Raw genomic sequence first — 144179 nt, 5'->3', positions numbered from 1 at the left:
ATGCATAGTTAGATGCATAAAAGTTTTATTTTTATTTTGAAAGTGTTATTCTCATTAAAATAGAATTTATGCATAGTAAAATGCATAAAAGGATTTTTATAAAAGTGTTATTATGTATGAATGTGGAATGTGGATATGGATGTATGGATGTGGATATGAATGTGTATGTATGAATGTGGAATGTGGATATGGATGTATGGATGTGGATATGGATATATGGATGTGAATGTAGATGTGGATGTATGAATGTGGATGTATGGATGTAAATATGGAATGTGGATGTGGATGTGGATGTATGAATGTGGATGTGGATGTGGAAAAGGATGTATGGATGTAGATGTGAATGTGGATGTATGGATGTAGATGTGGATGTGGATGTGGATGTATGGATGTAGATGTGAATGTGGATGTGGATGTATGGATGTGGATGTGGATGTGGATGTGGATGTGGATGTATGAATGTGAATGTGGATGTGAAAATGGATGTATGGATGTAGATATGGATGTGGATGTATGAATGTGGATGTGGATGTGGATGTGGATGTATGAATGTGGATGTGAAAATGGGTGTATGGATGTAGATGTGAATGTGGATGTATGGATGTAGATGTGGATGTGGATGTATGGATGTAGATGTGAATGTGGATGTATGGATGTGGATGTGGATGTATGGATGTGGATGTGGATGTATGGATGTAGATGTGGATGTGGATGTATGGATGTGGATGTGGATGTGGATGTATGAATGTGAATGTGGATGTGAAAATGGATGTGTGGATGTAGATATGGATGTGGATGTGGGATGAAAGTAAATCCCGGACAAAAATTTTTCTATGGAAAAGAATCAACGATTGTGCCTCTCAATGAGGAAAAAAGCGTTGGTCTCTATGATCCAAGTACAGTCTTTTTCCCTGATCTGACTATGGGACTTACGGGTTCGGTCAGATGAGCTCAGTTAGTTAAGGCTTTTGACTACGTTAGGGAAAAGTTATCCTAGTGGAATCGCCCGTGCTTTCCGGGCAAAGTAGGTTTTTCCGGGTTCGGTTTTAGAAAAACCGATGGATTAGTCTCTTGTCCGGATATCCGTGGGCGAGGCCCCGAGTGTGGGACCCTGCCCCGCGCAAGAAGTGCTACTTCTGCTGCTAGCACCCCTGAAATTGTTGCGCGATGGGGACAGGGATCTCACAGAGAAGGCCTGGAAGGACTCTTGCACTTGCCACACTCTGGACTGGAAGGGGCAGGAGCAACAAGTGCTTCCCTTGGGGAACAAGAGCAGCGAGTATGGTGATGTCATCTTCTTACAAGTCACATGCTTCATGACCGAAATGCAATGCTATGGAAGTAGGTCCAAGACGCAACCAATCAAGTTAGAATGATGCAAGAGCATCTAACAACAACAGAAGCAACACACAGGGATGTCATCTTAAAAAGCTTAAAGACTGCCGCGCCGGCGAGAAGCAAGAAGTCAGATACCACACTCAAAAACAACAATCTTGTTTTGAGTCAAACTTTAGTGCATAAAATCAAGGAAAATACAGAATTGAAAGCGCAACTGGAACATGCAAAGGAGAATATTCAAAGGGAAGTAGCACATAACAAGGAACAAGCAGCTATCCAAGCTAAACAGCTATAGGAGCTACAACATACCTCCCAAGCCAAGGAAGAAGAACTACAAGGAAGACTCAATTCACTATCCTCAAGTTTGAAAGAAGAAGAACAAAGAGTGCTCCAACTCCAACAAGAAAGATAACAAAGCAACATAGCAAATGAAGAAAAATACGAGCTCTAAATGAGACCATCAGCACCAACAAATTAGAGAAGGCTTAGAAGGACTCTTGCACTTGCCACACTTTGGACTAGAGGGGCCAACAGCAACAAGTGCTTCCCTTGGGGAACAAAAGGAGCCAGTATGGCGATGTCATCTTCTTACAAGTCATATGCTTCATGACCGAAATGCAACACTATGGAAGCAAGTCCATTAGGCTACAAACAATAAAGTCCAAAAACTGCAAGAGCATCTAACAATAGCAGAAGCAACACACAGGGATGTCATCCTAAAAAGCTTAAACGTTGAGAAGAAAGAAGTCACATACCAAACACTCAAAAACAACAATCTTGTTTTGAGTCAAACTTTAGTGCAAAAATTCAAGGAACATACAGAATTGAAAGCGCAACTAAAACATGCAAAGGAAAGTAGCACATAACAAGGAACAATCAGCCATCCAGGCTAAACAACTATAGGAGCTACAACATACCTCCGAAGCCAAGGAAGAAGAACTACAAGGAAGACAATTCACTATCCTCAAGTTTGAAAGAAGCATAACAAAGAGTGCTCCAACTCCAACAAGAAAGAGAACAAGCAACACAGCAAATGCAAAAAAAAATACAAGCCCTCAATTAGACCATCAGCACAACAAATTAGAAATGCAAAAGATGATGGATACACACAAAGAAGCAATGATGAAAATAACACAACAGCTCCAAGCAACTCAAGCCTTGGCCAGAGAAAGACCTCACAAGATTACAGAGGCTCAAGGAATGGATGCTGCAAGCCAAACGAGCACAGGAGGCAGCAACAAGGCAATTGGAAGAACTGGATGCCACAAGGATGGTACGAGAAACAACTATTTCCGATCTTCTCACCACCAATGTCTCGCGCATACAAGAGTTGGATCGCCAATTGGAAATCTAGGAATGCAGCCAACGACAAGAACCAACCAACGAGATGCAACTACTCCTTGAGCGTGCCTCTCGGACATAGGTTCATTTTGCAAGTAACTCCTCGGGCCCATCCTCAAACTCTAACTCTCTTTTTGTCTACACTAATCCTCTCTTTACTCCAATATGATATCAATCTATCGGATGACCTGAGCCTAGGAGAACTAACACGTCCAATATGATATCAATCTATCGGATGACCTGAGCCTAGGAGAACTAACACGTTCACGAGTTTAGCCATTTCACGGGAACAACTTTCACGGAACTAAAACCTGCACTTTCACGGTTTTGTCCATTTCACTATTTTAGCAATTTCATGGAAACATTTCTCAAGACTTTAAACCCTGCACTTTCACGATGTTTACCCAGCTCACGAGTTATGGACCTTGTCGTCTCATAGTACTATCACGATGTGGAACTTCTCAATTTAAATTCATACCTCCTTATTTTCTCACACCACGAACACACAAATTTAACCTTGAGACATTTTCAAGAAGAAGAAGAAGAAGAAACAACAAAGCATGACACATGCTCCCACCTGTCCATCAGTAAAATAGTGAGAGCAGGTAAACTAGATGTCGACCTCAGCTACCTCTAACCTAGAAACAAGAGTAAGAAGAAGAAGAAGAAGAAACAACAAGGCATGGCACATGCTCTCACTAGTCAGTAGACTAGCTACCTCTAACTCGGAAGCCGAAGAGACTCCGGCAGTGACACAAACAAGTGAAACGGGATCACCAGTAAGCAGAAAGAAAAGACCCTCATGGGGCCAAAAATCGAGCTATATGGGTAAATATGCAAAGGCGTTCCATGGCCCAATAATAAGAAAATAGGTTCACACTGCGTACCGAAAGATAGCTCTGCAACATCACAGTCCTTGAGTGCTTGGAAATTCTGGAGGAAGCTGAAGTCAAGGAAAGACTAGAGAGAGTGGGCCTAGGGCGGATGGCACAATGTCTCCCCTAAACCATTTATATAGAGCTGTGCGCAGAGTACCTCAAGACATATGACAAGGCCACAAAGAGGGGAAAGGTAACTAAAGCAGATGGCGCCAAAGAGCAGGTTTTGATCATAGAAGAATTGATAGAGGAGGCTCTACAATACCAACACCACTTAAAATACACTCATAATTACGAAAAGATTCCCTTGGATGCAATGTTGAAGAAATGTTCTTACAACTCCAATGGGGCCGAGTATGACAACATCACGGATAAATGTGACAGAAAAGGCCTACAGAGAAAGGTCGCTCATGATGCAAGCAAAGCTAGTAGACAGGTATAACAGGGTGCCCCTTAATAGGATAGCCAAAGTACATGAGGAAAAAGAAGATGATTGCAAAGGAAAGTAGCACATAACAAGGAACAATCAACTATCCAAGCTAAATAGCTATAGGAGCTACAACATACCTCCGAAGCCAAGGAAGAAGAACTACAAGGAAGACTAAATTCACTATCCTCAATTTTGAAAGAAGCAAAACAAAGAGTGCTCCAACTCCAACAACAAGAAAGAGAACAAGCAACACAGCAAATGCAAAAAAAATACGAGCCCTCAATCAGACCATCAGCACAACAAATTAGAAATGCAAAAGATGATGGATACACACAAAGAAGCAATGATGAAAATAACACAACAACTCCAAGCAACTCAAGCCTTGGCCAGAGAAAGACTTCACAAGATTACGAGGCTCAAGGAATGGATGTTGCAAGCCAAACGAGCACAGGAGGCAGCAACAAGGCAATTTGAAGAACTGGATGCTGCAAGGATGGTACGAGAAACAACTATTTCCGATCTTCTCACCACCAAGGACTCGCGCATGCAAGAGTTGGAGCGTAAATTGGAAATCCAGGAATGCAGCCAATGACAAGAACCAACCAACGAGATGCGACTACTCCTTGAGCGTGCCGCCTCGGAGATAGGTTCATTGCCATTAACTCCTTGGGCCCATCCTCAAACTCTAACTCTCTTTTTATCTACAACTAATCCTCTCTTTACTCCAATATGATATCAATCTGTCAAATGACCTGAGCCTAGGAGAACTAACACATTCACGGGTTTAGCCATTTCACGGGAACAACTTTCACGGAACTAAAACCTGCACTTTCACGGTTTTGTCCATTTCACTATTTTAGCAATTTCACGGAAACATTTCTCACGGCTTTAAACCTTGCACTTTCACGGTGTTCACCCTCCTCATGAGTTATGGACCTTGCTGTCTCATAGTACTATCACGATGTAGACCTTCTCAATTTAAATTTATACCTCCTTATTTGCTCACACCACGAACACACTTTCCATCAAATTTAACCTTGAGACATTTTCAAAGAGAAGAAGAAGAAGAAACAACAAGGCATGGCACATGCTCCCACCAGTCAATAGACTAGTGAGAGCATGTAAACTAGATGTCGACCTTAGCTACCTCTAACCTGGAAACAAGAGTAAGAAGAAGAAGAAGAAGAAACAACAAGGCATGGCACATGCTCTCACTAGTCAGTAGACTAGCTACCTCTAACACGAAAGCCGAAGAGACTTCGGTAGTGACATAAACCAATGCAACGGGATCACCAGTAATAAGCAGAAAGAAAAGACCCACATGGGGCTAGAAATTGAGCTATCTGGGTCAATATGAACAGGCGTTCCATGGCGCAATAATAAGAAAACAGGTTCACACTGCATACCGAAAGATAGCTCTGCAATATCACAGTCCTGAGTGCTTGGAAATTCTGGAGGAAGCTGAAGTCAAGGAAAAACTAAAGAGAGTGGGCCTAGGGTGGCAGATGGCACAATGTCTCCCCTGAACCATTGATATAGAGCTGTGCACAGAGTACCTCAAGACATATGACAAGGCCACAAAGAGGGGAAAGGTAACTAAAGCGGATGGCAACAAAGAGCAGGTTTTGATCATAGAAGAATTGATACGGGAGGCTCTACAATACCAACACCACTTAAAATCCACTCATAATTATGAAAAGATGCCCTTGGATACAATGTTGAAGAAGAGTTCTTACAACTCCAATGGGGCCGAGTATGACAACATCAAGGATGAAGTGACAGAAAAGGCCTACAGAGAAAGGTCGCTCATGATGCAAGCAAAGCTAGTAGACAGGTATAAGAGGGTGCCCCTTAACAGGATATCCAAAGTACATGAGGAAAAAGAAGATGATTGGGCTTATTACATCCATAAAGTTGGAAAATTATCTAAAGGCACACCAGTCAAAGATCTGCAACCCTTATTTGTTGATGACACAGGTGCTGAATCACATAGCTTAGCAGCCTCTTCCTCCAGATCCAAAACCAGAAGAAAGGATGCAACCCGCAATACAGACAGCAGCACCACCACTTACCGCTAAAGAAATGTAGGAAGGACAAGCCATACGGATGGAAACATAAGAAATCGTGAAGGAGATCAAGAAAGGGAGAAAGAAGAAGACCGAAAAGAAGAGAGGCATTATGCCTGACGTTGCTAAGGAAACACAAAGGATCGAGGTCGAGGTAGCCTAGGAAATAGCATCATACCAAGAAGTACCAGGGCGACAAGAAGCACCAAGTCTCAGCTTGTCACTAGGGCGGCAGGAAGCACCAAGTCTCAGCACCTCTAGAGAGGACAGAAGCACATATACATCATTAAACACCCCCTCATAGTCTGCCACAAGTAATTTTAAAAAATCTTTCCCCTCTTAAAAATTCAACAATGTCAGATATACCTGCTTCTGCGTCTGAGTCGCATAAAGAGTCTCAATAGGAAACGCTGCCAGATGCAGAGCCCCAAGGACACGAAGAAGCCACATCACTCCCAATAGGACACCTCGAAGAGCCACTGGTGGATATAGGGAAGCAACAAAGGGCCGAAGAGACACCAAGTCCCAGTAAAAGGCAACATCTAGAAGATGCAGAGGAGATTCAAGAGACATCTTTCCTTTATAATATGGATTACGATAGATTCTTTCAAGAGACTATGGAAGGCCTAGAAAGACTTGCACTTGCCACACTCTGGACTGGAAGGGGCAGCAGCAACAGTGTGCTTCCCTTTGCGAACAAGAGCAGCGAGTATGGCGATGTCATTTTCTTACAACTCATATGCTTCATGACCAAAATGTAACGCTATGGAAGCAAGTCCAGGAGGCTAGCAACAATCAAGTTTAAACACTGCCAAAGCATCTAACAATAGTAGAAGTAACACACATGGATGTCATCCTAAAAAGCTTAAAGGCTCCCCAAGGAGCAAGAAGTCAGATACCAAACACTCGAAAACAACAATCTTGTTTTGAGTCAAACTTTAGTGTAAAAAATCAAGAAAAATACAGAATTGAAAGTGCAACTAGAACATGCAAAGGAGAAAATTCAAAGGGAAGTAGTACATAACAAGGAACAAGCAGCTATCCAGCCTAAATAGCTACAACATACCTCCCAAGCCAAGGAAGAAGAACTACAAGGAAGACTAAATTCACTATCCTCAAGTTTGAAAGAAGCAAAACAAAGATTGCTTCAACTCCAACAAGAAAGGGAACAAAGCAAGAGAGCAAATGCAAAAACAATACGAGCACTCAATGAGACCATCAGCACCAACAAATTAGAAATGCAAAAGATGATGGATACACACAAAGAAGCAATGATGAAAATAACACAACAACTCCAAGCAAGTCAAGCCTTGGCCAGAGAAAGACTTCACAAGATTACAGAGGCTCAAGGAATGGAGGCTGCACAACCAGACGAGCACAGGAGGCAGCAACAAGGCGATTTGAAGAATTGGATGCCGCAAGGATGGTATGAGAAACAACTATTTTTGATCTTCTCACCACCAAGGACTCGCGCATACAAGAGCTGGAGCACCAGTTGGAAATCTAGGAATGCAGCCACGACAAGAACCAACTGACGAGATGTGACTACTCCTTGAGAGCGAGCCTCGGAGATAGTTTCATTTTGCCAGGAACTCCTCGGGCCCCTCCTCAAACTCTATCTCTCTTTTTGTCTACACTAATCCTCTCTTTACTCCAATATGCAATCAATCTATCTCATGATCTGAGCCTAGGAGAACTAACACTTTCATGGGTTTAGCCATTTCACGGCAACAACTTTCATGGAACTAAAACCTGCACTTTCACGGTTTTGTCCATTTCATGGTTTTAGCCATTTCATGGAAACACTTCTCTCATGGCTTTAAACCCTGTACTTTCACGATGTTTACCCATCTCATGGGTTTTGGACCTTGTCATCTCACAGTACTATCACAATGTGCACCTTCTCAATTTAAATTCATACCTCCTTATTTGCTCACACCACGAACACACTTCCCATCAAATTTAACCTTGAGACACTTTCAAGAAGAAGAAGAAGAAGAAGAAGAAGAACAAAAAGAAACAACAAGCATGGCACATGCTCTCACTAGTCTCAGTAGACTGGCATTCTTCTCAAATGTTATAGATGTTGATCTCAGCTACCTCTTATCCGGAAGCTGAGAAGAGACTATGGCGTAGTGACATAAGCCAGTGCAACAAGATCACCAGTTAGCAGAAAGAAAAGACCCACACGGGGCCCAAAATCAAGCTATCTGGGTACGTATGCACAGGCAATCCATGGTGCAATAATAAGCAAAGAGGTCCACACTGCGTGCGTATGGAAAGACAGCTCTGCAATATCACAATCTTGAGTGCTTGCAAATTTTGGAGGAAGCTGAAGTCAAGGAAAAAGTAGAGAGTGTGGATCTAGGGCGGATGGCACAATGTCTCCCCCCCAAACCATTGATACAGAGCTATGCGCAGAGTACCTCAAGACATACGACAAGGCCACAAAGAGGGGAAAGGTAACTAAAGCAGATGGCACCACAGAGCAAGTTTTGATCACATAAGAATGGATACGAGAGTCTCTACAATACCACCACCACTTAAAATACATTTATAATTACGAAAAGATGTCCCTGGATGCAATGCTGAAGAAAAGTTCTTACAACTCCAATGGGGCCTAGTATGACAACATCAGGGATGAAGTGACAGAAAAGGCCTACAGAGCAATGTCGCTCATAAAATGTAAGCAAAGCTAGTAGACAGATATAACAAGGTGCCCCTTAACAGGATAGCCAAAGTACATGAGGAAAAAGAAGATGATTGGGCTTATTACATCCACAAAGAAATGGAAAATTATCTAAAGGCACACCAGTCAAAGATCTGTAATCCTTATTTGATGACACAGGTGCTGAATCACATAGCTTAGCGGCCTCTTCAAGATCCGGAACCAAAAGGAAGTTTGCAACTGGCAGTACAGACAGCACCAACACCACTTACCACTAAAGAAATGCAGGAAGGAGAAGCCATACTATGGAAACAAAAGAAATCATGAAGGAGATCAAGAAAGGGACAAAGAAGAAGACTAAAAAGAAGATGACAGGCATTATGCTCGACATTGCTCAGGAAACACAAAGGATCAAGGTTGAGCTAACCCAGGAAATACCGTCATACCAAGAAGTACTGGGGCAGTAGGATGCAGCAAGTCTCAACTTGTCAGCACCTCCAGAGAGGACGGAATCACATATACATCATCAAACTCCCCCTCAAATTCTGGCACAACTAATTTTAAAAAATCTTTGCCCTCTTAAAAATTGAACAATGTCAGATATACCTGCTTCTGCTGAGCTACATAAAGAGTCTCAATAGGAAACGTTCCCAAAAGCAGAGCCCCATGGGGACATGAAGAAGCCACATCACTCCCAATAGGACTCCTTTGATGAAGAGCCACTGGATAGAGGGAAGCAACAAAGGGCCGAAGAGACACCAAGTCCCAGTAAAAGAAGGCAACGTCTAGAAGATGTGCGGAGGAGATTCGAGAGACATCTTTGCTCCATAATATGGATTCCGATAGATTCTTTCAAGAGACTATGGAAGGCTTGGAAGGACTCTTGCACTTGCCAGTGGAAGGACTCTTGGAAGGACTCTTGCACTTGCCAGACTCTGGACTGTAAGGGGCAACAGCAACAAGTGCTTCCCTTGGGGAACAAGAGAAGCGAGTATGGCAATGCCATCTTCTTACAAGTCATATGCTTCATGATCAAAATGCAATGCTATGAAAATAGGTCTAGGAGGCTACCAATCAAGTTCAAACAATGCAAGAGCATCTAACAACAGCAAAAGCAACACATAGGGATATCATCCTAAAAAGCTTAAAGGCTGCCGTGCGCCGGGGCGAGGAGCAAGAAGTCAGATACCAAACACTCAAAAACAACAATCTTGTTTTGAGTCAAACTTTAGTGCACAAAATCAAGGAAAATAAAGAATTGAAAGTGCAACTAGAACATGAAAGGAGAAAATTCAAAGGGAAGTAGCACATAACAAGGAACAAGTAGCTATCCATGCTTGCTAAACAGCTATAGGAGCTACAATATACCTCCCAAGCCAAGGAAGAAGAACTACAAGGAAGACTGAATTCACTATCCTCAAGTTTGAAAGAAGAAGAACAAAGAGTGCTCCAACTCCAACAAGAAAGAGAACAAAGCAATAGAGCAAATGCAGAAAAAATACGAGCTCTCAACAATGAGACCATCAACACCAACAAATTAGAGAAGGTCTGGAAGGACTCTTGCACTTGCCACACTCTAGACTGGAAGGGGCAGAAGCAACAATTGCTTCCCTTTGGGGAACAAGAGCAGGGAGTATGGCGATGTCATCTTCTTACAAGTCATATGCTTCATGAGACCGAAATGCAATGCTATGGAAGCAGGTCCAGGAGGCTACCAATCAAATTTAAACACTGCAATAGCATCTAAAAACAGTAGAATCAACATGTAAGATTCCTCCCTAGCCTCTCAGGATGTCCAGTATCTTCCCCTGTAATCAAATCCCTCTTCAGAAATATAAAAGATCTTGTTTCTACCTATTCTGGCTTAGAGAGAGAAAATATTTTAGAGAGAGGCTTTTCAGATTTTGGATATTTTTTGGATGGGAAAATATATTTTCTTATTAAAATAAATTCCCCCGAAACAGAAGTTCAAAAAGATTTTTAGAAGGTGCATTAGAAATCAATTATAATCTGTTCAAAAGGCCTTATCCTAGGGGTCTGGATTTTCGAAAAATTTTAAATTAAGGTTCTGAGGGGCCAATCATATTCATCCAAATGTATGGAGGAGATAAATTAAGAAATAAAGAAAATCTCCCTAAAAATGAGTAAATACTCACATAAGATGAAGAGTTGACTAAGGACAAGGATATTAGTTAAAAAAGAAGAGATATTTAGTGAAATGATGCATTTTTGACACCTCAGTGTGAGGGAATTCCCCTCATGAAAGAGGCACCTATTTCACATGTGTGGTGGAGTTTTAAACTCACAACAAATAATGAGATATTTGCATCTCTCCTCTCTCCTGCTTCAACTAGATCCAAAAAGTCAGCTACACTGAAAATGGTCAAAAATTGACCAAACTGCTCTGGAAAATTCTAGAATCAATTTGCTTGGTTAGAGGCTCACTTTTTCCTATAAATAGAAGCCTCCCCCTTTGTTAAAGATTAATAGTGTTTTATGCACTGTTACTCTGCTCCACCCCAAAGCCAAGAACTATGAATTTCTTAATAATTCATTAGTTTTTGACCTTTCCCTCTTCTAAAGAATTGGTGGCCACTCTTGTTGCAAACAAGAGTAGATCCCTGAAACCATCAAGCCAAAGGAAAGCTCTCAGAAATTTATGTAAGTTAGAAATCTTACTTTTTCTTTATTCTTTTAATGGTTTTCTAATTTTTGTTATCTTTAAAATGATAATCTGATGCTATGCCTTGCTGGAAAGGCTTTCCCCCTCTCTCATTCTTAAATTCAGCCCTTCTTTATCCTAGATAAGTAATCTAATTGTTGGAATTAAACTTCTCATATTGTTTCTCTTTTAAAAGTTAAATTTGATTAGTTTAGAGTGCTTAAAACCATTTGGGGATAATTTTAAGTAATTTTAAGATAGGAAAATTTAAAAAATGGTCAGCCATACAAAGGAAGTTATGGCAAAATTTCCTAAAAATTGGTGAAGTAAGTTTTATCTTTTATTATTCAAAAAGAGTAATCCCCACCATTTGTGTATCCTAAAAGTGTTATTTTGATTTTATGCATAAATAGATGCATAAAGAAATATATTTTTATTTCAAAAGAGTTATTCTCATCAATTTTGATTTTATGCATAGAAAGGTGCATAAAGAAATTTATTTTTATTTCAAAAGAGTTATTCTCATCAATTTTGATTTTATGCATAGAAAGGTGCATAAAGAAATTTATTTTTATTTCAAAAGAGTTATTCTCATCAATTTTGATTTTATGCATAGAAAGGTGCATAAAGAAATTTATTTCTATTTCAAAAGAGATATTCTCATCAATTTTGATTTTATGCATAGAAAGGTGCATAAAGAAATTTATTTTCATTTAAAATTCTCATCAATTTTGATTTTATGCATAGATAGGTGTATAAAGAATTTATTTTTATTTCAAAAGAGTTATTCTCATCAATTTTGATTTTATGCATAGAAAGGTGCATAAAGAAATTTATTTTTATTTCAAAAGAGTTATTCTCATCAAATTTGATTTTATGCATAGAATGATGCATAAAGAAATTTATTTTTATTTCAAAAGAGTTGTTCTCATTAAAATTGAATTTATGCATAGAAATATGCATAAAAGATTTATTTTTATTTCAAAAGTGTTATTCTCCTTAAAATTGAAATTATGCATAAATAGATGTGTAAAGAATCTTTATATTAAAAAATAAGGATTCTCTTGCATTCTAAGAATGGATGTGATGAGATGGGATGTGAATCACATAGATGAGAATGAATAGAGAATAGATGTGATGAAAATGAAAGTAATGAGAATGAGAGGTAGATAGATGTGATGATATGTGATATGAATCAAATAGATGAGAATGAATGGATGGATAGATGTGATGAGAATAGATGTGATGAGAATGAATGGATGGATAGATGTGATGAGAATAAATGTGATGAGAATAGATGTGATGAGAATGAGAGGTAAATAGATGTGATGAGATGGGATGCAAATTAAATAGATGAGAATGAATGGATGGATAGATGTGAAGAGAATAGATGTGATGAGAATAGATGTGATGAGAATGAGAGGTAAATAGATGTGATGAGATGGGATGCGAATCAGATAGATAAGAATGAATGGATGGATAGATGTGATGAGAATAGATGTGATGAGAATGAGAGGTAAATGATGTGATGAGGTGGGATGCAAATTAGATAGATCGGAATGAATTGATGGATGGATGTGATGAGAATAGGAGTGACGAGAATGTGAGGTGAATAGATGTGATGAGAAGTAAAGTGAATCTAATAGATGGGAATAAATGGATGGATGGATGTGGATGTATGTGAAGAATAAAAGTGGATGTATAATAAAGAATGGATGTGGATGTATATGATAAGTATGGATGTGGATGTATGTGAAGGATGGATGTGGATGTGAAAGGATAGATGTGGATGTGTATGTGATAAGTATGGATGTGGATGTATGTGAAAGGATAGATGTGGATGTGTATGTGATAAGTATGGATGTGGAAGTATGTGGAAGAATATATGTGGATGTAAATGTGATGGATATGAACGAGAATTGAAGCGATGAGATGTGATGTAAAGTGGATAGATATGAATGATAAGGGATGTGAATGAATGATATAGGATGTGAATAAATGTGATAGCATATGAATCAAAATGTGAATGAATGATATAGGATGTGAATGAATGATAAAGGATGTGAATGGATGTGATGTGATGTGAATTGGGATGTGAATGAATGATAAGGGATGTGAATGGATGTGATGTGATGTGAATCAGGATGTGAATGAATGATAAGGGATGTGATGTGATGTGAATCAGGATGTGAATGAATGATAAGGGATGTGAATGGATGTGATGTGATGTGAATCAGGATGTGAATGAACAATAAGGGACATGAATGAATGTGTTAGCATGTGAATCAGGATGTGAATGAATGAGATGTGATGTGAAATGAATGTGATAAGATGCGATGTAAATTGGATAGAGGTTAATGTATGTTAAGTGATGAGATATATGGGTAGATGCAAGTGGGTGAGATCTGATAAGGATAAATGAGGAAATAAGTGATGAGATAGAAAACGATGTGATTAGATGAGAATGGGAATGCTTATGAAATGAGGTGGATTGATGTGCATGGATGTTTGGATGATGTAGATTGACGTGTGGATTGATGTGGATGGATGTATGGAAGATATGGATGGATGTGTGGATAATGTGGATTGATGTGGATGATGTGGATTGGTGTGTGTTTGATGAGAGAATGATGTGGATGATGTGGATGGATGTATGGATGAGGTGGATGGATGTGGATGGATGTAGAATGATGTGGATGGATGTGGATGGATGTATGGATGAGGTGGATTGATGTGTGGATAATGTGTAGTGATGTGCATGGATGTTTGAATGATGTGGATGGATGTATGGATGATGTGGATTGATGTGTGGATGATGCGATTGGATATGATTTGATGTAGGAATGATGTGATGTGATAGGGATCGATGATGAAATAATTTTGTGGGTAAGATGAAAAAAAGATGGGGTCAAATGTGAAAGGATGTGGAGTAATGAGAAAAGATGGAAATATTGTTGGAATTGTATTTGTTTGTGAAATCTGTTTTTAAATGACTGTTTTATGTCAAGAATGCTGGGGAAGCATTTTGACCGTCTTGTGAATGAAGTCATGGAGACCTATCTGTTAAAGTTGCAACTGCTGTCGGAGGACGTCTCGTATAGCAAGGTCTGCCGAGGTCTTGACCAGCCTCGGTTTGATTAAATTGTGAGCTTCCGATACAGTGGATGAGGGACCAAGGAAGCGGCCTATGAGTGAAGCGCTAGGTGACCTGGGAAGGATCCTAGAGGGTGCTGACCATACGGTGCTCGGGCTCTGGGTCACCAAAGATACCCACAAGTACGTCGAGGAAGATATTGGAACAAGGAGTAAGAGTTGTTTTCTAAATTTGAGCATGGATCTAGTTGATTGACCTTGCTGGTGCTCAACGGATGAGTCCATGGCTCTTTTATATGGATCTGTTGGTTGATCTTGCTGATCTTCAACGGAGATTCCATCTGGATATTTTTATGTGATTATATTGTCGGGTACTATGAGCTAGGAACTATTCAAAAGGCCCCTGAGTGAACAGGTGGTGAGCGTTTGTCATGAACCATAGAGCTTGATTTCCACATGTACATAGGGGCCCATGGGCAAAAGGAGAAAGTGACTATAAATAGGGCTTGGGGTACATTGGTAGGATCTTTTGACACTTTTACTAATTTTGGTCATCTTGTACCTTTGGGCTCCATCAATGGAGATTTGGCCTTCCATGGTCAAGTTCATGGCTAACTTGAAAGCCATCCTCTTGGTGAGAGGTTAAACACACTTAGGCTATTTGTGCATCTTCTCTTGCTACATGCACTTATAGATTTTCTCTCTCTTATATATTCATGTGATGAGCCATTTGATAACTAATCTCATGATTAATGGATACTAGATTCTTGCTTTGATGTGTTTGATTCACTATTTTGCTCTAGATCCATTTCATTTGGTATCAGAGCCTTGATTTTGATCCATTATCAAGGTTTTGGGCATGCGATTAGACATTTTCTTGATAATTTTTTGAATTTTCTCTTGATTTCTTGGAGTTTTGGCTTAATCTTACTTAATTTCTACTTAATCTTTGGAGATTAGTGGAGGAGAGGCATCATTTCATGTGATTTCATGTGATTTTATGGCGATTTAGCTCAAGTGGACCTAATTTGGACACCCTGGACCAATTATTTGGAGCGGGGTACAAAAAATTGGAAAAAATTGAATTAATCACCTGTTAATCTCTCTGTTAATCATGTTTATCTTTTTGTGCTTCTTTTCCAAGCTTTCCATAGACACCATTACTTCTCATCTTTCCCTTGTTTTGCTCCCATTTGCTAGGGCTTTTGTTGATCTTGAGGAGAGGAACACATAGAGTACCAATTTACATGCATTTTTCTAAAAATTTCTTTCCCTTTTCTTTCCCTTTTCTCCAAACCCTAATCTTTCTCACATAGCTCACCATTGTCCATCTCCACTCACTCTAAATGGCTGCAAATGTATCCTACTGCTAATGAGGGCTAACTTGGAGTTGCTTTTGCTTTCTTTTACTCATGAGGCTAGGCGTGGTGCGCCGTTTTCCCACGCAGCCTCACGACCCAAAAATCGCAAGAAGTAGGCTCCATTTCATTGCATTCCTTCCATGTGGTTGTTAGCTATGATGTTTGGCATCTTTTTGGTGGATTTTGGGGAGTTCTTCATTGCTATTGGAGAGGGAGAAGAGGAGGTTTGAGCAACCCTCAAAAATTGCAAAAATCTTCAAGATTTGGTTCCATTGGAGGCTCTATCAAGCAACAATCCAACCATTGAAGCTTTCGGAATACCATTGGTGAGTTGCTATGGCCATTTTCTCAAGCATTGGTGATTAATCCTCATGCTATGGACAAATTGGGGTTATTCATGAAAGGAAACCCTAATTTACAGAATTTTAACATTCCTACATAACTTATGATCCATTGGAAAGGGATTACATGCTCTTATTGCTCACATCTTTCTTTAATCACACCCATTTGGATGCCATGTGGCCATTTGTGAGACAAATGCAAGATTCTTTGATGAATCCATGCATAAATGGATGAAAGAATGCATATGCTTGAAAAACAAAGGTCCAGACGCGCTCGAAACGCGTTTTCGGCCCAAAAAATGTTGTCCGATAGGATAGTATAGTTTCCCTATAGCTTTACTCTCGCGAAGAAAGCTCCTCAATCAGAGATCGTTTGCCGGTGCCTCCCGTAGAGCTCCCGACAAGGGTGTAGTCACCAACACAGATAGGGAAGAGTAGTTGAAGCTCTTACCCTCGTACCGCTTCCTGTGGTTCTCTTGCTTGCAGCTCAGCCCTTAGCACGAACCAGGCTCGGATACCATGAAAAGATGCAGGGGGAAGAGAGCTTGAGCTCTTGCAAGCACACACACACACACTCACAAAACCCTAATAGAGAACACACAAGGTGAGAGGCTAAAAATCTTCTTCTTCACTCAACACTCAACACACCATATGCAAGATAAGAGTACACATAATATGAAAGGTACTCAACCAATACATACGAGGGTTCTCTATAGTGTGAACCCAACTAATGAGCTGGCGCTATAACTATGCCAGTCTCTAGAATGGCTGTCACACAGCCTGTCATCCCCTGGCCGCATATCACCCAAGATCTCACCAACCATGCCAGTGGTGTAAGTGTGGGGCATGGAGTGGATGTTGGGTAATAATGAGAAGGTTTTTCTATGGACATGATGCTTTTATGCATTGGTATGATGCTATTGAGCATTGGAAGAGCTTGATGTGTGATTGGAATCAATTGGTAATGCTACATTCAAATGCAAGGTGATTCCCTTGAATGCCATTTGATGCCAATTACTCATAAGCAATGCTTTTGGGAATGATACCAATTGGATATTGATATCATTGGTATATGGTATTACCTCACTTGTGCTTATTGATTGATGTTGGATCTTTGGATGAATGGCGGACATTTGGAGCTATGTGGATAATCATGAGTTCATGGATAATGGTTTATGAGTATATTGTAATGGGCATGAGTCATGCCACATCCTTGTAAGTGATCCGCCCCATTTTCATATTCAAGCTATATGCACCTCACAATTGTTTGCACTCACTTCAATTTCCAGAAACTAGATATATTGGTGAGGGTACCTCGGGTGTTGGCGGAGAGGCCCGGGGGGGAGCATGGCTTGAATCCACCGTGCCGTGAGTGTCGTGGTAAAGCGGTACGGTGGAGGATTAGGTGTGGAGGTGAAGACTTGGCCTCAACCCGTGCCTTGGTTCAGACTAGGTACGGGGGTGAGAAGAGCTTGGCCGGGAGTTCGGCAAGCTTCAACGCGCTACACTGACGATCTTCTTCACACAATCATCCCCTTGGTTTATGTACATGGCAATGGCGCCTTAATATGGACATCTCATGGGAATTGATCTTGCATTATGCCATGGGAAATGTATGGTGAATGCTTGGAATTGCAAGGAATTTGTATGCCTTTTGGTGATGCAAGTTGAGGCACATGCTATGTAATGGATGGGAATTGATAAGAGGATTATGGATTTTTGCATTGCTACTTGAGAAAAATTGAGATTTAGCTCCTATAATTGAAGCTTGTGGAGCATAATTTGAAAACCTTGGGATGCCAATGAGGTGCGGAAGGTGTTGACATTGGTTTGGGAGCAAACAAAGATCAATTAGGCACAAAAAGGTGTCACTTTGGCAAGAATCTATAGATTCACAAAAACCCTAATTCAGTCCCAACCCTTTTGGACTAAATTAAAAGGGACCATATGAGCTCTTACTGCTTCCTTAGAGCTACCCAACGAGCCTTTAACCTCTGCATTTCGATATCTCTTTAGGGTAGAATTTAGGGTTTTTGCAGAAACAGTAAACCCTAATTCAATCACAAGGATTTGAAGGTCTTCTAGATCTAATTACATAGGCTTGTAGTACTTATTGAAGGCTTTCATTTGAGCTAAAACTTTTTGCATTTGGATATCTCTAGCTCAAGTTGTACCCAAAATACCGTTTCAACCTATAACCCTGTAAACCCTAAAACAGAGAATAGTAGCACACCTCATCTCTTACGGGTCTTTGCATAGTGGTCTAGTACAATTCATTATCTCTCCAACAAGCTTTAGATCACTTCAATCGGACATCCCTACCTCAATTTAGAGCCAAATTTCTGAAACCGAAGGTTTCCATGGGGCCGAATCCAAAAGGGCGACCGAGGCGCAACACTTTGGCTTTCGACGAGGTAGAGGGTGAAGAGGCAATGATGGAACAAGGAATTTTGGATGCTCCGGAGGATACTCTTGGGCACACTTCAAGAGAAGGGGATACTTTTGGGCATACTTCAAGAGAAGGGAATGAGGAGTTGAATGTCGGAAGTGCCCATAAGCACACCCCACAATCTTCGCATACCATCCCCATCGATTCGATCATGCAAATGCTGATGGAAATGAATGCTAAGATGGACACGATGGCTACAATGGTGGAAGTCAATGGTAGGCTTGACACTATGGCTACAAGGATGGAAGTTTTGGAAGAGAGGGTCTCTCGGCCAATGAGCCAACCTTCCTATGATAGTGGTCATGGTGCTTTACATGAAGGCAAGCAATTTGGGACACCTTTTGAAGGCCGTAGGGAAGGCAAGCTACCCATGGTACAAGAGGTTTCTCCCAAGGTAACACATGAGCATTCCACCAAGAATGTCACTTTTGGATTCATGGCGGATGCTAGGAGGCCTTCTATGCGGAAGATGAAGCCTACTACATTCCAAGCGGGTTCTTCTCAATTGGATGGAAAGCAACATGCACCTACATTCAGACATGAGGAATCAAATTTTGGGGATCCCAAGAGAGTACCTTTGCATCCCAGGAGAGTACCTTTGCATCCCAAAGCAAATCAGTTCTCCATGCTTGAGAAGAGGAGGTGTATGATATGGATGATGTGGTTGAGCTTGATTGGAAACATATGTCATTCATTGAGAGACAAAGAGAAGCTCGTGATAGGTGGATGGAAATGCCAAATTTCCTCAAAAGGGAGTACAAGGATTTTGCACAATTTCTTGGATCTTTTGTGCAAATGCAAAAGCACAAGCCCTCGCACCATCATGAGAATGCATCGTCAACCGTGTCAAAGGATGTAAAGGACAAGATTTCACTCTCTAAGTTCAAGGGTGATGGTTCAGCCCCACATGAGTTGGAAGAATGGATGAATAAGTTTCAGCTCTATCCGAAGAGTGAAAGGGACAAAGTGCATTTTGCATCCTTGCATTTGGAAGACTATGCACATCAATGGTGGAGACATATGCTCAAGGAAGGAGTTATGCCACATACTTGGGAAGAAGTCAAGCATGAAATGAATATGACATTTGTGTCGCCTTTGGTTCTTGACCGATACCATGAAGAATGGTATGAACTCACACAAAAGGGCATGTCGGTTAGGGAGTACATCAAGAGGTTCATGAAGCTCTCTATGTTTGTGAGATGGACTCAATGAAGGCATGTGATTGAAGAAGTTTGTGCATGGTCTAGATTTATACATCAAAGCGGATGTCTCGGCACAAAGACTAAGCACTATCAAAGAGGCTATGAGGTTGGCGGAGCTATATGAGCCAAAGTATAAGAGGGTTCAACCCAATGTACCTTTTCATAAGCCATTTCACACTTCTTCAAATGTGGGGAAAAGTCTACCTTCTTCTACATCCACTTACACTTCCAAATTCCATACATCTTTTGGAAGTGGACAGTCCACAAGTGGAGTTCATAATGATGCTAAGAAGAGCAATGGGTTTGTCAAGAAGCCTCCTCAACCATTCAAGAAGACTCAACGGATGGATGATCCTAAGATTGAGGAATTGAGGAGCAAAGGCCTATGTTTTAAATGCAAAGAGAAGTGGTCACTCGGGCACATTTGCAAATCAAAGAAAGTGGTGGCTACTATGATCATTATGGATGAGGATAACGATTCCAAGTCATCTCATGATGTGGAAGAGTTTAAAGATTGCAGCGAGGAGACACATGAAGAAGACTTGGAGGGTCATTCTTTTGTCAAAGAAGAGGATGAGTTTCCTTTCGACCCCGATGGAAGGGATCATGCATGCATCTTGAGGGACAATATGCTAAAAGATGCAGGAAATGCAGGAGTATCTTGTCAATGAGAGTGCTGCCCATATTTATAGAAAATTACAGCAAGGAGATGGTAAAGAATTTCCTCATTTATATGCTTCGGAACGGTCTACTATGGCACAAGGATAAGGTGTATTTGGTTCCAACCTTATCCTACATTCCCAAGGTGCTTCATGAGATGCATTTTTCACTGCTTTCGGGTCATCTTGGTGTTCTCAAGACATTTGACAAAGTGGGCAAAAGCTTCTATTGGAAAGGCATGTGGAGGGATGTCAAGAAGTTTGTTTTGGAATGTGTGTCATGCCAAAGGAATAAGGATAGTCACCAATTGCCAAGTGGTTTACTTCATCCTTTGCCTATTCCAGATGGAAAATGGACTCACATTTCCATGGACTTCATCATGGGCTTGCCAAAGATGAAGCATGGATGGGATCAAGTATTTGTGGTGGTGGATAGACTCAACAAATCAGCTCATTTTATTGCTTCCAAGACTACTTATGGGGCCTCTCACATTGCCAAGCAATTTATGGAGCATGTATTCAAGATACATGGTTTGCCACTCAACATAGTTTGTGATAGAGATACCAAGTTCATGGGCACTTTTTGGAGGACATTGTATGATTGGGGACTCAAATCACTCCTTCTACAGCCTATCACCCTCAAACGGATGGGCAAATGGAGTGCACAAACAAATGGCTCGAAGTGTACTTGAGGCACTATTGTCATGACATGCAAGCATCATGGGATGAATGGCTTTACCTTGCTGAATTTTGTCATAATTCAAGCAAGCATTTGAGTATTGGGATGTCACCTTTCGAGGCTCTTTATGGGTATCAAATGCATGTGCCATCTATTGCCTTCCATGAGGATAAAATGGTTAATCCTTTAGCCAAGGAAGAGTTAGAAAGGATGAGACAGCTTCTTCAATTATGCAAGGACAATATGAAGAATGCACAAGAAGTCATGAAGGCAAATGCGGATGAGCATAGATGCAAAATGGAGTTCAAGGAAGGTGATTATGTGTTGCTCAAGCTTCCTAAGAGCCGTCACAATATTCTCAAAGGGTCTTCCAATTCCAAGTTGGCACATAGATACTATGGACCATATTTGGTAGTCAAGAAAGTGGGTGATTTGGCTTATAAGCTTGACCTACCTCCTTCTACAAGGATTCATAATGTGTTTCATGTATCCAATCTTAAGAGGTTTGTGGGCTCTCTTCCTCAAGATATTGAAGAGTTACCACCGATGGATGAAGAAGGAGAGATTATCTATGAGCCGGAGAGGATTGTGGACAAGAGGACAAGGGTTTTGAGGAACCGGAACATTGATGAATTCCTTGTGAAATGGAAGCGCTTGCCCATAGATGAGGCTACTTGGCAATCAATGGAGTATGTTCAACAACATGGTTTACTTGATGGAAGTATTCCTTGATCAAGTGGAATGATTATTATGTGAAGAATGGGCATATCATGAGGTTTTATATGTGCTATAATTTCTGACAGCTTTGGTTGGATCTATTGTTGGGGTTACCAATCTACTCCAACACACTTGGAAGATCATTTGGTTCAATGACAAATATGTGGGACCCTTTTGGGTGCGGCTATGCATCATTTTCAGCTCATTTTTATGGAGGTTTCATGAAGGAATTTCAACAGAAGCTTCATCGACAACATGGCGCCATAACAGTCCTACATGCTATTTTTGGAGAAGGAGTTTGCCAGCTTCACTACATTTAGTTTCCCTATTCCAAATGCATTCAAGACGCATTTTTAAAGACCTCTCTACTTCTCATGGGTTTACATTGAGATTGCGATTCAATTGTAAATATCTTGTATGATTTTGAGGACAAAATCTTTGGGAAGGGATGGTTTGTCATAAACCATAGAGCTTGATTTCCACATATACATAGGGGCCCATGGGCAAAAGGAGAAAGTGACTATAAATAGGGCTTGGGGTACATTGGTAGGATCTTTTGACACTTTTACTAATTTTGGTCAGCTTGTACCTTTGGGCTCCATCAATGGAGATTTGGCCTTCTTGTACCTTTGGGCTCCATCAATGGAGATTTGGCCTTCCATGGTGTCAAGTTCATGGCTAACTTGAAAGCCATCCTCTTGGTGAGAGGTTAAACACACTTAGGCTATTTGTGCATCTTCTCTTGCTACATGCACTTATAGATTTTCTCTCTCTTGTATATTCATGTGATGAGCCATTTGATAACTAATCTCATGATTAATGGATACTAGATTCTTGCTTTGATGTGTTTGATTCAATATTTTGCTCTAGATCCATTTTAGCATTCTGGTTGCCAATGATGCCATAGGTACATCGATGAAGGAAGGAATTAGAAATTAGGATTCAACTGGATAATTAGAGGACTATGATCAGTAACACTATGGTTTCATTAAATGATTGTTTTAAAGATTGTTGAATCTGTGAAAAAGGCAAGTTCATATTGGGTGTGTAAGTGGTGTGACTAGTTTTATGTTTGCATAAGTATCCGGCTAGGGGGCCTGGGAACTTTTTTCCCTAGTACCCGGGATAAAACCTAACCAAATTCCTAATTGGATCCCATCACTACAGTGGTTGGGTGATTGGCTAACCCATGGGACTGGATGAGGTTAGGCTGGACTGATGGATCCATAAATCGAGACTCAATTTCTGTATAGTACGATAGATGAGGTAAATCCTGGATAAAAATTGTTCTATGGAAAAGAATCAACGGCTGTGCCTCTCAATGAGGAAAAAAGCGTTGGTCTCTATGATCCAAGTATAGTCTTTTTCCCTAATCTGACTATGGGACTTACAGGTTTGGTCAGATGAGTTTAGTTAGTTAAGACTTTTGACTACATTAGAGAAAAGTTATCCTAGAGGAATCGCCCGTGCTTTCTGGGCAAGGGAAGTTTTTCTAAGTTCGATTTTAGAAGAACCGATGGATTAGTCTCTTGTCTAGATATCCGTGGTGGGCGAGGCCCCAAGTGTGGGACCTTGCCCCATGTAAGAAGTGCTACTTTCGCTGCTAGCACCCCCAAATTCGTTGCGCAGTGGGGTCTGGGATCCTGCAGCTGGTAATCAGAGCAAATTGGCTAATGAGGATCAACTGAGAAGCCAAAAATGTCAAAAATTTATGAAGAAGCAGTAAAAGGTTGTAATTGTGTGATAAAATTCATACAAATTAATATTCAAACTGAAATTCATAAATTGGTAATTGGGCGTTCAGATGGAAGTACCGCAATTGTATGGAATCCCTGACTTGCTTTTGAGGCCTAGACATGATGGTATTTACCTTATAGTTCCAAGGACCATGACTACCCGTATATACCGAGGATATAACTGCAGCTCTTTACTGGCAATATATACGAGTAAATCTAAGACTTGAAATTGTAAGCATTAATACTATCTAGATGATGAATTCGAATGTGGTTGATATGATTTTAAATTCTGATTGAGAACTGATGAGTTGAATTGGATTCTGATTAAAAAATAAAGATTTTTGAATTTTGGCTGAATTGTAATAACTAAGCAAAACCACAATAAGGATGAATGGGACGAGTCCCTGTGATAATGTTCGTAGCTAGAATGATGTTAATGACCTCAGCAAATTACTATGAGATTAGTGGATTGTGCTGGCAGATTGCTGCTGTTAACACTTGACCCAGTGGATCAAGTTAAGGGGTGTCAAATTATAACTCTGTAAAATTGAAAATTTCCATGGTGGATTGTTTAGATAGAAATCTCGGTCTAATGGGCCATATTGTGATAAGGATCGAATGTTACGATCTGAGTGAATTATTATCTGATGATGAGTTTTATATAAGGGATCTTTATCCCAGGATTCTGTTGGGTTCACCAGACTATAAGGAACCCCAAAATCAGTTGGATCTTAAGGAAAAGAGTTATCCTCTCGTTTTGCGAGATGATTACATCTCCCGTTTTTTAAGTGGGGTAAAATGTAAGATTCCTCCCCAGCCTCTCAGGATGTCCAGTATCTTCCCCTGTAATCAAATCCCTCTTCAGAAATATAAAAGATCTTGTTTCTACCTGTTCTGGCTAAAAGAGAGAAAATGTTCTAGAAAGAGGTTATTTAGATTTTGGATGAAAAAATATCTCTTATTATTAAAATAAATTCCCCAAAACAGAAGTTCAAAAAGATTTCCAGAAGGTGCATTAGAAATCAATAATAATCTGTTCAAAAGCCCTTATCCTAGGGGTGTAAATTTTTGAAAAATTTTAAATTAAGGTTCTAAGGGGCCAGTTAGATTCATCCAAATGTATGGAGGAGATAAATGAAGAAATAAAGAAAATCCTCCTAAAAATGAGTAAATACTCACATAAGATGAAGAGTTGACTAAGGACAAGGATATTAGTTAAAAAAGAAGAGATATTTAGTGAAATGATGCATTTTTGACACCTCACTGTGGGGGAATTCCCCTCATGAAGGAGGTGCCTATTTCACATGTGTGGTGGAGTTTTAAACTCACAAATAATGAGATATTTGCATCTCTCATCTCTCCTGCTTCAACTAGATCCAAAAAGTAAGCTAAACTGACCTAAAAATGGTCAAAAATTGACCAAACTGCTCTGAAAAATTCTAGAATCACTTTGCTTGGTTAGAGGCTCACTTTTTCCTATACATAGAAGCCTCCCCCTTTGTTAAGCTTAATAGTGTTTTATGCACTGTAAATCTGCTCCACCCCCCAGAGCCAAGAACTATGAATTTCTTAATAATTCATTAGTTTTTGACCTTTCCCTCTTCTAAAGAATTGGTGGCCACTCTTGTTGCAAACAAGAGTAGATCCCTCAAACCATCAAGCCAAAGGAAAGCTCTCATAAATTTATGTAAGTTAGAAATCTTACTTTTTCTTTATTCTTTTAATGGTTTTCTAATTTTTGTTATCTTTAAAATGATAATCTGATGCTATGCCTTGTTGGAAAGGCTTTCCCCCTCTCTCATTCTTAAATTCAGCCCTTCTTTATCCTAGATAAGTAATCTAATTGTTGGAATTAAACTTTTCATATTGTTTCTCTTTTAAAAGTGAAATTTGATTAGTTTAGAGTGCTTAAAACCATTTGGGGATATTTTTAAGTAATTTTAAGATAGGAAATTTTAACAAATGGTCAACCATACAAAGGAGGTTATGGCAAAATTTTCTAAAAATTGATAAAGTACGTTTTATCTTTTATTATTCAAAAAGAGTAATCCCCACCATTTGTGTATCCTAAAAGTGTTATTTTGATTTTATGCATAAATAGATGCATAAAGAAATATATTTTTATTTCAAAAGAGTTATTCTCATCAATTTTGATTTTATGCATAGAAAGGTGCATAAAGAAATTTATTTTTATTTCAAAAGCGTTATTCTCATCAATTTTGATTTTATGCATAGAAAGGTGCATAAAGAATTTATTTTTATTTCAAAAGAGTTATTCTCGTCAATTTTGATTTTATGCATAGAAAGGTGCATAAAGAAATTTATTTTTATTTCAAAAGAGTTATTCTCATCAATTTTGATTTTATGCATAGAATAATGCGTAAAGAAATTTATTTTTTATTTCAAAAGATTTATTCTCATTAAAATTGAATTTATGCATAGAAAGATGCATAAAAGATTTATTTTTATTTCCAAAGTGTTATTCTCCTTAAAATTGAAATTATGCATAAATAGATGTGTAAAGAATCTTTATATAAAAAATAAGGATTCTCTTGCATTCTAAGAATGGATGTGATGAGATGGGATGTGAATCAGATAGATGAGAATGAATAGATAATAGATGTGATGAAAATTGAAGTAATGAGAATGAGAGGTAGATAGATGTAATGATATGTGATATGAATCAAATAGATGAGAATGAATGGATGGATAGATGTGATGAGGATAGATGTGATGAGAATGAGAGGTAAATGGATGTGATGAGATGAGATACGAATCAAATAGATGAGAATGAATGGATGGATAGATGTGATGAGAATGAGAGGTAAATAGATTTGATGATATGTGATATGAATCAAATAGATGAGAATGAATGGATGGATAAATGTGATGAGAATAGATGTGATGAGAATGAGAGGTAAAAAGATGTGATGAGATGGGATGCGAATCAGATAGATGAGAATGAATGGATGGATAGATGTGATGAGAATAGATGTGATGAGAATGAGAGGTAAATAGATGTGATGAGATAGGATGCGAATCAGATAGATAGGAATGAATGGATGGATGGATGTGATGAGAACAGGAGAGACGAGAATGTGAGGTGAATAGATGTCATGAGAAGTAATGTGAATCTTATAGATGGGAATGAATGGATGGATGGATGTGGATGTATGTGAAGAATAGAAGTGGATGTATGTTAAAGAATGGATGTGGATGTATGTGATAAGTATGGATGTGGATGTATGTGAAATAATGGATGTGGATGTGTGTATGTGAAAGATAGATGTGGATGTGTATGTGATAAGTATGGATGTGGATGTATGTGAAAGGATAGATGTGGATGTGGATGTATGTGGTAGAATATATGTGGATGTAAATGTGATGGATATGAACGAGAATTGAAGCGATGAGATGTGACGTAAAGTGGATAGATATGAATGATAAGGGATGTGAATGAATGATATAGGATGTGAATGAATGTGATAGCATATGAATCGGGATGTGAATGAATGATAAGGGATGTGATGTGATGTGAATCAGGATGTGAATGAATGATATAGGATGTGAATGAATGATAAGGAACGATGTGAATGGATGTGATGTGATGTGAATCGAGATGTGAATAAATGATAAGGGATGTGAATGGATGTGATGTCATGTGAATCGGGATGTGAATGAATGATATAGGATATGAATGAATGATAAAGGGTGTGAATGGATGTGATGTGATGTGAATCGGGATGTGAATGAACGCTAAGGGACATGAATGAATGTGTTAGCATGTGAATCAGGATGTGAATAAATGAGATGTGATGTAAAATGAATGTGATAAGATGCGATGTAAAGTGGATAGATGTTAATGTATGTGAAGTGATGAGATATATGGGTAGATGCAAGTGGGTGAGATCTGATGAGGATAAATGAGGAAATCAGTGATGAGATAGAAAAAGATGTGATTAGATGAGAATGGGAATGCTTATGAAATGAGGTGGATTGATGTGTGGATAATGTGGATTGATGTGCATGGATGTTTGGATGATGTGGATTGACGTGTGGATTAATGTGGATGGATGTATGGAAGATATGGATGGATGTGTGGATAATGTGGATGATGTGGATTGGTGTGTGTATGATGAGTGAATGATGTGGATTGATGTGGATGATGTGGATGGATGTATGGATGAGGTGGATTGATGTGTGAATAATGTGGATTGATGTGCATGGATGTTTGAATGATGTGGATTGACGTGTGGATTGATGTGGATGGATGTATGGATGATGTGGATTGATGTGTGTATGAGACGATTGGATGTGATTTGATGTAGGAATGATGTGATGTGATAGGGATCGATGATGAAAATAAAATTATGGTAAGATGAAAAAAAGATGGGGTCTAATGTGAAAGGATGCGGAGTAATGAGAAAAGATGGAAATATTGTTGGAACTATATTTGTTTGTGAAATCTATTTTTAAATGACTATTTTATGTCAAGAATGCTGGGGAATCATTTTGACCATCTTGTGAATGAGGTCGTGGAGACCTATCTGTTAAAGTTGCAACTGTTGATGGAGAGTCATCGGAGGACGTCTTGTGTAGCAAGGTCGGCCGAGGTCTTGACCAGCCTCGGTTTGATTAAATGGTGAGATTCCGGTACAGTGGATGAGGGACCAAGGAAGCGGCCTATGAGTGAAGCGCTAGGTGACCTGCGTGAAGGATCCTAGAGGGCGCTGACCATACGGTGCTCGGGCTCTGGGTCGTCGAAGATACCCACGAGTATGTCGGGGAAGATATTGGAACAAGGAGTAAGAGTTGTTTTCTAAATTCGGGCATGGATCTAGTTGATTGACCTTGTTGGTGCTCAACGGCGGATGAGTCCATGGCTCTTTTATATGGATTTGTTGGTTGATCTTGCTGATCTTCAACGGAGATTCCATCTGGATATTTTTATGTGATTATATTGCCAGGTACTATGAGCGAGGAAATATTGAAAAGGCCCCTGAGTGAATAGGTGGTGAGCGTTCTGGTTGCCAATGATGCCATAGGTACACCGATGAAGGAAGGAATTAGAAATTAGGATTCAACTGGATAATTATGAAAAGATGCAAGGGGGAAGAGAGCTTGAGCTCTTGCAAGCACACACACACTCACAAAACCCTAATAGAGAACACACAAGGTGAGAGGCTGAATATCTTCTTCTTCTTTACTCAACACTCAACACACCATATACAAGATAAGAGTACACACAATATGAAAGGTACTCAACACTCAACACACCATATACAAGATAAGAGTACACACAAGGTGAGAGGCTGAATATCTTCTTCTTCTTTACTCAACACTCAACACACCATATACAAGATAAGAGTACACACAATATGAAAGGTACTCAACCAAATACATACACACGGGTTCTCTATAGTGTGAACCCAACTAAATGAGCTGGCGCTATAACTATGCCAGTCTCTAGAATGGCTGTCGCATAGCCTATCATCCCACTGGCCGCATATCACCCATGATCTCACCAACCATGCCAGTGGTGTAAGTGTGGGGCCTATCCCCCAAGCGGGTCATCAGTGTCCACCGCCTCACTGGATGAGCTCGATATCTCAACACTCCCTCCCCTCGAGCTCAACTCCATCTCATGTACACCAAGCGAAGCCCTGAATATGCGGAGCTTCTCTGTAGCCAATGCTTTGGTGAAGATGTCAGCTACCTGATCCTCTGTGTGCTGACATAAACAAGGTAGAGGTCTCCTGCCAAGACCTTCTCTCTGACAAAGTGGTAGTGGACCTCTATATGCTTTGTACGAGCATGAAAGACTAGGTTCCTGGCCAGCTGTATACTGCTAATGTTGTCACAAAAAATTGACAACTTGTCTACTGATAGACCCAAATCTGCAAGTAGCTTTCTCAACCAAGCTACCTCACATGCTGCCATAGCAGCTCCTCTGTACTCGGCCTCTGTACTGGATAGAGCAACCGTAGGCTGCTTCTTGCTACTCCAAGTCACAGCAGCACTCCCCAAAGAAAACATGAATCCTCTAGTAGATCTCCTATCTGAGATACTACAAACCCAATCAGCATCTGTGTACCCATGTACACATATCTCTATCCCAGTCTCATAGAATAGTCCACAATGCAAAGTAGACCTCACATACCTCAGTATGTGTCTCACTGCATCCAAATGCGGTTTCTGTGGAACCTACATAAACTGACTCACCAACCCAACAGCATAGCTCAAATCTAGTCTGGTGATCGTCATGTAGATCAAGCTTCCTACTATGCGCCTATACATAGTAGGATCCTCCTGAATCTCTCCTGAATCTGCACTCAACTTGCCATTCTGATCCAATGGCACGGAAATAGGCTTACAGCCTATCATACCATACTTGGACAACATGTCCAAGCCATACTGTCTCTGCAGTAATCCAATACCATGTGGTGACCTAATCACCTGAATGCCCAAGAAATATCTGAGCTCACCCAAATCCTTCATCTCAAACTTCTGTCTAAGTAAGATCTTTACATCAAAGATCTCTGCATCATGGTCCCCCGTAATGATCAAGTCATCTACATAGATGACAACAAGCACAACCCCTCTATCACCATGTCTCACATACAGCGAGAAATCTGCATTGGCTACATGAAAGCCAATAGTGACAAGATATTCAGAAATCTTGTCAGACCATGCTCTTGGTGCTTGTTTTAAGCCATACAAGGCTTTCTTCAACCTGTAAACATGCTCGGGGTGACCCACATCCTCATAGCCAGGTGGCTGCAACATATACACCTCTTCTCGCAATCCCCATGCAAGAATGCATTCTTTACATCCATCTGATGTAAAGACCATTGCTTTGACATAGCCACTGCTATCACAACTCTCACTGTTGCCATCTTGGCAACTGGGCTGAAAGTTTCCTCATAATCAATGCCATATGTCTGCGCATACCCTTTGGCTACCAATCTAGCCTTGTACCTGTTTATGCTTCCATCACTGTTATGTTTTACTTTGTACACCCACTTGCATCCAATGGCTTTCTTGCCTTCAGGCAATTGCACTAAGTCCCAAGTTTCATTTCCATATAGTGCATCCATCTCCTCATCCATAGCTTTCTCCCAACACACATTTCCAACAGCCTCATCAATGCATGTGGGCTCAACAACCTGCACAACCTTTGCCATATATGCATAGTGATGTGCCACATAACCATCATAGGTAAATCTCTGCACTGGATTTTTCACTCCTTGGTTCTTCCAAACCGAACCTAGAAAAACTTCCCTCTCCCAAAAAGCACGGGCAATTCCTCCAGGATATTTTTACTCTAAAGTAGTCAAGGTCATCATCACTAACCAAACTAATCCGACCGAACCTGTAAAGACACTCGATCAGATCAAGGAAGAAACTTGCATTTGGATCATAGAGACCAACGCTTTTTTCCTCATTGAGAGGCATAGCCGTTGATTCTTTTCCATAGAACAAATTTTATCTGAGATTTACTTCATCTATCGTACTATAATAGAATTGAGTCTTGTTTTAGGGATCCATCAGTCCAGCCTAACCCCATCTAGTCCCATGGGTTAGCCGCCCAACCACTGTAGTGATGGGATCCAATTAGGAATTTGATTAGGTTTTGTCTTGGGTACCAGGGAAAAGAGTTCCCAGTCCCCCTAGCCGGATATTCATGCAAACTTAAAACTAGTCACACCACTTACACACCCAATATGAAATTGCCTTTTTCACAGATTCAGCTGTCTTTTAAAACAATCATTTAATAAAACCATAGTATCACTGATCATAATCCTCCAAAATATCCGGTTGAATTCTCATTTCCAATCATTCCTTCAACGGTGTACCTATGGCATCATTGGTAACCAGAACGCTCAGCACCTGTCCACTTAGGGGCCTTTTCGATAGTTCCTAGCTCATAGTACTTGGTAATATATTCACTTATAAAAATCAAAACAGAATCTCTATTGAAGATCAGCAAGATCAACCAACAGATCCATATAAAAGAGCCATGAAGTCATCCATGGCTCTTTTATATGGAATCTCTATTGAAGATCAGCAAGATCAACCAACAGATCCATATAAAAGAGCCATGGAGTCATCCATTGAGGACCAGCAAGGTCAATCAACCAGATCCATGCTCGGTTTCAGAAAACAACTCTTACTCCTTGTTCTAATATCTTCCTCGACACACGTGTGGGTATCTTCGGCGACCCAGAGCCCGAGCACCGTATGGTCAATTACATCACATCTCATTCATTCACATCTTGATTCAATGACATCACATCTCATTCATTCATTCACATCTTGATTCAATGACATCACATCTAATTCATTCACATCCCGATTCATATCACATCACATCTATTCACGTCCATCACATTCATTTACATCACATCCATTTACATCCATCACATCACATTCATTCATATCCATCACATTCATTCATTCATATCCACCATATTCATTCTCATAACCATTCCATCACATGTATTCTATCCACATTATATCACATCACTTCTATTCACATCATATCTCATTCATACACATCTCATTTCATTCATCCACATCCATCCAATTGTTCACATATATGACTACTCACATCTATCCATACATTCATATCTATCACTTCACATCCACATATATTCATGTCACATCACATTCTTTCACATACACATCCATATCCATTCTTTCACATACATCCACATCCATTCTTTCACATATACATTCACATCCATTCTTCCTATACACATTCACATCCATTCTTCATATACACATCCACATCCATTCTTCACATACACATTCACATCCATTCTTCACATACACATCCACATCCACATCCATTTTCATCACATATCATCCACTCACAACCCATATCATTCATTTACATCTTAATTCACATGACATCTCATCACATCTATTCACATCACATCCATCCATCCATTCATTCATTCACATTTATCTGATTCACATGACATCTCATCACATCTATTCACCTCACATCTCATCACCTCTATTCACATCACATCCATTCTGGCGTAAGACGGTCCTTTAAGAAGACAAGGTTTCTAAGCAAGTTTTCAGTTTGATTTTCGTTTGAATACAAGGAGTATTTCTTGAATGAGTATCTCCAAAACTCCTTGATCAGAATTTTGAATTTCATACCAAGATCCACAAATCAATTCGAAGGGTCTCAAACTTAGTTTCAAATTTGGCGGAGTTTTGAGTGTATTTTTCTAAACTGGTCACACCTTCTTTCCTCGAAACTGACCAAAGAGTTTGGTCTTGGTCATAGTCTGATTCAAGGTTCGAGTCAGATAAGATTTTTCGTGAACTATCTTTCTCGAAAAAGATTGGATAATCCAGTTACTAGTTTACTGAATTTCTTTCGTTGAATATTCACTTAACTGATTTCTAAATTAATTACGAATTCTAATGAGGAATAAATTAATCATTTATCTGAATATTTCGATCTTGATAGATCTCCTGAATTTTCTTTTTACAATCCGGGTGAATATAAAACGATAGAAATTTCTCTCTTAGAGTATTTAATTATTCATTTATCAAATACTCATAAAATTTAAGCATAGAATTTAAGAGAATTCTAATTTTGATATAAAAATTCTTTATGCATCTATTTATGCATGAAAATCAACTTCAATGGGAATAACTTTTTTATAAAAAAATCCTTTTATGCATCTATTTATGCATAAAATCAAATTTAATAACAATAACACTTTTAAAATAAAACGAATTGCTTTATGCATCTTTCTATGCATAAAAATCAATTTTAATGAGAATAACACTTTTGAAATAAAAATAAATCCTTTATCAGCTTTCTATGCATCAAAATCAAATTTAATGAGAATAACCCTTTTGAAATCAAAATAATTCCTTTATGCATCTTTCTATGCATAAAAATCAATTTTAATGAGAATAACACTTTTGAAATAAAAATAATTCCTTTATGCATCTTTCTATGCATAGAAATCAATTTAATGAGAATAACACTTTTGAAATAAAAATAATTCCTTTATGCATCTTTCTATGCATAGAAATTAAATTTAATGAGAATAACACTTTTGAAATAAAAATAATTCCTTTATGCATCTTTCTATGCATAAAAATCAATTGTAATGAGAATAACACTTTTGAAATAAAAATAATTCCTTTATGCATCTTTTTATGCATAAAAATCAATTTTAATGAGAATAACACTTTTGAAATAAAAATAAATCCTTAATGCATCTTTCTATGCATAAAAATCAATTTTAATAATTATTATCAGTGATATCCATGCATATTCATAGGTGAATATGTACATGGAGTAATTAGAATATTTCTTTTAGATGCAAAAATGGTGGGAATTACTCTTTTGAAATAACATAAAAATAAACTTTATTTTCCACATAATTTTAAAAAATTTTGCAATAACCTCCTTTGTATGGCTGACCATTTCTCATTTTTATCATTCGATTTTAACTTAAATTAATCCAAATTAGATTCATAGAACTCTAATCTACACAATTTTCTAAAATTCAAGAGAGTAAACAATAAGAAGAGTTTAATTAATCTCTTAGTTAATCTTTCTAGGATTAAGAAAGGCTGGAATGTAAAGAAGAGAAGGGGGTGGCCTTTTCATCAAGGCATAGCATTTGAATTTAATTCAATTAACTGCAAAACATAAAAATTAAGAAAACTATAGATTCTTCATTAAACAAGTAAGAAAATTAGCTTACATGGAGCTTGTAAGCTCTCCTTTGGCTTGAGGGATTGAGGGTTCTACTCTTGTTTGAAGCAAGAGTGGCCACCAATTCACTTTGGAGAGGATTAGGCCAAAAACAATTGAATTATTAAAAAATTCAATGTAGATGGCTCAGGACAGGAGCAGAGTAATAGTGCATAAACACAATTAAGCTTATACAAAGGGGAAAGGCTTTTATAGGAAAAAGTGAGCCTCTAACCAAGCAAACTTATTCTAGAATTTTCTAGATCAGTTTGGTCAATTTTCAACTTACTTTTTGGATCTAGTTTTGAAATAGGAGAGAGGAGAGATGAAATATCTCATTTTATTGATTTAAAAGTGGGGGTAATGATGAGAAAAAGGCACCTCCTTCATGAGGGGAGATTCACACTCTGAGGTGTCAAAATTCAGTTTTTTTAATTGTTTTCTTTGGTCCTTAGTCCACTCTTCATCTTATGTGAGCATTTACTCATTTTTGGGGGGGTTTTCTTTTATTCTTCAATTTATCTCCTCCCTACATTTGGATTAATCTTATTGGTCCATAGGAACCTTAATCCAAAATTTTCAAAAAATCTGGACCCTTAGGCTAAGGTCTTTTGTGCACATTATAATTTATTTCGAATGCAACTTAGGAATTTCTTTTTGAACTTCTATTTTGGGGGAGTTTATTTTAATAAGAAGGGATATTTTTCCATCCAAGGATATCTAAAATTTGAATTACCTCTCTCTAGAATATTTTCTCTCTCTAGGCCAAAACAGATAGAAACAAGATCTGTTATTATTCTGAAAAGGGGATTGATTGCAGGGGGAGAAATTGGACATCTTGAGGAGTTAGGGAGGAATCTTACAATTATCAATAATAGCAGCGAAGCTATGGCAAAATTTTTAGAAAATAATATATATCTTATTTTTATGCATAATGCTAAAAGAGGGCTTCCTATGCAAAAAGAATGATTTTCATCATATTCATGAGATAATTTTTTAAAAATTGTGCTTAGTTAATTGATTATGAGAAAAGATTAATTTTTGGTAAATTTATTTTTATGCAAAAAGTGGAATTCCCATGATATTTGAGATCCAAGTATTTAAATGGTAAAAGATGAATTTTTGGTAAATTTATTTTTATGCAAAAAGTTAAATTTTCATGATATTTGAGATCCAAGTAATTAAATGGTAAAAAAGGAATTTTTGGCATAATTCAAATTATGAGTATTTATTAAAAGTGAAATTTTGAGCATTATTGATATTTTATTCGAAAATATGGGTAGAATTGATTTTTGTAAATCCCATGAATCTTTTACTCAAAAGAAGAATATTGAATATATTTCACTTGAGAAATTTGAGAAAGAATATGAAAATATCCATCGAGAAAAAGTACCTTTAAACTAGGCCAAGCAATTGGCAGAAACTTAGAAAAGTCCTATCGGTATCGAAAGTAGAAAATGGTACTAAATGTGAATGTGATGTAAATGGATGTGGATGTGGATGTGATGAGATGTGATGTGATGTAAATGGATGTGGATGTGGATGTGGATGTGATGAGATGTGGATGAGATGTGATGTGATGTAAATGGATGTGGATGTGGATGTGGATGTGGATGTGGATGTGGATGTGGATTGTGGATGAGATGTGATGTGATGTAAATGGATGTGGATGTGGATGTGATGAGATGTGGATGAGATGCGATGTGATGTAAATGGATGTGGATGTGGATGTGATGAGATGTGGATGAGATATGATGTGATGTAAATGGATGTGGATGTGAATGTGATGAGATGTGATGATATGTGAAAGGATGTGATGTGATGTAAATGGATGAGAATGAGATGTGATGTGATAGATATGCATGTGAATGAATGTGGGATGTGAATGGGTGTGATGGATGTGAATGGATGTGATGAGATGTGAGTGGATGTGGTGAGATGTGAATGTGATGTAATGAGATGTGAATGGATGTGATGTGATGTGGATTTGGTTAGATATGAATGGATGAGATATGATGTGGATAGATGAGATGTGATGTGATGTGGACTTGGGTAGATGTGAATGGATGTGAAGTGATGTAAATAGGGTAGATGTGAACATGATGTGATGATATTTAGATGTGATGTGGATCTGAATGAATGTAGATGGATGTGATGTGATGATATGAATGGATGAGATGTGATGTGATGATATGAATGGATGTAGATGGATGTGATGTGATGATATGAATGGATGAGATGTGATGTGGATATGTTGTGATGTGATGTGATGAGGATAGATGTGATGAGATGTAATATGATGTGATTAGATGAGAATGGATGAAGGATGATGGGAATACATATGACTGGATGTGGAATAAGCAATGTAAATTGATGTAGAAGAATGTGGAATAACGAGAAATGATGTGGAACAATGTCAAAAGATAAGAGTTCGTTAGAAATTGTATTTATCAAACCTATTTTTAAATGACTGTTTTATGTCAAGAATGCTAGGGAAGCATTTTGACCATCTTGTGAATGAGGTCATGGAGTGATAAAGTTGCAACAGCTGATGAAGAGTCAATGGAGGACGTCTCATGTAGTAGGCCAAGGTCTTGACCAGCCTCGATTCGATTTAAATGGTGAGCTTCCGGTACGGTGGATAAAGGACCAAGGAAGCGGCCTATGAGTGAAGCGCTACATGACCCTGCGAAGGAGCCTAGAGGGTGCTGACTATACGGTGCTTGAGCTCTGGGTCATCACTCGAAGATACCCACACATGCGTCGAGGAAGAAAATGGAACAAGGTGTTAGAGTTGTCTTCTGAACTCGAGCATGGATCTGGTTGATTGGCCTTGCTGGTCCTCAACGAATGAGTCCATCCATGGCTCTTTTATATGGATCTATTGGTTGATCTTGCTGATCTTCAATGGAGATTCCATCTGGATTTTCTTATGTGATTATATTTTTGGGTAATCTGAGCTAGGAACTATTGAAAAGGCCCCTGAGTAAACAGATGGTGAGTGTTCTAGTTGCCAATGATGCCATAGGTACACTAATGAAGGAATGATTATAAATTGGAATTCAAGCTAGATATTTTGAAGGATTATGATCAGTGATACTATGGTTTCATTAAAAGATTGTTTTAAAGACAGCTGAATTTGTGAAACAGGAAATTTCATATTGGGTGTGTAAGTGGTATGACTATCTTGAAGTTTGCTTGAAGCGTCGGCTAGAGGGCCTGGGAACTCTTTTCCCTGGTACCCAGGGCAAAACATAAACAAATTTCTAAATGGATCCTATCACTATACAGTGGTTGGGCGGTTGGCTCACCCATGGGATTTGATGGGGTTAGGTTGGACTGATGGATCCCTAAAATGAGACTCAATTCTGTTAAATTACAATAGTTGAAGTAAATCCCGGATAACCCTTGTTCTATGGAAAAGAATCAACAGCTATGCCTCTTGATGAGGAAAAAGCGTTGGACTCTATGATCCAAGTGCAAGTTTCTTCCTTGATCTGACCATCAGACTTACGGGTTCGGTCGGATCAATTTGGTTAGTGAAGACCTTGACTACTTTAGAATAAAATATCCTAGAGAAATCGCCTATGTCTACTCGACGAGGGAAGTTTTTCTGAGTTCGGTTTTGGAAGAACCGAGGGATTAGTCTCTTATCCAAATATCCATGGGCGAGGCCCCGAGTGAGAGGCTCTGCCGCCCTGCGCCCTGCAAGAAGTGCTACTTCCACTGCTAGCACCCCAGAATTCGTTGCGGGGAGGGGGCAGGGATCTTTCAAAGGACAAGCCATACTGATGGAAACAAAAGAAATCATGAAGGAGATCAAGAAAGGGAGAAAGAAGAAGACCGAAAAGAAGATGAGAGGCATTGTGCCTGACGTTGCTGAGAGGAAACACAAAGGATCGAGGTCGAGCTAGCCCAGGAAATAGCGTCATACCAAGAAGTATTGGGGCAGCAGGAAGCAGCAAGTCTCAGCTTGTCAGCACCTCTAGAGAGGACGGAAGCACATATACATCATCAAACTCCTCCTCAAAGTCCAACACAACTAATTTTAAAAAATCTCTCCCCTCTTAAAAATTCAACAATGTCAGATATACATACTTCTGCTAAGCTGCATAAACAATCTCAATAGGAAACGTTGCCAGAAGCAGAGCCCCAAGGACATGAAGAAGCCACATCACTCCCAGTAGGACTCCTCAAAGAGCCACTGGATACAAGGAAGCGACAAAGGGCTAAAGAGACACCAAGTCCCAGTAAAAGGCAATGTTTAGAAGATGCAGAGGAGATTCCAGAGACATCTTTCCTCCATAATAAGGATTACAATAGATTCCTTCAAGAGACTATGGAAGGCCTGGAGGAAGGACTCTTGCACTTGCCACACTCTGGACCGAAAGGGGTAGCAGCAACAAGTGCTTCCCTTTGGGAAACAAGAGCAGCGAGTATGGTGATGTCATCTTCTTACAACTCATATGCTTCATGACCGAAATGCAACGCTATGGAAGCAGGTCCAGGAGGCTACCAATATGAAGTTCAAACACTGTAAGAGCATCTAACAATAGCAGAAGCAACACACAGGGATGTCATCCTGAAAAGCTTAAAAGCTGCCCCTGCGAGGAGCAAGAGTCAGATACCAAACACTCGAAAACAATAATGTTATTTTTAGTCAATTTTTAGTGCAAAAAATCAACGAAAATACAGAATTGAAAGCGCAACTAGAACATGCAAAGGATAAAATTCAAAGGGAAGCAACACATAACAAGGAACAAGCAGCTATCCAGGCTAAACAGTTATAGGAGCTAAAACATACCTCCCAAGCCAAGGAAGAAGAACTACAAGGAAGACTAAATTCACTATCATCAAGTTTGAAAGAAGCAAAACAAAGAGTGCTCCAACTCCAACAACAAAGAGAACAAAGCAAGAGAGCAAATGTATAAAAAATACGAGCACTCAATGAGACCATCAGCACCAACAAATTAGAAATGCAGAAGATGATGGATACACACAAAGAAGCAATGCTGAAAATAACACAACAGCTCCAAGCAAGTCAAGCCTTGGCCATAGAAAGACTTCACAAGATTACAGAGGTTCAAGGAATGGAGGTTGCCGCCAGACAAACACAGGAGGGAGCAACAAGGCTATTTGAAGAACTGGATGCCACAAGGATGGTCAAGAAACAACTATTTTCGATCTTCTCACCACCAAGGACTCGCGCATACAAGAGTTGGAGTGCCAATTGGAAATCTAGGAATGCAGCCAATAACAAGAACCAACCGACGAGATGCGCCTACTCCTTGAGCGAGCCTCAGAGATAGGTTCGTTTGCCAGTAACTCCTCGAGCCCCTCCTCAAACTCTAACTCTCTTTTTGTCTACACTAATCCTCTCTTTACTCCAATATGATATCAATTTGTCTGATGACCTGAGCCTAGGAGAACTAACACTTTCACGAGTTTAGCCATTTCATGGGAACAACTTTCATGGAACTAAAACTTGCACTTTCATAATTTTGTCCAATTCACGGTTTTAGCATGAAAACACTTCTTACGGCTTTAAACCCTGCACCCTGCACTTTCACGGTGCTGCTTACCCACCTCACGGGTTTTAGACCTTGTCATCCTCACAGTATTATCACGATGTGCACCTTCTCACTTTAAATACATACCTCCTTATTTGCTCACACCACGAACACACTTTCCATCAAATTTAACCTTGAGACACTTTCAAACAACAAGAAGAAGAAGAAACAACAAGGCATGGCACATGCTCTTACTAGTCAGTAGACTGACCTTCTTCTCAAATGTTATAGACGTCGAGAATATCTCCCTAGAACCATTGATACAGAGCTGTGCGCAGAGTACAGACATACGACAAGGCCACAAAGAGGGGAAAGGTAACTAAAGCGGATGGCACCACAAAGCAGGTTTTGATTCATAGGAGATACGAGAGGCTCTACAATACCATGGATGCAATGCCGAAGAGATTACAACTCCAATGGGGCCAAGTATGACAACATCAGGGTTGAAGTGGCAGAAAAGGCCTACAGAGCAATGTCGCTCATATAATGCAATCAAAGCTAGTAGACAGGTATAACAGGGTGCCCCTTAACAGGATAGCCAAAGTACATGAGGAAAAAGAAGATGACTGGGCTTATTACATCCACAAAGAAATGGAAAATTATCTAAAGGCACACCACTCAAAGATCTGCACCCCTTATTTGATGACACATGTGCTGAATCACATAGCTTAGCGGTGTCTTCCTCCAGATCCAAAACCAGAAGAAAGGATGCAACCGGCAATACAAACAGCACCACCACCACTTACCGTTAAAGAAATGTAGGAAGGACAAGCCATACGAATGGAAACAAAAAAAAATCATGAAGGAGATCAAGAAAGGGAGAAAGAAGAAGGCCAAAAAGAAGATGAGAGGCATTATGCCTGACGTTGCTAAGAGGAAACACAAAGGATCGAGGTCGAGGTAGCCCAAGAAATAGTGTCATACACCAAGAAGTACTGGGGCGGCAAGAAGCACCAAGTCTCAGCTTGTCAGCACCTCCAGAGGGGACGGAAGCACATATACATCATCAAACTCCCCCTCATAGTCTACCACAAGTAATTTTAAAAAATCTTTCCACTCTTAAAAATTCAACAATGTCAGATATACCTGCTTCTGCGCCTGAGCTGCATAAAGAGTCTCAACAGGAAACGCTGCCAGAAGCAGAGCCCCAAGGACACGAAGAAGCCACATCACTCCCAATAAGACTCCTTGAAGAGCCACTAGATACAGGGAAGCAACAAAGGGCCGAAGAGACACCAAGTCCCAGTAAAAGGCAACGTCTAGAAGATGCAGAGGAGATTCCAGAGACATCTTTCCTCCATAATATGGATTACAATAGATTCTTTCAAGAGACTGTGGAAGGCCTGGAAAGACTCTTGCACTTGCCACACTCTGAACTAAAAGGGGCAGCAGCAACAAGTGCTTCCCTTTGTGATGAACAAGAGCAGCGAGTATGGTGATGTCATTTTCTTACAACTCATATGCTTCATGACCGAAATGCAACGCTATGGAAGCAGGTCCAGGAGGCTACCAATTAAGTTTAAACACTGCCAAGAGCATCTAACAACATCAGAAGCAACACACATGGATGTCATCCTAAAAAGCTTAAAAGTCCAGAAGGCTACCAATCAAGTGTAAACATTACCAAGAGCATCTAACAACAACAGCACAAGCAACACACATGGATGTCATCCTAAAAAGCTTAAAGGCTTCCCGAGGAGCAAGAAGTCAAGATACCAAACACTCAAAAACATTAATCTTGTTTTGAGTTAAACTTTAGTGCAAAAAATCAAGAAAAATACAGAATTGAAAGCGCAACTAGGACATGCAAAGGAGAAAATTCAAAGGGAAGTAGCACATAACAAGGAACAAGCAACTATCTAGGCTAATTAGCTACAGCATACCTCCCAAGCCGAGGAAGAAGAACTACAAAGAAGACTAAATTCACTATCCTCAAGTTTGAAAGAAGCAGAACAAAGATTTCTTCAACTCCAACAAGAAAGGGAACAAAGCAAGAGAGCAAATGCAAAAACAATACGAGCACTCAATGAGACCATTAGCACCAACAAATTAGAAATGCAAAAGATGTTGGATACACACAAAGAAGCAATGATGAAAATAACACAACAACTCCAAGCAAGTCCAGCCTTGGCACAGAAAGACTTCACAAGATTACAGAGGCTCAAGGAATGAAGGCTATAACCAAACGAGCACAGGAGGCAGCAACAAGGTGATTTGAAGACTTGGATGCCGCAAGGATGGTATGAGAAACAACTATTTCCGATCTTCTCACCACCAAGGACTCACGCATACAAGAGCTCGAGTGCCAGTTGGAAATCTAGGAATGTAGCTAACGACAAAAACCAACTGACGAGATGTGACTACTCCTTAAGCGAGCCTCGGAGATAGGTTCATTTTTCCAGGAACTCCTCGAGCCCCTCCTCAAACTCTAACTCTCTTTTTTTCTACACTAATCCTCTCTTTACTCCAATATGATATCAATCTATCTAATGACCTGAGCCTAGGAGAACTAACACTTTCACGAGTTTAGCCATTTCACGGCAACAACTTTCATGGAACTAAAACCTGCACTTTCATGGTTTTGTCCATTTCACAGTTTTAGCCATTTCACGGAAACACTTCTCTCACGGCTTTAAACCCTGCACGTTCACGATGTTTACCCATCTCATGGGTTTTGGACCTTGTCATCTCTCACAGTACTATCACGATGTACACCTTCTCAATTTAAATTCATACCTCCTTATTTGCTCACACCACGAACACAGTTCCCATCAAATTTAGCCTCGAGACATTTTCAAGAAGAAGAAAAAGAAACAACGAGCATGGAACATGCTCTCACTAGTCAGTAGATTGACATTCTTCTCAAATGTTATAGACGTCAACCTCATCTATCTCTTATCCAAAAGCCAAAGAGACTCCGGTAGTGGCATAAGGCAGTGCAACGGGATCACCAGTTTTTAGCAAAAAGAAAAGACCCACAGGGGGCCCAAAATCGAGCTATCTGGGTCAGTATGCACAGGCGTTCCATGGTGCAATAATAAGCAAAGAGGTCCACACTGCGTATGGAAAGATAGCTTTGCAATATCACAGTCTTGAGTGCTTGCAAATCCTGGAGGAAGCCGAAGTCAAGGAAAAACTAAAGAGAGTGGGCCTAGGGCGGATGGCACAATATCTCCCCCGAACCATTGATACATAGCTGTGCACAAAGTACCTCAAGACATACGACAAGGCCACAAAGAGGGGAAAGGTAACTAAAGTAGATGGCACCACAAAGCAGGTTTTGACAGAAGAATTGATACGAGAGGCTCTACAATACCACCGCCACTTAAAATACACTCATAATTACGAAAAGATGCCCCTGGATGCAATGCCGAAGAAAAGTTCTTACAACTCCAATGGGGCTGAGTATGACAACATCAGGGAGGATGAAGTGACAGAAAAGGCCTACAGAGCAATGTCGCTCATATAATGCAATCAAAGCTAGTAGACAGGTATAACAGGGTGTCCCTTAACAGGATAGCGTACATGAGAAAAAAGAAGATGACTGGGCTTATTACATCCACAAAGAAATGGAAATCTATCTAAAGGCACACCAATCAAAGATCTGCAACCCTTATTTGATGACACAGGTACTGAATCACATAGCTTAGCGGCCTCCTCAAGATCCGGAACCAGAAGGAAGTTTGCAACCGACATAGTACAGACAGCACCAGCACCACTTACCACTAAGGAAATGTAGGAAGGACAAGCCATACTATGGAAACAAAAGAAATCATTAAGGAGATCAAGAAAGGAACAAAGAAGAAGACTGAAAAGAAGATGAGAGGCATTATGCCTGACGTTGCTGAGGAAACACAAAGGATCGAGGTCGAGCTAGCCCAGGAAATAGCGTCATACCAAGAAGTACTGGGGCAGCAGGAAGTCTCAACTTGTCAGCACCTCCAGAGAGGAGACGGAAGCACATATACATCATCAAACTCCCCCTCAAATTCTGGCACAACTAATTTTAAAAAATCTTTGCCCTCTTAAAAATTGAACAATGTCAGATATACCTGCTTCTGCTGAGCTGCATAAAGAGTCTCAACAAGAAATGTTGCCAGAAGCAGAGCCCCATGGGGACACGAAGTAGCCACATCACTCCCAGTAGGACTCCTTGAAGAGACACTGGATAGAGGGAAGCAACAAAGAGCCAAAGAGACACCAAGTCTTAGTAAAAGGCAACGTCTAGAAGATGTAGAGGAGATTCCAGAGACATCTTTGCTCCATAATATGGATTCCGATAGATTCTTTCAAGAGATTGTCAAAGGCCTAGAAGGATGCTTGCACTTGCCACACTCTGGACACTATAAGGGGCAACAGCAACAAGTGCTTCCCTTGGGGAACAAGAGAAGCGAGTATGGCGATGTCATCTTCTTACAAGTCATATGCTTCATGACCGAAATGCAATGCTATGGAAGCAGGTCTAGGAGGCTACCAATCAAGTTCAAACAATGCAAGAGCATCTAACAACAGTAGAAGCAACACATAGGGATGTCATCCTAAAACGCTTAAAGGCTGTCGCCGCCCGGCGAGGAGCAAGAAGTCAGATACCAGACACTCGAAAACAACAATCTTGTTTTGAGTCAAACTTTAGTGCACAAAATCAAGGAAAATACAGAATTGAAAGTGCAACTGGAACATGCAAAGGATAAAATTCAAAGGGAAGCAACACATAACAAGGCTAAACAGCTATAGGAGATACAACATACCTCCCAAGCCAAGGAAGAAGAACTACAAGGAAGACTAAATTCACTATCCTCAAGTTTGAAAGAAGAAGAACAAAGAGTGCTCCAACTCCAACAAGAAAGAGAACAAAGCAATAGAGCAAATAAAGAAAAGTACGAACTCTGAATGAGACCATCAACACCAACAAATTAGAGAAGGCCTGGAAGGACTCTTGCACTTGCCACACTCTGGACTCTGGAGGAAGGGGCAAAAGCAACAATTGCTTCCCTTGGGGAACAAGAGCAGCGAGTATGGCGATGTCATCTTCTTACAAGTCATATGCTTCATGACCAAAATGCAATGCTATGGAAGCAGGTCCAGGAGGCTACCAATCAAATTCAAACACTACAAGAGCATCTAAGAACAGTAGAAGCAACACACAGGCATGTCATCCTAAAAAGCTTTAAGGCTTCCGTGGGGTGGTGCAAGAAGTCAGATACTAAACACTTAAAAACAACAATCTTGTTTTGAGTCAAACTTTAGTGCAAAAAATCAAGGAAAATATAGAACAAGCAAAGGAAAATCAAGAAAAATACAGAACATACAAGTCATGTGCTTCATGACCGAAATGCAATGCTATGGAAGCAGGTCTAGGAGGCTACCAATCAAGTTCAAACAATGCAAGAGCATCTAACAACAGCAGAAGCAACACAAAGGGATGTCATCCTAAAAAGCTTAAAGGCTGTCACCGACGAGGAGCAAGAAGTCAGATACCAAACACTCCAAAATAACAATCTTGTTTTGACTCAAACTTTAGTGCACAAAATCAAGGAAAATACAGAATTGAAAGTGCAACTGGAACATGCAAAGGAGAAAATTTAAAGGGAAGTAGCATATAACAAGGAACAAGTAGCTATCCATGCTAAACAGCTAGAGGAGCTATAACATACCACCCAAGCCAAGGAAGAAGAACTATAAGGAAGACTAAATTCACTATCCTGAAGTCTGAAAGAAGTAGAACAAAGGGTGCTCCAACTCCAACAAGAAAGAGAACAAAGCAACAGAGCAAATGCAAAAAAAAATACGAGCTCTCAATGAGACCATCAGCACCAACAAATTAGAGAATGCCTGGAAGGACTCTTGCACTTGCCACACTCTGGAGTGGAAGGGGCAGCAGCAACAAGTGCTTCCCTTGGGGAACAACAGTAGCGAGTATGGCGATGTCATCTTCTTACAAGTCATATGCTTCATGACCGAAATGCAATGCTATGGAAGCAGGTCTAGGAGGCTACCAATCAAGTTAGAACAATGCAAGAGCATCTAACAACAACAGAAGCAACACACAAGGATGTCATCCTAAAAAGCTTAAAGGCTGCCGCCGCGGCAAGAAGCAAGAAGTCAGATACCAAACACTCAAAAACAACAATCTTATTTTGAGTCAAACTTTAGTGCACAAAATCAAAGAAAATACAGAATTGAAAATGCAACTGGAACATGCAAAGGAGAATATTCAAAGGGAAGTAGCATATAACAAGGAACAAGCACCTATCCAGGCTAAACAGTTACAGGAGCTACAACATACCTCCCAAGCCAAGGAAGAAGAAACTACAAGGAAGACTAAATTCACTATCTTCAAGTTTGAAAGAAGAAGAACAAAGAGTGCTCCAACTCCAACAAGAAAGATAACAAAGCAACAGAGCAAATGAAGAAAAATACAAGCTCTGAATGAAACCATCAACACCAACAAATTAGAGAAGGCCTAGAAGGACTCTTGCACTTGCCACACTCTGGAGGACTGGAAGGGCCAGCAGCAACAAGTGCTTCCCTTTGGGAAACAAGAGCAGCGAGCATGGGAATGTCATCTTCTTACAACTCATATGCTTCATGACTGAAATGCAACGCTATGGAAGCAAGTCTAGGAGGCTACCAATGAGGTTCAAACACTGCAAGAGCATCTAACAACAGTAGAAGCAACACACAGGGATATCCAAAAAAACTTAAACATTGAGGAGCAAGAAGTCACATACCAGACACTCAAAAACAACAATCTTGTTTTGAGTCAAACTTTCGTGCAAAAATTCAAGGAACATACAGAATTGAAAGTGCAACTAAAACATGCAAAGGAGAAAATTCAAAGGAAAGTAGCACATAACAAGGAACAATCAGCTATCCAGGCTAAACAGCTATAGGAGCTACAACATACCTCCCAGCAAATGCAAAAAAATACGAGCCCTCAATCAGACCATCAGCACAACAAATTAGAAATGCAAAAGATGATGGATACACACAAAGAAGCAATGATAAAAATAACATAACAGCTCCAAGCAACTCAAGCCTTGGCTAGAGAAAAACTTCACAAGATTACAGAGGCTCAAGGAATGGACGCTGCAAGCCAAACGAGCACATGAGGCAACAACAAGGCAATTGTAAGAACTGGATGCCGCAATTTGCTCACACCACGAACACACTTTCCATCAAATTTAAGCTTGAGACATTTTCAAGAAGAAGAAGAAGAAGAAACAACAAGGCATGGCACATGCTCCCACTAGTCTCAATAGACTAGTGAGAGCATGTAAACTAGATGTCAACCTCAGCTACCTCTAAACAAGAGTAAGAAGAAGAAGAAGAAGAAACAACAAGGCATGGCACATGCTCTCACTAGTCAGTAGGCTAGCTACCTCTAACCTAGAAGCCGAAGAGACTCCGGTAGTGACACAACCAATGCAACGGGATCACCAGTAAGCAGAAAGAAAAGACCCACATGGGGCTAGATATTGAGCTATCTGGGTCAATATGCACAGGCGTTCCGTGGCGCAATAATAAGAAAACAAGTTCACACTGCATACCAAAAGATAGCTCTGCAATATCACAGTCTTGAGTGCTTGGAAATTTTGGAGGAAGCTGAAGTCAAGGAAAAACTAGAGAGAGTGGGCCTAGGATGGTGTCTCCCTTGAACCATTGATATAGAGCTGTGCGCAGAGTACCTCAAGACATATGACAAGGCCACAAAGAGGGGAAAGGTAACTAAAGCAGATGGCACAAAGAGCAGGTTTTGATCATAGAAGAATTGATACTGGAGGCTCTACAATACCAACACCACTTAAAATACACTCATAATTACGGAAAGATGCCCTTGGATGCAATGTTGAAGAAAAGTTCTTACAACTCCAATGGGGCCGAGTATGAAAACATCAAGGATGAAGTGACAAAAAAGGCCTACAAAGAAATGTCGCTCATAATGCAAGCAAGCTAGTAGACAGGTATAACAGGGTACCCCTTAACAGGATAGCCAAAGTACATGAGGAAAAAGAAGATGATTGGGCTTATTACATCCACAAAGAAATGAAAAATTATCTAAAGGCACACTAGTCAAAGATCTGCAACCCTTATTTGATGACACAAGTGCTGAATCACATAGCTTAGTAGCCTCTTCTAGATCCTGAACCAGAAGAAAGGATGCAACCGGAAGTACAGACAGCACCACCACCACTTACCGCTAAAGAAATGTAGGAAGGACAAGCCATACTGATGGAAACAAAAGAAATCATGAAGGAGATCAAGAAAGGAAGAAAGAAGCAGATTGAAAAGAAGATAAGAGGCATTATGCCTAACCTTGCTGAGGAAACACAAAGGATCGAGGTCACGCTAGCCCCCAGGAAATAGCGTCATACCAAGAAGTAGTGGGGCAGTAGAAAGTAGCAGGGCTCAGCTTGTCAGCACCTCCATAGACGATGACGGAAGCACACAGAAAGACTTCACACGATTACAGAGGCTCAAGGAATGAAGGCTGCAACAGCTAGACGAGCACATGAGGTAGCAACAAGGCGATTTGAAGAACTGGATGCCACAAGGATGGTATGAGAAACAACTATTTTTGATCTTCTCACCACCAAGGACTCGTGCATATACAAGAGTTGGAGCGCCAGTTTGAAATCCAGGAACGTAGCCAATGACAAGAACCAACCGACGAGATGCGACTACTCCTTGAGCGAGCCTCGGAGAAATGTTCGTTGATTGCCAGTAACTCCTCGGGCCCCTCCTCAAACTCTAACTCTCTTTTCGTCTACACTAATCCTCTTTTTACTCCAATATGATATCAATCTATCTCATGACCTGAGCCTAGGAGAACTAACACTTCCACGGGTTTAGCTATTTCACGGGAACAACTTTCACGGAACTAAAACTTGCACTTTCACGATTTTGTCCATATTACGATTTTAGCCATTTCACCGAAACACTTCTCATGGCTTTAAACCCTGCACTTTCATGGTGTTTACCCACCTCATGGGTTTTGGACCTTGTGGTCTCAGAGTACTATCACAATCGCACCTTCTCAATTTAAATTCATACCTCCTTATTTGTTCACACCACGAACACACTTTCCATCAAATTTAACCTTGAGACACTTTCAAGAAGAAGAAGAAGAAACAACAAGGCATGGCACATGCTCTCACTAGTCAGTATATTGACCTTCTTCTCAAATGTCATAAACGTCAACCTCAGCTACCTCTAACCTGAAAGCCGAAGAGACTCTGGTAGTGACAGAAGCCAGTGCAACGGGATCACCAGTGATTGAGCATAAAGAAAAGACTCACACAGGGCCCAAAATCGAGCTATTTTGGTGAATATGCACAGGTATTCCATGGCAGAATAATAAGCAAAGAGGTCCACATTGTGTATGGAAAGATAGCTCTATAATATCACAATCTTGAGTGCTTACAAATTTTGGAGGAAGCTGAAGTCAAGGAAAAACTAGAGAGAGAGCAGTGCGCCTAGGGCGGATGGCACAATGTCTCCCCCAAACCATTGATACAGAGCTGTGTGTAGAGTACCTCAAGACATACGACAAGGCCACAAAGAGGGGAAAGGTAACTAGAGCGGATGGCACCAGAGAGCAGGTTTTGATCAGTGAAGAATTGATATACGAGAGGCTCTACAATACCACCACCACTTAAAATACACTCATAATTACGAAAAGATGTCCCTGGATGGAATGCTGAAGAAAAGTTCTTACAACTCCAATGGGGCCGAGTATGACCACATCAGGGATGAAGTGACAGAAAAGGCCTACAGAGCAATGTCGCTCATAATGCAAGCAAAGCTAGTAGACAGGTATAACAGGATGCCCCTTAACAGGATAGCCAAAGTACCTGACAAAAAAAGCAGATGACTGGGCTTATTACATCCACAAAGAAATGGAAAATTATCTAAAGGCACACCAGTCAAAGATCTGCAAACCTTATTTGATGACACAGGTGCTGAATCTCATAGCTTAGAGGCCTCTTCCAATCCAAAACGAGAAGAAAGGATGCAACCAATAGTACAAACAACAGCACCACCACTTACCGCTAAAGAAATGCAGGAGAACAAGTCATACTGATGGAAACAAAAGAAATCCTAAAGGAGATCAAGCAAGGGAGGAAGAAGAAAACTGAAAAGAAAATGAGAGACATTATGCCTCACATTGGATCGAGATCAAGCTAGCCCAGGAAATAGCGTCATACCAAGAAGTACTGGGGCAGCAGCAGCAGGAAGCAGCAAGTCTCAGCTTGTCAGCACCTCCAGAGAGGACAAAAGCACATATACATCATGAAACTCCACCTCAAAGTCGGGCACAACTAATTTTAAATAATCTTTCCCCTCTTAAAAATTCAACAATGTTACATATACCTGCTTTTAAATAATTCAACAATGTTACATATACCTGCTTTTAAATAATTCAACAATGTTACAATGTTACTAATTTTAAATAATCATCAAACTCCGCCTCAAAGTCGGGCACAACTAATTTTAAATAATCTTTTCCCTCTTAAAAATTCAACAATGTTACATATACCTGCTTCTGCTGAGCTGCATAAAGAGTCTCAACACAAAACGTTGCCAGAAGCAGAGCCCCAAGAACACAAAGAAGCCACATCACTCCCAATAGGACTCCTCGAAGAGCCACTAGATACAGGGAAGCGACAAAGGGCTAAAGAGACACCAAGTCCTAGTAAAAGGCAACGTCTAGAAGATGGAGAGGAGATTCTAGAGACATCTTTCCTCTATAATATGGATTACAATAGATTATTTCAAGAGACTGTGGAAGGCCTGGAAGGACTCTTGCACTTGAGCTATCTGGGTCAGCATGCACAGGCATTCCATGGCTCAATAATAATTAAAGAGGTCCACACTACGTATGGAAAGATAGCTCTACAATATCACAGTCCTGTGAGTACTTGCAAATTCTAGAGGTGCTGAAGTCAAGGAAAAACTAGAGAGAGTGGGCCTAGGGCAGATGGCACAATGTCTCCCCTGAACCATTGATACAGAGCTGTGCGCAGAGTACCTCAAGACATACGACAAGGCCACAACGAGGGGAAAGGTAACTAAAGCGGATAGCACCACACAAAGTAGGTTTTGATCACATAAGAATTGATACGAAAGGCTCTACAATACCACCACCACTAAAAGTACACTCATAATTAGGAAAAGATGCCCCTAGATGGAATGTCGAAGAAAAGTTCTTACAACTCCAATGGGGCCGAGTATGACAACATCAGGGATGAAGTGACAGAAAAGGCCAATAGAGCAATGTCGCTCATATAATGCAAGCAAAGCTAGTAGACAGGTATAACAGGGTTCCCCTTAACAGGAAAGCCAAAGTACATGAGGAAAAAGAAGATGACTAGGCTTATTACATCCATAAAGAACTGGAAAATTATCTAAAGGCACACCAGTCAAAGATCTACAACCCTTATTTGATGACACAGGTGCTGAATCACATAGCTTAGCGGACTCTACTAGATCCAGAACCAAGAGAAAGGATGCAGCATGTAGTACAGACAGCACCACCACCACTTACCCCACTAAAGAAATGCAGCAAGTACAAGCCATACTGATGAAAACAAAAGAAACCATGAAGGAGATCAAGAAAGGGAGAAAGAAGAAGACTAAAAAGAGAAATTATGCGCCTGACGTTGGCTGAGGAAACACAAAGGATCGAGGTTGAGCTAGCCCAAGAAATAGCATCATACCAAGAAGTACTCGAGCAGTAGGAAGCAGCAAGTCTCAGCTTGTCAGCACCTCCAGAGAGGACGGCAGCACATATACATCATCAAACTCCCCCTCAAAGGCCGACACAACTAATTTTAAAAAATCTTTACCCTCTTAAAAATTTAACAATATCAGATATACCTAATTCTGCTGAGCTGCATAAAGAATCAGTAAAGTTCAAACAGTGCAAGAGCATCTAACAATAGCAGAAGTAGCACACAGGGATGTCATCCTAACAAGCTTAAAGGCTGTCGTCGCAAAAGGAGCAAGAAGTAAGATACCAAACACTCCAAAACAACAATCTTGTTTTGAGTCAAACTTTAGTGCAAAAAATCATGGAAAATACAAAATTGAAAGTGCAACTAGAACATGCAAAGGAGAAAATTCAAAGGGAAGTAGCACATAACAAGGAACAACCAGCTATCCAGGCTAAACAGCTATAACATACCTCCCAAGCCAAGGAAGAGGAACTACAAGGAAGACTAACTTCACTATCCTCAAGTTTGAAAGAAGCTGAATAAAGAGTGCTCCAAATCTAACAAAAAAGAGAACAAAGCAACAAAGCAAATGCAGAAAAAATTCTAGCACTCAATGAGACCATCAGCACACCAACAAATTAGAAATGCAGAAGATAATGGATACACACAAAGAAGAAATGATGAAAATAACACAACATCTCCAAGCAAGTCAAGCCTTGGCCATAGAAAGACTTCACAAGAATACAGAGGCTCAAGGAATGGAGGCTGCAGCCAGACAAGCATAGGAAGCAGCAACAAGGTGATTTGAAGAACCGGATGCCACAAGGATGGTACGAGAAACAACTATTTCCGATCTTCTCACCACCAAGGACTCGCACGCATACAAGAGTTGGAGCGCTAGTTGGAATTCCAGGAATGCAGCCAACGACAAGAACCAACTGACAAGATGCGACTACTCCTTGAGCCAGCCTCAGAGATAGGTTCATTGCCAGTAACTCCTCGGGCCCCTCCTCAAACTCTAACTCTCTTTTTGTCTATACTAATCCTCTCTTTACTCCAATATGATATCAATCTGTCTAATGACTTGAGCCTAGGAGAACAAATACTTTCACGGGTTTAACCATTTCACGGGAACAACTTTCACGGAACTAAAACCTACACTTTCACGGTTTTGTCCATTCCACCGTTTTAGCCATTTCACGGAAACACTTCTCACAGCTTTAAACCCTGCACTTTTACATTGTTTACCCACCTCACTCACGGGTTTTGTACCTTGTCATCTCATAGTACTATCACGATGTGCACCTTCTCAATTTAAATTCATACCTCCTTATTTGCTTACACCACTAACACACTTCCCATCAAATTTAACCTTGAGACACTTTCAAGAAGAAGAAGAAGAAGAAGAAGAAACAATAAGGCATGGCATATGCTCTCAGTAGTCAGTAGACTGCTGACTTTCTTCTCAAATGTTATAGATGTCGACCTCAGCTACCTCTAACTCGGAAGCCGAAGAGACATCGACAGTGACACAAGCCAGTGCAACGGGATCACCAGCTAGCAGCAAAAAGAAAAGACCCACACACGGGGCCCAAAATTGAGCTATCTGGGTCAGTATGCACAGGCATTCCATGGCACAATAATAAGCAAAGAGGTACACACTGCATACGGAAAGATAGCTCTGCAATATCACAGTCCTGAGTGCCTGCAATATCATAGTCCTAAGTGCCTACAAATTTTGGAGGAAGCTGAAGTCGAGGAAAAACTAGAGAGAGTGGGCCTAGGGCGGATGGCACAATGTCTCCCCCAAACCATTGATACAGAGCTGTGTGCAGAGTACCTCAAGACATACGACAAGGCCACAAAGATGGGAAAGGTAACTAAAGCGGATGGCACCACATAGCAGGTTTTGATAACATAAGAATTGATATAGGAGGCTCTACAATATCACCACCACTTAAAATACACTCACAATGTTGAAAAGATGCCTGCTGAAGAAAAGTTCTTACTCCAATGGGGTCGAGTATGACAACATCAGGGATGAAGTGATAGAAAAGGCCTACAGAGCAATGTCGCTCATAATGCAAGCAAAGCTAGTAGACAGGTATAACAGGGTTTCCCCTTAACAAGATAGCCAAAGGACATGAGGAAAAAGAAGATGACTAGGCTTATTACATCCACAAAGAAATGAAAATTTATCTAAAGGCACACTAGTCAAAGATCTGCAACCCTTATTTGATGACACAGGTGCTGAATCACATAGCTTAGCGGCCTCTTCCAGATCCCGAAACAGAAGAAAGGATGCAACTGGCAGTACAGAGAGCACCACCACCACTTATCATGCTAAAGAAATGCAAGAAGGACAAGCCATACTGATGGAAACAGAAGAAATCATAAAGGAGATCAAGAAAGGGAGAAAGAAGAAGACTGAAAAGAAGATGAGAAGCATTATGCCTGACATTGGTTGAGGAAGCACAAAGGATCGAGGTCGAGCTAGCCCAGAAAATAGCATCATACCAAGAAGTATTGGGGCAGTAGGAAGCACCAAGTCTCAGCTTGTCAGCACCTCCAGAGAGGACGGAAGCACATATACATCATCAAAATCCCCCTCAAAGTCCGGCACAACTAATTTAAAAAATCTTTCCCCTCTTCAAAATTCAACAATGTCAGATATACCTAATTCTGCTGAGCACTGCATAAAGAGTCTCAACAGGAAACGTTGCCAAAAGCAGAGCCCCAAGGACACGAAGAAGTCACATCAATCCCAGTAGGACTCCTCGAAGAGTGACGGGATACAAGGAAGCGACAAAGGGCCGAAGAGACACCAATTCCTAGTAAAAGGCAACGTCTAGAAGATGCAAAGGAGATTCCAAAGACGTCTTTCCTCAATAATATGGATTATGATAAATTCTTTCAAGAGACTGTGGAAGGCCTGGAAGGACTCTTGAACTTGCCAGACTCTAGACTAGAAGGGGCAGCAGCAATTAGTGCTTCCCTTTGGAAACAAGAGCAGCAAGTATGGCGATGTCATCTTCTTACAACTCATATGCTTCATGATTGAAATGCAATGCTATGGAAGCAGGTGGAGGAGGCTACCAATCAAGTTCAAACACTGCAAGAGCATCTAACAAACAACATAAGCAACACACAGGGATGTCATCCTAAAAAGCTTAGGAGCAAGAAGTCAGATACCAAACACACGAAGCAACAATCTTGTTTTGAGTCAAACTTTAGTGCAAAAAATCAAGGAAAAAAAAATTGAAAGCGCATCTGGAACATGCAAAGGAGAAAATTCAAAGGGAAGTAGCACATAACAAGGAACAAGTAGCTATCCAGGCTTAACAGCTACGGGAGCTACAACATACCTCCCAAGGCAAGGAAGAAGAACTACAAGGAAGACTAAATTAACTACCCTCAAGTTTGAAAGAAGGAGAACAAAGAGTGCTCCAACTCCAACAAAAAAGAGAACAAAGCAAGAGAGCAAATCAAGTCAAGAAAAATACAAGAACTCAATGAGACCATTAGCACCAACAAATTAGAGAAGGCCTGGAAGGACTCTTGCACTTGCCACACTCTGGACTGGAAGGGGCAGCAGCAACAAGTGCTTCCCTTTGGGAACAAGAGCAGCGAGTATGGTGATGTCATCTTCTTACAACTCATATGCTTTATGACCGAAATGCAACACTATGAAACTAGGTCCAAGAGGCTACCAATCAAGTTCAAACACTACAAGAGCATCTAACAATAGCAGAAGCAACACACAAGGACATTATCCTAAAAAGCTTAAAGGCTGCCCGCGACGAGGAGCAAGAAGTCAGATACCAAACACTCCACCAAAACAACAATCTTGTTTTGAGTCAAACTTTAGTGGAAAAAATCAAGGAAAATACAGAATTAAAAGCACAACTGGAATATGCAAAGGAGAAAATTCAAAGGGAAGTAGCACACAACAAGGAATAAGCAGCTATCCAGGCTAAACAGCTATAGGAGCTACAACATACCTCCCAAGCCAAGGAAGAAGAACTACAAGGAAGACTAAATTCACTATCCTCAAGTTTGAAAGAAGCAGAACAAAGAGTGCTCCAACTTCAACAAGAAAGAGAACAAAGCAACAGAGTAAATGCAGAAAAAATGCGAGCACTCAATGAGACCATCAGCACACCAACAAATTAGAAATGCAGAAGATGATGGATACACACAAAGAAGCAATGATAAAAATAACACATCTCCAAGCAAGTCAAGCCTTGGCAGCAGAAAGACTTCACAAGATTTCAGAGGCTCAAGGAATGGAGGTTGCAGCCACACGAGCACATGAGGCAGCAACAAGGCGATTTGAAGAACGGGATGCTATAAGGATGGTACGAGAAACAACTATTTTTTATCTTTTCACCACCAAAAGGACTCGCACATACAAGAGTTGGAATGCCAGTTGGAAATCCAGGAATGCAACCAATGACAAGAACCAACCGACGAGATGCGACTAACTCCTTGAGCAAGCCTCAGGGCCCCTCCTCAATTTCTAACTCTCTTTTTGTCTACACTAATCCTCTCTTTACTCCAATCTGATATCAATTTGTCTAGTGACCTGAGCCTAGGAGAACTAGCATTTTCACGGGTTTAGCCATTTCACACGGGAACAACTTTCATGAAACTAAAACCTGCACTTTCACGGTTTTGTCCATTTCACGGTTTTGTCCATTTCACGGTTTTAGCCCTTTCAGGGAAACACTTCTCACGACTTTAAACCCTACACTTTCACGGTGTGTACCCACCTCACGAGCTTTGGACCTTGTCATCTCACAGTACTATCATGATGTGCACCTTCTCATTTTCAATTCAAACTTCCTTATTTGCTCACACTAGGAACACACTTCCCATCAAATTTAACCTTGAGACACTTTCAAGAGGAAGAAGAAATAGAAGAAGAAGAAACATAAAGGCATGGCACATGCTCTCACTAGTCAGTAGACTACCCTTCTTCTCAAATGTTATAGATGTTGACCTCAGCTACCTCTAACCCGAAAGCCGAAGAGACTCCACTAGTGACACAAGCCAGTGCAACGGGATCACCAGTTAGCAGAAAGAAAAGACCCACATGGGGCTCTAAATCCAGCTACTTGGGTCAATATGCACAGGCGTTCCATGGATCAATAATAAGCAAAGAGGTCCACACTACGTAAGGAAAGATAGCTCTGCAATATCACAGTCGTGAGTACTTGCAACTTCTCGAGAAAGCCAAAGTCAAGGAAAAACTAGAGAGAGTGGGCCTAGGGCGGATGGCACAATGTCTCCCCTGAATCATTGATACAGAGCTGTGTGCAGAGTACCTCAAGCCATACGACAAGGCCACAAAGAAGGGAAAGGTAACTAAAGTGGATGGCACCACACAGAGCAGGTTTTGATCACAGAAGAATTGATATGGGAAGCTCTACAATATCACCACCACTAAAATTACACTCATAATTATGAAAAGATGCCCCTGGATGCAATGCCGAAGAAAAGTTCTTACAACTTCAATGGGGCCGAGTATGACAACATCAAGGATGAAGTAATAGAAAAGGCATACAGAGCAATGTCGCTCATATAATGCAAGCAAAGCTAGTAGACAGGTATAACAAGGTGCCCCTTAACAGGATAGCCAAAGTACGTGAGGAAAAAGAAGATGATTGGGCTTATTACATCCATAAAGAAATGGAAAATTATCTAAAGGCACACCAGTCAAAGATCTACAACCCTTATTTGATGACACAGGTGCTGAATCACATAGCTTAGCGACCTCTTCCAGATCAGGAACCATTAGAAAGAATGCAACCGATAGTACAGATAGCAGCACCACCACCACTTACTACTCAAGAAATGCAGCAAGTATAAGCCATACTAATGGAAACAAAAGAAATCATGAAGAGATCAAGAGAGAAAGAAGAAGATTGAAAAGACACATTATGCGTGACGTTGTTGAGGAAACACAAAGGATCAAGGTCGAGCTAGCCTAGGAAATAGCGTCATATAAAGAAGTACTAGGGCAGTAGGAAGCAGCAAGTCTCGACTTGTCAACACGTCCAGAGAGGACAAAAACAGATATACATCATCAAACTCACCCTCAAAGTCCGGCACAACTAATTTTAAAAAAATATTTCCCCTCTTCAAAATTCAACAATGCGAGATATACCTGCTTCTGTTGAGCTACATAAAGAGTCTCAATAGGAAACGTTGCCAAAAGCAAAGCCCCAAGGACACGAAGAAGCCACATCACTCCCAGTAGTAGGACTCCTCGAAGAGCCACTCAATACACGATAGCGATAAAGGGCCGAAGAGACACCAAGTCCCAGTAAAAGGCAACGTCTAGAAGATGCAGAGGAGATTCTAGAGACATCTTTCCTTCATAATATGGATTATGATAGATTCTTTCAAGAGACTATGGAAGACCTGGAAGGACTCTTGCACTTGCCACACTCTGGACTGGGAAGGGGCAGTAGCAACAAGTGCTTCCCTTTGGGAACAAGAGCAGTGAGTATGGCGATGTCATCTTCTTACAATTCATATGCTTCATGACCGAAATGCAACGCTATGGAAGTAGGTCGAGGAGGCTACCAATCAAGTTCAAACACTGCAAGAGCATCTAACAACAACAGAAGCAACACACAGGGATGTCATCCTAAAAAGCTTAAAGGCTGTCGCGCGAGGAGCAAAGCAATAGAGGAAATGTAGAAAAATACGAGCACTCAATGACACCATCAGCCACCAACAAATTAGAAATGTAAAGAAGCAATGATGAAAATAACACAACAGATCCAAGCAAGTCAAGCCTTGGCCACAGAAAGACCTCACAAGATTATAGAGGCTCATGGAATGGAGGCAGCAGCCAGACGAGCACAAGACGCAGCAAGGCGATTTGAAGAACTAGATGCCGCAAGGATGGTACGAGAAACAACTATTTCTGATCTTATCACCACACGAAGGACTCGTGCATACAAGAGTTGGAGCGCCAGTTGGAAATCCATGAATGCAGCCAAGACAAGAACCAACCGACAAGATGCGACTACTCCTTGAGCGAGCCTTGGGGTTCATTGCCGGTAACTCCTCGGGCCCCTACTCAAACTCTAACTCTCTTTTTGTCTACACTAATTCTCTCTTTTCTATAATATGATATCAATTTGTCTGATGACCTGAGCCTATGAGAACTAACACTTTCATGGGTTTAGCCATTTCACATGAACAACTTTCACGGAACTAAACCCTGCACTTTCACGGTTTTGTCCATTTCACGGAAATGCTTTGTTCTCTTTCTTGTTAGAGTTGGAGCACTCTTTGTTCTGCTTCTTTCAAACTTGAGGATAGTGAATTTAGTCTTCCTTGAAGTTCCTCTTCCTTGGCTTGCGAGGTATGTTGTAGCTCCTGTTTAGCCTGGATAGCTGGTTGTTCCTTGTTATGTGTTACTTCCCTTTGAATTTTCTCCTTTGCATGTTCTAGTTACGCTTTCAATTCTATATTTTCCTTGATTTTTTGCACTAAAGTTTGACTCAAAACAAGATTGCTATTTTCGAGTGTTTGGTATTTGACTTCTTGCTCCTCTCGCGGGGCGGAAGCCTTTAAGCTTTTTAGGATGACATCCATGTGTGTTGCTTCTGATGTTGTTAGATGCTCTTGCAATGTTTGAACTTGATTGGTAGCCTCTTGGACCTACCTCCATAGCATTGCATTTCGGTCATGAAGCATATGAGTTGTAAGAAGATGACATCGCCATACTCACTGCTCTTGTTCCCAAAGGGAAGCAATTTGTTGCTGCCCCGCAAGAGTCCTTGCCACCATCAGCACACCAACAAATTAGAAATGCAGAAGATGATGGATACACACAAAGAAGCAATGATGAAAATAACACAACATCTCCAAGCAAGTCAAGCCTTGGCCACACAAAGACTTCACAAGAATACAGAGGCTCAAGGAATGGGGGCTGCAGCCAGACAAGCACAGGAGGCAGCAACAAGGGGATTTGAAGAACTGGATGCCGCAAAAGGATGGTACGAGAAACAACTATTTCTGATCTTCTCACCACCAAGGACTCGCGCATACAAGAGTTGGAGCACTAGTTGGAATTCCAGGAACGCAGCCAACGACAAGAACCAACCAACAAGATGCGACTACTCCTTGAGCGAGCCTCGAAGATAGGTTCGTTGTTGCCAGTAACTCCTCGGGCCCCTCCTCAAACTCTCTCTTTTTGTCTACACTAATCAAGAAAAGACCCACACGGGGCCCAAAATTGAGCTATCTGGGTCAGTATGCACAGGCATTCCATGGCACAATAATAAGCAGAGGTCCACACTGCGTATGGAAAGATAGCTCTACAATATCACAGTCCTGAGTGCCTGCAAATTTTGGAGGAAGCTGAAGTCGAGGAAAAACTAGAGAGAGTGGGCCTAGGGTGGATGGCACAATGTCTCCCCCAAACCATTGATACAGAGCTGTGTGCAGAGTACCTCAAGACATACGACAAGGCCACAAAGATGGGAAAGGTAACTAAAGCGGATGGCACCACATAGCAGGTTTTGATCACATAAGAATTGATACAGGAGGCTCTACAATACCACCACCACTTAAAATACACTCATAATGTTGAAAAGATGCCCCTCGATGTAATGCTGAAGAAAAGTTCTTACTCCAATGGGGTCGCGTTATGACAACATCAGGGATGAAGTGATAGAAAAGGCCTACAGAGCAATGTCGCTCATAATGCAAGCAAAGCTAGTAGACAGGTATAACAGGGTTCCCCTTAACAAGATAGCCAAAGGACATGAGGAAAAAGAAGATGACTAGGCTTATTACATCCACAAAGAAATGGAAAATTATCTAAAGGCACACTAGTCAAAGATCTGCAACCCTTATTTGATGACACAGGTGCTGAATCACATAGCTTAGCGGCCTCTTCCAGATCCGGAACTAGAAGAAAGGATGCAACTGGTAGTACAGAGAGCACCACCAGTTACCACGCTAAAGAAATGCAAGAAGGACAAGCCATACTGATGGAAACAGAAGAAATCATAAAGGAGATCAAGAAAGAGAGAAAGAAGAAGACTGAAAAGAAGATGAGAAGCATTATGTGCCTGACGTTGGTTGCGGAAGCATAAAGGATCGAGGTCGAGCTAGCCCAGAAAATAGCATCATACCAAGAAGTACTGGGGAAGCAAGAAGCAGCGAGTCTCAGCTTGTCAGCACCTCTAGAGAGGACGGAAGCACATATACATCATTAAACTCCCCCTCAAAGTTCGGCACAACTAATTTTAAAAAATCTTTCCCCTCTTAAAAATTCAACAATGTCAGATATACCTACTTCTACTGAGCTGCATAAAGAGTCTCAATAGGAAACGTTGCCAGAAGCAGAGCCCCAAGGACACGAAGAAGCCACATTACTCCCAGTAGGACTCCTCGAAGAGCCACTAGATACAGGGAAGCGACAAAGGGCCGAAGAGACACCAAGTCCCAGTAAAAGGCAACGTCTAGAAGATGCAAAGGAGATTCGAGAGACGTCTTTCCTCCATAATATGGATTACGATAGATTCTTTCAAGAGACTGTCAAGGCCTGGAAGGACTCTTGCACTTGCCATACTCTGGACCAGAAGGGGCAGTAGCAATTAGTGCTTCCCTTTGGGAACAAGAGCAGCGAGTATGGCGATGTCATCTTCTTACAACTCATATACTTCATGATCGAAATGCAACGCTATGGAAGTAGGTCCAAGAGGCTACCAATCAAGTTCAAACACTGCAAGAGCATCTAACATTAGCAGAAGCAACACACAAGGATGTCATCCTAAAAAAGCTTAAAGGCTGTCGAGGAGCAAAAAGTCAGATACCAAACACTCGAAAATAACAATCTTGTTTTGAGTCAAACATTATTGCAAAAAATCAAGGAAAATACATTATTGAAAGCGCAATTAGAACATGCAAAGGATAAAATTCAAAGGGAAGTAGCATATAACAAGAAACAAGCAGCTATCCAGGCTAAACAGCTACAGGAGCTACAACATACCTCCCAAGCCAAGGAAAAAGAACTACAAGGAAGAATAAATTCACTATCCTGAAGTTTGAAAGAAGCAGAACAAAGAGTGCTCCAACTCCAACAAGAAAGAGAACAAAGCAACAAAGCAAATGCAGAAATAATACGAGCACTCAATGAGACCATCAGCACCAACAAATTAGAAATGCAGAAGATGATGTGGATACACACAAAGAAGCAATGATGAAAATAACAAAACGGCTCCAAGCAAGTCAAAGCCTTGGCCACAGAAGACTTCACAAGATTATAGAGGCTCAAGGAATGGAGGCTGTAGCAAGACGAGCACATGAGGCAGCAATAAGGCAATGTGAAGAACTAGATGCTTGCTGCAAGGATGGTACGAGAAACAACTATTTCGGATCTTCTCACCACCAAGGACTCGCGCATACAAGAGTTGGAGCGCTAGTTGGAAATCCAGAGGAACGTAGCCAACAACGACAAGAACCACGAGATGGGACTACTCCTTGAGCGATTCTCGAATATAGGTTCGTTGCCAATAACTCCTCGGGCCCCTCCTCAAACTCTAACTCTCTTTTTGTCTACACTAATCCTCTCTTTACTCCAATATGATATCAATCTGTCTAATAACCTGAGCCTAGGAGAACTAACACTTTCATGGGTTTAGCCATTTCACAGGAACAACTTTCACGGAACTAAAACCTGCACTTTCACTGTTTTGTCCATTTCACGGTTTTAGCCATTTCACGGAAACACTTCTCACGGTTTTGGCCATTTCATAGAAACACTTCTCACGGCTTTAAACCTTGCATTTTCATGGTGTTTACCCACCTCACAGGTTTTGGACCTTGTCGTCTCAGAGTACTATCATGATGTGCACGTTCTCAATTTAAATTCATACCTCCTTATTTGCTCACACCACTAACACACTTCCCATCAAATTTAACCTTGAGACACTTTCAAGAAGACAAAGAAGAAGAAGAAGAAGAAGAAGAAGAAGAAGAAACAAGGCATGGCACATACTCTCACTAGTCATAGAGTGACCTTCTTCTCAGATGTTATAGATGTCGACCTCAGCAACCTCTAACCCGGAAGCCAAAGAGACTCCGGTAGTGACACAAGCCACTGCAACGGGATCACCAGTTAGCAGAAAGAAAAGACCAACACGGGGCCTACAAATCGAGCTATCTGGGTAAGTACGCACATGCGTTCCATGGCGCAATAATAAGTAAAGAGGTCCACACTGCGTATGGAAAGATAGCTCTACAATATCACAGTCCTCACTGCCTGTTGCAAATTCTGGAGGAAGCGAAGTCAAGGAAAAATTAGAGAGAGTGGGCCTAGGGCAGATGGCACAATGTCTCCCCCAAACCACTGATACAGAGCTATGCTCAGAGTACCTCAAGACATACGACAAGGCCACAAAGAGGGGAAAGGTAACTAAAGCGGATGGCACCACAGAGCAAGTTTTAATCACAGAAGAATTGATACGGGAGGCTCTACAATACCCCCACTACTTAAAATACACTCTTAATTACAAAAAGATGCCCCTGGATGCAATTGTGAAGAAAAGTTCTTACAACTCAAATTGGGCTGAGTATGACAACATCAAGGATGAAATGACAGAAAAGGCCTCCAGAGCAATGTTGCTCATAATGCAAGCAAAGCTAGTAGACAGGTATAACAAGGTGCCCCTTAACAAGATAGCCAAAGTACATAAGGAAAAAGAAGATGACTAGGCTTATTACATCCACAAAGAAATGGAAAATTATCTAAAGTCACACCAGTCAAAGATCTGCAACCCTTATTTGATGACACAAGTGCTGAATCACATAACTTAGCGATCTCTTCCAAATCTGAAACCAAAAGAAAGGATGCAACTGGTAGTACAGAGAGCACCACCACCACTTACCGTGCTAAAGAAATGTAGGAAGGACAAGCCATACTGATGGAAACAAAAGAAATCATGAAGGAGATCAAGAAAGGGAGAAAGAAGAAGACTGAAAAGATGAGATACATTATGCCTAATGTTGTTGAGGAAACACAAAGGATCGAGGTCGAGCTAGCCCAAGAAATAGCGTCATACCAAGAAGTACTGGGGCAGGAGGAAGTAGCAAGTCTCAGCTTGTTCAGCACCTCCAGAGAGGACGGAAGCACATATACATCATAAAACTCCCCCTCAAAGTTCGGCATAACTAATTTTAAAAAATCTTTCGCCTCTCAAAAATTCAACAATGTCAGATATACCTGCTTCTGCCGAGCTGCATAAAGAGTCTCAACAGGAAACGTTGCCAAAAGCAGAGCCCCAAGGACGACATGAAGAAGCCACATCACTCCCAGTAGGACTCCTCGAAGAGCCACATGATACAAGGAAGTGACAAAGGGCCGAAGAGACACCAAGTCCTAGTACAAGGCAACGTCTAGAAGATGCAGAGGAGATTCAGAGACATCTTTCCTCCATAAAATGGATTACGATAGATTCTTTCAAGAGACGGTGGAAGGCTTGGAAGGACTCTTGCACTTACCACACTCTAGGCTAGAAGGGGCAGCAGCAACTAGTGCTTCCCTTTGGGAACAAGAACAGTGAGTATGGCGATGTCATATTCTTAAAACTCATATGCTTCATGACCAAAATGCAATGCTATGGAAGCAGGTCCAGGAGGCTACCAATCAAGTTCAAACACCGCAAGAACATCTAACAACAACAAAAGTTACACACAGGGATGTCATCCTAAAAAGCTTAAAGGCTGTCGAGGAGTAAGAAGTCATATACCAAAGACTCGAAAACAACAATCTTGTTTTGAGTCAAACTTTAGTGCAAAAAATCAAGGAAAATACAGAATTGAAAGCGCAACTGGAACATGGAAAGGAGAAAAATCAAAGGGAAGTAGCACATAACAAGGAACAAGCAGCTATCTAGCCTAAACAGCTACAAGAGCTACAACATACCTCCCAAGCCAAGGAAGAAGAACTACAAGGAAGACTAAATTCATTATCCTTAAGTTTGAAAGAAGTAGAACAAAGAGTGCTCCAAATCCAACAAGAAAGAGAACAAAACAATACAGCAAATGCAGAAAAAATACGAGCACTCAGTGAGACCATTGGCACCAACAAATTTGAAATGCAGAAGATGATGGATACACACAAAGAAGTAATGATGAAAATAACACAACAGCTCCAAGCAAGTCAAGCCTTGGCCACCACAGAAAGACTTCACAAGATTACAGAGGCTCAAGGAATGGAGGCTGCAAACATACGAGCACAGGAGGCAGCAACAAGGCAATCTGAAGAACTGGATGCGGCAAAGGATGCTACGAGAAACAACTATTTTCGATCTTCTCACCACTAAGGACTCGCGCATACAAGAGTTGGAGCGCGAGTTGGAAATTTAGGAACGCAACCAACGACAAGATGCGACCGACGAGATGCTACTCCTTGAGCAAGCCTTGGAGATAGGTTCATTGCCAGTAACTCCTCGGGCCCTCCTCAAACTCTAACTCTGTTTTTGTCTACACTAATCCTCTCTTTACTCCAATATGATATCAATCTGTCTGATGACCTGAGCTTAGGAGAACAAGCACTACATTTCACATGAACAACTTTCACGGAACTAAAACCTGCACTTTCACGGTTTTGTCCATTCCACGGTTCACGGAAACACTTCTCACAGCTTTAAACCTTGCACTTTTACAGTGTTTACCCACCTCACGGGTTTTAGCCCTTGTCATCTCATAGTACTATCACGATGTGCACCTTCTCAATTTAAATTCATACCTCCTTATTTGCTCACACCACTAACACACTTCCCATCAAATTTAACCTTGAGACACTTTCAAGAAGAAGAAGAAGAAGAAGAAAAAGAAGAAGAAACAACAAGGCATGGCACATGCTCTCACTAGTCTGTAGACTAACCTTCTTCTCAAATGTTATAGATGTCGACCTCAGCTACCTCTAACTCGGAAGTCGAAGAGACTCCGGCACAGTGACACAAGCCACAGTGCAACGGGATCACTAGTTAGCATAAAGAAAAGACCCACACGGGGCCCGAAATCAAGCTATTTGGGTCAGTATGCACAGGCGTTCCATGGCGCAATAATAAGCAAAGAGGTCCACACTGTGTATGGAAAGATAGCTCTGCAATATCACAGTCCTAAGTGCTTGCAAATTCTTGAGGAAGCTGAAGTCAAGGAAAAATTAGAGAGAGTGGGCCTAGGGCGGATGGCACAATGTCTCCCCCGAACCATTGATACAGAGCTGTGTACAGAGTACCTCAAGACATACGACAAGGCCACAAAGAGGGGAAAGGTAACTAAAGCGGCGGATGGCACCACAGAGCAGGTTTTGATCACAGAAGAATTGATACGGGAGGCTCTACAATACCATCACCACTTAAAATATACTCTCATAATTACAAAAAGATGCCCCTGGATGCAATGCTGAAGAAAAGTTCTCACAACTCCAATGGGGCCGAGTATGACAACATCATGGATGAAGTGATAGAAAAGGCCTACAGAGCAATGTCGCTCATAATGCAAGCAAAGTTAGTAGAACATGTATAACAGGGTGCCCCTTCACAGGATAGCCAAAGTACATGAGGAAAAAGAAGATGACTAGGCTTATTACATCCATAAAGAAATGGAAAATTATCTAAAGGCACACCAGTCAAAGATATGAAACCCTTATTTGATGACACAGGTGCTGAATCACATAGCTTAGCGGCCTCTTCCAGATCCGGAACCAAAAGAAAGGATGCAACTGGCAGTACAGATAGCACCACCACCACTTACCGTGCTAAAGAAATGCAAGAAGGACAAGCCATACTGATGGAAACAAAAGAAATCATGAAGGAGATCAAGAAAGGGAGAAAGAAGAAGACTGAAAAGAAGATGAGATGCATTATGCCTGACGTTACCGAGGAAACACAAAGGATCGAGGTCGAGCTAGCCCAGGAAATAGCGTCATACCAAGAAGTACTAGGGCAGCATCAGTTTGAAAGAAGTAGAACAAAGAGTGCTTCAACTCCAACAAGAAAGAGAACAAAGCAACAGACAAATGCAGAAAAAATACGAGCACTCAATGAGACCTTCAGCACCAACAAATTAGAAATGCAGAAGATGATGGATACACACAAAGAAGCAATGATGAAAATAACACAAGAGCTCCAAGCAAGTCAAGCCTTGGCCACAGAAAGACTTCACAAGATTATAGAGGCTCAAGGAATGGAGGCTGCAGCAGCCAGACGAGCACAGGAGGCAGCAACAAGGCGATTTGAAGAACTGGATGCCACAAAAGGATGGTACGAGAAACAACTATTTTCGATCTTCTCACCACCAAAGGACTCGCGCATACAAGAGTTGGAGCACCATTTGGAAATCCAGGAACGCAGCCAATGAGAAGAACCAACCGACGAGATGCGACTACTCCTTGAGCGAGCCTCGGAGATTATTAAACAAAATACCTACTGTCATCATGGGAATTTTTCGGGGGGGCTTAGTACTGACTGATCCTAAAGATATTTTCTTCTATCCAACCATTGCATCCCATTGTGCTCAACCTTTGTAGTTGGTGTGGGGTGCTACAAAACTTAGACATCCTGGAAAACACCGTCGATACATTAGACCTGTTTGTTCTAGATGATATTCCGGAAACACCGGAAGGTTGTAGCTCGGAGTTACCAATGGATCATAAGCCATGGGTGGTTAGAGGTATATAATACTCACCAACGTTTAAATCTATGTGAGTCCATATTATATCATCCTTTTGGTATTCTTAAACTATATCAGAATATCCACAAACATCTAGAAGCCATGTTAACCACCGTACTTTATAATTTTGATAAAACACATATTGAGTATCCTAACATATCTCCGAAGGATATCACTGAGCTGCAAGAATTTATGAAGCTCCACAAACCCATCCACCCACCCCCTAGTTCAGGAGAGGGTCAAGAAGAAGCATCAAGTTCATCACCTAGTCCTAGTTACCTTGTATATGCAAATGTTGCGAGTAAATTACTTAATCCATATCCAAGTGCTCCACCTACTGATAAATCCATATCCAAGTGCTCCACCTACTGATAAATCTTAGGCTGACTTTATATTCTCTAGACTTCTTTCTCAACCCTTAGAATTTCCCACTAACACTCGCCCCCGGGGAGTTGCTATTCTTGAGTCTTTGTCTACTGCAGAGTATAAAGGTTTAATAAGAGCCAAGAATCCTCTACTCAAGCCAAAGCTAATGTTTAAGTTGTTAATGCAAATAACACCCTTTGAGCCTACTTGGCAGATTCTACCCGAAGCCTATTAGGATGTTACACCAACGAAGCAACCGTATGTATCATACCCTCTCCGAGCAACCAAGACCAGAATTAGAAGAGCTATTGCCTTTTGCTGGAGAGGGCACGTTATGGTCCAATGTGGAACGACATACAAATCTGGCAAACCCACACTTGGCAGATCTACTGGAAATCAGAATTGTTACATTTATGATGAGTTATTGCTTGCAGGTGGAGAAAGGGTAATCCAGTCCACACAAGAGGGGGTTATACGCCATTGTCATAGATGATGCCAACCCCAAACTGGAAGATTTTGGTATACAGTCGGATTGGAGGAAAGAGTACCTTACCATTCCAGAATGTAGCCATCAATATACGTCTACACCACCAACACAAAGAGTGGACCCCTTGTACATGCCACTGAAAAGAACACCACTGGAGTTTCAAGAGGCAAGGCAAAGAGATTCACATGTCTGCTACAACTTCCCTATATTCTTGCCAGCAATATTTACAGATATAGGAGAGCAAAGAAAGCAAATGCTGAATTGGATACATGCATGGCGCCGCATTCCGGACCCGACAATTATGGCCAGTGTTCGATTCTTGAAACTGATCGTGGTCCTCATAGATCAACCCAAAGAAAGATATGATGGATATGTGTTGATCAACTACAATTCGAAATGAATCAAGGACCTAATGACAAAGGCATGATGTTATATTATCATCGCCTAAGGTGTCTACTAGCATACATGCATGTCACATTCGAGGATATGGTTGACACTGGGTTCTGGAGATCCACAGTTAATTCAGAAGAACCCTTAAAAAGCTTCAGTCATACCGAAACTTCTATCGTACGCGTTTGGCGACCAGGTCTTCAGCCCTCAATAACAGGTTATGAGGACAGAACCTACATCAGGTAGGGGGGATGTTAATCCCATTTTGGATTAACAAATATGCTCCTCCATTTGAGGACATTAATAAGTGTCATCTAAAGGCACTATAAAAGTTGTACATTATGAGATATTGGCCACCCAAGGCCTTAGTTAAGTAAGTTTTAGGTGCCCAAGTGTGAATAAGGGCCAATTGTATATAAGGCATTTTCTCATATTATGAATGGACACAATCCCCCTTTGTGCTATGAGAGTTATTGCTTTTGTCTTGAGAGAGAGATTGAGAGAGAGCATTCTAGCACATGTGCCTTCTCTATACTTGTATGTTGTATGCTTGTATGGAGGAGTGAGAGAGAGTGATTGCCCTATGTGGTGGTGTGAGCGACTCTACTGTGACAGTGTGGAGATGGAGCTTCTCAAGTGAGCTTGGAGACCTCAAGGGACGTGAGCTCGCTCTTTCCAAATGTGAATACATTGAGTTCCTTCTTGGAGGTGTGGTAGCCCATAACAAGAAGAGAAGAACATAGAAGAAAATTCAGCCATCCATCTCTCTCTTGTGTCTTACTCTCTCTTGTGTAGGTGTGTTTGTTTGCAAGGGACTCAAGCTCTCCCTCTCCCCTACCTTCTCTTTAAGGTCAAGGTTCAAACACCCTCAACTTTACTCATCTACTAATGCCACAAGTTCTAGAGTGACCCATGAGAGGAGGCATTGGTTCCTAAGGAGATTTTAATTGATGAACTAGAGAGCTTGATAATCATCAAGAGGAGGATGTCAATTATGGATTTTGCACCAAAAGATATGCAACTAGAAAACTTTGAGGCATCAGCACACCCAATGCATACATATTCAAAGAACCAAAGCCCCTACCCTTTTGACTCAAACCGTTAACTCAAACCGTTAGAAGGGTTAAATGAGGCCATGATAGACTACTGCATGTAAAAATGGCTCCCATAGTGCAAAAATAGTCCCCTTATGAACAAACTGATGCCAAGTCAACCACTCATGGGCAAAAAAAGGGATAGTCCACCCACTAGGAAACAGATATCCATGTACAAAGGATAGTCTACCCACTAGGAAGCAGGTATCCATGTACAAAGAATACTACATCAAGCACTCATGGGCAAGGGGATCGTCCACCCACTAGGAAGAATGTATCACAAATATCCATGTACAATGAATACTACATCAAGTTCAACTTTATTGTGGAGTATTGTTAGCACAATATAAGCATGAGGAGTTAGAAAGAGGGATTTTGGAAGCTATTAAACCTCTAATCTACATGGAAAAGGGCTCACAATGATCCCTCATGGGTGTGGAGAATTCATTAATAACTCATGGAGTGGAAATAGCTTGTTCATTAATAACTCATGGAGTGGCAATAGCTTGTGAGCAAAGAGGATTATTCCCACATACATGCATCTTCCATGCTAGACACCCCAACACTCTTTTAAAATTTTAAAAAAAGGCAATTCATTTATCCCATAACACTTCATCAAAAACACCATGACATTCAAGACTAAAAGACATGTAATAGAGGCATGTGAACACTTCATAGCTTAAATAACTCATGGAGTGGCAATGGCTTGTGAGCAAAGAGGATTAGTCCCACATACATGCATCTTCAATGCTAAACACCCCAACACTCTTTTGATTTAAAAAAAAAGCAATTCATTTATTGCATAATGCTTCATCCAAAACACAATGACATTCAAGACTAAAAGACATGTAATAGAGGCATGTGAACACTTTATAGCTCAATACCATTGTCAATATAATCCACATACTTGAGAATGCAATATGATTTGCCAACTCTTTAAGTGCATTCTCAAGGCTCCCATCACATTAATCCAATCTAAGGAGAACTCGCATTAGATATGAACACCCCATCACTTTAGATTCTTGAGGCTCCCATCGCGTTGATTCAATTTAAAGAGAACTCACATTAGATATCAACACCCCATCACATTAGATTCTTGAGGCTCCCATCACACTGATTCAATCTAAGAAGAACTCACATTAGATATCAACACCCCAATCCCCACATAAATATCCGTCTACTTTCTTTGTGAATAGGGACTATGGTATGCTTGGTCCACGAGGGGGAGAGGACTATTAAAGAGGTGAGCTACAATATGAGTCAAGGCCTTCCACCCATGTCTTACAAGTTCGTCATCCACATAAGGTCCTTGTGATCTCTAGCTCTACCTTTGTGAAGCATTAATAGGGCTTTGTGTGATGATGGTAGGGTGGTAGGGTGGATGATGATGGGCTGGTTAGGGACATCATAAAGCCCTTGTGTTTCAGTGGTAGAGAGAGAGAGAGAGAGAGAGAGAGAGAGATTGAGAGAAAACTTGCAAGCCTTAAATTTGCAACCCTACCTCGGACTTCAAAGTTTTAGAAATTGAAGACTTACAAAGTACATTGGCCTTCATTTGAAACCCATTACTCATTAAAAAAAATCATGGGGTGGCCTTCTTTAGAAACTAATGTTTACAGGTGGGCTGCATTGGTGAAAAGGTCTGTGCACACGGGTAGTTGACAATTTCTCTCTCCCCTCAGACCTATATATATCGTTGTGCGAGGAGTACCTACCTTGGCGCTTGGAGTAGGAGCAATGGTGCCTTCCACGCGAGCAGCGCGTGCCTCATAATCGTCGGACACGACCTCGCCCTCCTCTTAGCCTACTCACATCTCTCCCTGGCCCTCTGTCTGTGCGCCCGTTCCCCCCTCTCCATCTATCTCTCTGGCTATGGATTCATCACGCTCGCCAGAGTCGAACGAATCCGGTTACGCCCGCTCACCGCCCACCGCTCCCTCTCCATCATCACCAGGTCTCTCTCTCTCTCTCTCTCTCTCTCTCTCTCATATTCAACGGGACCTAATATGGGTGGTGGTGGGAGGAGGTAGTTGGGCGTGCGATAGGCATCTTCTAGCACTCACACAATTCGGCGTATTTAGCTGTGCTTTTTCGTTTTGCCTGATATTTTTAAGTTGCAGCTTTAAGAAAAGTAAGATTAAGTTTCATACGGCTCATCCTGATCTAAGAGCTTTCTTTATGAACAATAATTCACATTCATCTGTTGCGATTGGTTATTCGAGCCACTCTCTTCTTAGGGCAATGTAAATTTTGCTGGTCTTTAATTCGTATGATTATCAAAATATGCTTTTTTAAAGAGTCTCTCTGACAGTTGGTCTATAGTTTAAATGTACATGGATGGATGGGCAGTGTTGCTTACACAGCAATTCTTGTACTTCATGTTTGGTTCCAGTAGAGCTCATGGATACAGCTATGTCAAGCATTCGGTTCCTTATAACAAATGCAGCAGCAGGATCAGTAATTGGAAAGGGTGGGGCTACTATCAATGAGTTCCAATCTCAGTCAGGTGCCAGAATTCAACTTTCCCGGAACCATGAATACTTTCCAGGAACATCTGACCGCATTATAGCTCTCAGCGGTACAATTAAAGAAGTTTTGACAGCCTTTCATCTCATACTTTCAAAGATACTTAGTGAGGTAAGATTATATCATGTGTTTTGCATTCTACATTTGGGTGTTCTTGTTTGATGTAGTGGGCTTCTAAGTTGACATTTGTTTAAAGTTTTGAAAGCTGCACAAAACCAACGATGATGAAGTGCTTCATTCCATTGTTTTCTTATGATTTTTTAATGTTTTAACAGGCCGAAAAAGATAATGGGCAGGATATGAAGCCCAACCAAGTTAGGCTTATTGTTCCCAATCTCGTATGTGGAGCAATTATTGGCAAAGGAGGTGCAACGATAAAGTATGTCAGAATGCTCCCCAAGTTATATTATTTTTGGCCTTGCCAATTTACAGCGAGGAAGTTCTGCCATATAGCAAACTGTTGTGGTTTGTGAAGCCTTGATGGTCTGTTTGTAAAATAAACTTTAAAACATTTTTTTGGCCCAAACCAACCTCCCCTCTATTTCTCTTCCTTCTCTTCTTTGCCCCGCTTTAAGGTGCTGGAGTGAGCAAGTTTTGTCATGTGCATGGGCCCCAGGCTAGCAGTTCTTAGATTTAGATGACAGCACAAGTGCATGGCGGTTTTCTATGCAAGGAGAACCTTATTCTTTATTATGAGCATCATCAAGTGGAGAGCTGAAGCTGGGACTGGCACTGCAAAAATACGGAGGTGGGAGACCTAAAGGGCAAGTCCCCCACCCTCCTCGGTAGGGGGCCTGGTCCATAGTGAAGATGTGGAAAATCCGATGCCAAACCTGCTGAGCCTTTGGGCAATCCTAAAGACAATGACGCTAGGACTCGAGGAGATGGCCACACCTCGAATAGACTGCTGACCTACCTCCTACGGCCAGCCAAGTGCCAACCTCTAGGCTCCGATGTGCCAGCTGCCACAGAAAGAGAGTGATCTTTTTCAGCCCCACAGCCAATTCCAGATATGTGAGAGAAACTAATGAGGGAGGCCCTGAGAGTGCCAATGTCCTACTATTGTTGGAGTGCCCTTGACCTTTGGCATTTGAATCCTACGGTCCCAGCCGTGCGGTGTAGGCAAAGAAGGGGATATTGAGACTCTCGTAATGCATTGTCTTCTGGATCATGCCATGTCCACTCCCCCCGGGTCCCATGCGAGGACGACTCTCTCAAATCCACAAACGCCATAATCTCTCTCTTGCCACCTTGGCCGGTGGAGGGTCTATATGCCACTTATGCACATGGAAACCTTTCTTCAGGGTCACTCCAGCTCTGTTAGCTGCGTTTTGTGGGACAGCAGCTCTCTCTGCTTATTCGGAGTCTCACACAGAGCTCCTGTACTGGAAGTCATCTTTTATATATACATCACCATTGCATGCTGTGTGTTTTACTCTGATCTTTCATATATTTGGTCCTTTGGTCTTTTTTGCCCTCACATGCTGTTGTGTCATCCGCAAACTCTGAATTAAGCAGCAGCTCCTAGGCGCGGATGGGAAGACGCAGCCCTTGGAGCCCTATCTCCTAAGCGGAGATAAATGTCATGTTCAAGACGTGCATGCTCATTCCTAGGGTTGATCCTAGAAGGGCAACAGATAAAGAACCAGATTGAGGAGCTATAGCAGCTAGGTGTGGGCAAGGAAGACACTGGTAGAACCCAAGAGGCTGTAGGCCAGCATTTATGGAGATTTATTTGAGTCGGCTGCAGCAAAGAAGGGGGGTCGTCCAAGGACTTGGCTAACAGCAGATCGACTTGTCCATATGGGTTTCCATGGCCTATAAATAGCAAAGTGCTGAGTTCTTGTAGGGCATTCACTCCTCTAGGGAGTAGCGTCAATAGACTAGATTTAGACTAGGTGAACCGTGAAATACCACCTTTTGATGGCAGCCAAAGGCTGGCCAAGACTTGTACACCTTTTTGTACTATATGAATATACTGAAACTCAGCTCTCTCTCTTTCTTCTCTCCATCTCTCTTGCTTGGGTCTTGCATCAGGTTGTTCCAGGATGGTGTTTAGGGCTGAAAGAAGACTCCCAGAGCTTTCGCATGTGACAAGAAGACTACTCATGGCCTCAGCAACAAATTTGCCTTGAGCATCCTGAGAGCTTGGGAGTTGCTGAGACCGGGGCTCTCTCAGAGACCTCCTTCTTGTGATGAGGAGCGGGCCAGACAGCCGCTCATCTGGAGCCCAGCGGTTCGCACAGAGCAGGGTCATATGCTGGGTTCTCGGCCTCGTCTAGCCTGGGGACCATTGGCGGCAGGCCCAGCACGCAGTTTTGGAGACTGGCAGGCCTTCTGTAGTCTCCCAGAGGAGATCCAGGTGGAGAGGCTGGGTCACTTCAGAGGGGGGTTGATTATGAGGGATGACATTCAGGAGGCACTCACAGAGGAGTGGTTCACGCCTCTCGAGCCCGTGGCCCCACGGTGGATGGGAGCCTTTACTCAGTTGGAGATCCTGATTGCTGTCAGAGCTTGCATTGAGGATGGCAGATGCCTCTACTATGAGATCCAGGATGAGGGCAGACTTCAGAGAGTGGAGGTGGAGTGGCCTTTGGTTGCAGAGTGCATCTTTCAGAGGATACGGGTGGTGGCCGCCGCTTCTCGGAAGTGGCATATTGACCCAGACCCTGCAGATGTGGACTCTGATTGGCGTATTTGGGCATTTGCAGCGCGCCCCTTGGCCCGGCTCTTGGCGAGTACGAGTGGCATGATCCTTATGCATCCCTTGAGGCCACAGAGATCACCTTTTTCCAGTATACTGTTCGGTTGGGGCGACATATTTTGACGGCGAGGAGGATGGTCTCTCCAGCTGCATCGGGGCACTGGCGGCTTCAGGGACTCTCACCGGAGTTCCTGGAGGACTTTTGGACCAGGCTCTGGGCTAGTCGACAGGCACGCAGGATCTCGACTTTCCAGTGGCTGGTCGCCCACAGGGGTTCTGCAGTTGGCACCTGGCTTGTCTACAGCAGTCTTCCGGCGGCATGCGTCCGATGCGGCCACCCTATGGAGACACAGAGACATTGCCTATGGGATTGCCCTCAGGCGCAGCAGATTTGGTTGCGGATGCTGCGCATTCTGGCCCCCCTCTCTCCAGAGGGGATGTATACGTGGGGTGCCGCTGCTTGGTCGACTTCGTCAGGGCCTGCTATGGGCTATGAGACGGAGCAGGACAGCCAGGCCATCAGATTCATTAGGGGCCAGCCTCGCCTTGTTCCTTCACCGGACTTCTCGTCCGCCGGTTGGACACAGGAGAGGGATCCACGATGGGAGCTCCTCAGCAGCCTCACCATATGGTTCACCTGGAGGGCCCGGTGTTTCGGGGCCTTTGAGGGGAGACTGGAGCCACCAGCCGAGACTGTTCGGGGGATCTGGCAGGAGCTCATCCACACCCTGCGAGGACAGCACGACCGCATCCGGGGCGACTCGGATGAGGCGATCTTGCGGCGCCAGGCCTTTCACACCACTTGGCACAGCGGCCCCTTCTATACCCTACACGTGGGGTCCCCCAGTTGACACTACAGGCCACCTGTTTGGCTTTCCCCCCCTCCTATTGTATGATATAGCCTCTCAATTCTTTGTACTGATTCTTGTATTTTTCAGCACCTAGGGAGAGTCTGCCTGGCTGCCTTGCTTTGTTCTCTGCTCTGTTTTCTTATGAGCAGAGAGGATCTTTTGTAGCCCTACGGGCGTTTTTTATATAACTAATGAAAGGATCTTTTCTCGAGAAAAAAAAAGAAAAAGAAAGCCAGGCTCTGATACCAATGTAACGGAAGGGCAGCTGTAACACGGAAATCTTATCAATCATGTATATTGATCAAACACATGAACATGCCAGAGATGAGAGAGAAGAAGACAACTGCACAATACACCACACTAGGGGACAAGAGACCCCGCCCCCCCCTATGGTTAGATTACCAAAAATGAGTCTGCTTCAGATACAACTTTGTGGGTGCCCAAGGATTCTCTATTGGCTAGCACCTGATTCTTCAAGTACAAGATGAAAATAGTGACAAAACATATGTTGAATTCGATGTTCCTTCGCAGAACGGGAGAGCTTTCCCGGCTAAAAACACATGTAGAACAACCATGGACAGCCCACAACATTCCCACATCAGCCCGAGACAGCCCTGTATGATTGTCTCCAACCCCACAGAACCCATAGAGCAAATCAACCAGCCACCAAGAGGCTGAACCAGCAGTCGACCAGCCTCAAAGGTGCTATACCAATAGTTGACCGGCTCCATCTGGATCAGTCGACCAGCATTCTGGATACAATTCTTCTCAACCAGCAGTAGATAGCTCGAGATCAGGTCGGCCAGCTTCACCATCAACCAGTAAAGCATGCAATCAGCCCAAACACGACTTCTCTCCAGTAATAGCGATTGTCCCCTAGAAATATCCAAGCGTGTGCTTTTTAGGTCCAGGAAGGGGCGCCTACAAGCGATCAGCCCATAAACTGTCTAGTGCCCGTCCTTTGGCCGCCACGTGTATTAAAATAGTCCTGCCCAGTGTGTACAACTTATTATAAGTTTGCCCGGACACTTTTAAGTGAGTGTGGACCTGCATCAATAAATATTAGCATGTGAAATCATAAAGCTGTAAATTGAGTTTTCAAGGACACTTACCACTTGTAAAACTCATGTATCTGAAGGGACCGCGTCCTTTGTTGGTGACTTCTTGACTTCCCGTGCACCTTCCTCTATTTGTTTCTGCCACACATGAACAATAGAAAAACAGAAGCAATGAGGAATTTTGTGACATTACATCCTCTAGAGATCCCTTATAGTAAATGGGAGAGTATCACCATTTGGCTCCCCAAGTGGTCTTCCCCTTTTCTGTGCCAAGGTACGGGAGGCTAGGGAGCTTCGTGTTGCCCGTACTGAGGCCAAGACTTGCGACACCTACAGGAGGGCCAGGCCTTGTGTCACCCGTAGTGTGGCCAGGACGTGGAACCCACTATCAAGGATCCTAGTTTAGGCTTCCCACTGAACCAGTTTCATGCTTGGGAAGACCTACTATTTACAGATTCTAGGAACGGGAGATATATCCAGTGCATAATGCACGTGCACGCATCTTTGCTTTCTGGAAACTGATTTCACGTGTCTTGTTTTTGTGTGATTGCTTGCTATGATGTGTCCAGTTCACGGGCAGGGGATGCTCAAGAACCATGCGAATGCCCTGTCTTTTGATTGAGTTTGTGCCATGTGAACAGGTGGTAAGTATCATTTCTAACCTTGTTTTTATTCGCAAAGACTATGCTGCTGATGGTGCTTATGCTGCTGAAACTGGTGATGATGCTGATGATGTGCTGCTAATGCTACTGATGATGATGATGCTATGATAATAATGACTTAACGCTTACTAAATAGGGATTAAGACTGTTCCTGCATAGGGTTAGCCATGGCACGGGTGTGCACGTGACATTCACAAAATAAGCACAAAACTAGGGTACCAAGGCAGCAAAGTATATGCTCAGGGCTTAGCCCCTCACCATGAAACCTGCAAATTTCTCTCATAACCAAGAAAACACCCCAAACATTCAACAAGAACCAAGGCACACAGGAAATATCATCTTCATCACCATCCTCACTCTCTCCTTCTTCTTCCATAATTCAAGAACAAGAAACACAAAGAAGCAAGAGAGCAAAAGTTGTGCCAACCAAGAGAGATTAGGACTTGGACTTGGATTTGGACTTGGAACTTGGACTTGCATTTGAATTTGGAGCTTGGACTCGGAGTTTGGACTTGAACTTGGATTTGGACTTGGAACTTGGACTTGGAGTTTGGACTTGGAACTTGAACTTGGGATTTGGACTTGGATTTGGATTTAGACTTGGATCCAGATTTTGGATCTGGTACTAGCCCGGTGAGTGTGGGTCATCCCCGTGGTGTGCACGGCATCAGAGATCTTGTGCCTCAACATCGACATCGACTTGGATATCGGCATATCTGTTTGGTTTGTATTATTGATTGTATTGATCTTGGCTAGCGTGCCCGTGGATTGTTCTTGAATAAATTCCTAAAAGGGGGCGGGGCCTATTCCCCGCTTAGTGTGGTGTACTGTGCAAGATTCCTATACCCTTCTTTCTCTCCCCTCTCTCTTCCTCTCTCTCTATCATTATATCTTGGACACGTGGTTGAAACTGTCACGCCACCTCCCATTGGGCTTACATGATTGGATCCCTTCCACCTCTCCACCAACTTTCCCTCACAATTGCTCTCTCCACCAACTTTACCTCACTATTGCTCTCTCTCTCTCTCTCTCTCATGCTATCTCACAATTAGCAGCTGGCACATCTCTCTCTTGCTCTCTATTAGTCAACTAGCTTCAATGTGCTCTCTGCTGCCGTACAGTGTACCTAGTGTAGTTGCTTGCTGTACATGTTGTGCTGTAGCCGCCTGCTGAACCTGCTGTACTAGCAGTTCCCAATTGTACTTGCTGAACATGCTGTACCAACAGTACCCGATTGTACTTGCTAAACTTGCTGTACGAGCAGTACTCAATTGTACTTGCAATGTACGTGTTGTACCAGCAGTATGCGACCTCGTACCTACTATACCCGACTCTGTACCTGCTATACCAGTAGTACCTAATTGTTGATCATCTGGTCCTCTGGGAAGTTTAGTGTGAGTAGACCTACTCACAGGCATTTTGTCCCTATGACTGGACATAGGTTTTTTCCCGTGTGAACACACTTATGTGTGTTGGGTACTTAGCCCTAGATTATATTCTACTTGTACTTGCATATCTTATGATTATCAAGTACACACTTTCCAGCACCTCACACACACTCTCTCTCTCATGTGTTTCTATCTCGGTGTGTGTGCATTAGGGTCATGCTGCAGGTATCTTCCCCGACCCAACATTGGTATCAGAGCAGCGTCACTCCCTCCATTGGGATGTGCATCTTTGCAATTAGGGTTGTCACCTCTGTCCCTCTACAGTGCCCCTCTGAATCTGCTCATTTTAGGGTTTCAGCAATTGAGGGTTTTTCAGCCCATTTTAGGGTTTTTTCTCTGAATCTGACCAAACCCTTCATACAGGAGACTCATCAGACCATTGCGAATCTGATTCTGGAGGCGTTTTCAAAAAATCCTAATTTTCAGCCGTACAACCAATCCGTACAGTTATATGACCAAACCCTAAAATAAGATTTGACATCAGCCGTGTGTTTGCCTCGCTCTGCCGCATCTGTCTGTACAGCTCTCAAGTGATTTTGCCTGTCCGTAATTGTCCGTACAGCAGCCCGTGATGTCGCCCGTCGTACAACCGTCCACCTACTGTACTTGCTGTAACCAAGCGCCCACCTACTTCACCATACCTCTTCACTTTGAGTACATTTTTCCCTTCTCTGAAATTGGGCATTTTTTACAAATTTCCCTCTTCTCGAATCTCATATCTACTCCGATTTCACTTGTAAAATTTGCGGCTTTTCACATTTTTGTGACATTGAGCACCATTTGACATTGATAGGGATTTCATTGGAAATTGCCCAAAAATTTGAGGATTTTGCCCGATTTGGGGCTTTTCAAAAAATCGGTCTCTTGAAGCACCAAATCGAACAATTAATTTGGGGCTTTTCGCATTGGAGGCTTGCTATTCGACATTGGGCTCGGAATTGGACCATTGGTGGCTTCTACCTTCCGGATTTGACATTTGGGGGTTTTTCTACATCGGATTTGGCGTAAATCATCTATCCCTACACTTGTCATTTTTATACATTTGCAGGTCATACAAATCAGCGAGCTATTTGTGCCTGTTGGGTACAATCAATAGTACGACACCTGCAGTGTAGTGGATATTTGCATTTGGTGTGGGACACAGTATCTTTTGCATGTTGAAATGTATTTGGCATGCTTACAGCTGAGGATAAGTTGGATGGCACTAACTATCCTATGTGGGCATACATGATGAAACATGTATTGGTTGCCAAGAATTTGTGGGTGTATGTATCTGGATCAGAACCCAGACCCATTGCTCTTGCTACAATAGCACAGGTTGTGGATGCAGGCTGCATCTTTAGGTGGTGGTGTCACTTCAGCATCCTTGCCACCTACACAGGAACAACTTAGGTGGGATGCAAAGGATGCTCAAGCTCATGCATTGATTGCCCTCTCTTGCTGCAAGTTATACCACATATCCGTTCATGCACTTCTGCAAAAGGTGCATGGGATGTACCTGCTTTGTTGTATTAGGTTCGCAATGAGGCTTGTGTGGCCTATCTTCGAAAGAAGATTGATATTGAGCATATGGATGAGGGTGATTCTATGGACAAATATCTCACCCGCATCAAGGATCTCAGGGAGCAGCTCATCAACATTCATGAGGTCATTCCAGAGCAGGGGTTGCCGGAGTCCTATGAGGGATTTGCCACCACTCTTCGTCTACTCATGAAGGGTAATCCGAATTTGTACACCTTCGATGAGTTAGTGGCTCTCTTATTGCAGGAAGAGAAGACTTGGTCAAACAGATCTACTATGCTTTCTGCAGATCAGGCATTCGGTGCCTTTGATCGTCATAAAGGTAAATCTAGGGCTTCATCTAGTGGTAAGCCTAAGGGCAAACCACCAGTCCATTCAGATTCTACCTACTCCAAGGAGAGTGACACCAAGGAGAAGAAGAGATGCAACTATTGCAGGAAGCCTGGTCATCTTATTGATGAGTGCAGAAAGAGGATTGAGAGTGAGAAGAAGAAGTAGCAGGGCTTGGCTCCTACAGTGGACACTAAGGAAGAGACCAACTTTGCCCATGAGAGATATGCATTGGTTTTCACATGTAGTTTGCCTGCTTCTTGTATGTTTCAACTGGTGATTGGTGCTTGACCGTGGTGCTTCTAAGCACATCACTTCTTGCAGGTCACTATTTGCTACATTCTAGGATTCTCCTCTAGGTGGCATAGTCATGTGTGCCAATGATGCCTCTTATGCCATTAAAGACATCGGCAATGTGGAGCTAACAGCTTGTAATGGAGACAATTTTACTCTTTGTGACACTTTGTATGTGCCAGACATTAAGAAGAATCTTATCTCTGTTTCAGCTCTTGCATTATCTGGGTTGAAAGTTCAATTCTCGGACCATTGTTGCTCAGTGTATGACAGAAGAGACACAAATTCTCTTGCACTTTCTGGGACATTGGGCAGTGGCTTGTATAAGCTTGATATGTATGACAGGAGTACACACTCATGATGCTATGGTTGCTTCCACTTCACGTGTGTTGAGTGACACTGAGTTATGGCATGCTCGGTTTGGTCACTTGAATTTCCCATTTCTTGTACGCTTGCAGAAGCAAAATATGGTGCATGAGCTTCCTCCTATGCAGGTTCCAATCAAGCATGTATGTGAGGGATGCATTCTTGGAAAGATGCCCAGGAATTCCTTTCCTACAAATGGTACTATGAGGGCTATCCGCCCATTACAGCTCATTCATAGTGATCTTTGTGGCCCTATGAGGGCTCCATCTTTTGGAGGACATTTGTATTTCATTACTTTCATTGACGATTACACTCGTTTCTGTTGGGTGTATGGTTTGAAGGTGAAGTCAGGTGCATTTGCAGCTTTCAAAGATTTCCGTTCCATGGCTGAAAATGCTTGTGGACTTGTACAAGCTTGTCACATTGCGTACAGAGCGAGGGGGGGAATATTTATCAAATGAGTTCACATCTTACATGCAGTTACATGGTATTTCCCATCACTGTACTACCCCCTATACTCCTCAGCAGAATGGAGTTGCAGAGAGACGTAATCGTACACTTATGGAGATGGCACGTTGCATGCTCAAGAGCAAGGATCTGCCTAGTAAGTTTTGGCTTGAAGTTGTTATGTGTGCAAATTATGTGCTTAACCGTTGCCCCATCAAAGCCTTGAACTCTATGACTACCTATCAGGCATGGGATGGCAGGATTCCAGTGGTGACTCATATGAGAGTCTTTGGGTGTTTGGCATATGTGCATGTGCCACACAACAAAGACATAAACTTGATGCAAAGGCAATCAAATGCATTTTTGTTGGCTATAGCAGTGAGAGCAAGGGATACCGACTCTATGTGCCTGCTATACGAGCAAGATCATTGTATCCAGGGATGTTATCTTTGATGAGTATGCATCTTAGCCCCTTCTTTCATGCACAAAACAGCCATCAATTGGGCCAGAGGATGTGTTTGATACATTGTTGCCTTTATTCAATTCAAATGTGGATAATGTGGAGCCCATACAGGCTCATTTACAGCCACCTATGCCTGCTGAAAATTAGCAGCCAAATTTGACCCAAATTGATCCTAAAATGCCTCAAATTGATCAAGATATGTTGGGAGATGTATTGGCAGAGGAAGATGTAGATACTAGGAAGTCAAAGACTGTTCCTAGATGGCTAGTTGAGACTTTGTGTGATAGCAAACAGTCTTCTTTTATGCCAAGTCATACACGTGCTGCCTCTCGCCATGCACATTTAGTACGTACAGCTCTTGTTGCTACCGCATGTAATGAGGAGCCTCTTTCTCATGTTGATGCACTGGAGGATGACAATTGGGTTGCAACCATGCAGTTGGAGCTAGACTCCATTGACAAGAATGGTCCATACGTACAGTTATAGCATTGGCTGCACAAAGAGGATGGCATGTACATCGGTTGGATGTCAAAACCGCCTTCTTGAATGGTGATTTATAGGAGGAAGTGTATGTATCTCAACCTCCTGGCTTTGTTCAAAAGGGTGCAGAACACAAGGTATGCCGCTTACAGAAGAGAAAAACACACCAGGCCCTTATAATGAGAGAGAGGGGTTATACAGTGGTTGGCGACCTCTGTCCAGTAGCGCCTCCCCCCCTGTTTCGCTTGCAATCTGCCCGACTGGCTGCCCGTTGTTGGCTGCCCGATTGGTCGCTAGTTGCTGGCTATAGCCCAACCTCTTGGTGCCCCCTTTTTGCTGGCTGCAGCCCATAGGCGCAGCCGCCTGCCTGCCTGTACCACATGTACGCAACAGCCTCACCACCTGTAGACCATGCATGCGCAGCAGGGCCAGCCGCCTGTAGCTTTAACTTGGTTGAACACAATGCTAATCAATACACTTAAATACACTAAGATTTGATGGACACTTGCTCAAATACAAGAAGTAAATTGCTGAATTGACAAGAGACACACAATGAGCCGGAACGGCCGACCCCTCCCTCAAATAAAGTATATTGATCTTAGGAGAATCAAGTACATAGTGTCATGGGCATTTCTGACCAGATTTCCATACCAATGCATATGAATACAGTATTGCAAACAAGTGGTTGTTGATGTAGACTTGCAACCCACACTAAGTGCCCATGTTTCCTACCATCTGCTCTCTATTGTTCCACCAACACATGGTAGCAACAATCTGCAAGAGAGCACGTAGGACAAGGGAACACTACACAGGGTATGTGATCTTGTAATCCGGTTCCTCCCTCCTGCTACTTGCTTCCATATTTAAGCATTAAAGCTTACCAATTGCAAGTAGAGTCGATGATGACAGCGGAAGTCTTCGCGATGGAAGTCCTTGGAGTGAAGAGATCTTCGATTTGTCGCAATTCTTCGCGAAAAAAGTCTTCAAGAGGATGAAGGGAACCTTGGGAAAGCTTCCCCTATGGTTCAACTTGAGAAAGGAGGGCTGAAATTAAGGTTTTCAGCAAAAAGACCAGAAATTACAGCAATAAAGAGAGCTGTTTTGCTGAATTTCAATAATTGGGAGTGTGTAGGAGAGTGATTAGCATCGAGAAACACTCTTGGAAGCTTGAAAATCACCTTAGCAAGCTTGGAAATGGAGTTGGGAAGGAGAATGTGCAGAAAATGCAGCCCAACAGCCCTCATGAAGGAGGCACCAATCTCTAGAGAGAGGAAGAGGAGTGAGGTGGTGAGTTGTCTAGTGTAGGTGGCAGGCAGGTGCTTTGTGGAGCAAGCTAGAGTGGACACATGGCTGGTTACTCCCTTTGTACAAAGGGGATAAGGTCTGGGCGGTGGACATTGGGTTATGTCCACCTCGAGACATCAGTGTGTGTGAACACCGGGCTGGCTGGTCATGATTTATAAGTGAGTTTTGGTCGCCCAAAACTTAATGAAGTGTGTACACACTCACTTATAAATTAGTGCTAACTCCTAAGGCCAAGTTTATGACCAATACTTACCACCTGTTACATGCCACATAACCATGTCAACAGACAATTTCACACGCACGGTTTGCGGGCGGGCATCCCCTTACCCGGAACTACACATTGGTCAAGCATGCATGAAAACAACATGCAATTTCAATTGCAAGCAAGCACATAAAGATGCTATGCAATGCAACATTGGTATGGACAATCCCTGTTCATGAGACTATACCAAAATAGACGTGCTCTAGGCAAGTACACGAGGTACCAGACCCAATGGAACACAAATCCACCAAGAATTTCCGGGCATGTACACGGAGGCACAAGTCCCAACGGAAAGCCAAGTCCACAATATCACATGAGTGGCATCAATCCCTGGCATAAACAACTGCCATGGACACCAATCCAATATACATACATGATAAGAAATTACGGGTGGACCAATTGGGTGGCCAAATGGTGACATCCCCTCCCCCCGGCTTCTAAACAGTTGTCCGCAACTGAAAAGCATCCAAATATGTTTGAAGCACATGCGGGTAATCTCCGAAGAACTCTTCAGCTACCCATTTAGCATCAATGGGAAGATAGTTCTTAAACTTCACTTGGTAACGCCTCACAACTTTGCATGCAGCAAGCTTGCGTTTTGTGATACACAATCTGTTCTGGTTGCAAGATCTCCTCAAGCTCATCCACTTCTGGTGGATCCTCAATGACCGTTTCACTGGGCTCCGGCCCTACATACTTGCGAAGGAGACTCACATGAAAAGCATTGTGTATGTGCCAATGACCAGGTAATGCTAATTTGAAAGCCACTTCATTAATCTTCTCGATCACTCGAAAAGGCCCATAGTACCTGGTTGCAAGCTTAGGATATGCACTCTCTTTGCCAGGCCTCTTTACAAGTCTTGCTTTCTCAAATTTCAGCAATAAGTCATTCTCTTTAACATCCAATTGCCTTCTATGCTTGTCGGCAGCCTTTTTATGCTTGTCTTGTGACCTTGCAATGGCTGTCCGCACCTGAGCAAAAGCAATATCCAAGTCTCTTACATACTCGTCAGCTGCAAATATCTCATCCTTTGTGCGAAGGATGGGTGGCAAAACCACCTTACCATAAACAATCTCAAACGGGGTCTTTCCCGCAGACGCATGCACCGTGTTGTTGTATGCAAATTCCACAAGCGGTAAGTACTTCTCCCAAGAAGACTTCTGATCCGCGACATAACATTTCAAGAGATCCAACACGGCTGAATTTGCAGCCTCACTTTACCCATCCGTTTGAGGGTGATCAGCTGATGAGAAGTCCAATTTCGTGCCCATATTATCAAATAAGGCCCGCCAAAAGAGACTTGTAGTCCTGGGATCTCTATCTCCCACAATGGACTTCGGCATTCCATGATGCTTGAACACTTGTGTAAGATATATTTTAACCATATGCTCAGCTTTGATGGTCTTTTTGACTGGCAAGAAATGAGCTTGCTTGCTAAACCTGTCCACAATTGTCCAAATTGCATCATTACCCTGTTGGGTGCGTGGCAAGTCCATAATGAAATCCATTGTAATACTTTCCCATGGCTGCATGGGAATAGGCAATGGTTGAAGCAAACCTGGTGCCTTTTGCCTATTAAATTTCACCTTTTGACAGGTGATACATGCACGTACATGTGCCTCTATGTCCTTCCGCATACCTGGCCAAAAGAAATACCACTCAATTATGTGCGTAGTAGGCATTATGCCTCTATGACTAGCATATGGAGGAGCATGGCACTCATCCAAAACCTTTTTGCCTCATGTCAGACACCACACATAGGCAATTATCTTTCATGAGATAACCCTCTTTGATCACATATGAGGCATGTGCATGACCAGCCATCAAATCAGCCCAAATAGTGGCAAAATCAGTATCCGTATGATACAAATCACGCATGGTAGACAAGTCCCCATGAGAGGCAACCGAGATAGTAGCGACATACGGCTTTCGTGACAATGCATCTGTCACTACATTCTTCTTTCCTGGGGTGTGTAAGATTTGAAAATGAAACATAGAGAGGAAATTGGCCATCCTCATATGCTTCTCTGACAACTTAGTTTGGGTAAGAAAATACCTCAAACTCTAGTGATCTATCTTCACAGTGAAATCAGTCCCAAGAAGGTAATGTTTCCATATGGTAAGTGCATGAATTACAGCCAAGAGCTCTTTCTCATAAATGCCAAGAGATAGCTCTCCATCATGCAATCTACGGCTCTCATAAGCCACGGCATGTGCCTCTTGAGTAAGGACAGCTCCTATGCAATTTCCAGATGCATCACATTCCACACTAAAGGGCTTTTGCAAATCCGGAATGATCAACACTGGACCATGAGTAGTTGCATCTTTCAATTTGAGGAATGTATCCCTCTCTACATTAGTCCATTTGAACACGGCCTTCTTCTTTGTCTAATCATGCAAAGGAAAAGCAATCCATGCAAAGTGCCGAATAAACCTGCGGTAGTAAGAGCATAATCCAAGAAAACTACGGATCTCATGCACTGAACTCAATTTGGGCCAATTCCGAATCGCATCAATCTTTGCAGGATCCATCCGCACTCCATCTTTGGACACAATATGCCCAAGATAATGTATCTCTGACTAGAAGAACTCACTCTTCCTTGCATTTATGAAGAGTTTATGCTTACGGAGTTCTTCAAAAACAATGGCCAAATGAGCTTTATGCTCTTCTTCGGTCTTTGAAAAGACTATGATGTCATCAAAGAAGACACCTATAAATTTCCTGTACCCACGGAATATGCGATCCATCATTCTATTGAATGTAGCCGGGGCATTTGTAAGACCAAAAGGCATAACAAGATATTCATAACGTCCAAATGCTTGATGATATCCACTCTTGAGATCAATTCGGCTAAAGCATGCCGATCCATCCAACTTGTCAAGGATGTCGTCTATGCGTGGAATCGGAAACCAATTCTTGATGGTAAGCTTATTCAAAGCTCTATAATCCACACACACAGGAAAGGATCCATCCTTCTTTTGAACCAAGAGGACGGGTGAACAATATGGGGAAGAGCTTGGCTGAACCAAACCCTTCTCAAGAAGCTCATTCACTTGCTTCATGATCTCCTCTTTTTGGGATGCACTTACACGATAGGCTGGCCTATTAGGTGGTGAGCTACCCGACACAAGACAATGCGATGATCTTCCGGTCGTACAGTGTAACGCGCGGAAGCTCTGGGTAGTCTTCTTTCAGCCCTAAACACTCTTGGAAACCTTCTGATGCAAAAATGTACCATCTGATGCAAAAACGCAGGTAGAGAGAGAGTAGAGAGAGAGAGTGAGAAGTGCTGGAATTTCAGTATATACTATGGTACAAAAAGGTACATATCTTTGCAGCCCTTGGCTGCCCTCTTGAAAAGGTGATAACACACCAAAACTGCCCTAGACTAGGACTCCTAATGACTCATACCCCTAGTGGGTTGAATGAGATAACTGATGGGCACTTGAGCCCTTTTATAGTCACTTGTATGGCTGGAGGAGCTGGCCCGACTGCTGTCGGACCAGCCGACTGGCTTTAAATATTCATTAAAATCTTGGATGCTTGCAGCCGCCTTTTCCAGGTACAGCCGACTCCATTTGTTCAGCCGACAGTCCCCTTATCTTGCAGCCGACATCCTTCTGGTCTTCAGTTCGCTCTCCACACCTGTCTCCAGTCTACACTGCCCAAGGTGCTCTGTGCTCTGTGCTCCATCTTCCTGGTTCTTCTACTGGGTTCATACTCTTTATCTGGTTGCCTCTTCTGGATCTAGCCTTGAGAAGGTCCATGGCATTGCTGATGCACATGACATTCCCCTCTACTAAACTTGATGACGGGAATCCAACCTGCTCTTGGATGACTGTCATCATCCCAATCCTGTTCCGAAGTCCCTCTGTCATCATCCATCCCTGGCAAACCTTTTTTCTCTGAAAATCCGGTCTGTTCTCCAAACCACTCTGTCTCTGATGAAGATCTATGCATCTGGTCTTCCTCTAGTCCACAATTCATTCCTGCCCTGACTTTGAACACCGTCTTGGTCTTCATTCCTGGAACTGAGTCTGGCACTCTCACATCACCCTTGGAGGATCAACCTCCCTTGGGACCGTTACCTGAGAACCTATCTGGCTCACGGAACTGCTATCCCCATCCGGCACTGTGGAACACCACCAACAAACCTCCTGGGAGTTCTTCCCGCTCTGTGTTCTTGCCTTGGGCTTCGAATCCGTGTACTTTCTTGTACCTTGGACCTGTACACCATCATCTGGGACCGAATCAGTGTTTAGCTTTGCTGAGCCTGATGCTCTGATACCAATGTAACGCGCGGAAGCTCTGGGTAGTCTTCTTTCAGTCCTAAACACTCTTGGAAACCTTCTGATGCAAAAACGCACCATCTGATGCAAAAACGCAGGTAGAGAGAGAGAGTAGAGAGAGAGAGTGAGAAGTGCTGGAATTTCAGTATATACTATGGTACAAAAAGGTACATATCTTTGCAGCCCTTGGCTGCCCTCTTGAAAAGGTGATAACACACCAAAACTGCCCTAGACTAGGACTCCTAATGACTCATACCCCTAGTGGGTTGAATGAGATAACTGATGGGCACTTGAGCCCTTTTATAGTCACTTGTATGGCTGGAGGAGCTGGCGTGCTGTCGGACCAGCCGACTGGCTTTAAATATTCATTAAAATCTTGGATGCTTGCAGCCGCCTTTTCCAGGTACAGCCGACTCCATTTGTTCAGCCGACAGTCCCCTTATCTTGCAGCCGACATCCTTTTGGTCTTCAATTCGCTCTCCACGCCTGTCTCCAGTCTACACTGCCCAAGGTGCTCTGTGCTCTGTGCTCCATCTTCCTGGTTCTTCTATTGGGTTCATACTCTTTATCTGGTTGCCTCTTCTGGATCTAGCCTTGAGAAGGTCCATGGCATTGCTGATGCACATAACATACAGGTGGCAACTCATTTGGTAACTCATCGGCAAAACAATCATTGTGTTCTTGCAAGAATTTCAGCCTATCATTACTAAGAGTGTTTACATGTACATCATTTTCCTCAACATGATCTCATACAAAAATCAAGTACGCAAAAATACTCTTTTTCATTACTTTCTTAATTTGTATACGAGATACAAGGGGAATGGTATCACCCTCTTCACCAGCATCAATTACATGCTCTTGGTCTTTATGCATGAAGGTGATCCTATTGGTCTTGTAAGCCTTGCACGGATCAAAACGTGTATGCCGAGGCTTTCCAAGCAATACATCACAACCATTCAAAGGCGCCACAAGAAAATCCTTATGATCCAGATAGCCTTGAATGTGTATGCGCAACTTGCCAAAAATAGGCATGACGTGCACTTCTCTACCAACAAAGGCAGCCCCTGCTTCAATTTGAGGACCCATGTCCTCCACTTCAATACCCAAAGCAATTGCCATCTGTGTGGATATGAAATTTTTAGATGCACAATCATCAAACATGAACAAAGCAGGTTGATCCTTGAGCTGTTCCCAAGCTTTACATACAACCCTGTCTTTGCTATCATGTGAAGTGTTGCCATGCACATCCGGAACCATATGCACATTAGGCTTTGATGCATTTGCATTATCACACTTCTTCTTGTTTGGGCATGTCTTTGCAATATGCTCGGTGCTACCACAAGTAAAGCGTTTCCCCTCGCTCGTATATTGCTTTTTTTGCTCGGAGTGAGACCATAGTCTCTCAGTTTGAAGGGTCGCTTCTTGATAGTGTTATTTTCAGCCTTTGGACCATTTTTATCTTGGTTTGGTGTTTCATAAGCATTTCTGCTACACATAGTTTATAGGCATTTCGGCCACCAACTCACACTACCCTCTCAAGTACCCATGTTCCCTTCCATCTGCTCTCTATTGTTCCACCCACACATGGTAGAAACAATCTTCAAGAGAGCACGTAGGACAAAAGAACACTACACAGGGTATATTGTGCTTGTCACTACCCTTTGAAGTGCCCATGTTCCCTTCCATTTGCTCTCTATTTTTCCACCCACACATGGTAGAAACAATCTTCAAGAGAGCACGTAGGACAAGAGAACACTACACAAGGTATGTGAACCATGAGTTCCATAAGTCCAAATAAAGGGAGCCAAAAAGAATAATCCATAAACCTGAGGATAGATCCAAAGAAGTCCAAGAATCCATAGACCTGTATACCACAATCCTTGTATACCATAACTCTTACCACATACTCCGTGCTAACCACACACCTTCGAGTAGAGGTTGACTTTATCCATAAAAGCATCATATCCATGAGATATCCAAAGATTTCTTCTCTAAAAACTCGAACAGATTCGTCCATAGAAATTGCTTGTGAAGCCCAATATCTATATAAATCTCGTCCAAGAAAGAAATCTCCATAGATATAATCCATCCCAATAAAGGGAGCCATAAACAATGTTTCTCTGAAACCATCTCAAGGCAAATAACAACACCTTTCTCCTTGCATAGCTATACAAGGGTTAGTGAACATCAAAAACACTTCATAGCAAAAAGCACTAACTTTGCAAACTCAAAGTATACTTTGCTTTTCTTTGCCAGGTTGGTCATGAAGCCAAAAGAAATATCTCGTCACCATATCCTTAAGATATCCTGAGATATATCTCCATATAGCTAGCCTGTAAGCTTGATAATATAATCCACAATATCCATATGGAAAGAGTGCTAAACGTGTGCACATAAAGTCAACTCCATACTTCCAAGATAAATTTTGTGAATTCATAAATCCTTAGATCAACAAGCTGTCTACTTTTCATGCTCTTGCTTCATAAGCTATGCGGCTGGCCATGCTTAACAGCAATGATGGTAAGTGTGGTCCCCACTTGAGATCTTTTCTCTTTCTTATTGATAGAAGGAAGCCTCCGCTTCCAAGAAAGCCTATGCTGTGATACCAATGAAACTCGCGGCGGGTGCCCGGGGGACTAGGGCCTTTGACACACTTGTTGATACCATCAATGCATATTAAAACATTTAAATATGGCCACAGCCTTAACATATATCCATCATCATCACTTTGCATGAAACATAAAAGCTAGACAAAACATCCACAAATGCTGAAAATGGAGCTTGCATATGTGACACCACATAGAGGCCGGAATGGGCCGACCCCCCCTCCCCCCCTTGGAGTATTTTATTACCCAAGGAGAATAATATCATGTACAAGCTTTGAGGGCCTTACTCTCCCCACGGGAGATGCCGGATTATCCATATACAAATGCCATAACACAGCCTAACACGAGGCAACCAAGCCGGAACATAGGCTGTAGAAATGCCGAGCCAATAATATAATCCATATACCTCCGTGTGGGTACTGATTCTTCCCCAAAAACCATGGGTCTTCATGCAATAGAGCTGGTACAGCAAGTACAACGCTCCATTCAGCCGGTACAACTGGTACAATGGTTGGTATAGTAGGTACGGTGGCTGGTACAACATGTACAACAAGTACAAATACTGGTACATCATGTACAGTGGCTGGTACAACAGGTATAGTGGCTGGTACAGCAAGTACAGAAGCTGGTACAGTCGGTGCAGTGGCTGGTACAGCAAGTACAGAAGCTAGTACAATAGGTACAACAAGTACAAGGGCTGGTACAGCTAGTACAGTGGCTAGTACAGCAAGTACAAGGATTGGTACAACAAGTACAAATGCTGGAAATCATAATAAATGATTATATACCCTTGCCTTCAGTATTTCTTCGCGATGGAAGCCTCCAAAACAGTCCCCAACAGCCGGTATTCTTCATGGGGCAGCCTTCAGGAGAGAGAGAAAGAGAGTAGCCATCATTAGGTCAGCCTTCAACGGTGGTAGATGCTAGTGTGCAGCAAGAGAGCCTCCATTAATGAAGAGAGAGGGCTCCAATTTATAGATTTGGGCCTCCCATGAGCTAAAATGGCAAGAGCAGGCTACAATGACAAGTGGAGAGCCACACAATAGCTGAAGTGACAAGTGTGAGACCACTTGTCTCACTTTGATCCGTTTTCTAACAAGTGTTAGGCCACTTGTCTCACTTTGGTCCACTTTCTTGCCACATGTCCCAATCTAAGAGATGGGTCCTTCCATAAACTTTATCTCTGAAAATATCCCAACTGGTAGATATTCTGTCATAGGCACTTTGCCAACTCTTGGTATCTGCTCAATTCCAGATGTAATGACGCGAATAGAATTTCCATCGGAGTCGGGCCAAAAATAGCAACTCTCCTAAATTTTAGGAGTGTGGTCGTATTCTAGGATAATCCCCCATTCCCAAAGCTTGTACTTTCCAAATATTTAGACATCGTGGAGTCCACCAGACCCCTTTCATACTGAAAAATGTCCAGGTTGGTGACACATTCCATGACGGGTGTACCCAACATGGGCATGACTGAGAGCTAGGGTATGCAGCCAGGTATGCATGGAGGTATGTATGGAGGTATGCCAGGAGGTATGTATGGAACTTATGGTGGTGGTGGCGGAAATGCTTTTGGTGTGCCTGGTATGGGAGGTGGTATGATGGGCATGGGATCTAATGCCGTGGGCAATTCTTTTCTCAAACCACATCCCTATGATAATCTTGTCTCGGGCGAGAAGCCAAAAGATTATAAAGAGGGTGGTGCTGCAGTAAAGTTTGATACTTTTAGTGGTGCAAAGGATCGTTTGAAGGCTCTCACCTTCATTCAACAGTTTGATGTGGCATTTTCTGGTGGTAACTTCACAGAGGCATCTAAGGTATGGAAGGCAGCTTCTTTCCTAGAGGGAAATGCTCTTCAATGGTGGTCGACACTTCTTCATCAGGGTATAGCACCTAGCACTTGGGTGGACTTCAAGCAAATCTTCTCTTCTTTATGGTTAACACCGACTTTTGAGGTAGATGTTAGGACAGCTTGGCATCGATTAGATTCCAGAGATTGTAGCAATCTGGAAGAATATAACAAGAAATTCTGGGATGCTTTGCTACCGGTCACATCCATTAGGCCCGTGTCATTGGTTGAGCAAATAGAGACATATTGCTGTGGGTTACCAAAGGAGCTTCGTGACTATTGCATTAAAACAAAGGTCATCAATATGACTCAGATGATAGAAAATGCTCAGACTGGATATGCCATGCTTACTGGTCAGATGTTAGGATTTAAGGATCAACGTCTCTTCCAAAGAAAGTATTTAAAGAGGCAAAGGAGTCAAAGGACACCAAAGACACTGAACCACGAGAGAAGGGGCAATCCAAGAAGAGGAAATTTCAGCCCTTACCTCAAAGAACAAATGAAGAAAAGAAAGAACTTATAGCTGCCAACAAATGTTTCTCTTGTGGAGAAGAGGGACATCGGTACTATAGGTGTCCGAAGAGAGCACTTAAAAACGTAGAGGATTCACAAAAAGAGCCTAAAGCAAAGAAACAAAAACCCTCTGCTGGACTAGTACCTGACTTGATAGGGTTGAAGCAAGGGGATGCATCTTCAGAGTTGTGCAGAGCATGAGGAAGACCTCAAGATCAAGAGGTTTTGATCTTTTTCGATCCTGGGGCTCGTGCAAACTTCATCACCCCCGAGCTTGCAACAAAGTTGGGCATCAAACCAGAGGGGATGGGTGTGTTGCATGAAGCTGGATGATTTCTACATTATGCCATTGGAGGGTTGTGATGTTTTGTTGGGTATGCCTTGGTGCCATAAAGTAAAAGCGGTGGCAGATACTTTCAATAGACAAATTTCTCTCACTCACAAGAATAAGGAACACACTCTTGATGTAAAGCTTAAAGGAGAATCTATTCTTGTTGTATCGGTCTCGGCCATTTCTCGTTTAATAAAGAAACATCTTTTTGTTAACTTAGTGTTTGTTAAAGAGAATCAGGATACCACAGATTCCAACCTGTCTGAGTTGGAAAAAGAAAGAATGTATTTTCTCAAAAGTTTTCAAGATTGTTTTTTAGAGGCTTTGTGAGGGGAGTTGCCGCTTGCTAGGCCTGAGGATCATGGGATTGATTTGATTTCTAGAAGTTTATCACCGAGTAAGCCACCCTATAGGGTGAGTGCAACCCAACAAGAAGAGATTATGAGCCAAGTGCGTAATATGTTGGACAAAGGGTTGATTCAACCGAGCTCTTCGCCCTATTGTTCACTAGTGCTTTTGGTACAAAAGAAAGATGATTCTTGGCGGATGTGCATTGATTACAGGGCACTGAATAAGATTACCATCAAGAACAGATTCCCTATACCACGAATCGATGATATCTTGGATCGGTTACAGGGAGGAGCTTTCTTCAGTTGCATTGATCTGAAGAGTGGATACCATCAAATTCGCATCAGTGCACAAGACAGCTTTCAGGACAACTTTTAGACTTTATGAGTTTTTGGTCATGCCTTTTGGTCTTACGAATGCTCCAGCGATCTTCAACAGGATGATGGACCGAATTTTCCGACCCCACTGTGCTTTTGTGGGCACCTTCTTTGATGATATGATTGTGTTTTCTCATTCAGAAAAGGAGCATTGGGAGCATTTGACCAAAGTGTTTGAGGAACTCAGAAAGCATAGGTTGGTTGTCAACGGAAAGAAGAGTGAATTTTTCATGCAGGAGATTCACTTTCTTGGGCACATAGTGTCTAAGGATGGCGTCAGAATGGATCCAACGAAAATTGAAGCGATAAAGAATTGGCCGGATTTGCAGACTATACATGATGTGAGAAGTTTCTTAGGACTTTGTTCATATCACAGGAGGTTTATCCGATTCTTTGTAGAAGTTGTTGCACCTTTACATCACCTGACCAAAAAGGATGTAAAATTTTGATGGACAGAGAAGGAAGTGGAAGCTTTCAATAAGCTTAAGGAAAAGCTAACCACTGGTCCAGTTTTGGTTCTACTAGATCTACATAAACCTTTTGTGGTACCATCTGATGCATGTGGGAATGTGCTTATGAGAGTAGAACTTTGTCACTAGCAGAAAGGAATCTACAAGTATATGAGAAGGAGCTTCTTACGGTTATTCATGCTCTTTCTACTTGGAAGCATTACCTTCTTGGGACTGATTTCATTGTTCAGAGCGATCATCCGACTTTACGATACTTCCTTACTCAAACGAAGCTCTCAGAGAAGCATATGAGATGGGCTAACTTTCTATCCATGTTTCACTTTCAGATTGTTCATGTGGATGGCAAAAAGAATGTGGTTGTGGAAAAGTTGCATGTACTTGTTGCGACTCGCTCGCTGAAGCTCCCACCCCTCCCTGCTTGCGCTACCTGCATGCCTGCGCCCCCCGCCTACCTGCCTGTTCGTCCCCTCGCGCTCCCCTCGTTCCTCATGCCTCCCCTTGCCCCCCCCCCCTCCCCGGGCCTGCTTTCGCTTCTGCGCCCCCCTCCCACGCTGCACTGCCCGCCGCCCCTCCTATTGCCCCTTCTGCCTGCCTTCGCTGCTGCGCCCCCCCTCCCTCGCTGCACTGCCTGCCGCCCCTCCTTGCCTTCGCGCCCCCCCTTCTTTCGCGCCCACCTCCCCTCTGCAGCGCCCCGACCCCCCCTCCTCCGCCAGCACTTTCTCCGCCCCACCCCTCTTGCGCGCAGCTTCCGCCCCCCCCCCCCCCCCCCCCCAGGGCTTCTCCTTCACCACTTCACTCCCCCCCTCCCTTTTCTTGCTGACTTCCCCCCCCAGGGGGTTTTTTTTCCTTTTTCTCCGGCCTTCGTCTTCCGCCTCTTTGTGTGTAGCTCGTTTCTTGCAGGATCTCCGCTTTCGCCTCGCCTGTCACATGCACTCTGCACTAAGTGCATGGTGACAAGATGGCTCATCATCAGAAGTGCAGCATTTGTACAGTTTTAGAACCCAATAGGATGATAATTGTCGTACGCCGTGACCCCATTGTACATCCTCAGTCCAGGATAAGTCAGGCACGAGCTACGTAGGTCATTCCTTAGCCTTAGTGGGTCAGTCAGTCAGTCAAGTCCCTTAACCCACTTGGAGAGAATCATTCATGTATGTAGAGTCAGTAGAAGCCTTAGGGTTTGCATCAGAAAGCACTCTGCATCTTGCATAATATGCATACATATGCCTGTGCATCATTTAGAACATCCCCAAAGCCTTAGGGAATTTACTGGGATTTATCTGGTATTTTTCCCATATTTATTAGTATTTATTTATCATTATTTGCATTATTGGGCATTTATAAATATTAATTTTATTAAATGACCAACCTCCAGTTAGTATAAATAGGCTTGCCTAGAGCCTCTTTTGCTCATTCAGTCTTCATTGTGCTAAGAGCTCTCCTCTCTCTCTTGCTTTCAGCATAAGACTAATCCATGCCCTAGTGCCCATAAGCTTTCTTCTCCAGCCCCTTGAGATCCATAGCTTCAGCCCAGCCTAGGTGTTTGTCCTTAGCATCAGTTCATACCCTAGAATCAGCATACATCCTCAGCTCAGTTCCACGCCTGAAAACCAGTAGCAAACAGCCTGCATATCTGCGTTTTGGTGCAGCCTTACAGCAGTCTACCTGCGTTTTGCTCCAGCCGTACAGTTTCCAGCCCTACAGTCATCTATTGCTGCTGCGTTTCAGTCCATCAACACTCCCAGACACCTGCGTTTCTGTCCACAGCAGAATCCAGCCTTGAAGCAACAGTTTACAACAGTTTCCAGCATTGAAACAGTTGTTTGCATCAGTGTCCAGCCTTCTCTGCATCATCAACACATTCAGCAGTCATCTGGTGAAGGTAACTCAGCATTCATATGTGTTTTCAGCATTCTAACAGTGTGTAGAACAGTCCACCTTCTTCTTCTTTGAGCCTCAGGTGTGCAGCCCTTCCTCATGCCCTTGGGAGGAGTGCATAGGCTCGAGATCAAGTCATCGAGGTGTTTCTACAATAGTGTACAGATCAGCCATACTCCGATCCTCCGAGATCTTGCGTTTGGCTTATCTATAGTCCAAAGTCATTCTCTCTAAAGTAATAAAGCAAATACTATCTCGTTATCGGGATAGGGGGCCCTTCAGTGGGTAATTCGGGACCCAATCTGGTGTACAGTGTTCATATCTCTCTCTCATCTCTTTAAAGTTTGAAGTAAATGAAATGGATTGCTAAACTCACGAAACTCAGGATACAGAAGACGGTGTGAGCATATTGTGTGACAGGATCAACCAATACAAAGACTTCCGCTGCATATCACATTGGTATCAGATTCAGATAGTCCACACACACCGTATCCTAGCGTGGGGGCATCCTCGGATGGTTAGATTGCGTTCCGGCACGACCACCGACTTCAGCATCATGTCTACAGGAGAGAGTACTCATCAGCCGGAAGACGTCTCCCCCGAAGGAGACCTTGCTCTTCCGCCTACAGCAGACACCATAGCTCTTCTAAGAGCTCAGAACCAGCTACTCATGGAGCGTCTCCAACTCTTGGAGGCAGCAGCAGCACGTCCTTCTACACCTCCAGCAGCACCCGACTACATCTCCCTCTTCTTTCAGATGGAACAACAAAGGAGAGAGGACGAGGTCCGAAGGAGAAGAGAAAAAGAAGAAAGACGGGACTATGAGGAAGCCCAACGCAGGATCGAAGAAGACCGGCGTCAGGCTGAACTCGCCGCTCGGGAACACCAACGTGAGCTTGATCGAGAACGTATGTTACTCGAACACCAACGGGAAAAGGAGGCCATACACTTGAGGTATCAGCAGCTCTCCTCAGTCTCCCCAGTCATAGGTGTCACCAGCCAGCATCCCGCAGCAGCTTCAACCACCATCATTCACAGTCAACCGAATTTCAGCAAGTATGATGGTAAGTGTGATCATTCTTCAGTTAATCAATTTGTTCATCAGTTTAATGCACATTTTCCATTAGCTAGGATCACAGACCCACAAGACAAAGTCCACTTAGCGGCTCCCCATCTCACTGGTGAGGCAGTCACTTGGTGGCAGCATTGGTCTAGTATTCATACTGACCAGGCCACAGGTGTCACAGCCTTTGACTGGGACATCTTTGTCCATGACCTGAAGACCAGATTTCTTCCGCCCCAGTACATGACCGGTCTGAAAGACCAGTTCTATGGACTCAGACATAACGGTTCCCCAGTGCTTCAGTTTTCCGGTAAGGTTATTACTTTAGCACAGCAGTTAGGGTTATCTGAGCAGGCCAAGATGGAGCAATTCATTCGTGGATTGGACTCCAACATTCGGTTCACAGTTCGTAACTTTGAACCAAGTACATATGACCGGGCTCTGACTCTCGCTCAGAATGAAGAAATGAAGCTCAACGGGGGCAAGCCCAAGTAGACATCTCAATCCAGTACCAAACCCCAGCAGCAGCAATCAGCTGCACAGTCAGGGAAAGGTAACGCATCTTCTAAAGATGCTAAGAAGGACAGCAGTAATAGCTCCAGTTCAGGGGGTAAGAAGGATAAAGAACCTAAGAAAACCCCTGATGAAAAGGCTAAAGCAGGCATTACTGGAGGTTATCTTCCTCCAGAGGAGCAAAAGAAGTACCAGTCAGAAAATAGATGTTTTTTCTGTCATATTATAGGGCATGGTAAGAAGGATTGCCACAAATGGCAAGCGGCACAAGCTGCCAAAGCTCCTTCTGCCACAGTTGCCACAGCTTCCCCAGCTCCTCCAGCCCCGCCTACTACCTCAAATGGAGTTCAACTTTTACCTTCCATGCATCCTATACCATCCGTGGTATTTGATGCTAAGCAGGAGGGTGAGAGCGATGCTGCTCAGAAGAGCCTTATCCGAGCTTATGGCTCTGCCCAGGGCCGACAGTTTGTAGTCCTTTTCGATATGGGTAGTTCTGAAGACGCCATCTCTCCCCAGTTGGCTAATAAATTGAACTGCACTTTAGTCCCATATCATCTGGATGTGGACGGGTTTACACCTGGTCTTCGCACCCACATTTCCCAGAAGGCACAGCAGTTTGCCTTTGAAGGTCAGAAGGCCTCATTTCAACGAGATTTCATCGTCTCCCCTCTGTTAGGGTGTGACATGATCTTAGGAATTCAGTGGTTCCGTCAGTATGAGCCTATTCCCGATTGGGGGCAGGACACTTTTACTATTTGTAAAGGTTTTCGTGAGCCTGTCATGATTCGTGGGGATAGAAGCATTCTTGGCATCCCATTGATTTCGCATCTCCAGGCCTGACGAGCTATCCGCAAGGGAGCAGAAGGAGCACTCCTTTATATTCGTGCTCAAGCAGACCCTCCCTCATTAGTAGCATCCATTACATCTTCAGTCCCTCAGTTAGCAGACCTCCTGTCCAGACACCAGGACATTATGCTTAGGGACGATCTCCCGCCCAGTCTCCCACCCTCTCGCCTTGAGGACCATCACATTGATTTGGTCCCTGGATCAGATCCTCCTAGCAGGTTTCCCTATCGTCTTTCCAAGACTTTAGAGGGCGAGTTGGAAAAGCAGTTATCTGAGCTTCTCCGAGCCGGATTCATTCGGCCTTCTTCCTCCCCATTTGCTGCACCTATCCTATTTGTCCAAAAGAAGGACAAGTCTGCACGCCTTTGTGTAGACTACAGGGCATTAAACAAACTCACTATCAAGAATAAGTTTCCTATGCCCAGGATAGAGTACATTTTGGAGCGTTTAGACGGTGCTAAGTTTTTCACTAAGATCGACCTCAAGAGTGGTTACCATCAGGTCCGCATTTTTGAAGCAGCTTTCAGGACAGAGCGTGGTCACTACGAGTTCGTAGTCATGCCTTTTGGGCTTACAAATGCACCCGCAACGTTCAATAAGATGATGTCTAGGATTTTCGCAGTCCACATTGGGAAGTGTGTCTTCATATTCCTTGATGACATACTAGTCTTCTCAGCCACTGCGGAGCAGCATGAGAAAGATGTGGAGAAAGTCTTGCAACTTTTGCGAGATAATCAGCTCTACATAAACGCCAAAAAGTCTATCTTTGGTGTTAAGGAAGTTCAGTATTTGGGCTACATCATCGGTTCCGATGGGATTAGACTGGACCCCTCAAAGGTTCAAGAGATCTTAGATTGGGATATTCCTAAGACCGCCCAAGAAATCCGTTCATTCGTAGGTCTTTGTCAGGCCTATAGTACCCATGTGCATCAGTTTTCCAACCTAGCAGCACCTCTTACCGACTTGCTCAAGGGGGTGAAGACTCGCAAGCAGAAAGTCTCAGTTACAGGTAAGGCACTTGATGCATTCCGTGCACTCCAGAAAGCTGCCTCAGAAGCACCTGTATTAAAGTTAGCATCATGGGACGAACCTTTCGAGGTCATCACCGATGCCAGCAATGTAGCCATAGGTGCAGTCCTCCAGCAGGACAATAGACCCGTGGCATATTACAGCAGAAAGTTGGATGTCGCTGAAAAGAATTATTCAGTATATGACAAAGAGCTTTTGGGTGTGATCACAGCGCTCAAACATTGGAAGCCTTTTCTTTATGGACAGGCTTTCACAGTGAAAACAGACCACCAAGCACTTAAGTGGCTTCAGACTATGCCAAGTGCCCAGTGGAGTGATCGCCAGGCCAGGTGGAGTCAAATCTTCCAACAGTTTGGAGGTATGATTGAATACATCCCTGGTAAGCATAACCCAGTAGCAGATGCTCTCAGTCGAAAGTCCAGCATCCAGGCAGTCCAAGAAGCTACCATTCTCGAAATCACGGGGAAGGACTTGGATAGTATGAAAGACCAATATGTCGACTCCCCTGAGTTTGGTACTCAGTATGGTTTGGCCCTCACTTCTGAGCCTGGCCACTATTCAGTACAGAACGGTTGGTTGTTCTACAAGAACCGTCTCTGTGTTACTCGAGAAAAGCGTTCTGCTCTTCTCCACGATGCCCATGACTCCTTAGTTGGAGGACATAGGGGTATCAACAGTACCCTCGAGAAATTAGAATGGTCCTTTTATTGGCCAAAGATGAGGCGTGATGTCTATGCACATGTACAAGCCTGTAAGATTTGTCAAAAAGTCAAGGTTCCCCATACAAAGAAGGCAGGTTTACTTCAACCTTTGCCTATCCCCGACGGACCTTTCATCGACATATCTATGGACTTTGTAGGGCCTCTACCAGCATCCACTGGATCCCGTAACACTCAGTGTTTTACCATTGTGAATCGCTTTAGTAAGTTCTGCGTGCTCATCCCATGCAAGCATACGGCCACAGCCGAGGACGTAGCCCGTCTGTTTCTCAAGCATTAGTATCCAATTTGTGGTTTGCCTAGCACCATAACATCAGACAGAGATTCCAAGTTTACCTCGCATTTCTGGAGGGCATTATTTGAAAACTTTGGAACTAAGTTGCAGTTGTCGAGTGCATTCCATCCCCAGACAGATGGCCAGACAGAAATTTATAATCAGTTGGCCTTTGATGTCCTCAAGTCATACTGTCATGACCAGCAGTCCAAATGGGAGCACTATCTTCCATTGGTCCAAGCTATCTTGAACGACACGCATTCATCCAGTGTCGGACGGACTCCATATGAAGCAGCCTTTGGTCGCCGTTTTTCTTCTCTTTTGACGAGAATGGTGTCTCCATCTTTAGAGGCTAATAAAACCACGGAAGCATTTTCCGAGATCATTGAGTCAGTTAAAGACCGCTTGACCAAAGCTCAGGAAGCATATAGCAGACAGGCAAATAAATCTAGATGAGATGTCCACTTCAAGGAAGGGGATTGGGTCTATTTGCGTATCATGAAGCAGAGATTGAAACAAGTGGGCAAACGTTGTCCCAAGCTTTCTTTCCGTAGTTTTGGCCCTTTTCCAATAGTTAAGAAGATAAGTGATGTCTCAATGAAGTTAAAGTTGCCTGCCAGTTGGACAATGCATGATGTTTTCCATGTTTCTTGGCTAAAACCATATGTTGGTCCAGAAGTGTTTGATGTTTCAGATGAACAGCAGCCAGACGTGGTAGACGAGGCAGAAGTTATTGAGCCTGAGCAAATCCTTCTTCATCGATGGAAGCATGGTTCCGGTCGACGGATTCGTCAGTTCTATACGAAGTTCCGAGATCGAGGCACCCACGAAGCCGTATGGCTCGACGAGGAGTTCTTCCAGGAATACCCCCAGTTATTGGCGGACTACTTGGAAGCCATGAACCTGCCGCCAAGCTAATCAGGAGGGAATGTCACATGCACTCTGCACTAAGTGCATGGTGACAAGATGGCTCATCATCAGAAGTGCAGCATTTGTACAGTTTTAGAACCCAATAGGATGATAATTGTCGTACGCCGTGACCCCATTGTACATCCTCAGTCCAAGATAAGTCAGGCACGAGCTACGTAGGTCATTCCTCAGCCTTAGTGGGTCAGTCAGTCAGTCAAGTCCCTTAACCCACTTGGAGAGAATCATTCATGCATGTAGAGTCAATAGAAGCCTTAGGGTTTGCATCAGAAAGCACTCTGCATCTTGCATAATATGCATACATATGCCTGTGCATCATTTAGAACATCCCCAAAGCCTTAGGGAATTTACTGGGATTTATCTGGTATTTTTCCCATATTTATTAGTATTTATTTATCATTATTTGTATTATTGGGCATTTATAAATATTAATTTTATTAAATGACCAACCTCCAGTTAGTATAAATAGGCTTGCCTAGAGCCTCTTTTGCTCATTCAGTCTTCATTGTGCTAAGAGCTCTCCTCTCTCTCTTGCTTTCAGCATAAGACTAATCCATGCCCTAGTGCCCATAAGCTTTCTTCTCCAGCCCCTTGAGATCCATAGCTTCAGCCCAGCCTAGGTGTTTGTCCTTAGCATCAGTTCATACCCTAGAATCAGCATACATCCTCAGCTCAGTTCCACGCCTGAAAACCAGTAGCAAACAGCCTGCATATCTGCGTTTTGGTGCAGCCTTACAGCAGTCTACCTGCGTTTTGCTCCAGCCGTACAGTTTCCAGCCCTACAGTCATCTATTGCTGCTGCGTTTCAGTCCATCAACACTCCCAGACACCTGCGTTTCTGTCCACAGCAGAATCCAGCCTTGAAGCAACAGTTTACAACAGTTTCCAGCATTGAAACAGTTGTTTGCATCAGTGTCCAGCCTTCTCTGCATCATCAACACATTCAGCAGTCATCTGGTGAAGGTAACTCAGCATTCATATGTGTTTTCAGCATTCTAACAGTGTGTAGAACAGTCCACCTTCTTCTTCTTTGAGCCTCAGGTGTGCAGCCCTTCCTCATGCCCTTGGGAGGAGTGCATAGGCTCGAGATCAAGTCATCGAGGTGTTTCTACAGCAGTGTACAGATCAGCCATACTCCGATCCTCAGAGATCTTGCGTTTGGCTTATCTACAGTCCAAAGTCATTCTCTCTAAAGTAATAAAGCAAATACTATCTCGTTATCGGGATAGGGGGCCCTTCAGTGGGTAATTCGGGACCCAATCTGGTGTACAGTGTTCATATCTCTCTCTCATCTCTTTAAAGTTTGAAGTAAATGAAATGGATTGCTAAACTCACGAAACTCAGGATACAGAAGACGGTGTGAGCATATTGTGTGACAGGATCAACCAATACAAAGACTTCCGCTGCATATCACATCGCCTTCGCCATAGCTTCAGACTCTGATGGAGGCTCCTCCCGCCCCGCCTCAGAGGGACTCATCCGCAGTCCCCTCGCCCGCCCCTGAGGACACCCCCATCAGGCTTTCTCTTTCGCCAGAAGAGGAAGCGAGCCTCACCACAGAGGTGGAACGCCTCCAGGCTCATTCCACCATCTGCCGTATAGTCGGCACTCGCCCCAGCAGAGGGGAGATCCGGGATCTTCTCCAGGCCCGCCTTCTTGCAGATGTGGGCAAGATCTTGGACGTACAGCTACTGGGCCGTGGACATTACCAGATCGAGTTCAAGACCGCCCAGAGCGTGGCCAAGGTCCTTGCCATGAGTCCCCTTGACATCAGGGGTGCTCGGGCTTTCTTCAGACCTTGGCAGCATGGCTTTGACCCAGCAGCGGCTGAGTAGGGAGAGCGTCTTTTTCATGTTACAGTTTGCTTCCTTGGACTCCGCCGGGAGTATCGTCTGCTCCTCTCTAGGCTAGGAGCATTGGTGGGCTCGGTACTAGAGACTTGTCCCACAGCAGCTTCAGTGGTGGCCAGAGCAGCTGGGCTACCTTCGGTCAGAGTTTTGGTGTCTGACATCTCTCCCCTTCCTAAGGTCATTCAGCTACCTAGGATAGGGGGGGATGGATTGATCAGAGAGTGGAGTTCTCGGGGCTCCCGAACCAGTGCTTCATTTGCAGGCAGGTCGGTCACCTGGCCAAGGCCTGCCCTCGCAGGAGACCTCGACCCTCACCACAGCAGCAGGCCCCTGATGGCCCGCCCACAGATGTGGCACGGCAGGCTGCCTCTGGGACACCTGCTCAGGCTACAGAGACCTCGGAGTGGCAGCCTGGACAGGGGCGCCGCCGAGGGAGACAGCCACAGCAGCACGCCCAGAGACCGCTGCAGCAGTAGCCACAGTCTCAGCCTCACTGGGTTCCCGTGAGGAACAGCTTTGCTCCCCTCCAGGAGGAGTCCCCTCCTGCGGCGACAACTGAGGACCAGGAGATGCCAGCACCCCCTCCTTCACCCCCCCCACCCCCGTCCCCTCCCACCGCCTCGCTTCCACCTTCGCCTCCTCCCGTCCCCGCTCCGATTTCGGCAATGGCTCCCTCTCCACCCCCCTTGGCCCCCCCCACCCGCCTCACCTTCCCGGGAGGCCCTGGCAGTCCCATGGCGTTCGCCTGCAGTTCGGAGGGCGCTGAGCACCGACCTCGCTCGAGCACCACAGAGGAGACCTACCATGCCGATTCGGGCTTCACGGATATCATCTATCCGCAGTCGGCTGAGTCGCCTCGGTGTTAGACAGCGCTCGGAGGCTTTTGATTACGCCTTCACTCGGCTTTTTGGAGCAGAGGACCCCCATGAGCCAGCACCCATCCGAGTTCATGTAGTGATACCTCCGGCCCGCGGGGAGGAGGCACTTGATTCAGCGGTGGCCTTCTCGTTCCCTCTATGTGGCCCTTGCGACCGGGAGTGGACTCTAGAGCTCGCTCTTAGCACTTTGAAGACTCAGGCAGTTGAGTTTTCTCATCATGTGAGCGATCTGGAGGTGACAGATGTGATAGGCCGGCTATGGGAGTTGGCTCATTTTTTCTTGGATCCCGGGAGTGTGGATGCCTCAGGGATTCGTCATTTGGTCGTGCGCATAGTGGCAGACTTAGCACGCGACCCTGGATATGTATGTATACACGAGGTTGCTCTGTCAGAGCGGGAGGCAGTCGCCATGGGCCACAGCCACTGGTGCCTGATCCGTGATTCTTGCAGTACACCAGGTGGGCAGATTCGCAGCCGCTCGGATGGGGACTACTCTCCATCCAAGCCGCTTGCGAAGGCCCGCCGTACGGCTGAGATAGCATCCACCTCAGCAGGTCATCCATGAGGATCATCTCATGGAATGTACAGGGCCTGGGCGGAGCACATTTTATATGCTATCGTGGATGCTTGAGGCAGGAGCTTCAGAGATGCCTGGTTGGTGGCAGCATTGATATTTTGATGATGCAGGAGCACCGCTTGGGTGAGAGCAGGATCCGGAGATATGGTTCGGTGATGCCTGGTAGATGGTACACCTTTTGGTCCTTAGGGTTTGGTCCTTTGGGTGGACAGGGAGGAGTATGCATGGTCATTGCAGATGTATGGCGGCAGGCTATTGTGGATCGAGGGATCATTGTGCCTGGTAGAGCACAATATGTCATTCTGAGGATGCATGATGAGCTATTGGGCGTGCTCAACGTCTATGCGCCCAATCATGCTAGTGCCAGAGCAGAGTTCTGGACCCAGGTTACGGATGCATTGCCAGAGGCCGCACATTGGTGTGTCGGGGGAGACTTCAACATGCTTGAGGACCCGGCCGATAGGGTGGGAGGCAATCATGTTACAGTGCACGGCACGGAGCTTGCAGCTTGGGACCGGTTTTGCATGTCACTGAGGATCACTGATGCATGGCAGCATGGAGCCTTCTCCCGCTCTCAGGACAGTCTTAGTTTCTCTCGGTCGGATCGCCGGCAGGGAGGGACTAATCTATCACGGATTGATCGCTTTTATGTGGGCGACTGGTTAGGGGAGCGAGGGGGCTCCGTCGGCATTCTCGCTGGCACCTCATTTTCAGATCATGCGCCAGTTATCCTGACATTGGAGGAGAGGACACGGGAGCCCAGCTTGCAGTTGAGGATCCCAGAGAGGGTACTTACAGATCCCAGTCTCGCTGAGGACATTGAGAGGATCTGGCATGATAGTCAGTGCTCTGACCAGGATGCAGCAGGCCAGTGTGCCCAGGGACTCATCGAGCTTAGCTCTTTTCTGCACGCTGCAGCTTTGACACGGCTGGGAGAGATTCGCGAGCGGGAGCATCGGCTGAGACGCAGCCTTGCTTCGCTACAGCGCCTTCAGGAGCAGCAGCCTGCATGTGAGTGGGTGGCGTCACAGTTGAGCCAGGCACGCCAGGAGGTTAGAGAGGCAGAGGAGCAGAGACATGAGTTTTACTATCGTCGTCAGGCCTCTCAGTGGACGCAGCTTGGTGATAGAGTGACTGGGGAGTTTTTTGAGATCACTGGACCCCGCCATGCTCGAGCAGGAGTCCGTCAGCTTGGTAGACCGGATGGATCGGTAACTACTGAGCCTGTGGAGATCAGAGCCATTGCCACTGCATTCTATAGAGACCTGCTTTCAGCGGAGCCAGCCATTGAGGATAGAGATGCTTGCAGACAGACTGTGTGGGCCCATGTGCAGAGGAGGGTCACAGATCGTATGCGTACAGTTCTTGGTGCGCCTCTTTCAGAGATTGAGCTTGCCGAGGCCTTGAGGGTCCTGCCGCGACATAGTTGCCCAGGGGAGGACGGACTGACGCCGGCCTTTTTTATGCGCTATTGGGACCTTTTGGGGCCAGGCCTCCGCAGGGGCTTTCAGTATGTTTTGGACACTGGGGTGATGCCACAGAGCTTTTCAGAGGGCTTGATCTTTCTTATCCCCAAGGGGGAGGGAGTATCAGATGATATTCAGCATTGGAGGCCTATTACGATTCTCAATACTGTCTACAAGGTCTTAGCAAAGGCCTTGAGTTTGAGGATCCAGCCCTTCCTGGGGGAGTTGATTCATGCTACCCAGACAGGATTCGTCAAGGAGCGCAGTATCCTTGACAACATCTTTACTTTCTGGGAGGCGACGGCCCGAGCTAGATTTCTTGGCGAGGACTTGGTCGTGATGCTTCTCGATTTTGAGAAGGCATACGATAGAGTTGATTGGGGTTTCTTAGAGGGCACTATGCTTCGTCCTGGCTTTGAGCCAGGATGGATCAGAGGGGTGGCGGCTCTGTATTCCACAGCTCGTAGCCAGGTGTTGATTGCAGGAGGACGGGGGCCGAGTTTTGAGCTGACCAGATCAGTCCGTCTCAGGGGTGTCCCCTCGCCCCTTTTCTTTTTCTCTTCTTTGCGGAGGCTATGAGCATGTATTTGACGGCAGAGGAGGTTGGTTTGAGAGGACTCCAGCTCCCAGTCCGGGGGGAGGACCTGCTCGATGCTGAGTTTGCAGACGACACGGGCTTATTTTTGCATGGCCAAGAGGCCAATCTTCTTCAGGCAGAGCAGTCGGTCGAGGTTTTTAGTGCAGCTTCGGGAGCATTGATCAATTGGCGCAAGACAGTGGCCTTTTGGATCAGTAGTGCTCCCACTCTGGCATGGAGCCCGGACCCCGGTTTTAGATGGATTCCTCCTGGCACAGCAGTGCGGTATTTGGGATGCCAGATTGGACTAGATTTGTCACCTGAGCAGCAGATTGCCCCGCTTCTTCTGAGCATTCGGAAGAAGCTTTTGTATTGGAGTACAACTCGACTATCCTTGGCTGGGAGGGTGGTGGTGGCAAATTAGGTGCTGTTAACGACCATGTGGTACATTACGTCTTGCTGGATCTTCTCGAGCTCTTGCATCAGCCAGGTAGAGGGGCTGATCAGGAACTTTCTTTGGTCTGGGCGGGATGGTCAGCCAGCCCGGGCAAAGGTTGCATGGGCAGTTATTACACTTTCGCTGGCTCAGGGAGGCTTGGGCATTATAGATCCAGTCGATCAGAGTAGAGCCTTATTGGGGAAGCTTATTGTTCGGGGGCTGCTTCCAGGCGCTGAGCCTTGGAAACAGCTTCACTTGCAGCGGCTGCAGGCTCGGGCTCCCCTAGCAGGGGGCACTTGGGCACCAGAGATTCGCTGGATCTTCATAGAGATGAGGAGGACAAGCCTCAGTAGAGGATGGGAGGACAGATTTGCTTTGAGCATCCTGAGAGCTTGGGAGCTGCTGAGACCGGGGCTCTCTCAGCTACCTCCTTCTTGTGTTGAGGAGCGGGCTAGACAGCCGCTCATCTGGAGCCCAGCAGTTCGCACAGAGCAGGGTCATATGTTGGGTTCTCGGCCTCGTCTAGCCTGGGAACCTTTAGCGGCAAGCCCAGCACGAAGTTTTGGAGACTGGCAGGCCTTCTGCAGTCTCCCAGAGGAGATCCAGGTGGAGAGGCTGAGTCACTTCAGAGGGGGGTTGAGGGATGATATTCAGGAGGCACTCACAGAGGAGTGGTTCACGCCTTTCGAGTCAGTGGCCCCACGGTGGATGGGAGCCTTTACACAGTTGGAGATCCTGATTGCTGTCAGAGCTTGCACTGAGGATGGCAGATGCCTCTACTATGAGATTCAGGATGAGGGCAGACTTCAGAGAGTGGAGGTGGAGTCGCATTTGGTTGCAGAGTGCACCTTTCAGAGGATACGGGTAGTGGCCGCCGCTTCTCGGAAGTGGCATATTGACCCCGACCCTACTGATGTGCTCCCGGATTGGCGCATATGGGCATATGCAGCGCGCCCCTTGGCCCGGCTACAGTGGGACCCTGGGGAGTACGAGTGGCATGATCCTTATGCATCCCTTGAGGCCACAGAGATCACCTTTTTCCAGTATACTGTTCGGCTGGGGAGGCACATTTTGACGGCGAGGAGGATGGTCTCTCCAGCTGCAGCGGGGCATTGGCGGCTACAGGGACTGTCTCACAGGAGTTCGTGGAGGATTTCTGGGCTCGGCTCTGGGCTAGTCGACAGGCCCGCAGGATCTTGACTTTCCAGTGGCTGGTCGCCCACAGGGGCTCAGTAGTTGGCACCTGGCTTGTTTACAGCGGTCTTCCGGCGGCCTGCGTCCGATGCGGCCACCCTATGGAGACACAGAGACATTGCCTTTGGGATTGCCCTCAGGCGCAGCAGATTTGGCTGCGGATACTGCGTATTCTGGCCCCCCTCTCTCCAGAGGGTATGTTTACGTGGGGTGCCGCTGCTTGGTCGACTTCGTCAGGGCCTGCTATGGGCTATGAGATGGAGCAGGACAGTTAGGCCATCAGATTCATTAGGGGCCAGCCTCGCCTGGTTCCGGCACCGGATTTCTCATCCGCCAGTTGGACACAAGAGAGGGATTTACGATGGGAGCTCCTCAGTAGCCTCACCATCTGGTTCACTTGGAGGGCCCGGTGTTTCACGGCCTTTGAGGGGAGACAGGAGCCACCAGCAGAGACTGTACGGGGGATTTGGCAGGAGTTGATCCACACCTTGCGAGGACAGTATGACCGCATCCGGGGCGACTCGGACGAGGCGATCTTGCGGCGCCAGGCCTTTCACACCACCTGGCGCAGCGGCCCCTTCTACACCTTACACACAGGATCCCCCCGTTGGCATTACAGGCCACCTGTTTGGCTATTCCCCCCCCCCTATTGTATGATTTAGCCCCTCAGTCCTTTGTACTGATGCTTGTATTTTGCAGCACCTAGGGAGAGTCTCCCGGGCTGCCTTGCTGTATTCACTGCTCTGTTCCTCTTATGAGCAGGAGAGATCTTTTGTAGCCCTACGGGCGTTTTTATATAACTAATGAAAGGATCTTTTCTCGGAAAAAAAAAGAATGTGGTTGTGGATGCCTTGTCTAGGAAATGACCGCCGTCTCTATTATCTTTCATCATGAACTTGATGATATGCGAGAACAGTATGCTCATGACACAGATTTTGCGCGGATTTTTGATCGTTTGACTGAAGGAGAGCGAGTTGATCATTATTCTCTCAAAGAAGGATTTTTGATGATGCATGACAAATTGTGTGTCACATCTCAGTTGAGGCAGAAGGTTTTGATAGAATACCATGCTGCGCCTTATGCAGGCCATCGTGGTATTGAAGCTACAGTAAAAGCTTTGGAGGCATTCTTTTATTACAAAAGCATCAGCATCCCTGCGCATAGTTTCATTTGTCAAAAGGTGAAGTATGACCGTCAAAAGACACGTGGGTTACTTCATCCTTTGCCTATTCAAGATAGACCGTGGGAGAGTATTGCTATGGATTTTATCTTTGATCTTCCTAGAACCAAGAGTGGGAATGATGGCATCTAGACTATCGTGGATCGTTTCAGCAAGCAGGCTCATTTCATTCCAGTTAGGAAGAAGATTAATGCAGAGCAAATGGTGGGAATATTTTTGACAAATTTTTTAAGTACCATGGGATGCCCACATCTATTATTAGTGACCGAGATCCTCGAATGACGAATTTATTTTGGAGAGCATTGTTCGAGAACATGAAGACTTCGTTGAAGTTCTCATCGTCTTTTCATCCACAAACAGATGGGCAATCGTTATGTTTCGGATCATAAGGAGCAGTGGGAAAAGTATCTTCCTTTAGTGGAGTTTGCTTACAACAACACCATTCACACTTCGACAGCTGGTAAGACACCTTTCGAGATTGTGGAAGGCGGGAAGAAAGTACCTCCGGTCCTGCATACAAAAGATAAGATCTTCGAGGCAGATTGTTTTGTGGAGAATATGGATGAGGCTTACAAGAAGGTCAAGTTGGCTCTTCAAAGGACTCAAGAGAAACAGAGGAAAGCCGCAAACCTTCACCGTCGATCATTGGTTTTTGATTTGGGTGATTGGGTGCTTTTGAGATTTGAGAAGGCTAGACTCAGGAAAATGAAGGGTAAACAACACTTATATCCTAAACTGAGTATGCGGTACTATGGGCCTTTTTAGGTGATTGAGAAGATGAGTGATGTTTCTTATCGTCTTCAGCTACCGGACCAAAAAGTTTCACGTCGATATCTGGTGAAGTTTGTGAACTATTCACCTACGGATTCGAAGTGGATGGAGGAGGGTGACTTGGCAGATTCACCGAGGATACTACAACTTTACCTCGAGGCTTTTGGTTTGGAGCCTACCTTAGAAAGTGCTTCAACAGGTTCAGCTGTGGATTATGGAGTACTACCTGTTGAAGCCTACCTTAGAAAGTGCTTCAACAGGTTCAACTGTGGATTCTGGAGTACTACCTGTTACTCAAGAGGGGGTGACTCCGCTTCCTTGTCACAGAGTTCACTTGGATGAGATCTAGAAGTCGCTTGGTGTTCTTATCAGCACACCCGAGATACTGAACTGACAGTATATCTGTCTATGGGATTTCTATGATATATGTGTACTAGTCACATGGTTTGATTCATAGATATACAAATCTTTTGAGAGAATGGGGACGCCTATTCTAGACTTTCATTTGATATGCATCAGTGTTTACTCATGTTCATGATGTACTGCTGATCGTGGGTCCTGTGGGATGGCCATGAGCGGAGCAGGTAAAGCATCCAAGGGGACATGACTTTTCACAAGGTGGATGCTCTTGATTTATGTTATTCAGATGTTTTGTTTCAGTTGGCAGAACATAGCTTTCTCATTGGCCTCTTAGGTTATGTTTCAGTTTGGGAGATCCTTTGTAATGAACAATCAAGGACGATTGCTTTGTTTTAAGAGGGGGGGGACTGAGTATTTTACCTCTTTTCTTAAGCAATGTGATTATGTTTTAACATGTTTAGCATTCATTGATCATGTTTAATTCTGTATGTGCATGTGTAAGTTTGTACACGTGTGTGGATGCAGATACATGTTTGGTGTGTGTGTGTACATGTGTGTGCATGCTCATATGTCTGTTCATGTGCATGTATATGTGTTTCTCTTACCTTGTTGCAGGTGTAACAGTTTTCTTCTCTCTCAAGGCTACTTTTGGGTCAGCCCTGCAAGCACAGCCAGTCAGCAGCCAACAGGTGACGTGGCACTGCCATGTGGCACAGGTGACGTGGCATTTGACACGTGGTACGGCTGGCTGCAGAGGCTGGACTGCAGCTGACGTGGCACGCACAGGCGCACGTGTGGCTGGCTGCAGGTGAGTCGGCTGATGTAGGTAGGCACTGCCACATAGACGGGCATGCGCACAAGCGAAGGAGAGAGAAGCGAAGCGAAGTGTATCGCCGGGCAGCAAACGCAAGCGAAGGCACCGGGAAGCGAGGAAAAGCGTCGGGCAACCCAAAATGCGCAAGCGTGGATTTTCGAAAAAAAAGAAAACGCTAAGCGCCATGTGTAAATTTTTTAATTAAAAAAAAAAGAGAGAGAGAGACTATTCGAAGAGTTTTCTTTTGGAAAGCACTTGTAGTAGTTTTTTTTTCTAAGGGGGGAAAGCATAGCATTTCACCCCCAATCTTGTATAAAAAGGGGGCCAAGGCTCTTGTTTTCCCACAACACAAACTGGGTGAAAGTTCAAGAAAAACTCCTCCTCTTGAAGCAAGGAGGCATCTTCGCGGGAATTGTACAAGGTCTACGCCGACTTCGAGTGATAAATAAATACCTGCGGGGGCGCCATGCTTTGGGGCCAATTGGTCTTTTGTGCAGGAGCACTCTAGCTCCACTTATTGTTTTTCTTCTTCCTCTAAGTTTATTATTCCAGTTCATAAAGAGTTTTAAGAGTGATTAAGTGTGCTCACCGCCCGTCAAGTTTTTGAAGGCCGGTTCTGTGCATACTAAGGGAAAAGCGACAGACACTTCTTCATGATGCCCATGACTCTCTTATCGGAGCATCATTAGTACATTAGAGAAGCTAGAGCGATCATTCTATAGGCCTCAGATGAGAAGGGATGTCTATCAACATGTCCAAGCATGCGAGATATGCCAAAAGTTGAAGGTTTCTCATACAAAATAGGAAGGGTTGCTTCAACCTTTGCCAATTCCCGAAGGCCCTTTCCAAGACATCAGTATGGACTTTATTGGACCTCTTTCCGTTGCATTTGGATCTCGGAACACACAGTGCATGACCATTGTAGACCGATTTAGCAAGTTTTGTAAGTTGATCCCGTGCAAGCAAACAGCCACAGCCAAAGACGTCGCTTGTTGTTCATTCGCCATTGGTATCCCACAGGTGGATTGCGAAGGACAATAACATCAGACAAGGATCCCAAGTTTACTTCAAATATTTGGAGAGCATTATTCGACAACTTTGGGACCAAGTTACATATGTCCAGTGCATTCCATCCACAGATAGACGGCCAGACAGAAATCTATAATCAATTTGTATTGCCATGACCGACAGTCAAAGTGGAAGCATTATCTTCCTTTGGTTCAGGCCATCCTGAATGACACTCATTCATCTAGCATCAATCAAACTCTGTATGAGACAGCATTTGGCTGTTTCTCGTCACTTCTTACGAGAATGGTATCACTGTCCCTGGAGGCCAATAAGATTACCGAAACTTCAAAGATCATTGAGTCTATCAAGTAGCGCCTTGCCAAAGCTCAAGAAGCATACACCAAGCAAGCCAACAAGTCAAGACGAGATGCCAACTATAAAGAAGGGGATTGGGTATATCTCTAGATAATGAAGCAGAGATTGAAGCAAGTGGGCAAACATTGTCCCAAACACTCCTTTTGAAGCTTCGGACCCTTTCCTATCATTAAAAAGATCAATGATGTCTCCATGAAGCTTAAGCTTCTAGATAGTTGGACTAGCACAATGTTTTCCATGTTTCTTGGTTGAAGCCCTACTGTAAGCCCAGCGGGGCGTGCAGTGACAGACTCAAACCACATGTCCAAGAGATAAAAATATAAACAGAGAGAGGGAAGAGAGAAAAGGGAATGGGGATCGTGCACAATACACCGCATTGAGCAGGGAACAGGCCCCGCTCCCTTTCAGGAATTTATTCAAGAACAATCCACGGGCACGCTGGCCAGGAGCAATACAATCAATGAATACAAAACAAACAAATATGCCGATGTAGGAAATCCAAGTCGATGTCAATATCGAGGCCCAAGATCTCTAATGTCGAGTACACCACAAGGATGACCCACAATTATCTCTCACCAGGCTAATACCAAATCTGATATCCAAATCCGAATCCAATGAATCCAAATCCAAATCCAGGTCCAAGTCCAAGTCCAAGTTCAAGTCCAAATCCAGATCCGAGTCCAAATCCAAGTCTAGATCCTAGTCCAAATTCCATGTCCATGTCCAAGTTCCATGTCCAAGCTCTATGTCCAAGTTCAAGTAGTCCAAGTTCTAATCTCCACAACTCTCGATGAAGAAAACCATGAAAAAGCTCTTTCTGGCAAGAAAACTAATATAAAACTTGTTTTAATGGTTTTTGGGCAATAAAAACATCCAAAAAGCAGTTTTTAGGGTTATTGGAGCAATTTTAGGGTTTTTGAAATTTTTAGGGTGTCTGAAATTTCTGGCCGTACAGCTCCGTACATGCGCCCGTATCGCTCATGCATATGCCCATACAAGTCTAGGACTAACCGTATATTTGAAAAGCAAGTTGGAGAAGGTGTTGATGGCGAAGAAGAAGCTCTCCATGATCATAATGATGTCCACACACACTCCACGATCTCCTTCAATCTTCGATGATCTTGTTCCTGGTACTACAAGAGAAGTCCAATCCTTTTTATACTTGTAAGAGACCTTGCTTTTTGCCAAAAAGCCTTCATGCTTTTGCTTTGCCTTTTTATGCTTTGCTTTTCTCTTTTTGCCTTTGCTTTTGCTCTTTTTACTTTTATTGATAAAATATTACTCATCTTTTGGTGCTTTGCTTTTCTAGCTTTAAGGCTTTGCTTTTTGGCCTTAGAGCTGCTTTTTGAGAAAGTGCCTTTTAGCTTTTTGGTCTGGTTTAGTCCCTTATTTCCAATGGTGTCCTTGGCTCACGGTCAATCCTATTTGACTTTTTGCTTTTTCTTGCTTTTTGACCAAGAATGGTGCTTTTTCTTAATCAAACCTTATGGACCCTGTCCCCATGTCTTCTTCCACCTGTCTGGTGTCCGGGCATGGGTTTCATCATGTGAAATAGAGTTAGGAGGGCCAAATAGTTACATTCCCTCCCTCTTACATCATAGTTGTCCTCAATTGCGGACTGCAAGTGTTCCAAACACATCCATATGTTCCATGTATATCCATATGTTCCAAGTACATGAAGTACTTCCATATGTTTGAAGGTACATCAAGTATATCCATATGTTTCAAGGTACTAGCCCCATACGGTGAGCTTGTGCATCTATTTTTTTCCCATATCTTTAGTGTCATCTGCTCATCTGGCAACATCTCAATGCCTTTTCTTTTCCCAAGGTCCTTGTTCTTAATGGTACATCTTCATGGTCTATCACACGTGTTAGATAAAATAAATGCAGTGACAGACTCAAACCATGTGTCCAAGAGATAAAAATATAAAGAGAGAGAGGAGAGAGAGAAAAGGGAATGGGGATCTTGCACAGTACACCACATTGAGCGGGGAACAGGCTCTGTCCCCTTTCAGGAATTTATTCAAGAACAATCCACGGGCACACTGGCCAGGATCAATACAATCAATGAATACAAACAAATATGCGAATGTAGGAAATCCAAGTCGATGTCGATATCGAGGCACACGATCTCTGATGCCAAGCACACCACGAGGATGACCCAATTATCTCTCACGGGGCTAATACCGAATCTAATATCCAAATCTGAATCCAATGAATCCAAATCCAAGTCCAAGTCCAAGTCCAAGTCCGAGTCCAAATCCAAGTCCAGATCCTAGTCCAAATTCCATGTCCATGTCCAAGTGCCATGTCCAAGTTCAAGTAGTCCAAGTTCTAATCTCCACAACTCTCGATGAAGAAAACCATGAAAAAGCTCTTTTTGGCAAGAAAATTGGTATAAAACCCGTTTTAATGGTTTTTGGGCGATAAAAACATCCAAAAAGTAGTTTTTAGGGTTTCTGGAGCAATTTTAGGATTTTTGAAATATCTAGCCGTACATGTCCGTACATTTGTCCGTATCACTCATGCATATGTCCATACAAGTCTAAGGCTAACCGTACATCTGAAAAGCAAGTTGGAGAAGGTGTTGATGGCGAAGAAGCTCTCCATGATCATAATGATGTCCACACACACTCCACGATCTCCTTCAATCTTCAATGATCTTGTTCATGGTACTACAAGAGAAGTCCAATCCTTTTTATACTTGTAAGAGACCCTGCTTTTTGCCAAAAAGCCTTCATGCTTTTGCTTTGCCTTTTTATGCTTTGCTCTTCTCTTTTTGCCTTTGCTTTTGCTCTTTTTACTTTTATTAATAAAATATTACTCATCTTTTGGTGCTTTGCTTTTCTAGCTTTAAGGCCTTGCTTTTTGGCCTTAGAGCTGCTTTTTGAGAAAGCGTCTTTTAGCTTTTTGGTCTGGTTCAGACCCCTCTTTCCAATGGTGCCCTTGGCTCATGGTCAATCGTGTTTGACTTTTTGCTTTTTCTTGCTTTTTGAACAAGAATGGTGCTTTTTCTTAATTAAACCTTATGGACCCATGTTTTCTTCCACCTGTCTAACCTATCCCCATGTTTTCTTCCACGTGTCTGGTGTTCGGGCATGGGTTTCAACTTGAAGTGAAGTGCGAATGAGCATTGAGAGGCACTAACAGCTTTGTAGCACAGAGTCAGCTATTGGCTGCCGACAAGCACAGGCAGAGATAGCTTGGCGTGAGGTCTGAACCGTGTAGTGAATTGGTGCTAGGGTTGTCCTTGGTGGGACTCCTTACATTTCAGTATATCCAATTCCAACCTTTGAGTTAGGATGGAATTGGATTGGCAAGCAAGGTACCTCATAGGGATTATGTCATCCTAGTAACAAGGATCCACTATAGAGGTTCCACATTGGCTTATTTGGCCGCCATTGGGAAATGCGTTAACTTACGTCCTCTGCCTTGAAAACCCTGTTTGTCCCCTCAAACCTGGCCGCCCTTGTGCACCCCAAATAGGTGCCCAAACCTGATGCGTTTGATGGAGAGGTGGCCACCCTACTTGCGTTTTACTTCAGCGTGAAGAAGACCTGCTTTCAGCTCTTGGGACTGCCTAATGATGGGCGATTTTCTTCAAAAGATGGCTTGACTTTGCTTGGCCTTGATAACCCTAGGAATGATCTAGAAACTCTGATATGACCTGATAAAACTGGCTACAATAGCAGAAACGCGAACCCTTACTGAGCATGACGTTTTGATGCTCTGAAAATTGTGTAACATGCAATTAATAGCGGAAGACTTAAAATGGGTTTAGCGCAATTAATCACCTATTAACGCAAAGATTCTTGACAGACATAAACGACCTAATCTACTTTGTATTGATATGAAAATAAATTACAATGAATGGAAAAGCAAAACTCTCAAATGGTCCTCTTTCCTGATGATGATGTGGACGAGATGCCTGTGTTCACAACATGTCGGGGAGCCCTTAAGTCTACTGGCTGCCCTCTGTCTGACTCTCAGCCCCTCTATTTATTGTGTATTATATGGGCTGGTTGGTTGGCCTTTAGGGTTGGTTGGATTCCAACCCTAAAATTACAATAGAAAGTGTCTGATAATAATAAACATGTCTACACTTGGCTGCTGATTGGGCATCTGGACAAAATACAAAGAAATGGCTCAAAAGCCCCAAGGTTATCTAGAACTCTGCCATGAACTTGCTCTATAAAGTCGCTAAATGGTAGAGGCGTGTCCACTTCACACTATTGGAAGGTACAAGACATGGAACTTAATGAGGGCCAGTGGGTTCTTTTATACTAGATTGAGGAAGAGGTGAAGTAAGGAGCCAGTGATTGTATAATGTCTAAGACATCCTTTAACTGCACGTATAAGCATTTTAGATTGAAAAGATTTACAATGCCATAGATTTTCATTTCACTCCATTGGGGAAAAAATGTGAGCACTGAGACTACTCACAGGAACACCATTGATTGTGAAGATTCTAGAGTGAACTGTGAGATCAACTTAAATGCAGGTTTGTGTTTTCACAAAATCCTATACGTATTTCTATGGTGCAGGTCTTTTGTGGAAGAATCAAATGCAAGCATAAAGCTTTCTCCTTTGGAGCAGAGTATTCCGGGTGTGAATGACCGTGTTATCACAATAATAGGAAATTTGGATCAGCAACTTCGTGCTGTTGCACTTGTAGTCTCAAAGCTTGCTGAAGATCCAAATTACAATCAATATGCTTCAGCTTCACTTTCATATACAGGTAAGACATCCATGTTTGTCAAATTATCTGTGGTCCTCCTTTCTTTATTCATAAACTTGGTGGTGTTTTACTTTTTATTTAAGTATGTTTTGGATCCAGGTGCAGCATCTAATTTAGTGGGCTTGCGAGGACATGTTGCTACTGCAGCATTCCCATCAATGGGTTATGTAGGGGCACCATTTTTGCGTAATGGTATGAATGGTAATTATCGCATGAAGGTGGGCTCTTACACCAGTTATAAGTTTTAATGTTTCTTGACAATGTGGATAATTCAAGGCTTCTCATTTTTTCTGCATGAATAAGCCACTTCATTTTTGCTGACAGGGTCTGATACCACCTTTGGTCTCTGTACAAACCCCACCTGTTGCAGTACCTGTTATTCCAGGAGGCCCGGTGACCACCTCTGTAACTTTAGCCATTCCAGATGAGCATGTAGGTGCTATTGTAGGGAGGGGAGGAAAAATTATCACAGATATTCAGCAGGTGTGTCCCTATTTGTATTGGGAAATCATCCCACTTTTAGTTATTATACTGCAGTCAAATAACTGCTGATGTTTTTGTCTCACAATCTGCAGAGCAGTGGTGTACGGATCAAAATTTCCGATCGGGGTGATTATATGCCTGGCACAACTAATCGGTACAATGTCTACTGGTTTTGTGCATTTAGCTTTGACGCTGTTTACTCTGATGTTAACTCATGCATATGCTTTTTGTCTGCAGCAAAGTGATTATTACTGGAACTGCTGAGGGTGTTCGTATGGCTCAGCAGTCGGTGACTGAGAGAGTTAATCAAAGTGTAACTCCTGATTCTGAGAGGTGATATAGACTTTTTGGCTTTTAAAACTCATGGACTCGTAACACCAGGAAAAGGTTTTTCCTCTTAATTTTGAAACTGAAAAGAAAGGAGGCATCTTTCTGTGTTGTGGCTCCAAGAGTCGTTAAGTCTTTTTGGTCAAAGACTATAACAGGTTGTGTCTTGCTGGGTAGTCAAAATAATCCATTATTTTGAGATGCTTCTTTTTTTACTATATTTACAAGAGTGATAAGGAATTTATTTAATCATTTATATTTTTGGTGTGTTACTAGAGAACATATGTTGAGATGTGAGAGAGATGTTTGGGGCACCACATTTGGAAATGACTAACTAAATCAGTGCCATCAAGTATCTAAACAGAGGTGTGTGTTTTATGCCCTTGGTGGGAGTCTTTGTGGAGCCATGGACTAATACATTATTCACGAATGAGCTCCTGGTAGCAACATGGCACATCACTGATTCAATAAGCTTCACAGTACAAAGAGTTTATACCTTAAACGAAGCGAATGTGGGAAACAGAGACCTATTTAGACATCGCTGTTGTTGTTGTCCCCCTGCCGCCCCCCCCACGATTACATCAAAGTATAAAAGCTATTGTGATAGGGAAAAACCACGTGTAATTGTGAGAAAGGTGAAGGGCTACTCTCACCACAATAGGATGCAATTACTACTCACATAACCTGGTTTGTAGGGTAATTTTCCCAGCTGAAATTTAGAAATCCTGGTTGGAATTCGTACATTTTAGTTATAAATTTCGGCATTTGTAAAATTTCTAGTGGTTTTCAAGTCTAAATCTTGGTTAAGCCGAAACTGTCCTAGAGCCTCTTCCAAAAATCTGAGAGAGAGGATCGGGAGCTCGCGCTGCTGAACCTCTGTCGCCTCCTTCCTTGCCCTCGCCTCTGTCCCTTCTGCTCCTGCCTGCCCTTCCGCCTCTGCGGCTCTGCCCCAGCTGCTCCCGCTTACCCACTGTCACCTCCTTGCTTGCCCCCGTCTCTGTCCCTTCTGCTCCAACCTGCCCTTCCGCCTCTGCCCCAGCTGCTCCTGCTTTTCCCCCCACCTTCTGCGCCCCCCCCCCCCCCCCGCCACTTCCTCTTCCTTGCTCTCACCCGCCTCTTCCTCCCGCCGCCACTTCTTTCCTTCAGCAGCATTTTTTATTTGGATTCGAGTCGGCCGCCCATTGTCGATTGGCTCTATGGCTTCTGCCCACTGCCAATCTTTCGTCACTGTACGCCCAGTGGGGTGTGCAGTGACAGACTCAACCACGTGTCCAAGAGATAAAGATATAAAGAGAGGGAGAGAGAGAGGAGAAAGAAAAGGGAACGGGAATCTTGCACAGTACACCACATTGAGCGGGGAACAGGCCCCGCCCCCCTTTCAGGAATTTATTTGGGAACAATCCACGGGCACGCTGGCCAGGATCAATACAATCAATGAATACAAGACAAACAGATATGCTGATGTAGGATATCCAAGTCGATGTGGATGTCGAGGCACGAGATCTCTGATGCCGAGCACACCACGGGGATGACCCACAAGTATCTCTCCACGGGCTAGTACCAAATCCAATATCCAAATCCAAGTTCAAGTCCAAATCCATATCCAAGTCCAGAAACAAATCCAAGTCCAAATCCAGATCCAATTCCAAATCCAAGTTTAGATCCAAATCCAAGTCTGGATCCAAGTCCAAATCCAGATCCAAGTCCAAATCCAAATCCAAGTCTGGATCCAAGTACAAATTCCATATTCATGTCCAAGTTCCACGTTCATGCCCAAGCTTCAAGTCCAAGTTCAAGCTTTCATGTCCAAGTTCCAATTCCAAGTCCATATCCCGGAGATAAGTAAGGATGATGAAGCTTATGGGGATCAGCTGAAAGTTTGTTGCCTTAAACTGTAAAAGAAACAGCCCAAAAGGAACACACAACGGCATTTGAATCTCGGCCGGTCCACAAGGCTGTTCGGTACAAGTAACTGATGGCGGTAGTTCTGGCAAACGATGCTTGGCATGCTAGTTGGTGGCAGCCAGAAGGTTGTGGAAGGCGGCAAACAGGTGCAGCAGCACTGTTACAAGCAGCGCAGGTAGCTGACATAGGCTGAAAACTGGTGGCGTAGGTGGCTGCAGTAGCATAGCCAGGTGACGGCAAGCGATGGTGCTGATTTCAGGAGACAGCAGCACTGGCGCACAGGTGGCTGGCTGCAGCAATGCTTAGGGGTAAGTGGCGGTTTGCGCACAACAGGCAGCAGCAAGCAAACGGTGGCTTGAGGTGGCGCAAGCAGGAGCTCTTGCAGGTGGCACAATAAACAGTTCAGGCAGCCAGTCGTAGATGGCATAGATAGGCAGCTCTGTCAGCAAGGATCGGGTGGCAGGTGGCCGTGCAACAACAAGAGCTTATCGCCATAGTCTCCAGGCCTTGGTAAATAGTCCATGCCTTGTCCAAGATGGAGAACTCACGCCTCAATGATCTTGTTGATCCCTACTACTACATGAGGGGTTCTTTTATACCTTGGGGAAGCCTTGCTTTTTACCAAAAGCCTTCATGCTTTTGCTTTGCCCTTTTTGCCTTTGCTTTTACTCTTTTTATTAATATATCAACTTTTGGTGCTTTGCTTTTCTAGCTTTAAGGCCTTGCTTTTTGGCCTTAGAGCTTCTTTTTTTGAGAAAGTGCCTTTTAGCTTTTTGGTCCAGCTCAGTCTCCTCTTTCCAATGGTGCCCTTGACCCTGCTTGACTTTTTGCTTTTTCTTGCTTTTTGACCAAGAACGGTGCTTTTTCTTTATCAAACCTATCTTCTTCCACTTGTTTGGTGTCTAGGCATGGGTTTCATCATGTGAAATAGAGCTAGGAGGACCAAATAGTTACAATCACTCCCACACGCCTAGAGAATCATCAATTTTTCGCAAGAGTAGCTCACCTATCTTCAGTACGACATTGACATTGAGGTCCAGACTACCCTTGTTGTTTGCGAGGGTTTATGGCTCCCACCCCTCTCATTCGCAGGCCCGTGAATGGCTTCTACCAACTCTCCCTTCAGCGTTGATTGTGCACTTCTAGGATACTCGTTTGCTTGGTCGAGGCTTCTTCCAGGTGGACTTTCATCTCCAAAGCCACTTCTTAGGTTTCAGCTGGCAGCCCCTTCCCTCTTGGTCCTAGGGAGATTTTCTTCTTTTAGTACCAAGTGGGCTTTGATCCAATGGCAGAGAATCAACACCTTACCCCAGTCTCACTGCGGTCCCCTGTTCTTCCTTGGTCTTATTGGAAGCTCTTAGCTTCCATAAGGGCATCCTTTGGCGAGGTTTTAGAGCTACCGGCCCTTCCGGGCTCTCTCGCCTCAGCTTTCGTGGCTATTACCGCCACTTTTGATGGTGTATCCCAGGTCTTTGTGCTTGTTCTTGATCCATCGATTGTTACTGACAACCATATCGGACTTGGCGGCTCTCATTTCCACCAGAGGATGGAGATTGCAGGGAGACTTGACCAGTGTCGGATTTGCCGTCGAACAGGGCCACATTGCTAGAGATTGTCCTAGATTGAGAGGCCATGCTAGGAGGCGGCGTGGTCCTATCCATCAGATGCCTTTTGCAATTGCCCAGACTTCAGTTGTCCCTATGCTCCAACAAACCACACATCGTTGGGTTGTGATTAGAGATGGCAGACACCCTTGGACCCCGTATCTGCCCCTCTATCTGCACCCCTAGTGGAGCACCCTAACCCTCATGCAGCTCTTGCCTCATAGGATGTTGATCCTTCTTTGGAGGATGAGGCACTGCAGGCACAAGATTTAAACCCCTCACAGGAGGATGTTGCATTACAGTTACAGGATGATTGCACCCTTGAGGATGATGTTGCACAGTCGCACTGTCATGGTACCTCTTCAAATTTGAGGACCAACCCTAGCTTTTCTCCGGAGTGGGAGCGACAGGTAGGGTTTTCATTGTCAGATTTTCCCTTCCTTACCCATGCGAGACGTACCTCCGTCTCTAAAGGGGGTCCTTCGTCGACCACAAGATCTGGTCGTTCCTACTCTGAGTCCTTATGAGGATTGTCTCATGGAACATTCAGGGTCTTGGGGGATTTTTTCTGCGTCGGCAGAAACAAATTGTCAAAATTAAGCTTCATTGTGCAGTCATAGGTGGACCTATGGATGTATTGCTCTTGCAAGAGTATAAACTGGATGCTAGTCAATGTGGGAGATCATGCAAGCTTCTCTCAGGACACCTTTTGGTCACCAACTATTGGTACCAAAGGTGGTCTGTATCTTTGTTTCAGCTTTGGTCTTGCCTTGCATCATTGGACATGGTGTCATTTTGCCTGCGAGAGCGCAGTGGATCCTTCTTATGCAAGGCACTACACGCATTGGTATTCTCAACCTCTATGCTCCTAACCATAGAGGTGAGAGGATTGTCTTTTGGAAATCTCTCACTACGTTGATGCCTGATGCTGACCATTGGATTATTGGTGGTGATTTTAACATGGTTGAGATGCCAATGGATAAAAGAGGTGGACATGAGGGTTTGGTGCATCCTCTTGAGAGAGCATCTTGGGAGAGGTATACTCTCCATTCATGTGGCAGGGATTGTTGGCAATGAGCATGACATTTCGAGGAGACCATTCACTCTTCTTTATTCATGGTCTAACAGGAGAAGGGGTGCATGATGTATCTATGCACGGTTAGACCGATTTTATGTGGATGATTGGGTGCTTGACAGAGAGGGGCATACTTTTATTGCTGGAGGCATCTCTAAATCGAATCATTGCCAGTGGTTTTATGCATTAGAGATCCGAGTCGCCATGGATCATCACCCCATGTACGCATCCTTGACATTTATTCTTAGATGCAGAGCTATCACGTCAAATGCTTGATATTTGGAGATCTCATGATTTCTCGCTACCTCTCACAAAGCTTACCCTCTACTCTCTATGATATTAGTGACTTTTATCACGTGCCATTTCTAAGAGGCAAGAGGCCTTGGATTTAGAAAGGGCTATTAGACGTAGACTAGCTGTCTTACAGAAAGAGCACAAGAAACATCCTCATGCTCAATGGGTTGCAAATTCTTTATGTACTGTTAGGGCAGAGCTTCATCACTCTTGAGCAACGTCCAGAGTACCGTTACCACGCCCAAGAATCCTTTTGGACCCAGATGGGTGGAAGATGCAACAAACATTTCTTTGCTACTCATGGTCCATCTCATGCCACAAATAGTGTCTAGCAGTTGCATGATTCACATGGCACTATTCGAATATTGAGATCCTCTTATGGTTAGAAAGATTGCCACTGATTTCTATCGCCAACTTCTTAGTGCTGAGCCTCACTCTTACTTGAGACACAGGTCACAAAGGAAGGTTTGTAATGCATTGCCACATTTGATTACTAAGGAGATGTGTGCTGTTCTGGATGCCCCTTTTTCTATGCAAGAGTTCAGTCATGCTCTTCATGCCTTAGCTCATGGTAAGTGCCCAAGGGAGGATGGCCTCTCCCCTATTTTTTTCATTACTTTTTGGGATGAGATTGGGGCTGAGATCACATCGGCTCTCCAGGAGATGTGGGACACATGTTCTATGCCTTCTTCTCTCACTGAGGGACTTATCTATCTTATTCCTAAGAGGGGATAAGACATTGACTGGCTAGTGGAGACCTGTCATCTTGTTTGGGACTACATATAAGATTCTTGCTAAGGCAGTGAGCATTAGATTGCAACCAATTTTGCTAGATGTCATTCATGATTCTCAAAATGGATTCTTATACGGAAGGAGCATCTTTGATAACATTTTCTCGTTTTGGGAGGCCGTGGAATGGGCCAAAGCGAGAGTAATCAATCCTTAGCCATTTTGCTCTTGGATTTTGAGTAGGCCTATGATAGAGTGGATTGGGACTTCCTTGAGGGTACTCTTAGCCATATGGGTTTCTCTCAGAGATGGATCAAGGAAGTTTCATGCATGTATCATGATGCCCACAGTAGTGTGCTCACTTGCGGTGATAGAGGAGAGCGGTTTCAAATCTCTTGCCCTTTAGTCCCATTATTATATATCATAGTTGCAGAGGCCATGAGCATCTTCCTCCGCTCCACTACTGGTATTTCTGAATTGAGGTTACCTCTTGGTAGTCAAGAGGAGCTGGTTGACTCTGAGTTAGCTGATGACATTGCCATGTTCTTGGAGGCCTCACACATACGCTTATGTTCCTTCCGGGTAGCACTGGATGAGTTTTGTTTGGCAGCAAGGGCACTCATTAATTGACACAGCTTTTGGATTAGTGACTCGTCGAGAGTTGCTTGGGGTGCAGAGCTTGGGTTTACTTGGATCAGTAGAGGATGCATTGCTAGATATTTGGGATGCCAGGTTGGGGTTGATATTTCTCATGCACAGGAGTTTGCTCCGGTACTTATAAGCATCCGGAAGAAGCTTCTTTATTGGAGCTCTAGGAGATTAGATTTAGCTTCCAGAGCTTTGGTGGCTAATCAGGTATTGCTTGCCTCGACTTGGTTTATTGCCTCTTGTTGGTGCTTCTCTCGTGCGTGCATTGGTCAATTGTGGAGATTGACAGAAACTCAGTACGAAGGGCTTTGTGTGAATATATGCTCTGATGTGTGTGTGTGTGTGTGTGTGTGTGTGGAGTACATGTGTGAGAGCATACCTTGATACAGAGTTCTACACCCACTATTGGGCACTGATGACGTTAGTGGGGATGTCATAGTATCTAGTCCATACTATGCATAATGGAGTTGATAGTTATATAGTCATGTGGGTTGACTACCATGAGTATATAACATGCATGCTCCTAAAAGGTGAATTTGGGCATGTGATTTATCTAGGTATATATATATATATATATATATATATATATTGATATGCACTTTTCTTTGGTCAGGTTTGGATGGCTCCACAGACACTCGTGCCGGGTAGCTTGGCTCACAATTATTTAGCCTAGACGAGAGGGGGGGCTGAATATTATTGATCCGGATGTTCAATGCAAGGCATTGCTCTACAAACTTGTGGTCACAGGTTTTCTACTAGGCACTAAGCCTTGGAAGGATTTTTTCTTGTCTCAAATTTCTGGATGTACACCTCGTGTTGGGATAGATTGGCTGCCCAACATGGTTTTTATTCACAAAGGCTGATATCAAGACACCATCTTCCCCTCTTATTGCAGCCATTGTTAGAGCATAGAGAAGCATGAGACCATTTTTGTGAAAAAGGCTTCCTAGGTCTTTGGATGAGGCTGACTGCGCCAACCTATTATGTGGAATGACTTCATCAGGGATGAGACCAGTTGGCCACTTGGTGCATCTCGTTACATGCAGTGGTCAGGATAGGAGAGATGTACATTCCAAGGTCTTGCTTAGAAGGCCTTTCAAAGTCTTCCGATGGATCGGAGAGCTGCATCCATTCAGCATCTTAGGGGCTCTCACATACGTATTGATCATATTGATGCAGCTATTCCGCATGAGTGGGTCTCTGAGACCTTTCATGGGAACTATCATCCAAGTTGGGTGGGATGGGTGGGAGTCTTTTCGAGGATAGACATACCTAAGTAGGTCATTGCTCTCCCAGGCTAGGAGGCTACATATTGCATCGTCTATTCTATCATGCCTGTTGGGAGATAGATGTAGCATGGAGGAAATCATCCTAGATACTAGGCTTAGTCCAATGAGGATTGTTGGTCGTTCGGGAAAGCATTGGTTCATTGATCCTTCTCCTCAAATAGTGACTCAGGGCTCTTGGTGTTTGTGGCTATATGGTGGCAGTCCTGTCAGATATCTTTAGTGGGATCCAGGAGAGTGGGAGTGGACTGATGCCTTCAATCCTTTGAAAAGCCTTCCCTTTTTCAGTTTCACGGTTCGGAATGCTAGGCTTCTCCTCACTCGACAGATGCATAGGATTCCTACTCTCAGGCCTCATTAGGAGAGCTATGATATCTCTCTAGTGATACAACGTAGATATTGGCATAGGCTTTCGCATTCATAGAGAAGGAGCTAGATCTCTCATTTCTTTTGGTTATTTTTACATGGTGGTCTCCCCACCGATCAGTGGAGATCAGTTTTCAGTGTAGCACCTACCTGCCCGAGATGTATGGCAGATTCTAAGACTATGCAGCATTGTTTATGGGGATGCAGCACTGCACATCATATTTGGGGTTCTATATACATATATATACCTAGATGAATCCAACACCATGCCCAAATTCACCTTTTAGGAACGTGCATGTTATGTACTCATGGTAGTCAACCTTGAAGACTATATAACTATCAACTCCATTATGCATAGTATGGACTAGATACTACAACATCCCCACTAACGTTATCAGTGCCCAATAGTGGGTGTAGAACTCTGTATAAAGATATGCTCTCACACACACACACTCCACACACACACACACACACACACACACACACACATAAGAGCATATATTCACACAAAGGCCTTCATACTGAGTTTTTGTCAAACCTCCGGAGATGCAGGGTAGACTCAGCCATAATGAAGCCTATCACTAAGGGAAGTAGCAAATAGAAAGAATTAGTACAACAAATAAGTAGTTGATAGGGCAAATGCACCGCTAAAGATAGAAAGAATTAGCACAATATCAACTAGCCAACAACTCGGACGAAAACTTCACAATCTGAAATCTGCATGTCCACTAATACGGCTGAATTATATACCTAGATGAATCCAGGAACATCCCAAATTCTATATTCCAACTTATGGGCAAATTGAGTGGCCGCGCCATGTATGTGACTTGGGGGCAGTTGCTTGGCTCTCCGAGTCTGGCCCGCAGCTTTTCTACGAGGGTAGTGGTACATAAAGACTCCTCTATTTTCATTCGTAGAGGTATTGCCCAGCATGGTTTATTGTAAGATGTCCCTCACTCTGATTATACACCCCCCGACAGAGGATTGACACCAGTTGGGAGATTATTGCCAGTATTACAACATGGTAGATCTGGAGAGCTAGATGCACGGAGGCTATTGAGGGTGTTTAGATTTTTGGGTCTCAATGCATTAGTATATGGGGTGATATTATCCATACTCTCATGGCTACTTGGGCTCGTATTCAGGAGTCCTCTCATTTTGCACAGGAAAAGTTTGTTGTATTTATGCGGGAGTGGGACCATGGCATTTTCTTTAACTCTAGTCCCACAGGTCTCTCATGGCATCATGATGATCCTCAGTGGTTGAAATCACTTTACATATTGGGGTGATTCTATTCTATTCCCGCTTATAGCTATGATTGTTGTATGTTTTTTCATACTTACTAGAAGTCTCTTTCCTAGAAAAAAAAAATCTTGGTAAGCCTAAGCATTGCCTTTAATTTTAAGGGTTGAAGAAAACATTTTTTTTCAAGCACTGGATATAATTGCGAAACTCCATGCACCCTTCATCAATTCAACTCCTTCCTAGCGAGAATCACCTTTGTCCTCCAGGCCATAAATAAGATGCACACATTATGTCAGAATGATAGAAGGCAAGAATACGAGGTTGGTGAATCATGTTTATAAATGGAGTTTTGGCGTACTTAAATAAAATGATAAATCATAAACTTTAGTTCCAATGTGATGCAATGTCCATGGTGTAGCACTTACGTTCAAGAGTAATTTGACTTTTATCACACAACAATTTATTAGTCTTGCTCAGCCCTAATGATAGCACATCCAATGGTCAAATGCCTTCATGGTATATGGGTATTTTTCTCATGTAAATAATTCATTTACTAATCTTCAAAGTTCATTTGGTGTTATTCCAAATCTCAAAGGTTCATACATTTATCTATATACTTTTGCATTAACAGTATCTAAGCCATTATGCAAGACCAAACCTCTATCAAGCGATGTGTCCTTTTCCATTTGATTTTTGATGGCTAACAGTGCAAGATTTCACCTTTGTTTCTTGTCAACAAACTTAAGATAATCTTCAGTGGTTAAAATCACTTTACATATTGGGGTGATTCTATTCTATTCTGGCTTATAGTTATGATTGTTGTATGTTTTTTCATACTTAATAGAAGTCTCTTTCCTAGAAAAAGAAAATGTTGGTTAAGCCTAAGCATTGCCTTTCATTTTAAGGGTTAAAGAAAACATTTTTTTTTCAAGCACCAAATATAATTGTGAAACTCCATGCACCCTTAATCAATTCAACTCCTTCCTAGTGAGAATCACCGTTGTCCTCTAGGCCATAAATAAGATGCACACATTATATCAGAATGATAGAAGGCAAGAATACGAGGTTGGTGAATCATGTTTATAAATGGAGTTTTGGCGTACTTAAATAAAATGATAAATCGTAAACTTTAGTTCTAATGTGATGCAATGTCCATGGTGTATCACTTAACGTTCAAGAGTAATGATGGCTTATAATACTCAAAGTATATTATATTTATGGACAATCTTATAGGAATGCTTTATTCAAATGCACATTGTATACCATGAATTTTGTGATCACATTCATCATGTTGGCTCAACCATACATCAAAAAATATAGAAAATGACTTTTTGATAAATTCAAAGTCATTAATTAACGACAAAACAAACAAAGGAGGACAAACCTCGCCAAAGGCCAACAAGGAGTTGCAAGAGAAGCCAAAGACCAAAAACCAATACTTCCAACCCTGCTCCCTCCAATTCCCCAAAAAATTTCCAAGGAACTAACCCAAGTAAATCTAAACAATGAAGAAGCCAGGGAAGCCAACTATTGTTCCCACCAAACAATCAAGGCCCAAGAACAAAAACCCAAAGCATGTATGGATTCCAAAGAAAAGTATCCCTAGAATCCAAATCCAAGTCGAGGATGAGCTGCTACTATAGATTTCAAAGACAAAAAGGAACCAGAAGTTTTATAATAATCCAGCCACACTCGAATGGGTGACTACACAAAGATAGCCCAGGGATATTACCAAGGAAGAAGACAAATCTAGGTGCCAAGGATTCCTAGAGGGACAAAAGAAAGGTTAACAAAATCATCATCATGTTAAAGGACCATGCATCGACATGACACACCAAAGCACATATGGGTGCCCAAAAGGCAAGATAAGGGGAAAGCTAAGATAGAACACATATGGAATGTGGAAGAGCAGGAACACCTTCAAAAGAAAATCCAAGAACTACCCTCTTCTTTAGCTCTACACGAAATCCCAGCATCCCTACCCATTAAAACCACAGTGTAAGGACTGTCCCAATGCCAAGAAGCCCAAGAACTATCATTCTTAACCTGGACATAAGCCAAGCTCATCAAGATGATATAGACACCCTTAGCTTAGATAACAAAGTCAAAGATGCCATTGCTCAAAGCATAGCAATAGGGGAGTGCCACCAGGTATAAGAGTTCAAAAAGTCAAGCCGCCATTAGACAAAACGAGTGTGAGGTATAAGAGTCAAGAGCTAGCTAGCAAAAGGCCAAAATAAGCCTAAGTGTAATTCCTTAGGGGTCACATCATTGGCACATTAGCACACAAGTCCTTTTTTCACAAGTCAAGTTGCTTGTGCTCGAGAAACAAGCATAAATGTCAAGTTGAGTCACCTACGCGGGATGCATAAGGCATAAGAATCAAATCCTAAATGGGTCTAGAGGAGCAATGGTGTTAAAACCTTTAGTAAAGTTATAGGAACCTCACCATCAAAAGCCCATGGATCCCCATAACCGAGTGTACTTGCACAACATGTTTCATCATTCAAATCATTCCTAGGGATGTCTATAGTAAAGGATATGTGCATCTAAACACATGCTTAGCTTGTTGTTATCACAATAAATGATAACAACTCGGCTATTCATTCATATCTTTAACACGATAATGATCCATTAGATCGAAAAATTTCCTTCTGAACATTTCTCCGCGGGAATTTCAGTTAAGTAAGTTCTCAATTTATCATCCCTTAACTTGATCTACCGTGTCAAGTGTTAACAGTAGCAATTTGACAGCACAATCCACTAATCTCATAGTGATTTGCTGAAATCATTAATCATTCTAGTTATGAATATCATCACAGGGACTCGTCCCATTCATCCTCATTGTGGTTTCGCTCAGGTTATTATATTTCAACTAAATTTCAGAAATCATCATTTTTCAATCAGAATCCAATTCAATTCATCAGTTCTCAAATAGAATTAAAAATCATATCAACCACATTCGAATTCATAATCCTTTTATGCATTTTACTATGCATAAATTCTATTTTAATGAGAATTTTTGAATTAAAAATAAAATTCTTTATGCATCTTTCTATGCATAAAATCAAAATTGATGAAAATAACTCTTTTGAATTCAAAATAAAATTCTTTATGCATCTATTTATGCATAAAATCAAAATTGATGAGAATAACACTTTTGGATTAAAATAATTTCGTTATGCATCTTTCCATGCATAAATCCAATTTAGTAGGAATTACACTTTTAGAATAAAATAATTTCTCTTATGCATAAAATTCATTTATGATGAAAATCACACTTTTAATATATAAAAAAATATCTTTTATGCATATGTTTATGCATACAAATCATTTATGATGAAAATCACTCTTTTAATATAAAATAATTTCTTTTATGCATCTATTTATGCATAAAAATCATTTATGATAAAAATCACACTTTTATAATCAAAATAACAATTTCAATATACTTCCTTCTATGCATGGAATTTAATTCTAAATAAAGTAACACTTTTTTAATAAAATATTTTTAGTATGCATTTTCTTATACCTAGGATGAAAATAAACACTTTAAGAATACATCTACGATGGGAATTACTCTTTTTGAATTAAAAAAAATTAAAACTTATTTTTCACAATTTTAGAAAATTTTACCATAACCTCCTTTGTATGGCTGACCATTTTTCAATTTTTAATTCTCTAAAATTAATTGGAAGTTCACCAAGAGTATCTAAATCATTCTAATGTAAACATTTTCTACTTATCAAAGAGAAACATTATGAAAAACTTGATTTTATCCATTAATCATTTATCTAGGATAAAGAATGGTTGGATTTACTAAAGAAGAGAGAGAAATGCCTTTTTTCAATGAGGCATAACATTGTATTCAATTTAGAGAAGACAAAAATCATAAAAACCATTAAAATTAAGCATAAATGGGAATTTAGGTATTTCCTTACTACCATTCATCAATTAACTTCAATAGCATTAAAAAGCCGTTCCAATTAAGCTTCTCAAGCTTGAGAAAGGGGTTGAGAAGAGAGAAACATTGAGAAATTATGGAAAAAGATCAAAATTCATACTTTACCTTACAAATTGCTTGATTCTTTGATCACGGTAGAGGCCCCCAACCAATCAATTGGTTTGGTATGCTCATGGAGCCACTAATGGAGATTGAAGAAGGAGGGAAGCTCCAATTTCTTCAATTTGGAGAGAATTTTAGAGAATAGTAAAAATTATCATTATTTCAGCATAATTCTAGCATAGTATAATTCTCATGTTTTTTTTACAAAAGGCTGAGGTTCTATTTATAGGAGAGGGAGGCTCTAACCAAGACCAACCGATTTCTAGAATTTTTTAGATTCAGTTTGGTTGAATTTGCACCAGATTTGGACCTAGTTTGGTTCCTTTTTTATTCGGTTTGATCCAAGAGAGAGGAGAGATAAAAATATCACATTATTTTTTAGTTTAAAACTCATTCAAGCATGTGAAGTAGGCGCAACCTTGAAGGGACTCCCCTTCCTTACACATGTGTCAAAATGGAATCATTATACCCAAAATATCTTATTTTTTAGTAATACTCATAGTTTTTTACTAATAAACCTTGTACATAGTCAACTCTTCATCTTATGTGAGTATTTACTCATTTTTGGGGGGACTTTATTTCTTTCTTTCTTTTATCTCCTCCACACATTTGGATGAATCTGATTGCTCCCTCAAAACCTTAATTTAAAATTTTCAGAAAATCTGGACCCCTAGGATAAGGCCTTTTGAACAGATTATAATTTATTTCGAATGCACCTTCTGAAAATCTTTTTGAACTTCTGTTTCGGGGGAACTTATTTTAATAAGAAGATATATTTTTCCATCCAAAAATATTTAAAAACTGAATTATCACTCTCTAGAAGATTTTCTCTCTCTAGACCAAAACTGGTAGAAACAAGATCTTTTATATTTTTGAAGAGGGATTTGACTACAGGGGAAGATACTGGACATCCTGAGAGGCTGGGGAGGAATCGTACATTCTACCCCACTTAAAAAACGCGAGATGTCCTTATCTCGCAAAACTAGAGGAGAATTCTTTTTCTTAAGATCTAACGTATTATGGGTTCCTTATATTTTGGTGAACCCAAACAGAATCCTAGAATAAAGATCCCTTATATAACACTCATTATTGAATATCAATTCACTCAGATCATAACATTTAATTTCTTATCACAATAATGGCCCATTAGACCGAATTTTCTATCTGAACAGTCCTCCATGGGGATTTCAAATTTTCAGATTTTTAATTTATCATCCCTTAACTTGATCCACTGATCAAAAGTTAATAGTAGTAATCTGCCAGCACAATCCACTAATCTCAGTGTGATTTGCTGTAGTCATTAACGTCATTCCAGTTATGAACATCATCACAGGGACTTGTCCCATTCATCCTCATTGTGGTTTTGCTCAGTTTATTACATTTCAACTAAATTTTAGGAATCATCGTTTTTTAATCAGAATCCAAATCAACTCATCAGTTCACAACCAGAATTTAAAAATCATATCAACCACATTCGAATTCATCATCTAGATAGCATTAATGCTTATAATTTCAAGTCTTAGATTTACTCGTATATACTTCCAGTAAAGAGCAATCAGGGATCCCATACAATTGCGGTACTTCCATCTGAAGACCCAATTACCAATTTATGAATTTCAGTTTGAATATCAAATTGTATGAATTTTATCACACAATTACAACCTTTTAGTACTTCTTGATAAATTTTTGACATATTTGGCTTCTCGATTGATCCTCATTAGCCAAATAGCTCTGATACCAACTGTGAGATCCCTGTCACCGTGCAACAATTTCAGGGGTGCTAGAAGCGGAAGTAGCACTTTTTGCGTGGGGCAGGGTCCCACACTCGGGGCCTCGCCCACCACGGATATTCGGACAAGAGACTAATCCATCGGTTTTTCCAAAACCGAACTCGAAAAAACTTCCTTTGTCTGGAAAGCACGGGCGATTCAACCAAGATAACTTTTCCCTAACGTTGCCAAAAGCCTTAACTAACTGAGCACATCTGACCGAACCCATCTGACCGAACCCATAGTCAAATCAGGGGAAAAGACTACACTTGGATCATAGAGACCAATGCTTTTTTCCTCATTGAGAGGCACAGCCGTTGATTCTTTTCCATAGAACAATTTTTGTCCGGGATTTACTTCATCTATCGAACTAAATAGAAATTGAGTCTCGATTTACGACGGATCCATCAGTCCAGCCTAACCCCAGTCCCATGGGTTAGCCAACCGCCCAACCACTGTAGTGATGGGATCCAATTAGGAATTTGGTTAGGTTTTGTCCCGGGTACTAGGGAAAAGAGTTCCCAGGCCCCCTAGCCGGATGTTCATGCAAACATAAAACTAGTCACACCACTTACACACCCAATATGAAATTGCCTTTTTTCTCAGCATCAGCTATCTTTAAAACAATCCTTTAATGAAACCATTGAATCACTGATCACAATCCTCCAAAATATCCGGTTGAATCTTAATTTCCAATCATTCCTTCATCGGAGTATCTATGGCATCATTGGCAACTAGAACGCTCACCACCTATCCACTCAGGGGCCTTTTCAATAGTTCCTAGCTCATAGTACCTGGCAATATAATCACTTATAAAAATCAAGATGGAATCTCTGTTGAAGATCAGCAAGATCAACCAAGAGATCCATATAAAAGAGCCATGGACTCATCCGTTGAGGACCAACAAGGTCAATCAACCAGATCCATGCCCGGTTTCAGAAAACAACTCTTACTCCTTGATTCAAAATCTTCCACGACGCACATGTGGGTATCTTCGACGACCCAGAGCCCGAGCACCGAATGGTCAGCACCCTCTAGGATCCTTCGCAGGTCACCTAGCGCTTCACTCATAGGCCGCTTCCTTGGTCCCTCATCCACCATACTGGAAGCGCACCATTTAAATCGAACCGAGGCTGGTCAAGACCTCGACCGACCTTGCTACGCGAGACGTCCTCTGTTGACTCTCCATCAGCTCTTGCAACTTTATCAGGTAGGTCTCCTCGACCACATTCTCAAGACAGTCAAAATGCTTCCCCAGCATTCTTTCTTGACATAAAACAGTCATTTACAAACAGTTCACAATACAGTTTCTATAATGAACTCACGTCTTTCTAGATTGTTCCACATCAATCTATATTACTTAACCCAAATCCAAATCATGTGTATCCATTCTTGACCAAATACATCATTTTCCATCCCATCACATCAGATTCATTCACTTCACATAACATCCATTCCTATCTTTCTTAATTTACGTTACGTCTCATCACATCCATTTCTCATTACATCTCATTCGTTCACATCTTATATTATTCATTCACATTCTGATTCACATATCTCATCTCATCCATTCGCTTATATCAACTTCATATCCATTCACATACATATTCGCATTCATTATTCCACATTCACATCCACATTCATACATCCACATTCACATCTACATCCATACATTCATTTTCACATCCACATCCACATCCACATTCATACATCCACATCCACATCCACATCCACATCCATATCTACATCCATGCATCCATTTTCACATCCACATTCATACATCCACATCCATACATCCATACATCCATACATCCACATCCACATCCACATCCACATCCATACATCCACATCCACATCCATACATCCACATCCATATCTACATCCATACATCCATTTTCACATCCACATCCATACATCCACATCCATACATCCACATCCATATCTACATCCATACATCCAGATTCACATCTAAATCCATACATCCACATCCACATCTACATCTATACATCCACATTCATATCTACATCCATACATCCATTTTCACATCCACATTCATACATCATTTCCACATCCACATTCATACATCCACATCCACATTCATACATCCACATTCACATTCACATTCATACATCCACATCCATATCTACATCCATACATCCATTTTCACATCCACATTCACATTCATACATTCACATCCACATCCACATCCATACATCCACATCCATATCTACATCCATACATCCATTTTCACATCCACATTCACATTCATACATTCACATCCACATCCACATCCATACATCCACATCCATATCTACATCCATACATCCACATTCACATCTACATCCATACATCCACATCCACATCTACATCCATACATCCACATTCACATCTACATCCATACATCCATTTCCACATCCACATCCACATCCACATCCACATTTCATATTTACATCCATACATCCACATTCATACATCCACATCTACATTCACATCCATACATCCATATCCACATCCATACATCCACCAATACCACATTCCACATTCATACATACACATCCATATCCACATCCATACATCCACATCCATATCCACATTCATACATCCACATCCACTTCCACATTTATACATCCATATCCACATTTCACATTCATACATTCATATCCACATCCACATCCATATCTACATCCATACATCCATTTTCACATCCACATTCACATTCATACATCCACATCCATACATCCACATCCATATCTACATCCATACATCCACATTCACATCCACATCGACATCGATACATCCACATCCATATCCACATTCCACATTCATACATCCATATCCACATCCACATCCATACATCCACATCCATATCTACATCCATATCTACATCCATACATCCATTTTCACATCCTACATCCACATCCATACATCCAATTTCACATCCACATCCATACATCCACGTCCACATCCAGTCAGGTGTAGAAGCAGGTATATCTGACATTGTTGAATTTTTAAGAGAGGAAAGATTTTTTAAAATTACTTGTGGCGGCAGACTATGAGGGGGAGTTTGATGATGTATATGTGCTTCCGTCCTCTCTGGAGGTGCTGGTGACAAGCTGAGACTTGCTGCTTCCTGCCGCCCCAGTACTTCTTGGTATGACGCTATTTCTTGGGCTACCTCGACCTCGATCCTTTGTGTTTCCTCAACAACGTTAGGCATAATGCCTCTCATCTTCTTTTCGGTCTTCTTCTTTCTCCCTTTCTTGATCTCCTTCATGATTTCTTTTGTTTCCATCCATATGGCTTGTCCTTCCTGCATTTCTTTAGTGGTAAGTGATGGTGGTGCTATCTGTATTGTCGGTTGCATCCTTTCTTGTGGTTTTGGATCTGGAGGAAGAGGCCGCTAAGCTATGTGATTTAGCACCTCTGTCATCAAATAAGGGTTGCAGATCTTTGACTAGTGTGCCTTTAGATAATTTTTCATTTCTTTGTGAATGTAATAAGCCCAATCATCTTCTTTTTCCTCATGTACTTTGGCTATCCTATTAAGGGGCACCTTGTTATACCTGTCTACTAGCTTTGCTTGCATCATGAGCGACCTTTCTCTGTAGGCCTTTTCTGTCACTTCATCCTTGATGTCATACTTGGCCCCATTGGAGTTGTAAGAACTTTTCTTCAACATTGCATCCAAGGGCATCTTTTCGTAATTATGAGTGTATTTTAAGTGGTGTTGGTATTGTAGAGCCTTTTCTGTCACTTCATCCTTGATGTCACACTCGGCCCCATTGGAGTTGTAAGAACTTTTCTTCAACATTGCATCCAAGGGCATCTTTTCGTAATTATGAGTGTATTTTAAGTGGTGTTGGTATTGTAGAGCCTCCCGTATGAATTCTTCTATGATCAAAACCTGCTCTTTGGCGCCATCCGCTTTAGTTACCTTTCCCCTCTTTGCGGCCTTGTCATATGTCTTGAAGTACTCTGCGCACAGCTCTATATCAATGGTTTAGGGGAGACATTGTTCCATCCGCCCTAGGCCCACTCTCTCTAGTTTTTCCTTGACTTCAGCTTCCTCCAGAATTTCCAAGCACTCTAGGCTGTGATATTGCAAAGCTATCTTTCGGTACACAGTGTGAACCTGTTTTCTTATTATTGCGCCATGGAACGCCTGTGCGTATTGACCCATATAGCTCGATTTCTAGCCCCGTATGGGTCTTTTTTTTACTGGTGATCCCGTTTCACTGGTTTGTGTCACTGCCGGAGTCTCCTCGGCTTCCGAGTTAGAGGTAGCTAGTCTACTGACTAGTGAGAGCATGTGCCATGCCTTGTTGTTTTTCCTAATCTTCTTCTTACTCTTGTTTCTAGGTTAGAGGTAGCTGAGGTCGACATCTAGTTTACATGCTCTCACTAGTCTACTGATGACAGGTGGGAGCATGTGCCATGCCTTGTTGTTTCTTCTTCTTCTTCTTCTTGAAAATGTCTCAAGGTTAAATTTGATGGAAAGTGTGTTCGTGGTGTGAGCAAATAAGGACGTATGAATTTAAATTGAGAAGTTCCACATCGTGATAGTACTATGAGACGACAAGGTCCATAACTCGTGAGGTGGGTAAACGCCGTGAAAGTGCAGGGTTTAAAGTCGCGAGAAATGTTTTCGTGAAATTGCTAAAACAGTGAAATGGACAAAACCGTGAAAGTGCAGGTTTTAGTTTCGTGAAAGTTGTTCCCGTGAAATGGCTAAACATGTGAGCGTGTTAGTTCTCCTAGGCTCAGGTCATCCGATAGATTGATATCATATTGGACATGTTAGTTCTCCTAGGCTCAGGTCATCCGATAGATTGATATTTTATTGGAGTAAAGAGAGGATTAGTGTAGACAAAAAGAGAGTTAGAGTTTGAGGATGGGCCCGAGGAGTTACTTGCAAAATGAACCTATGTCTGAGAGGCATGCTCAAGGAGTAGTCGCATCTCGTTGGTTGGTTCTTGTCGTTGGCTGCATTCCTGGATTTCCAATTGGCTCTCCAACTCGTGTATGCACGAGTCCTTGGTGGTGAGAAGATCGAAAATAGTTGTTTCTCGTACCATCCTTGCGGCATCCAGTTCTTCCAATTGCCTTGTTGCTGCCTCCTGTGCTCGTTTGGCTTGCAGCATCCATTCGTTGAGCCTCTGTAATCTTGTGAGGTCTTTCTCTGGCCAAGGCTTGAGTTGCTTGGATCTGTTGTGTTATTTTCATCATTGCTTCTTTGTGTGTATCCATCATCTTTTGCATTTCTAATTTGTTGTGCTGATGGTCTAATTGAGGGCTTGTATTTTTTTTTGCATTTGCTGTGTTGCTTGTTCTCTTTCTTGTTGGAGTTGGAGCACTCTTTGTTCTGCTTCTTTCAAACTTGAGGATAGTGAATTTAGTCTTCCTTGTAGTTCTTCTTCCTTGGCTTCGGAGGTATGTTGTAGCTCCTATAGTTGTTTAGCCTGGATAGCTGATTGTTCCTTGTTATGTGCTACTTTCCTTTGAATTTTCTCCTTTGCATGTTTTAGTTGCGCTTTCAATTCTGTATGTTCCTTGAATTTTTGCACTAAAGTTTGACTCAAAACAAGATTGTTGTTTTTGAGTGTTTGGTATGTGACTTGTTGCTCCTCAACGTTTAAGCTTTTTAGGATGACATCCCTCTGTGTTGCTTTTGCTATTGTTAGATGCTCTTGCAGTTTTTGGACTTTACTGGTAGCCTAATGGACTTGCTTCCATAGCGTTGCATTTCGGTCATGAAGTATATGAGTTGTAAGAAGATGACATCGCCATACTGGCTGCTCTTGTTCCCTAAGGGAAGCACTTGTTGCTGTTGGCCCTTCCAGTCCAGAATGTGGCAAGTGCAAGAGTCCTTCTAAGCCTTCTCTAATTTGTTGGTGCTGATGGTCTCATTTAGAGCTCGTATTTTTCTTCATTTGCTATGTTGCTTTGTTATCTTTCTTGTTGGAGTTGGAGCACTCTTTGTTCTTCTTCTTTCAAACTTGAGGATAGTGAATTGTGTCTTACTTGTAGTTCTTCTTCCTTGGCTTGGGAGGTATGTTGTAGCTCCTGTAGCTGTTTAGCCTGGTTTTGGATATAGAGGAAGAGGCCGCTAAGCTATGTGATTTAGCACCTGTGTCATCAAATAAGGGTTGTAGATTTTTGACTGGTGTGCCTTTAGATAAATTTCCATTTCTTTATGGATGTAATAAGCCCAGTCATCTTCTTTTTCCTCATGTACTTTGGCTATCCTGTTAAGGGGCACCTTGTTATACCTTTCTACTAGCTTTGATTGCATTATATGAGCGACATTGCTCTGTAGGCCTTTTCTGTCACTTCATCCCTGATGTTGTCATACTCAGACCCATTGGAGTTGTAAGAACTTTTCTTCGGCATTGCATCCAGGGGCATCTTTTTGTAATTATGTGTATTTTAAGTGGTGGTGGTATTGTAGAGCCTCTCGTATCAATTCTTCTGTGATCAAAACATGCTCTATGATGCCATCCACTTTAGTTACCTTTCCCCTCTTTGTGGCCTTGTCGTATGTCTTGAGGTACTCTGCGCATAGCTCTGTATCAATGGTTCGGGGGAGATATTGTGCCATCCACCCTAGGCCCATCCTCTTTAGTTTTTCCTTGACTTCAGCTTCCTCCAGAATTTGCAAGTACTTAGGACTGTGATATTGCAGTTCCATATTGAAGGTCAGTCTACTAGACTAGTAAGAGCATGTGCCATGCCTTGTTGTTTCTTCTTCTTCTTCTTCTTTATGGATGTAATAAGCCTAGTCATCTTCTTTTTCCTCATGTACTTTGGCTTTCCTGTTAAAGGGAACCCTGTTATACCTGTCTACTAGCTTTGCTTGCATTATATGAGCGACATTGCTCTATTGGCCTTTTCTGTCACTTCATCCCTGATGTTGTCATACTCGGCCCCATTGGAGTTGTAAGAACTTTTCTTCGACATTGCATCTAGGGGCATCTTTTCCTAATTATGAGTGTACTTTTAGTGGTGGTGGTATTGTAGAGCCTTTCGTATCAATTCTTATGTGATCAAAACCTACTTTGTGTGGTGCTATCCGCTTTAGTTACCTTTCCCCTCTTTGTGGCCTTGTCGTATGTCTTGAGTTACTCTGCGCACAGCTTTGTATCAATGGTTTGGGGGAGACATTGTGCCATCTGCCCTAGGCCCACTCTCTCTAGTTTTTCCTTGACTTCAGCACCTCTAGAATTTGCAAGTACTCATCACAGGACTGTGATATTGTAGAGCTATCTTTCCATACGTAGTGTGGACCTCTTTAATTATTATTGAGCCATGGAATGCCTGTGCATGCTGACCCAGATAGCTCAAGTGCAAGAGTCCTTCCAGGCCTTCCACAGTCTCTTGAAATAATCTATTGTAATCCATAGTATGGAGGAAAGATGTCTCTAGAATCTCCTCTCCATCTTCTAGACGTTGCCTTTTACTGGGACTTGGTGTCTCTTTAGCCCTTTGTCGCTTCCCTGTATCTAGTGGCTCTTCGAGGAGTCCTACTGGGAGTGATGTGGCTTCTTTGGGTTATTGGGGCTCTGCTTCTGGCAACGTTTTGTGTTGAGACTCTTTATGCAGCTCAGCAGAAGCAGGTATATGTAACATTGTTGAATTTTTAAGAGGGAAAAGATTATTTAAAATTAGTTGTGCCCGACTTTAAGGCAGAGTTTGATGATTATTTAAAATTAGTAACATTGTAACATTGTTGAATTATTTAAAAGCAGGTATATGTAACATTGTTGAATTATTTAAAAGCAGGTATATGTAACATTGTTGAATTATTTAAAAGCAGGTATATGTAACATTGTTGAATTTTTAAGAGGGGAAAGATTATTTAAAATTAGTTGTACCCGACTTTGAGGTGGAGTTTGATGATGTATATGTGCTTTTGTCCTCTTTGGAGGTGCTGACAAGCTGAGACTTGCTGCTTCCTGCTGCCCCAGTACTTCTTGGTATGACGCTATTTCCTGGGCTAGCTTGACCTCGATCCAATGTGAGGCATAATGTCTCTCATCTTCTTTTCAGTTTTCTTCTTCCTCCCTTGCTTGATCTCCTTTAGGATTTCTTTTGTTTCCATCAGTATGACTTGTTCTCCTGCATTTCTTTAGCGGTAAGTGGTGGTGCTGCTGTTTGTACTATTGGTTGCATCCTTTCTTCTCGTTTTGGATTGGAAGAGGCCTCTAAGCTATGAGATTCAGCACCTGTGTCATCAAATAAGGTTTGCAGATCTTTGACTGGTGTGCCTTTAGATAATTTTCCATTTCTTTGTGGATGTAATAAGCCAGTCATCTGCTTTTTTGTCAGGTACTTTGGCTATCCTGTTAAGGGGCATCCTGTTATACCTATCTACTAGCTTTGCTTGCATTATGAGCGACATTGCTCTGTAGGCCTTTTCTGTCACTTCATCCCTGATGTGGTCATACTCGGCCCCATTGGAGTTGTAAGAACTTTTCTTCAGCATTCCATCCAGGGACATCTTTTCGTAATTATGAGTGTATTTTAAGTGGTGGTGGTATTGTAGAGCCTCTCGTATATCAATTCTTCACTGATCAAAACCTGCTCTCTGGTGCCATCCGCTCTAGTTACCTTTCCCCTCTTTGTGGCCTTGTCGTATGTCTTGAGGTACTCTACACACAGCTCTGTATCAATGGTTTGGGGGAGACATTGTGCCATCCGCCCTAGGCGCACTGCACTCTCTCTAGTTTTTCCTTGAATTCAGCTTCCTCCAAAATTTGTAAGCACTCAAGATTGTGATATTACAAGCTATCTTTCCATACGCAATGTGGACCTCTTTGCTTATTATTCTGCCATGGAATACCTGTGCATATTCACCAAAATAGCTCGATTTTGGGCAACATGTCCTACTCCAAACTCCAAGTTTACAAATATCTTCTTAACATTACATCCATGAACATTACTCATGATTGAGTGTGTCAACTTGATAACATCCTTGTGTCCATTTATATAACTACCAATATCCTTAGTTTACAAATATCTTCACTTCCATGAACTCAACATTACATCCGCGAACATTACTCATCATCATTGAGTGTATCAACTTGATGGCATCCTTATGTCCATTTATATAACTACCAATATGATATCAATTATCATATTTGATTGTAAGCCAAAGATAATAATGGAGATAGAAAAAATGACGTTTGTGAATCTAAGAAAAATATAGTTGTAGATAGACCGATCACATTAAAGATAAGGCCTTAATAATGACAAACTACCATAACTATAAAGGACCAATGTTTATTTTACAAAACAGATTGAATGAAACATAATGGAAACTTAATATTAATAACTCATTTTGCAATCAAAACTCATAGTTGACAAAGAGCTCATCTCCCAACTTGAGGCTACATATATAAGTTCAACATAAACATATCCATATTCAAGGTTATTGATTAACGTGTGAGTTTGTTTATGCCAAGGTGGCAAAGATGGAGAAAACACATATCTCACATTCCCTTTCTCATTGAAACCCCTATAACTATTTATGTAACCCACCACATTTCTATCTCGAACATTACCCACTATATAGACTCGTTCCTCTTCAATGTGAACTGTTGTGTCCTCAATAATGAAGTATTTCCTTGCTCTGGGGTGCATGGAACACAACAAATTCCAGTCATCACATGAAGAAATTTTTCTACAGTATTGCAACAAATCTCGGCTA

The 144179-nt window shown here is 42.7% G+C and overlaps 1 protein-coding gene across 6 annotated transcripts; it reads left to right on the top strand.

The window, feature by feature from the left end:
- Positions 1-71311: 71311 nt before the first annotated feature.
- Positions 71312-119685, top strand: LOC147618202 (protein BTR1-like). 6 transcript variants are annotated; one of them, XM_086774641.1, is made up of 8 exons: positions 71312-71647; positions 72089-72330; positions 72495-72598; positions 118483-118676; positions 118824-118894; positions 119001-119159; positions 119252-119313; positions 119397-119685. In XM_086774641.1, exons 1-8 carry the CDS (start codon positions 71566-71568, stop codon positions 119494-119496), a joined length of 1014 nt encoding a protein of 337 aa, XP_086630767.1. In that variant the 5' UTR covers positions 71312-71565; the 3' UTR covers positions 119497-119685. The 6 variants fall into 6 exon arrangements, with proteins under 6 accessions (XP_086630767.1, XP_086630766.1, XP_086630765.1 ...); XM_086774640.1 differs by having other exon boundaries at positions 71313-71647; positions 72086-72330; XM_086774639.1 differs by having other exon boundaries at positions 71314-71647; positions 72086-72330; positions 118782-118894.
- Positions 119686-144179: the final 24494 nt, after the last annotated feature.

Source organism: Cibotium barometz, chromosome 35, assembly GCF_041138505.1.
Source record: "Cibotium barometz isolate CiBa-2024 chromosome 35, ASM4113850v1, whole genome shotgun sequence".
NCBI lineage: Eukaryota > Viridiplantae > Streptophyta > Polypodiopsida > Cyatheales > Cibotiaceae > Cibotium > Cibotium barometz.
The sequence above is the reverse complement of the archived record's forward strand: the minus strand, read 5'-3'. Positions and strand labels throughout refer to the sequence as shown.

Excerpts from the sequence above, each read along its gene's own strand:
- LOC147618202 (XM_086774637.1), top strand. The coding sequence starts at position 71,566 with ATGGATTCATCACGCTCGCCAGAGTCGAACGAATCCGGTTACGCCCGC. Across the intron at positions 71,648-72,085 it reads TCCCTCTCCATCATCACCAG|TAGAGCTCATGGATACAGCT; the intron begins GTCTCTCTCTCT and ends GTTTGGTTCCAG. Across the intron at positions 119,314-119,396 it reads ATGCCTGGCACAACTAATCG|CAAAGTGATTATTACTGGAA; the intron begins GTACAATGTCTA and ends TTTTGTCTGCAG.